A 116584-nucleotide genomic window follows, 5' to 3' on the forward strand; every position below is an offset into this window, starting at 1 on the left:
ATGTTAATAAGTCTGAAGTGGTGTTTAATGGGGTGACTGAAGCTCTGAAATAGAATATTAATTTTTATCTCAAGCTTTCAGGAAGGTACTTTACCTTTTAAATATCTTGGTGTGCCAATCCAAGCTGGTAGACTAACTAAGCATGACTGTAATATTCTAGTGGATACAATTGTGGCAAAAATCAGGGGAATAGGGGCAAGAAAATTGAGTTATGCTGGGAGGACTGTGTTAATCAATTCTGTTTTTAATACATATCACAACTACTGGTGCTCTATTTTCCTTTTACCCAAATGTGATATTAAAATAATTGAATTCCTATGTCGAAATTTCTTGTGGAACGGGGATGCTGATGTTGTAGTATGTATCTTCGACAATAATGCGATCACATGTTTAAATCTCATAATAAGAATGCTTGAGGGAAAGAAATATTTTATTGTCAACTGATCCATATTAATCGGTAATGATTGGCTGACTAGAGTTTGACATTACTGTCGTATGACGGTGGTGATCAGTTGATCCCTTAAGGTCATACCTCTAGGGTAACACTCTTAATTGTTTAATTAATTAATTGTATGTTGATTCAAGTTAATTAATTCCTTAAATTGAACAAATTTTATTTATAAGAGAGAGTTTTATATCTAATTGTAATTTGATTAAATAAGATTCAATTTAGAAATTAATTTGTTATATTACTAAAATTGATTAATGTTTGTGAAACATTTGAGATAAGAATAATTAGTTAATTATAATTACAAGATGTTGTAGATTATATTAACTAGACTTGATGTGACCCATTTTATTTACATGTAATTGTGAATTACTTGTTAATTTGTTAAATGTAATTTATTTAAATATATAATGATATTTAATTTGTTAAATATGCATTATTATGCCTAATGACATATTACTTGTCATATGTCACACAAATTACAAATGAAAAATTACAAAAGATAAAATGGAGTCCATTTTACATATGGGTGCCAGTTTTAAGTAGTTGGTTTATGGTTTTATGGTTTATTATTTTTAATTAAGAAACACCATCATTAGTACCCTAAACTAGACCTACATCTAGCCCTTCTTGTGAAGACAAAAACCAAATTGAGAAGAACAATTTTGGCTCCCAATAAGAGCCAAAACCGGCTCCCTCTTCTCTATATGAGAATATTTTTGGTTCTCATTTTTCCTAGTGTAGAAAACTTATGCTTATCTCTCTTATATTACATCATCCGCTCTTACATAAAATGGTTTTATGAATAATTTGTTCATTAACTCTAATATTATTCCTACATTACTAGAAGTAGTATACAATAATATTAATTATAATTTAAGGACACAAATACTAATTTATAGTAACAAAAATAGTACTTGTATTAAGAGGGATTACCTTGCTACAATCCTTGAGGAGTAGATTCTACTATTAAATCTAAGGGTTTTGTTGAAACATTTGGATTTTCTTTAAGAAGACTAATTTGGAAGGAGTCCAACTAGTATATCCATTTCGGCCCTCATTGTAAGTAGATCGGTTTTCTTCTTACTTTGTATTATAATGTTATGCATGCATAAGATCTATTTTGTTTATGACTAAACTAAGTTTATTAAGTTATTAGATGTGTCTAATAAAGAGGTTAATGAATCTTACAATTGGTATCAGAGCGAGAGTTGTTGCATGCGTAATCGGTTTTGTTTTTCCGAGTTAAAATGTGAACATATGAAACTTGTATTTTGTGTTTTATGAGGATAATCACCACGAAATGTTTTGCATGAATAATATTCTGGTCCTAAATTTATTTTAGGTCATTTTGATGATTTATGGTATTTTATTGCTCTTTAATATGATTTTAGTATTTTTATTACATTTTATTGAATAAAATGACACTTAAAATGCTAAAATTAGTTAGACTATGATTCTGACCTTAAAAATTTTACATGACCTCACATGCATATTTTACCTATTGTATGTAAAATTTCGTATAAAAGTGTTTTATATTGCATGTTTTATGATTTTTACATGATAAAAATGGATTAAAAAGAGGTATTATGTTAAAAATGGTTAGACTTCATTTCTGTCCACTAAATTTTAGTATGTTGTCACATTCAATATTTACACACTTTATGTAAATTTTGAGATAAAATGGTTATATCTTGCATGATTTATGATTTTTAGATGTAAAAATCACATAAATAGTGAGTATTTTGGGAAACAATAGCTAAAATAAATTTTATGGCATGAAATTTTTTTCCAATGTTTTATACATAATATGAACATCAGATCTAAAGTTGCATGTCAAATTTCGTTTGATTTGGATGATTATTGATTTTTATATTGTAAAAATTGATAAATAGCAACTTTAATAGTCATAAGTGTAAATTCGATTTTTGGACTTAAAAATTTGTCATTTACAGGTTCTAGAAACTTTTTTAGAATATTCCAAATTTTAATTTTTATTTATTGCATAATTTTACGTTTAATTCGCAATTAAAGGGTTAAAATTATGTTTTATACGATTTATTTGTGAAATAAATTAAAGTAATCTAAGCGCAATTTTTATTAAAATTTTGGAATGTTGGGAATTTTTCAGAATATACAAAATTACGATTTTGAAATTTCGAATTTTAAGGACTTTTTTGGGAATTATTTCTTTATTATTATGCAAAATGGTGTTTAAAGAGCAATAATAAAATATCAAGTTGAATTATTGTCAAATATTTAGTGAAGACTAAACTTTTGAGTCCTAAGAAGGTTGGGGTAATTTTATGTAATATTGTGTGATTTTAATAAGTTAATAGTCACAATAATCCATAAAACCGGACCGAATATACGATATTAGCTTAAATAGGGCGATTTGGCACATCACATGGCATGTTTCATACATATATTAATGCTGCATTTTTATTATGATTGTCATATTTTAATTTTATATAATTTTGAATTATGTAATTTGTAGTTCGTATGGCCTTAGTTTTTAATTGGTATTTCCCGAAATGAATGGGGATATCGATTCGGTTGGAATTAATGTGATCTAGTATCACTTTTATTTTTATTTTAGTTTTTTCTTTTTATAATGTATAAAGTAGAAAAGCTATGTAATTTATTTATCCCGGAGTTCCTTGAAGACGGTGTTATTCAAGAAGGCGTTCCGACAAAGACGATGTTGCCTTGGAGTGCGTGCCAAATGAAGTTCAAGGGACCAAAGAAGTTGGTTTCCGAATTTGTAAATAGTTTATTTGATTTACTATTTTAGGAAGGCCATACTAGGATTTTATCGTTTTTGCTTCGCATTTGTTTTATATGTTTGCATGCATAGCCAAATCGCCATAACTACACATGCATATTATTTTATCGAATCATCGACCATGTCAATTATAATTATCGTAGTTCACCGCTTTAGTTCAATTAAAACGAGATAGATAATAAATTGACATGATTTCTCACTAAATAATAATTGAGAATTAGCCTTACCAAATAGTAGAACCATGAATCTCAATTTCATAAGGAAGTAGGCTCGGCTCACCGGGGTGCTAAACTTGTTACGTTGGGTAAGTGGGTTGTAAATTGTTACTACATCGAAATTTGGATTGAGCTCAACAGAAGTATTCGTGACCGTAGTCGCATGTGTTCCGGGCTAAAGATAAATATTATTGTAATTTTATCAACCGAGAGTTCTAGAAGTAGAATCGATTAAAGAGTTAATCCACCGAGTTATATTGATTTGGGATGAATCGGCTCACCGTGCCCGAATTTATATGAATTTGGATCTCGGGATCATTTAAAATAGTTGGGTAGAGGTCACTATATAAATGCTAAAACATTCTTAAAAGTTTTAAATATAACGATGAATGTTTGATTTTCCCACTATTTCGTTGTTTTATGTTGTTCTTTATTATCGCTCCTACTCATATATGATATCAATTCGATTGTAACATGAGTCTCCGCTAAACCACTATTACTTACGACAAATAGAATCTCTTTCTAAAATGAACCGTATCATAGGTTGTGGACTAGATTCATAGGAATCGTTCTATTCCATAGAAGTCGATAGGAATCGTCCTATGCAAATATAAGATTAACATCTTAAATTCCTTACATACCTATGATTTCTTTTGAATAAATGTGAATAGAAGTAATGATTAGTCAAAATATGTTTTGATAATGTCTTCTATGCAGCCATGGTTCAAAAGTCTTATTGCTCAAACCAATCACTTGTGATCAAACACTTAAGTTATTAAGCACATGACGATATAAAATTGTTAAATGATCATCATACTTGATCATAAGCTCTTCATCTTGAGCTTGTTATAGACTTGATCGAGCCTTTTGCTTGAATGATCATCATACTTGAAACTTGTTACAGTTACTATGACGCTTTAAGAATCTTCAATGTTATAGCTCAAGCTATTATAACATTACTTAAACGATGCTTAACAAATCTTCAATGTTATAGCCAAAGTTGCTATAACATTACTTGCTAAACTTGTAAACTGAAGTCGATCTATTAAAGACTAAACAAACGATTACGAGCAAGAGTATATATAACATGAAGCACAAACTTGTCATTATCAAAACTCAATCATATATCTATATGGTCTAACAAATTCCCCCTTTTTGATGATGACAAGTCTTTTTTGATTTGTGACTAAGTGTAAGTTCCCCCTCAACATAATACCATAAAAGTCATAGTCAGTTGAATGCAAGAACAAACCACTTATATACAAAATATAGCATCTAAGGATCTTAAGAGATTAAAGGTTCTGACAAGGAGCAAGTTTAGGCAAATACTTAAGTCACGATCACTTTCTTTCAACTCTTGACATCATCAAAAAGACGAGAAAAGACATAAAACAACTAGAATAATTTAGATCGAGACACGTATTAATCATGCAAAGAGAGATTATAATACGAGAAAGTAATCTACGATATGCATGCAAAATATTAAATATGTCTACTACAAACCAAGTAGTCTAATGCCAAAGGGCCGAATGATTAGCATATTTAAAGCCTAATGGGCCGAATAGAGAAGTAAGCCAAAATGGGCCGAATTATACAAATATCCAAAATAAAAAGTCTAAAGATAAAAGGCAAAGCAGTAAGGAGGATTATGAGTGGGTTTAGGGATAGTCGCATTTCACGACATGTGGGTTCACATAACCGGGACGAGTCCTAAACTTAAGAGAGTAAAGACGATCAAAGCAAGACCGCACATGGTTAGCTTGTGCCGTGAGGCACATCTCAAAATTGAGCACTTTTAATGACAAAGCCTTAGTAGCTTCAAAAATAAGCCTCATATCCGCATGCATAGCTTTCCCTTCACGCCAAATAGCTCCTCATTGACTGGCCAAGTTAGCTAAAGATCCGGAATGACGAACACACTCCTTAGCCGCTCTAGCCGTATCACGAGTCATGGCCTCAACACGATCTTCTAACCCACGTAGTTAGGCTAAGATCTCGGCATTACCCGAACCATTAGAACCCGAAGCCCCATCCTTTTCCTTTCCCATTCCCGAGACTAATTCCGCAAACAACTTATTTTGAGCATCTAACTTTTCACAAATACTTGTCATAAACGAGTCAAATCTTTGTTCCACAACCATCACCACATCCGACGACTTTTCTACCACATTACCCTTAGCCAAGAAAATCAAGTCGGGTCCAACCGCACCAATTTTCCTGAATTTGAGATGAGTGTCACACATCTCATCCTTGACCATGACCCCATAGCTAGTAGGACTGACAACCCCTTTTTGTTCCAAAAGTCGAGAAATCCACATCTAAAAGGTAAATCCAAGGTAGTGTAGAATTTTTCTTCGGTGACGGAAATATTCTCGCATGATAGATATTAGTTCACTTCAAATGAATTAAAATAAAGTTGATGGGATCTTCCTCTAAAAAACTGAAATTGAGACTAGTCTTTATAAGGGCAAACAGCTATGAATCCCTTCTTCGTCGGTAGGCATATAGGATCTTACTCTCCATATGACCCCTTCTATGTTGGGTAAGTAGTTTGTGTTAACTTAGTTTACCTCAACATTATAGTCCGAAGAGTTTCTCGTTATTATGATGGACTAAAGATAGAATTTACAGAAATTTATCGTCCAAGAATTCTAAAAGTAGAATTAGCCAAGAGGTTGGCTTATCAATTTACAGATAATTGAGTCTTGGGATCATTTATATAATTCTTGAGGGAGGTCAATTGTATAAATGCTTGAGTCTTCGTGTTATAACAGTATTGCAGTAGACTTAAATCATAACGATGAGTATGCTTATTATATTTTTCTTCTTTTTGCAGTGTAGAATACGTTTTATTTCGATATACTGTTACAACAAATGGCTGGAAATAATGAAATCCCTATGCCAAGTGCCACACTTGGACGCGAGTCCTGGCTTAAAGCTTTCATGGACCACATGAATCAGTTCACACATCTGAAAAACGACGGGTCCAATTTTGCGGACTGGGAGGCATCATTGCGGAATGCTTCCATTGCTGACGGTAAGCTCAAGTACTTAACTGAGCCAATACCGCCAAACCCAGGCCCCAATGAAAGAGCTAACGAGACAGTTGCTTATAGTGACTTTGTTATGAAAGCGGGTGCGATAAAGAACGTACTCATTTTTGCAATGGAAACCAATTTGCAAAGACGCTTCATTGCCCAAGGTGCAAACAAGATTTTCACCATGCTCACTAACGAGTTCTCAAAAGCACCGAGAATCGTTACTTATGAGCATACCTGTCGCTTCTTTGATGCGAAACTCCAGAAGGGCCAACCGGTTAGCCCACACATTCTCAACATGATTGAGAATGTCGAGAAATTGGAGGCACTTGATTGCAAAATCAGTGAGAGCATAGTCATTGACCGTATGCTTCATTCACTTCATGATGGTTTTGCCCTTTTCAGGGCGAATTACTACACGAATGACATGAAGAAAAGTCCTCATGAGCTAAACTCACTTCTCGTACAGACCGAGAAGGATATGAAATTGAGTGGGAGCATGAAGCATGATGTTCTCATGATTTCCAACAAGAATAAGGGTAAGGGCAAAGCTCACGATGACCTAACTGTAGGAAAGCCAAAGTTTAAGAAGCCAGGAAACGGTAAGAGTGGGCCTGGTGAGACTAGTGGCTCACTAGGCAAGGAAAAGAGCAGGGGCAGTGACATTGAATGCCACCATTACCACGAGACTGGGCATTGGAGGAGGAACAGTCCCGTGTACCGTGAGGACATAAAAGCCGGCCGCGTCACTCTTGTTGGTATGTCATCTTATATTCATATGATTGAGATTAACCATGCAAGTTTCCGAACTTGGGTACTTGATACTGGTTGTGGTTCTCATCTGTGTAATCATTTGCAGGGCCTAAAGAACATCACACCTCTCGCAAAAGGTGATATGGACCTGCGAGTCGGGAATGGAGCACGAGTTGCTGCAGTCTCGAAGGGAACATACGTAATCCAACTCCCGAGTGGTTTTGAGTTATATTTATATAACCGTTACTATGTACCCAGTTTGTCTAAGAACATTATTTCTGTTTCCGTACTTGATAAAGACGGTTTTACATTTTCAATAAAGGATAATAGCTGTATTTTCTCTTTCAATGAAATGGTTTATGGCAAAGCAGTTTCCATGAATGGAATTTACATCTTAGATCAAACCACAGATATATTACATGTGAATAATAAGAAATTAAAGGTTGGTGACAAATATCAAACTTATCTATGGCATTGTCGAATGGGACACATAAATGAAAGACGTGTAAAGAAACTTATCGAAATTGGGACTATTCCCACATTTGATTTTTCTTCATTTGGCACGTGTGAATCATGTCTTATCGGCAAAATGACTCGAATTTCCTTCAAAGGTGTTGGAATGCGCGCTAGTGACCTATTAGGACTCATAAATACTGATGTATGTGGACCTATGTCAATTACCGCTAGAGATGGCTATAGATATTTTATCACTTTCACGGACGATTTGAGTAGATACGGATATGTCTACTTAATGAAGCATAAAAGTGAGTCCTTTGAAAAATTCAAGGAATACCAGAATAAGGTTGAGAACCAACTGGGAAGAAAGGTTAAATCACTCCGTTCAGATTGGGGTGGCGAATATCTTTCAAATGAGTTTGATCAACACCTTAAAGACTGTGGAATCGTTTTACAGTTAACTCCACCTGGAACACCTCAATTAAATGGTGTGTCCGAACGGAGAAATCGAACATTACTTGATATGGTTCGATCCATGATGTGTCACACGGTAGTACCTGATTCATTATGGGGTTTTGCTCTTTTGTCAGCTGCTCTTATACTTAACCGAAGTCCGTCTAAAGCTGTCCACAAGACTCCATATGAAATGTGGAAGGGAACGGTCCCTCACTTGTCCTTTTTTCGGGTTTGGGGCTGCGAGGCTTATGTCAAGTGGAGACACGAGGATAAGCTCGGCCCACGATTGGTCAAGACATACTTTATTGGTTATCCAAAAGGAATGTTTGGTCATTACTTCTATTCGCCTACCGAACATCTAGTTTTTGTTGCGGCTAGTGCAAAGTTCTTAGAGAAAGAATTACTAGAGAACAAGACAAGTAATAGAACCTTCGAGCTGTCGGAGATTCAAGAACCAACAACCGCGGAACAGATGGAGGAAGTTGTTCCTTCAACTGATGATACGGTTAATATTCCTCAGGAACCCAGGAGGTCGGGTAGAGTCTCTAATCCTCCAGAAAGATACATTGGTATGGTCGAGGAAAATGACGTTTTGCTCCTAGAGAGTAATGAACCCGCTACCTATAAAGGTGACATGGCCTGTTCCGACTCAAAGCTATGGCTTGAAGCCATGCAATCCGAGATGGACTCCATGTATGAGAATGACGTATGGGATCTTGTTGATTTACCTAACAAGGTAAAACCTCTACAGTGCAAATGGTTTTACAAAATAAAGCATTCTGTAGACGCGCAAACAGATACCTATAAGGCACGACTAGTGGCAAAAGGTTTCACTTAAGTGCACGGATTGCATTATGATGAAATTTTTGCACCCGTAGTTATGGTGCGTTCCATTCGGATAATCTTAGCGATTGCCGCTTTTCATGACTATGAAATTTGGCAAATGGATGTGAAAACCGCCTTCTTAAACGGTTATTTGGAGGAAGAGTTGTACATGGTGCAACCCGAAGGTTTCATAGATCCTGAAAATCCTAAGAAAGTGTGCAAGCTTAAGCGTTCCATTTATGGACTTAAGCAAGCTTCTCGGAGTTGGAATCATCGTTTCGACCAGGTGATAAAAGAGTATGGTTTCACTCGATCGGTCGAGGAACCATGCTTATATATCAAGTTGAGTGGGAGCAAGATTGTTTTCTTGATATTGTATGTCGATGACGTACTCTTGATTGGGAATGACATTCCTCTCTTATCTTCGGTTAAAGGATGGTTGAAGAACCATTTCCAGATGAAAGATCTGGGTGAGGCACAGCGCATATTGGGAACCCGTATCTATCGAGATAGATCACGACGGATGTTATCACTGAGTCAGGAGTCTTATTTGGATAAGATTCTTGATAGGTTCAGCATGACCAACTCCAAGAAAGGGAACCTTCCAATGACGTCTGGGATGCAGTTGAGCAAGTCTCAGTCACCCACGACGCCTGAATGGGTTGAACGTATGAGTCATGTTCCTTATGTATCAGCCATAGGATCGATCATGTATGCCATAATATGCACACGTCCAGACGTGGCATATGCATTTAGTATGACTAGTCGGTACCAACGCAATCCAGGCGAAACACACTGGATGGCTATTAAAAACATCCTTAAGTACCTACGGAGGACTAAGGATTGGGTATTGACTTATGGAGGAGATACTAAGTTATGCGCAATCGGTTACACAGATGCTAGCTTCCAAACGGATCGAGATGATTCAAAATCTTAGTCTGGGTTTGTCTTTACTCTTAATGGTGTTGCGGTCAGCTAGAAGAGTTCCAAACAGGATGTTGTAGCAGATTCTACTACTGAATCCGAGTACTATGCCGCTTCAGAAGCAGCAAAGGAAGCTATATGGATGCGTCAATTCTTACAAGGACTATCCGTAGTTCCTAGTTCGAATGACCCGATCACCATCTATTGTGACAATAGAGGTGCCATCTTCCAGGCCAAGGAGCCTAAGTCTAGCAACAAGTCTATACATGTACATCGGAAGGCTCACCTAATTCGTGATTACGTGGAGCACGAGGAGATAGTGATTGACAAGATAGCTTCGGATGACAACATCGCGGACCCTCTCACTAAACCGTTGGATTATGATAAGCATGTAGGGCACGTTATTTCCATGGAAATTAAACGTGTTCCTGAGTTGTAGTAGTTGATTATGAATTCGATACATTATCTTTTTCATATGCTATTTATAACTTCATCGTTTTATTTCATATTTTGTTTTTCATGTGGATTCTACGACAACATTGAACGCCACAAAGTGAACTGAATTACATTATATTTGTTTTGGTTCGTAATCGCCTACATGAGCTGATAACTCTGGCTATTATTTTGTGAAGTCGATTGATGGTGGGTTCAACGAGCCATAAGTCAAACGATTGACTGATCGATCACAGATGCGAGATTATAACGATACCTCGTAGGACAAATTGTGACAACGTAATGGAGTCCTAAATGTTTAAAAACATTCGGTGTCAGGTCGTGGATTGGACGTCCATTGTGTTCCTAGAGTCGATTCTTTTTACTATCGACTGTCTCTTGAGATTAAGGCAGTTTTTGGGTGACTTTAGTTTCTTTCTCATGGTTTGTCGTAACAGGAGGCTAAGCAGGTTTTTTTTTGGGTCATTTCATACTGTGCTTATATCTGCAGGATTCGGGTTGATGAAAATATCCAACCTTTATCAGATTTAGTTATTTCTCAGGGCCACTCGAGGAGTTGTAACTGAAATGCATGGCCATGCTCGAATGATGATTCGTTTATCAGTTAAGTTACTCTCTAGTCGGGGAAACCACCCTTGATATTGATCACTTGTAAAATACGACCTTTGTGAATACGGATTTTGCAAAAAAAATTACATTGAGTGGGAGAAATTTTAGGATATGAGAATCGATTATCGCACATACACTTGTGAGGACAAGTGGGAGATTGTTGGAGCTTGTGTCCTCCACAATTAGTGTGATAACATTTGTAAATCTCTTACAGGTTCACAAGGGTATACTTAGTATTTTATCAGTTGATTAACGATTACTTAATAACGGTTGGCTTCCTAGAAAGTTTGACGTTATTATCATACTGATGGCGGTGATCAACTGGTCCCTAAAAGTCACACCTAAAGGATGTGTATGAGAGATGTGATTATGGATATGTAATCACATTGATGCCTTATATGACTAAAAGGTTAGTCCATGTATTTGACTAAACAGTTAGTCAATGGGATGATGAGACGATTATTTAATACAATTAAATAATATTAGCTGAGACGAATTAACTGTCAATTCGTAAATTGAATATAATATGTTATATTTAATTAATGTATATAATGTTAGCTTAAATGAATTAAGCTGTTAATACGTAATTAAATGTAACCAGTTATATTTAATAAGCAAATTATAAATATGCGATATTTATAGTTAATGTATATATTATACAATATTGTCATAATACTAATAAGTCCTTAATGGATTCTGAGTATAATATCAGAACTAGCTACCAGATGTTGAACAAAGCCAAAGTTGCATTCCTGAGACAAAAAGCAAAGTGTATTTGGGCTCAGAATGGTGATGATAATACTGCAATTTTTCATAAAGCTATCAGACAGAGAAAGATACAGAATAAGGTGGTACAGATTCATGATATTCATGGACAGCTTGTCCAAGCACCTGAGGGCATTCTGCAAGCCTTTGAGAATTACTATAAGGACTTGCTGGGGACTCAGGGAAATACTGCAGCATTTTACCAGAATCTAATGAGAATGGGTAGATGTGTCCATGCTGATGATTGGAGTGCTATTAATAGAATTCCAACTAAAGAGGAGATTAAGAGTATCATCTTTGGCATTCCTGATGACAAGAGCCCGGGGCCTGATGGATACTCAAGTTGTTTTTTCAAAGCAGGATGGGATGTTATGGGTAATGACATCAATGAGGCTATCATTAATTTTTTCCATGAGGGCAAATTACTGAAGAAACTGAATAGTACTCATCTGGTACTGATTCCAAAGGTCCAGCACCCTTCTTCAGTCAAAGAATTTAGACCAATTGCGTGTTGTAATACCTTGTATAAGGTTATTTCAAAGATACTTTGTATGAGATTGGGACATGTCCTTCCTCTGCTCATCAATCCAGCCCAGGCTGCGTTTGTTAAAGGAAGAAGTATTATGGGCAACATTCTCATCAGTCAGGATTTGATTAGACTGTACAAGAGGGCTAGTGTATCTCCTAGGTGTATGCTTAAGGTTGACTTGAGGAAGGCATATGATTCCATTGAATGGAATTTTGTGCTTCAAATGTTGAGGGCTCTTAACTTTCCTCCACATTTTATCAACCTGGTGATGCAATGTATAACTACTACCACCTATACTATTGCTCTTAATGGTAATACTTATGGCTTCTTCAAAGGTGGACGAGGGCTAAGACAAGGTGATCCCCTGTCCCCATTGATTTTTACCTTATGCATGGAATACTTGAGTAGGATGCTTATGGTAGTTTGCAATGGGCCAAATTTCTCCTATCACCCTCTTTGCAAGGGGCTTAAACTTTCCCATTTAATGTTTGCTGATGACCTATTATTATTTTGTAAGGGGAACTTGAAGTCAGTGTGTACCTTGGTTGAGACTTTTGATTGCTTTACTCAAGCTAGTGGCTTACATATCAACACTGACAAGACTGATATTGTGTTCAATGGTGTTCCTCCTGATGTAGAGGAAGCAATTTGAGTAGGACTGGATTTACCAAGGGTAAGCTACCTTTTAAATATCTTGGGGTTCACATTTCTCATAGGAAGCTTTCTAAACTTGACTGCTCCTTACTGGTGGAAAAGATGGTCAATAGAATTAAGGGTTGTAATAAGAGGAAAATATCCTATACTGGTAGGCTAATTTTGGTCAAGTCTGTTCTGGCCACCTTGCATAACTATTGGGCACAAATCTTTGTGCTTCCTGCAGGAGTGATGGATAGGATACAAGCATTGTGTAGGAATTTTCTGTGGGAGGGGTCTGATAATTACTCAAAGGCACCTCTAATTTCCTGGAAGATTGTATGCCTTCCTACTACTGATGGTGGACTGGGTGTCATAGACAGTAGGGTCTGGAATGTTGCAGCTGTTGGGAAGCAAGTATGGTGGATAGCTTCTAAGAAGGACCTTTTATGGATTAAATGGATTGATAAGGTCTATCTTAAGGGTCGGGATTGGTTTGATTATCAGCCTAGTTCTAATAGTTCCTGGGCATGGAGACAAGTGTGTATGGTGAGGGATAAGCTTGCAGCAGGGTATAGTAATGGCCAGTGGCAGCAAAAAGATGGTTATTATACCATTGAGGATGGTTATGAATGGTTGAGACAGGATAGGTGCCCTAAAGTTCCTTGGTTCAATGTTGTTTGGAGTAGGCTAAACACTCCAAAGCATATTTTTAATGCCTGGCTCATCCGGCATGGGCGACTTCTTACTCTGGACAGGCTAAACAAAATGGGTATCACAAATCAGAAGACTTGTTATTTGTGTGGAATGCAAGATGAGGATCATGAACATTTATTCAGGTATTGCAGCTATACACGTATTTGCTATGATAGGATGCAGTCCTGGATTGGTGTGCAAGGCAATGGTTTTGTGTCTGCTGAACAGATGCTGAAAATCAGACAGTATTCTGGGTTTCTAAGGAAGGCTTTATGTTCATTGGTAGTAGCCACGCATTATCACATCTGGCACGCTCGAAATGTATGTCGTGTGGAGCAGCGGGTTCTCCATCCTAAACTTATTGTTCAAGTTGTACAAGAAGACGGTAGATTGGCTATTATGAAATATCAGTACTATCAAATTTCGCAACATGATAGAGAATGGTGTAACTTGAGAGGATTAATGTAATAGTCGTGTATGCTTAGTTAATCATGTATGTGTGGTGGTCTTAAACTGGTAGGTTTGTAATTGGTGCGTTTTTCCCTTTTGGGAAGTTCTTAATATTACTTACATTTCCACCAAAAAAAAAAATATTGTCATAATAAAGGTTGACAGACTGGTATTGATAAATCGACTGCAAACTGTTATAAGTGGACTTATTAATACATGTCGACATAAATGACAATTTATAAATAATACACTTTATATTCATTTTTGTAAACTACCAAAAATAAGAAGATTTAATCTCCTTATTTTTGGGTTGGAAAAACCGAATAAGAGGAAAAAGAGGAAGAAAAATCTTCCTCTAATTCACTCTTCATTTTCACGGTTAAAGGGGGGAATAAGAGAGATTTTTCTCTTAATTCTTTTTTACCTAATATTCTCTCATCAAGAACACAAAAACCCTAAATTAATTAGTGAATTTGGGGATCTCATTCTAGCAATTTGAGGGGCATTTCTCAGAGCATCTTGGGTGCAACAATTAGGAGAATATCATTTTGATATTGTTCTTAGGCCATTTTTGCTAGGACCAAAGGTTGATTATTAATCTCTTCTCTTTTGTTTATGCAAATTCATTTATGACTAGTTTTTTATTATTATAATTTCGTTATAATCCTTAATTTTAAGGGAAGTATAAGGATATTTCCCACATTGTTAGCAAGTCATTGAAAGACTGGGATTTCAAACTGCCACAAGCTTAGTTTGCTTTCAACATAGCTCCTTCATCTGTAACTGGTCACAGTCCATTTGAAGTGGTTTATGGGATGAATCCTATGATGCCCCTAGATCTTTCAAGTGTACCTAAGGAGGAAGTAAACTATGATGCTTAGAAGAGGGTGGAATAGATGTTGAAGCTCCATGAAACTGTCAAGAGACAAATGGAGAAAGCCAATGACAGATATAAGAAACAGGCCAAGAGTCCCAAACAAAAGAAATAATTCATGCCAGTTGACCTTGTATGGATCCACTTAAGGAAGGAAAGGTTCCCTGCTAAGAGAAAGAACAAGATGATGCCTAGGGCAGAGGGTCCTTTCGAAGTCATTGAGAAAATTGGTCTAAATTCTTACAAGATAGACTTTCCTGGTTAGTATAAGGTGCATGAAACATTCAATATAGGAGACCTGGGTCCTTACTATGGTGAGTCTGATGATGATGAGGGACCAGGCTTGAGGTCAAGCCCTTTTCAAGAAGGGGAGGTTGCAGCAGGAGCTGGATCAGGGGCTCCCAATCCTGATCAACCCACAGACCAGGTCCAGGCAACACCCACTGCACCACCAAAGATGCCTGTCAAGAGGTTCACAAGATCAAGCTTTCAGCTGCCACCATGGCCAGCTGAAAGGAGTCTCAATTAGAAGTCCAAGCAAGGGTCCCTAAGCATCCACACCAGTCATCCTAAAATGCAATGTAATTCAGCAGAAAATTCAGCAACAGGAAAGCAAAATAGTCACATGTTGGAGTTAAAGCATAAAACAACATTTCCTTATTTGGTGAGGCATTTGTGAGGCTCCTAGTAAAGGGTTGCTGCAACATTTCCACAAAGCCTGCCAAATGACAACAACAAGAAACCTTGACTTCAACTAGCCACCAAATGAACAGCAAAATGTGCACAAGAAGACAAGTGACAGTGACAGCCTGCAACAATGCTTTATTTAAGTCTGTTTTACCCATTTGCTTTTATTTTCACTTGTTCACCTTATTTACCAGTTTGTAAGATAATTTATGTTGTTTGTACTCATCTTAGATTAATTCTAGACCAGTCGATGCTAGGGTTTCGAATTGTAAAGCTAAGACAAGGCCTATATAAAGACCTATGTCTCATCTGTTTTAAGCAGATTATTTTGGAATGAAAAATTAGCCTTGAGAATTCTCTCATTTCTTTCAAACTTGTGTTTAACCTGTAGTTTGGCACCCTGGCCTGATAATTAACATGTGATCTCTGTGGTTAATTGAACAAAGTCAGTTTGGCATCATTAAGTTGAACCTGTGTCTATCTGTGGTTCAGTTTAATTGTGATGAGCAAAGTTCAAGCTTGATCATGTGTTCAACTATGGATTTGAGTCTGAATTTTGTTAAGTTAAAATCTTAAACTTCCTGTGAACCTTCTGTGGGAATTTAAGGTCTTAACTATATCCTTTCATTACACAAACAAGTCACAAAGCCAGTTGAGTCAATTGTCTGTAATCTCAGGATTTCATGCTGTTTCAGCTGATATTAAAAATACTTAGATTTCTTCTAAATTCATGAGACTTGGCGCAGTTTTAGTTTCATATTTAAACTTAATTGTCACAAAAATTCAGAAATTTTCAAGGTCATTTGATATTTTTTAAGTGTCCTGCAAAACCCTGTTGCATTGTTGCCTGTCCATAGGGTTTACATTGCAAGTAGTACTTTCAATCCTTCTAAGCACTAGTCTGATTTTAAGCCTATCAGTGGACCTCTTCCAAATAACGTCTTTGGTTCACTGGAATATTACACCCCCTTCCCCCCCTCCCACCACCACTTGAAGAACCCAAAATCCTCGTTGCGCCTGACTGCATCTGACCGCAGCCAAGCCTAGAATCCTCCCTCACTAGATGGGTGACCCGTGTACTCCTAACCATAGGCTTACCACAAGGTCACAGGTTTGCTCTGATACCACTTGTAACACCCCGGACCAAACCCTAGGTCGAGAGCGGTCACTAACGGTAGCTCGCCAAGCTTTGTACATGGCCCAGAGATCAACACAAGTCCTTTACAATGTATTTTGTTCCCTCTCATGCGCATCTCGAGAACCTTCCCAAAAGACTACCCATCCTAAGACTACTCTTAGCCAAGCACACTTAACTGTGGAGTTCTTTTGCTTGGAAAACCAGAAACGAAAGTGTACTTTGTTGATATGAGTAGTATTTTCAATCATTTTAAGCACTAGTCAGATTTTAAAAAGATAGGAAGTTTCCCTATGGCAAAAGCTACAAGAACTCTTCTTCTATTCTTGAAGGATTGATAAATTCAAGTGCTATTATCATTGTTTCATTTAAAGAAGATAGGAAGTTTACCGATGGCAATGTTTTCAAGCTTATTAAATCGAAGAACCGGAAGAGCTATAATAACAAGGCTAGAAAGAAGAAGGGGAAGAAGCCCCTTGGGAAAGATTTGTCGCGCTTCATCTTTAAGTGGCTAAAATCTTACTTATGCCTATTTGAAGCCTACTCACAAGCTTTTGACCGGTTATTGAGAGCGTTAAGTGGCGTGGAGAATGCCAAGGAAAGTTATTCTTCAATATAAGCTTGATGGAGTCTTACCTTAAACCATCATTTCAAATATATTCTTTTTCCTACACTTTATATATAGTTCAATAGCACCAAAACGGACACGGACACGGACACGTGATACGGCATCCTATGAAATTTAGGACACGGGACACACTATTTAAATTTAATAAAAAAACCATATTTTATGGTTATAAATAATGTATGATTTTATTTTTGTAATGTATTTGATTCTAAATTTAATGTATTTGATACTAAATTTAGGTAACTGAAGGTAAAATTCGACCTTAACTATAACTAGTTCTAACTTTGCACCCAAACCAATCTTCTAGCCATCTCTTTTGAGAATTTATTCCTCGCGTAAACTATAACATGATTAGGCGTGTGTCCGACGAGTGTCGGGTGTCCGACACGGTGTCGGACACGGGACGGCTAGTTAAGAGGAGTGTCCGTGCTACTTAGGTTCAATTACATTGTATTGCATTTTAAAATTGTAGTTTGCTTTTATCGCCTAGTTTCTACACGAGATATGTGAGGGAGGATATATAAAAATTTATTAATTTCAGGTTGATTCAGATTTCAGGATGAAGTTCAGTTATACCTTTTAGATATACGGTTAGGTGTTATGCTTCAATTAATTTTGATCGATTATTCGGGTCCAGTTTACTTTTGCCAAGTCTAAAGCCCACATGAGGAGAAGGAAAGAAGCCCAGCTGGACACACGACAAAAGCCCAGCGGAGGCTATGCGAGAAACCCTATCTTGATGGGCAAGACAATTGGAAACCCTAGTGCATGTTTTGAAGGGTCCTGCTATACGTCGTCGACAATTTACTAATTATCGTCGACAATTAATGTAAATTTCCAAGTTTGCCCTCCATAACTTAACTCCATTTCCGTCTCACTAAAATGCAATTTCCGTCTCACTAAAACACAAGTTAATTTCCGTCTCACTAACGTCTCACTAAAATCTTTCAAACAAAAAAAAAGACGGTTTTTCAACAAAAAAAAATAAAGCGGGATTTGTAATTAACAACATGAACGAGAACTTAGCGATTATCGATTACCGCACCAAAAATTAATCTAAGTCAGAAAATGATTTTTTTTTTTTTCAAAAAAAAAAAAAAAAAAAATTCCGGACGAAAAACATTTTCGTCCAGACCAAGGTCCGGACAAAGAAAATTTTCATCCAGACAAAAATATTTTTCGTCCAGACCCAGGTCCAGACGGAAAATATTTTCGTCCAGACCCAGTCCAGACGAAAAATATTTTCGTCCGGAATTTTTAAATTTTTTTTTTTTTCCGGACGAAAATATTTTTTGTCTGGACCTGGGTCTGGACGAAAATATTTTCCATCTGGACCTGGGTCTGGACGAAAAATATTTTTGTCTGGACCATGGTCTGGACGAAAAATTTCTGTAACACCCCCATACTCCAAGTGCCTTACCAGGACCACTCAAGTATAAGGATACTACCATCTCGGTTGCCCGAGGTACTGAATATCATAAGACAATAAAGAAACGTACTTTTAAAGTGATTATAGATTAAGTGATTACATGTTCAAACCAAACTAATAAAAGGAATTACAAGGTTCTCATACGGTCTACAGCTAAAACTATCAAAGCTACTAGACTTCGTCTGACACAGCGGAAGACTTCTAACTGCCACGTGATGACTCCTCCCAGCTATCCCATACGCGTCATATCACACCTGCTCAATAATCGCTCACCACCCCGAATGGATCACCACAGTTTTTAAAACATTTAAACGGGTCAGTACTAATCACACAATTCACTACATATATCAACAATAAGATAAATGACAACCGAATCACACACACACACACCACCAACCAACTCCCATCATCTCAATATCGATCGTCCCTTTGGACCAGCCCGCAGCGATGGGGGACCGCAGATCGTTCCCACCTAAGCCCCGCTCATCATACCGAGCGATAACCCTATCCCATTAATGTGCACATCCCCTTCCGTGGCGGGTTCCACGAAGGGCGAAACTAGGGCGTGAAGTCACTCCCGCAAGTGACCCCACTCAGCCGAGAACGCATCTCGAGAACCATCAACAAAGCAATCACAACCACAAACACAAAGACAATCATTATATCAAACAACCAAGTACAACACATCACCAATATCCCATTATGGGACTAATGCGAGTAGGAAATCCTACCCGGAAAGCACAACAATGATCGAAGATCAACAATTTGTATCAAAAGTCTCTTCTACGAACCCTCCTCCTATCATATAACACATAGAGGCTACACATCACAAACTACACACAAAACCCCCAATCTCTAAATTAGGGTTTAACCAAACTTAACAAAATAATATAAAAATTATATTAAAAGCTTACCCTCGACGCAGGGAACTCAACGATACGAATAACGACAAGAACCGACCGTCTCGAACTCCGGAATTGCTAAGGATGCGATTAGGAAGATGAACTGGTTGCTTTCTCTCTTAAACAGGGTTTTAGGTTTTGTAAAAGTGATTTAAAACAATGACGACTATGTTTAAATACCTTAATCGCATAATTAACAAAACCCGAGAAAACTCCCCGTAAAACCGGACACTCGATCGAGTACCCAAGGTACTCGATCGAGTACCCACTTACTCGATCGAGTACCCCAGCTACTCGATCGAGTACCCAACAGGTCAGAAACTATTTTATCTCGCAACTTACCCTTACTCGACAGAGTAAGGGCTACTCGATAGAGTACCCCAAGACTTATAAATACGGTGTATTACAGTCTTCCCTCCTAAAAAGGAACTTCGTCCCCGAAGTTCAACCCATACATAAAAACAACCATACAGACTCGACCAAGACACAACAACTTAGCTAAGGACTCAAGAACTGGACCGAACATAGAACATGAACTCTTAACACCCACTCCACCAACTATGTTTACTTCCACAACATGACTCACTATATCGTATCTACCACATATATATCTCTCACGACACCAACTCCATACGTAACCAACTACCATCCTCTAATGCTGCTAGCTCCATAATATCATCAACTATCAAATCCAATACCAAGACACTCATAGACATCAAACGGGATGTTACATTCTACCACCCTTAAAAGGAACTTCGTCCTCGAAGTTTACTCACACTCGTAACCTCATCATCCAACTGTCAATACTAGCGAAATATTCTCACACTCCTAAACATCACGCTACTACAAGCACGGTCATGACCTTTAATAAAATCACCCACAACACGAATCGATCTTTTATTCTACATCAAGACTCAACTTCCGAATATATTACCATATGTACAACCATCAAAATCTGTTTTATCGCATCCTACTCCTCTTAAGACAAATGTTACGTCCTCGTAACTCACTAATACCAAACCATATCTATATCTCATTACCCTCTGTACCACCACATGTCAAAGATAACCGTCTATAAACCAAACACTCACCATTCTTATATCCAAGGCTCCCATACATAAACATTTCCCATTCCTCAACTCATTCGGCAGCGCACCTAACCTATACCATAAACTCGTAGCAAATCACCATACCCACTCTTCATTATTACTGCCAAACAACATACCTCTCTACGTAAGGCACTTATCTCCCAGAAGCATAACTCACGGTCCGCACTCGTTACGTACACGCACACTAGATCCTCAAGTTCTTTCTTTCATTACCGCAAAATTCATACACAACTTAACATGACACTAATTTCCCCAACACCCTACACTCACTGTCTCAACAAAAGATTATGAACTACCTGCCGCTTTCAGCTCATTACAACATATGTTCCACGAATCATTTTCCATTACCATGTCTACCGATGTCTCATCTGAAAACAAGATCAAAATTACCGTAACAACCTCTCACAACCGTGTCCCATCAACAGATTATCACTATCCCATGACAACAACGAAACATATACAACTCTATTTCACATCATACTCTACCTCAGTCCCAACTTAACCTGGTAAAGAAAACATGAATAAGCAAGACAACCGTCTATCAAAGACAAACCGACCCGCAGAGAGCAACATCAAACAAAACAACAATCTATGTATAATTGGTATGTACTTTTGAAACCCGAATCATAATCATCCCGCCTACTCCACCACAACCGGTGACGGCATCACAACACCGCCACCAACAGCCACACGTAGTGCGAAAATACCCGCATCACAAAGACTATGTACCCGTGCCCGGATCACCACCCGAGGCACCACAACCACACCGATAGACATCACAACTGCATACAATTCCCATAAATACTGACTTAGCATAACTTCTCAGACAAGAAAAACTTACTCAAATCCACTTTATTAAATCACCACGCAACATATTATATGGATAAACAGATAAGCATCTCATGAACATCCTCTCTCGCCATTTCGGAATACACATGTGTTATCAATACACATAAAATTATAACTAGCCATGTCAAATCAATCAAATTATTACCTTTTTGGATATCATTAAATTAAATTACCGTGTCCAACATATATATTACCGAACATTCATAAAACAATTTTATAATTATCATACCATACCACTTCTTGTGAGGTCAGAACCTCACACAAACATTTACACAAATCACAGACCCGTAATCACAACCAACTAGTCAATCCTGACCACGTAAGTCACCACTCGAAAAAGGTTACTTGCCGCCTGAGTTTAACTCATATGCCCCTCATAACATATTCCCCCATTCGCACAACCATCACTTCCTGCCAAATATAACCATACCTTCACTATTCAACTAATAGCGTCCGCCTCATCTAACCACATCTTATACCCTCTCACAATCATGCACAATAATCAGGTCCCTACCAAATCAACCTCTTTAGAATTGCTACCTTTCTAATATTCCATCACTCTTAGCCATTAGTGATAACACCACAATGCCACCGCTGCTCGTATATCAAATCTCTTACACTCATATCAAAATAACATGGTTTTTCTACCATTTTTGGTTAACATTGCAAATAACGAACATCAAACCCATCCACAAAATTACCTCAACATTATTCCCAATGCTATCTTATTTGTATTGTCATCCAACTCTCCACCAAATATCTCGTATCGTGCCAATACTCCACCAACTTCTTACTCCCTTAATTCCTCGAAACTCATTGCCAATCATGTTGCCCTGAAACTCCTATATAACCTTTAGCTAACATCCTCGTGATACCATCACATATTTCGATGATTTCTTATCTTTATATCACATAGCTCCGGTGAACATTTTCCTCAGCTTACTTTTATCCTTCTTTTCTCTTTACACTCAATAATACCAATTAATAGTTCAACTCCTTATTCCTTCTAGCTAACTCTTTAGAAATGTGGTTACCCCTTCGTTGCTCCAAAACTTAATTCCATCATTTTCTACCGACATCATCTCACTCTTTCTTACCATGGATCTTCTCTTATTATGCTATCACTCATACTTGCCACTAATCTATCCATAGAACCAACGTTTAATGTCCAAACAATTGCATCCCCCTTTTTACATCTCTAGAAATCAGAATTCATTTAATACCGTTCATTACCCAAGGAAATCACACAGTAGTTTCATCTTTTAACAAACCAAACCTCCCAAACTCACTCACTGTCTACAAATACACCTCGCGACATGTCTCCACAAAGTTCACTATATATTACTCTTCTCAACCCTTTTAAACGAACTTTCACTACATAAATCCATAACCCACACGACTCCTAACCATTTCCCTCCTTAACTCTTTACACATCTCAAGCTGCCACTATCCACATTCTTACTTTCAATCTTTTCATTCTCACGTTCATTATACTCACATCATCCCTTGTCTATATTCACTTATTTTTACATTACTCAGCACGCAATCATATCACTCATTCCGTCTCGCAAAACGTGCGCCATGCCTCAATAAACTATACCAATCTTCCTTTTCTTTTTCCACCATCTATCATAATCACATATAACTCATGTCCTCCCCACCGAACTCATACTCATCATAGTGCCACTCTTTACATCATAAGATTGGGTAACTTACGCCTCAGGACCAACACATACGTAAAACAATGCATAAAGAAGTAATACAACACCTTTGAATTAAACATAATATGCAACGAATGTCAAAAGACAAACATATGACCCGAAATACGCATATGACCTGCACAGACCCCACTCGATCGAGTACCAGAACCTACTCGATCGAGTTGAGGCTACTCGATCGAGTGCCCAACATGCTCGATCGAGTGCCCCGACTCCAGAACCCAAACAGACCTTCTGATCTCTGACTTACTCGACCGAGTAGCCCGGCTACTCGATCGAGTGACCCCATACTCGATCGAGTGCCCGAGGTACCCGATCGAGTGCCCAAAAACACGATTCTGGTCAACATAACGACAAGTACCCACTCGATCGAATCAAACCCACTCGATCGAGTCATGCAGACTCGCGAATACTACCCGAATGTTATCTCACATATCCTAACGTACTATGCATTCATTATTATTTCAACATTATGATTACAACTACGCATTCAAATCTGCGCGACTCCTCATACAATTAACAAAATAATCTACTTCGTGTTATCAAGTGCCACGTTATAAACAACCATCATGCTTTTCATCCAATTCGTTATATAAAACACATATCATTGAACCTATATTCTTCATGTTACCACTTACCAAAAGTCAAACATTACCATCTATCATGCTCATATAACATTCAACTTTCAATCATGTATTACCCGCATGTTTTAAATTTTCATAACTTTTCATAACACAAACCACACCCATACACTACAAATCCTATTTCCATGTTGTTAATACAACAACATTACAAATCCACTTCATCACACATCATCATATACGAACTACTTTCTTTTTCTACCATATCATTCATCATTCTCATATACTTTTCCAACGATTCCAACCAACATGTCAACCAACTATCATGCAACTTGCTTTCAACAAACCATATACAGCACAATTAACGTACACTTCGCACATATACACACGGACTCCACGTTCCCATACCATGTGACTGGCTTAAGTATCATGGGGCCAAGATTTTGAAGTGAGGGCGCCTACTCACCCAAAACCTAGCATCGGTAAGGGGCTCCCATTACACATACACCAGGTTCATTTTATTAGACTCCCTATGTTCATTATGTTCATTTGTTACAGGTTCCAAAATCGTCGCTCTGATACCATTTGTAACACCCCCATACTCCAAGTGCCTTACCAGGACCACTCAGGTATAAGGATACTACCATCTCGGTTGCCCGAGGTACTGAATATCATAAGACAATAAAGAAACGTACTTTTAAAGTGATTATAGATTAAGTGATTACATGTTCAAACCAAACTAATAAAAGGAATTACAAGGTTCTCATACGGTCTACAGCTAAAACTATCAAAGCTACTAGACTTCGTCGACACAAACGGAAGACTTCTAACCGCCACGTGATGACTCCTCCCGGCTATCCCATACGCGTCATATCACACCGCTCAATAACCGCTCACCACCCCGAATGGATCACCACAGTTTTTAAAACATTTAAACGGGGTCGGTACTAATCACACAATTCAATATATCAACAATAAGATAAAAGACAACCGAACTGTCACACACACACACCACCAACCAACTCCCATCATCTCAATACCGATCGTCCACCTTTGGACCAGCCCGCCGCTGGGGGACCGCAGCCGTTCCACCTAAGCCCCGCTCATCATACCGAGCGATAACCCTGTCCCATTAATGTGCACATCCCCTTCCGTGGTGGGTTCCACGAAGGGCGAAACTAGGGCGTGAAGTCACTCCCGCAAGTGACCCCACTCAGCCGAGAACGCATCTCGAGAACCATCAACAGCAATCACAAACACAGCACAATCATTATATCAAACAACCAAGTACAACACATCACCAATATCCCATTATGGGACTAATACTGAGTAGGAAATCCTACCTGGAAAGCACAACAATGATCAAAGAGTATCAAATTTGTATCAAAAGTCTCTTCTACGAACCCTCCTCCTATCATATAACACATAGAGGCTACACATCACAAACTACACACAAAACCCCCAATCTCTAAATTAGGGTTTAACCAAACTTAACAAAATAAAATAAAAATTATATTAAAAGCTTACCCTCGACGCAGGGAACTCAACGATACGAATAACGACAAGAACTGACCGTCTGAACTCCGGGAATTGCTAAGGATGCGATTAGGAAGATGAACTGGTTGCTTTCTCTCTTAAACAGGGTTTTAGGTTTTGTAAAAGTGATTTAAAACAATGACGACTATGTTTAAATACCTTAATCGCATAATTAACAAAACCCGAGAAAACTCCCCGTAAAACCGGACACTCGATCGAGTACCCAAGGTACTCGATCGAGTACCCACTTACTCGATCGAGTACCCCAGCTACTCGATCGAGTACCCAACAGGTCAGAAACTATTTTATCTCGCAACTTACCCTTACTCGACAGAGTAAGGGCTACTCGATAGAGTACCCCAAGACTTATAAATACGGAGTATTACAATTTCTTTGTCCGGACCTTGGTCTGGACGAAAAATTTCTTCATCCAGGCCTTTTTTCAACAATTTTTTTTTTTAAAAAAAATTAGTTTTGGGTGCGTGGATCGATAATCGCTAATTAAAATAAGATTCAATAAATTAAAAAATTAAAATAAAACGAACTATCCCCGAACGGGGTTTATTAGTAATTATTAATTATTTTTTTACGAAAACAAAACAAGACGGAAAAAATATAAGGGGGAGTGTGAGGGAGGGGTAGTTTTAGAAGTTCATTAAAATTGTCGACGATAATTAGTAAATTGTCGACGACCTTTAACAGGCAGGGATTTGAAAGCTATAAAAGGATACGTAAATGAGCATGCATAGGGCATGACGTACACATTCATAAAACCTACTTTAAGCACTAAGTAGGACAACTGTAGCTCTTGCCGTCTTCCCCCTACATTTTACTCCACCTAATTCCTTGATTCTTATGGACAATTGGTAGGATTCCGACTCCTCCGCGATTGTTTCCCATATTCAATTTTTCCGCATGACCAATCGCATGTGTCAATCTTTATTATTTTTCATTTATTTCCGCTCATTCACCTGAAATCGACCTAATTATTGTTCATATCTTCCTTCGCATTCATTCATCAAACTTTTTTATATTTCTATACTATTTATGAAGGTATTGTAAGTAAATGTAAACGAATAATTGCGTCGGAGATAGTACATTTATTAAAATTATCTCAAAAAAACATTATGATAGAAATGTGTTAAAATTTTGGAATTAAAGGAGTGCTAACAATCACACAATATAAGGTGAGGAGAGTTGAAACACTCGATCAATCAATTTATATTCAGAGTACATTCGTCTAAACCACATAATTTGAACATATTTAACTCATGACGAAACTATTAAAGAAGCATCTTTGTCCTCCTTTGATTTTCTCTGTTGTTCCAACATAGAGTTTTCTTTTTTGGACCTCTGATCTAACCATCCAATTATGTCCATAAACACTATGTCGATGTTTTGAGGAAATTCCCCAAATGTTAAGGCATGCCACATTCCAGGGTACAACTTGAAGCTCTTATCCGTGCTCGTTGCACTTTCATATAGCATCCTGCTAATTGCTGGATCTGTCACTTTATCATCTCCTCCATGTATTATTATGAAGGGTATTGTCACCTACGCAATTCCAAATGACTAGTCAAAGTACAAATGTGAACTAAGTTAGTTATAACATCATAAGATGTACACCTAGTACTCATGACCAAGGTTCAAACTCCGTCAACATCAAAATTAATCTTTTGGATTCCTGTACACGAAGAAAAAATTTGCCGTATATAACAACTTCTTATGAGGAATTGCATTAAATAACTTGTGCATACCTCATTTAATCGCTTCTCAAGATTAGTGGAAGTAATAAGAAGTTCATGGGCGGTTTTTAAACGAGGACGACCGGTGTAACAGTAAGGATTAGACCGAACCTGTAAATAAAAATTGAAATTTATTCCGTATCTGAGGTCATTTTATCTTGCACATTAGACTACTGTAAGAAAACCATCTAAACAAAAATGTAAAAGTGATAGTTGAAACCTAATCAATGATCTACTATGTCCCTTCATGCGAATGTGCTTTGGGTTTCAAGTGTGGATGTAGTGCAGTCTCCCCTACCTACTGCTAATATTGCACTATAAAAAGGGAGGTAAACCTCTTAGTCACGCTTACTCTAATTCCATGTACCATGATAAAACAAAGAATAATCAAGCAATGAACTTCTTTATACGACATACTCCCTCCGTCCCGGTCAATTGTTGTCCTTTCGTTTTGGCCAAAGACCAAGGAAAGAGGAAAAGGTCAATAACTAAATGACAAGTGGAACAAATTGAATAAGAATGATCAAATTACTCATCAAGTTCATTCTTAAAATAGAAATGACAACAAATAACTGAGACACCCAAAAATGGATAAGGACAACAAATGACCGGGACAGAGGGGGTATATAACAACGAATTCGTGTCATCTGCATCATAATTGTAGTTCAAAATCTTCTCAATAATTACTCCCACCATTTATTGTAGTTCAAAATCTTCTCTACATAGTTGTGTCATATACCATTCCTTTAACTAATGATTGATTAAAAAAAGTACAGAGAGAATTATACTACCCTTTAACTAAGAGGGTATATAACACCAATAATGTAACTGGGATGAAATCCTAGTGTTTACCTAACTTGCTAGGTTTGATGATATCAGATGTTTACTAAATTACTAGTATTTTTATTTAGTAAATTAAGAAAATTGAGGGTGAACTTAAGAAAAATAAGAACACAATTGGAATGACATGAGTATTTTTATTAAATACCGTATTAATGTTAATTTTTGTATATGATGCTAATTACATGAGAGTGAATTTTACCTCTTTTTTCTTGGCAGGGTCTCTAAAAGCAGCATCAATTATGTCTTCACTAGGAACTATCTTCCATTTGGGAATGACATTTGCAAGTTTAGAGAGAATATTTACCACCAATGGGCTTGGCTTTACATTGTCGGCAATCTAGAAATATGTCGTTAAAATTATGGTCAATAAATAATAATCAAGGCATCATTGACTAAATTGTGGGTTTCAAATAGCTACTAATATTTAAACGTAGTTAATTTTCGCATTACATATTTTACTACTTTTTCCATTTTAATCAATAGTTATCTATTGATTTTAGCACAAAGATTAAGGAGAGAAGTATGGGTGAATTTAGACCACATAGAACACTCAACCTCATATGCACATGGAAAATGGCCCACAAAAGTTTATCAAAAATGGAAATAGATAACTATTCAATAATACAACCAAAATAGAAATAATAACTATTGATTGGGGCGAAAGGAGTATTTCAATACTATTTGTTTACTATTGTCCATTTGCTACCCCTGATTATAACCGTTCACGGGTCATACCGTCCGATAGACTCGGCCCATCCTACTTGCTAATAATTTAAAAAACGGATATTATGAACTGACTAGCCCAGCCTAAAATTGCAAATGGGCCGGACACGGACAAGTTATTTTCTGTTGGGCTAGTCCGCCCGGCCTTGTAAGAAATATCACGAATCAGTCTTTTCGCTGAAGTATTTCGACATAATACTCAAATAATAATAATAAAAGTCTTCTAATTGTGAGCTAGTCATGCACTGAAAATAGATAAATTAAATAAAGGGTTTTTTTTTGTCAAACACAACCTTTAAAAAAAATATTTCCAAACACCACCTTTGAAAAAAGTTTGTCAAACACAATCTTTCATAATTTTTTTTTTTGTCAAACAGGAATTTTTGGCCGGATTCCGACAACTTCTTGATCACTTGCAATAGGGTGGCTTTCAATCTATATTTGAGATAGCAAACGAGATCGGTGGAAAAGTGGAAGTACAGGCGGCTTTCCAGGAGTTATCAACACGGTGGCTAAAGGTGGCCTTATGTGGGGTCGACTGGTGCGTAAAGGTTGTTCAGAGAAAGGGCTGTAAATGTAGGTTTGCAGCGGGTGGTCAGGGGTTTTTCGTGGGTTTTTTAATGGGGTTATGATGTTTGTTTAGTCTGAAATTTGGTATGTAGGTTGAGGGGAGTGCAAGGTATGTCATAATTGTGTTGTTTGTGGTGGTCATTTATTTCAAGTGGTGGTTCGAGGGGAGTGAATTAACCAACAAAAAAAATACTACTTTGACTTACATCAACCCTTTATGACCAGCCTTACTTTACACACTAATATATCCCACATAAGGCCACCTTTGACCACCGTTTTGAAAACCGATGTAAAGCCGGTACTTTCATCTTTCCAACAAGTCCAAGAACACCTTAAACCGACCTCGTTTGTTATCTCAAACTTCGACTAAAAGTCACCCAGTTGCAAGTGGTCAAACTGATCTGGCCAAAATACCGAGTCCTGGCCTTCAGCCAAAATGTCGTGTTTGACAAAAAAAAATTATGAAAGGTTGTGTTTGACAAACTTTTTTTTTAAAGGTGGTGTTTAGAAATACTTTTTTTTAAAGGTTGTGTTTGACTAAAAAGCACAAATAGGATCTTACATCCTGTTGTACAGTAGCATTGTACAACAGGCCCATATATTATATATATCTATCTAAGCCCAATAAAAATAAAAATAAATTCTACGCATCTCCTTTTTCCCTAATTCTGATTTCTCTTCAGTCGACAAACCCTCTTCTTCCCCTTCTCTAAATTTCTCTTAAACGACACTCGACAAATCTCTCTTCTCCATAATTTTGATTCTAAAATGGTGAAAGAGAAGCAATTTACATCATACATCATTATCAAGGAGGAAAAAAGCATCTAACAATATTTCGTGAACGAGAAGCAATTTATATCATCATCAGGAAGGAAAAATGTATCTAACAATACTTTGAGATAAATTTCTACACCAATCATACGAACTATTATTAAAAGAATACGAAGTAAAAAATCCGAGCACCTAAAAATACGAGCTATTAAGATAAGAATATGAGCTAATGTAAAAAGAATACGAGCTTAAAGGATCACGAACTTAAAAAAACGAGCACATAAGCATACGAGCTATTAAGATACGAATACGAGCTAAACTAAAAAGAACACGAGCTTAAAAATACGAGCACATAAGAATACGAGCTATTAAGATAAGAATACGAGCTAATGTAAAAAGAATACGAGCTTAAAATGATCATGAGCTTTAAAATACGAGAATATAAGAATACGAGATATTCAGATAAGAATACGAGCTAATGTAAAACTAATACGAGCTTCAACTATTTTCATGCATTATAAATTATGGATAAAAAAATTCCTTCGAGATGATGCTCAATTCCAAATAGTCAATTAATTATAATAATTTAAGGGAATAGATGATTCATTAACTGGATGATGGAGGAAGATGAAAAGAAGTTAGAAAAATATGGAAACAGTCAGGGAGAGAATGAGGATTAGATTGAAAATTGAATTACGTTACCCTTCTTTTTTTTTGCAAAAATATTTAAAAAAAAGACTAAAATAACCTTAGATGTACAATGCTCATTGTACATCCAGTTGTATAGTCTTGGAACTGACTAAAAAGACCATAAATAAACTACAGAATTCATATAATTTACCACTTTATCGGATACCGCGCCAATCTACCATTTCACCTTCCATTATGCATGAGCATACGACATACCATTAATAAGCTACCTATGTTTTATTATTTTTGTTTCTCCCTAAACATGCACAATTACACATGAACACAAATTCTTTTCATTTAAAATCTACGAAAACAAGTCATAATACATCAGACGCTAATTAATTACAATGCCTATTCTTTTGGCATATTTTATCGAATATGTTAAATTAGGGTTAAAGCGGTCTTATATTTAATCATACGATTTTATGCGTATGGATGTGTGATGCGAGTAGTATAGAACGTAAATAAAGATTTGACATAAGATATTTGGTGACGCGAAAAACCCAATATGAGAAACAACCGCGAGAAGGAGATGGAATTCTTCCAAGATGTCTAGTGGCAATGTTCTTATTAGGTCACGAATACAATATAGAGAAGACGACTCTTCTTGCTAGTGCTAGGGTAGTTGATGTATATTGTGAATGAATCCTTCTTCCTTGCTTTCCTCTACCTTAAATAGGGCCAAACCCTAATAGGATTTAGCTTAATTGCTCTTTAAGGTAGCCGTTCTCCTTTTGGTGGGCCTCCTGTTCAGCTCCCTTTGATCTACTACCCGTGACCCGTGGACAATTTACCGAGCTCATTAAGCCTTTAACCCAACTTCCCTTTGCTGGCCCAATATGCGAAATAGGGCGCAAACAGTTTGCCCCTAATTTCTTGCGAGAGACGCTTCGAACTGGCTAGCAGGAAATTAACTGACTAAATTTGTGCAACCTCTAGCTCGGGTTCCCACGCACTCATCAGTATCCCAACCACTCCCTATTAACTCTCCAACTTTCCTAATTTAATTCCCCCACTTCCTCTCTCTCACCTACTTAAACTCCAACCGCACAATATTTCCTTCTCTCCTCCATCTATCTATAAATATTATTAAAAGGCTAGCCTAAAAAGGCCACGTAGACAATGTCACATGGGATGAAAAAAGCCACGTAACAATGTGACTTGACAAACTAATATGACATGGATTATCCAATTTATTATTATATTGCATTAATTTAAAATACTTATTTCCTTTAAAAATCCATCCATATTTCATTAGCTTTAAATTTAATTAACTAAAAAAAACTACAATAAAGACAACGTCACATGGGATGAAAAAAAGCCACGTAACAATGTGACTTGGCAAACTAATATGACATGGATTATCCAATTTATTATTATATTGCATTAATTTAAAATACTTATTTCCTTTAAAAATCCATTCATATTCCATTAGCTTTATATTTAATTAACTAAAAAAAACTACAATAAAAAACTACGCATTAATTATAAGTTAATAATTTCAAGATATTTCATATGGAGTAGTATTATATATGTATTCGAAATTAAAAAAAAAAAACTGAATACACAAGAAATCAAGAACGAAGATGAATAAATGAAGTTGAAAAAAAAAAGTTTGTATTATCACTAATTCATTACTTTTTTTTTTGAAAGGCATTAGTTCACTATTATTGTTACTATAACTAATTTGTATATAGAAGATGTTTTACGGAACTACTTAATCGAAAATTGAGTATTAAAAATCATATAAAATATTTTCTTAGGAAAATATAAAATATATGGAAAATAAAATATTTAATTAATTTAAGTAATTTATAAAAAAATTCTGTAAATACTTAAGTGAAATTAAACACTAATAATAGAATTTTAAAAGAGTAATAATACCGTGTATAAAATATTTCACGTAAAGGGTAAAGTTTTGGAAAATATAAAATATATGGATAAGAAAACATTTATATAATTTAAGTAATTTACAAACAAATTCTGTAAATACTTAAGTATATCTATACAATATAGTTAACAGGTTAGATTAAAGCATTTAATTTAATTTCACATGGCATTAACATTTAGTATTTTATACCCCATTAATTTCTATTAATTTTTATTGAATATTTAATTATTTATTAATTATTATTAGATTATTGGTTATTTGATATAATTCTTATAAAAAAATGAATGATTACTAAAAGTCTTTACAAAAATGTCTGTACATATTGTGTAACATAAAAATAAAGAAAATCAAAAGACATCATTAATATTCTTAAATTAAATGTATATATTTAAGATTTGATAAGCTAAAAAACCAAAAAAAGATGTAACTTACCAAAATTCACATAAAAGTTTCATAATACAATTATATTTAACATTTTAATTGAAATTTTTGGAAGAGAACATAGATGTTAGTGAATAGGTTAAATTTTTTCATATTAACACATCTCATAAAATTAAAGTATACATTTATTTATTTCTTTAAAATCTATATAATAAATAGTATAAAAAGACTAACATTGAGTACATTTTTAAATGACATGTGATATAACCACATGATTTCAAGAAGTCATATTACAAGTCTCATCATCATAATTATTTTCTTTTATGTCCCCTAATATTTATTCTTACAATTACAATATTAGAAAAAATTAAAGAAGATAATAACATTTTATCTTCTTCCACTTCAATACTCTATTCAATTCACCACAAGCATTTAACCATACTTTTCATCTTCTTTCTCCATAACTCATTTCTCAAGTTTCTTTATAATGATTCATATTTTTTTTTTTGAAGAAATAAGGATTCATATTTTTAGTTTACCTTAACACTTTTGATGATATTATGACTTCTTAATTACTACTTTTTTTTTCTTGAGATGATAATGTTTATTCCATGAGCAAAACAATAGACATGCATTTTTATTATAATTTTTTATCAACCTACAACTAATTCGTTTTTCTCATGTTCTCTTTTCCATGATAAGATTTTACTATATTGGTCAAACTCATTTGATAATATTTTAAATATACTCGGTATATCTTATGCAATTTTGTATTTCGTGAACAATTGATTTTGCATAATACTAATTTGTACAATTGATTGAATTTTCAGCAGCATGACATACTTGGAGATCAATGCAAATGCAATCAACAAGTATGTGGATTTTTTAAAGAGGATGATGTTTCTCATTTTTTTTCCTTGGAATTTTTTTTGGGAGATTTTCCTATTCTAATTATTAATACAAAACTCATTTGATAATATTTTATATATACTCGGTATATCTTATGCAATTTTGTATTTCGTGTACAATTGATTTTGGCATAATACTAATTTGTACAATTGATAGAAATTTTCAGGAGCATGACATACTTGGAGATCAATACGTGCAAATGACAGTCGACAAATATGTGGATTTTTTAAGAGGTAGCATGATGTTTCTCTTTTTTTTTTCTTGGAATTTCTTTTTGTGGGAGATTTTCCTATTTTAATTATTAATACATGACAATCGGTGAGTACAGAACACAATTTAAGAATTATCATTTTTTTTTTATTTCAGATATTAGTTCAATATCAACTAACACGATAGTTGATGTTGGAGGATGTGTTCATATGGATGATTAAATATGAAGCTCTTGAATGGAGTAATCACCATATTGAGGATGTATTTTTATGTCGTTCGTTTTAACTGATATTAGCCTATCTATTTTTGTTTCAATAATTATGCTAAGGTTTTAGCCTATTAGTTATTCTTGGCTTTTTAGTTGTAGTGATAGTATCGACACAACATTGACGGATAATTCTTACAGGAGAAAAAAAAAACCATCAAATGATAATTAAATTTGAAATGGAGACACACGTATTCAATGTATTCAATTACTATATTAGTTTTACTTCATTCACTTTGTTAGACTATTTTTCTTTTAGCTATTGAAGGAGAAAAACTTGACCGTCGTTGGTAAATTGACGGTTAAGAAACTCATCAATCTCCGGAGCACCAATATTTTGAAGTTACATAATACATACCCATGTATAAGTATTAATCATTGATTTCTATATAAACAACTTATGTCTATATACATGTAATTAGACTGTTTAATTTGAGTATGATGAATTGAGAATGCAAATCATTACTAAATTTACGAGTTAGCATAAATCATGAATCATCAGAGCAATGAGCAGCGTCATCCGTTCAACATATACATTAAAAAAAACTCTCTATTAAATGCCTAAATCTCATTAATTTACTAGGTTGTTAATAGAAGAGAAGAAGAGTTACTCATGATTAGATTTTTTTTTTGTATCTTTTACAAAGACCCACATTTTAACGACAAATACAATGCCTCTATTCCCCACTAATCTCATATTATTATTATTATTATTATTATTTTTTTTTTTTTTTTTTTTTTTTATATTACCGTGTTATTATGTTCAATCTCATTATTTACATCCTATTTTATCATCTGCAATGTTTTCAAATCAAAATATATTTTATACAAGTAGTATTAATAAAAAAAAGAAAATTTGTATAGGACCCGTGAAAAAGGTTTCAAAACTAGTTATTCTCTAAATCCTCAAAATTTCCCAAAATCCTTCACTTTTTCCTCTTTCTTCCTCCTTTCTCCTTCTGGAAAACGCCATCCTGTCGGATCATCAATCTCAGGTAACCCCCCTTCTTAATTTAACTTGACACTTATAATATGGGTAAAACTCGACAAGCTTCTTCTTCCTCCAACCCGATTAATCTTAAGCCCGATGAGTATTTTCCGTCTCAAAATCTTTTAGAACACCCCCACACTGTGATTCCACCCTTACTGTTGATGATATCCCGAGGATCAATGAATGATCGGGTCTTGGCGATGGGGTGGCGACGATCACATCGTCGCGCCTGGCCATAAAGCAGACAGTTATTGGAGAGGTTGGGTATGGATGTACCAGTACCCGTTTAAGTACGGTATTTGTTTCCCTTTCCCTGAATTGGTTCAAGAAAATTCCTTTATTTGAATCACTTTCCCATAGCTCAAGTATCCCCATATGTTGTTATTAAATTCAATCTAATGCCTAAAATTCATGTATGCAGACTTTAGAATCAATATATTTAAATGTGTGTGTATTAGGATTAGGGTTTATAATTGAATTATGGAGAGAAAGAGCATTATTGAGAGGCAAAACAACGACAAAATAAGTGTGGGAAAGGATGATTAGGCTACTTTAGAGGAATTGGTAATTCTAGTTCAAACTGATTTGGGATTATTGTTATCGATATCGATGTTTATTTCTATACGTTTGTTCATGTAATTTGATATGTTTGCTATCGGTTATATCTTAATCTGGGTTTCCTTTGATATAATTTGATGTATGTTAATTATGCTTGTAAATGGTATTCTTTGTAGATTTTTTTAATGAATTTTGCGATTTCTATGGGGTTGTTCTAGACTTCCATGGTTTTATCAATGTTTACTTTATTGAATGATATTTATGTGATTATTTTCACATTTCCTTAAAGTTATGCCTGATTGTTTTTATGTTGGGCATGAACGACTTAATGTTGGCTATGTATGTTGTTGTTTGTTCATGGAATGCGTATGTTGGGATGTACCTGTTGATGCATAATGTTTGTTGTTTTATTGTTAGTAATTGAGATGTACATGTTGTTTGTTTTATTGGTAGTTATACTTGTGGTTTCACTGGTGATGCTTATTTATTTATGCTGCTCCTTAGTTTCTGATGCCGTTTTCGTGCTTTTCTCGTATTTATAGTGTTGTTGGGATATTGAAGTTGTTAATTTTAGCTTTTGTTGACGGTGTGAAGGTTTTATAAATTGTCCTCAATGATAACACTCTGTAAACGGTTTGTGAGAGTAAAGTTGTATATATGTTACAAATGATGATGGTTGTGAGAATTGGTCTTACACTTGAACGTGATAAGGAAATCATAAAGCGTGGGGCACAAAATTGACGCCATGGTATATGAATGAGGCACTTCTAATGCCACCGTATTTGAATGAGGCACGATTTTAATGCCATCCAATAAGATTTGCTCAACGTTAGAACTCATGTCCTGCTTAAACGGATGGGGTCTTTGACACATTTCTGTGTTCTTATACATTTGTTCCCTTGAAAGCAGCTTGCACAACGGATGGTGTCTAGATGACAACCCATCTGCCAAAGAAAGGCACTGGAATGACCATATATGCCGTAAGGTAACTATCTCCATCAGAACTTCCTTATTTGAAATTTTGAACTTTATTTTTTTTTTCCTACTCGTACCATCAAATTTTCCATTTTGATTTAACGAAATAATTGTTATTGTTTCCTTTTTGTATTGTTTAGAGAAAAGCCAAGTACACATGATAGATGATGTATAGAGGAGCCATGCTTGGTACACAATGACATCAACCTCAGGTGAAGACATTTGGTGGTTGCTAGACTTTAGTTACCATTGGCTTTTTAACAGACCATATTTCTCAACAGCTAATGATATACAATTACAAAGGAGGTGGATACTATCGATGCCATGTCTAGTTGTGTATCCAAAGTAGCATTAAAGACAATCTCAAACGATACCATGATGTTGAGATATTTCGTTTGGTTGATTTGAACTGTTTTTCGAAGTTTCACATTTCTTATGTGTTGTATTTGCTGATTTTGATGTATTCTTGCTTCATAGACGTTCTTCCCATAATGTTTTTTTTTCAAAGATAGACAAGGTAAATCTTGATAAAGTTTGGAGTTCTTATTTAGGCCTTTTAACTTTACTACTTGTATGGTATACGAACTTGTACTTGACTTCGAAATTTAAACCTTTTAGTCAAATATTCGCTTTAGTACACGACTTCTAAATTCAAAAGCCAACCACACCCTTCTGGTTGTGCTTGGGTAATAATCACTCACCTACTTTATGTAGTTATTAAGATGTTAGATGTATCCCTGACACTAATGTTCATTGCGTATATTTGTCATATCATTCAGGCGTGGGCTGGAATAACAGAGGTCCATTTCTTTCCACTCAACCCATTTGATAAGAGAACTGCTTTGACATGCTATGATACCAACGGAAATTGGCATCGAGCCAGCAAAGGTGCCCCTGATGAGCGGGTAACGTACCTGATTTATGCTGCAACGAGGATGTCAAGCGAAAGGCTCATGCAGTAATTGACAACTTTGCAAAACGCAGAGTTAGATCTCTAGGTATTGCAAGACAGGTTTTTCACACCCTCACCTTAAATAGGCTTTCAGTGTGAAATGTACTCCAAGCCATTTTAAATTGCAATTGCAAACACTCAACATTTTTTTTATCGTAGGAGGTTGTGTTTTGAACTACTTGTATGGTGTACAAACTTGTAATATGATATTTTTTGGTATAATAAAAGGTTGTGTTTGAATTTTTGGTAGTCGTGAGTTGATGAGTTCTTTGTATTGTTATGGACTGATTTTGAAGGTTTTTACTAGTGTGTGATTGTAAATTTTACAGAGTAGGTGCTGCCATATTTAGTGCAGGCCAGGATTTATTTGCGGGTATATTATTGAATCTGTATTGCCCAAATGAATTAATGGAAGTATTTACATCGTTTTAGAAAAGAAGTGACATTAATATAAATGCATGTTAAAATAATTTACATTGGTTACTAAGAAAAACCAATGTTAATAGCATTTAATAGACATCGGTTTTAGTTATAACCAATGTAAATAAAATGGTATTTCCATGATGTTTTGGTTCAAAATCAATGTCACTTAGATGCTATTAACATCAGTTTTATCTAGTAAATGATGTAAATATATGCCATTAACATCGGTTTTGCAACCAAAGTTAATGTTATAAATGCTATAAACAACGCCCCGAGAAACATCGTCCACAACAGATGTAAATCGACCTAAAAAATCGATGCCAATGGCAATTTTTCTACTAGTGCATGGAGAATACTTCTTTCTGCTCTTGCTATAAATCAGTCAATGGGTATCAACATTGGTCTTGAGGACCTGGCCCACAAGTTTGAGATCCGCTCTCATGGCAAAGTTCATTACTCCTATAGGGCTCCGCCCGGTTCTGAGGAGTTCTTCTATGTCAAGGTGGACTCGATCATCATTCCTGCCTAATATATCTTTGAAATCTGGATGTGGAAAAGAGTAAGTCACCCTCTTAATGTTCCTGGCCATCTAACTTTACTCACCTTCTTACCTTCCATTTGTGTGCAAGTCCCGGGAACCCAGAGGCATTTGAAGATGAGGCTGCTTCTCTTGACAAGTTACACAACATCCCTGCCAAGCAAAAAAAAATTCATGACCAAATCCCCGGTTTCTCCCCTGCCGCCTCTTCAAATCCCCAACAATCTTCACGCTTAATTTCTTATGGTAATCTCATAGTTTCTGCAACTTTCTTCTGTTGTTGACTAACTATTTGATAATTTGGACGCGTGATAATGCCCTTGTGTTTGCTGAAATATTTCACAAACTCTGAAACGTGCAACCTGGTTTTCAGAAAGTGCTAGAGCTAATTCCTTCGAGCCTATCCTCTAGAGTGCCAAGCAGGGGGCTGTTGGTAGTCCTCCTACCCCTACTGCTGCTAAAAGAAGGGCCCTTGAACCTGACTCCCAAACTGCTCCTACCGCTTCTAGTTCTCGGCCTACTTGTTCTGCTACCCAGTCTATTGCTGCCACTCCCTTGTCACGTCATCCACCTACTCCTCGACGCAGACCCATCGGTGGTGTTGGGAGCTTAACTTTCTACTTACCCTAAGGTTTTGATAACCCTGAGCGGGTTCCCTTATGGCCTGCCATTGACCAACTTTTGTCCCCTGAGTATGTTCAGTAGTATGGCGCGTTCACTCCTGAGCATATTGTCACGGTTCGCTCATTTCGAGCTCCCGTGATGCCTTAAGGATGCTTATGGTAGCTCACACAAAGCATACTCCCATATACGAAGCCTATACTAACTCCGGGCAGCTCAACAATTGTTTACTCCAGCTCACTACTAGCTCACTCAAGTTCACTCAGCTCGCTCTCAGTAGAGGCAGCTCATTTCAAGTTGAGGTTAGCTGGACAAGCAATTACGGAGTCCAGAAGTCCAACAATGCCGAGTAGATGCGAATACGCCAAGGGATGTGTCCTAGGGCCTTGAACCAAGTCCCTTGTCCACATACATCCCCCATACCTTATCCTTATCCTAATCCATCCTTATCCATTCCCTCTCTCACACCCAAATACACCCCCCCCTGTCATCCTTATCCATTATGTCTCTCACACACCAAATACACCCCCTTACTCATCCATTTTGGCGCCAACATGAAGAGGAACAAAGTCACACCCCTTCACCCTCTCCCTTGCCGCCAACCATGAAGAGGAGTGATGGTTCACTCCCTCCTTTTGCCGCCAACTCTCAAGAGGAGTGAAGGTCGCACCCCTTCACTCCATTCCTTTCACTTGGGCGCCTATTTGAAGAGGAACAAGGGGATCCTTATCCTTTTATTCACACCATTTACCAAGAGGAGCGAGCATCGCACCCCTTCACTCCAACCACCCCTTTTGGGCATCTATAAATAGGGCATTAGGCCTCGTTTTTCATTCATTCAATTTGCATTCAATCTACAACATTGTAATCATTTAGCAAACACATTGTAATCTTTATTTCCGCATTTCAAGCATTGTACAAACTCACATTATTATAAATAATATTCAATCTTTCCGCTGCAACTCTTGTACATTTGCTATTCTCTCTCAAAATATTCTCAAGTGATATCATTTCAAAGGCCTGACTCGCACCAAGTCGAGTGTCTTGGCACGAGTGGTGCACGTATTCCTCTTCCAGAAGAATAAGTACGTGACACGTGGTATCAGAGCCAATTTGTGACCAATTCACGCTTCATCTACATCCAATAAACGAGGTTTTCCAAACCAAAGGTTTGCATCAAAGTAACGTGGTTACAAGACAAAGGTTCACATCCAAATCACATTTCGTTTTATTTTCTTCAAGTTATTTTTGATATCACCATCGAAGAATGTCGGGGGCGGAAATAAACACAAACCCAACGGCCGAGAATGCCAAGACCACAAAGGCAGCAACCGAGGAACGCTTTGGCAAGATAGAAAGCGATATTGGTGCGTGACGAGAAGCCATGCAACAAGTCAATGAAAGGCTTGCATCTTTGGAAACCGACAAACCAAATCCCCAATTAACACAAGCAATTGGTATGATCAATGAACTCGCATAAGTTGTTGACGATTTAAGGGCCGAGGTTGTTTCTCTCCAAGACGGAGAAATTGGGGGAGCGGACAGGAAAAACACACCGCGGGTGAAAATTCCTGAGCCGCCCAAATATAGTGGCGATCGGGACTCCAAGACAATTGACAACTTTCTATGGAGTATGGAACGCTACTTCCAGAATGTCTCGTGGAGGACGACAAAATGAAAATAAGCACCGCAACTTTGTACCTAACCGAAGATACAATCCTATGGTGGAGAAGAAGAGAAACCGACATCCAAAGGGATGCGTGTACCATAGATACATGGGACGAGTTCAAGGCAGATTTCAAGAAACAATTCTATCCCGAGAACGCCGGAGAACTCGCCTCAATAAAGTTAAGAAATTTGAAGCAATCGGGATCTATTCGAGAGTATATCAAGCAATTCACTACTCTCTTACTTTAGATCGACGGTATGCTTGAATCACTTTCTCTTCTCTATTTCAAGGATGGTCTTCAACGATGGGTCGAAGAAGAAATTAAGCGTAGGAGCGTGAAGACTATTAGTGACGCTATTGCGGTTGCTGAATCACTATAAGAAAGTTCGAGTGAACCAAGCAAGGGTTTCTCGAAGAATTCCTAGGGAACGGTGGAGGAAGATATGCCTCGGACCGTTCAAAGCCAACGGGTGGCAGGACTTCATATGACTCCAAGGACGACAATAAGGACAAGTCCAAGGAGAAGTCCAACGAAAACAAGAAACAACCTGACTGTTTCTTTTGCGGAGGGCCGCATCTCATCCGTAATTGTCCAAACAAGCTGAGATTGAACGCTTTGGCCAAAGCGTACGCGGATCAGGATGAATCCGATGAAGAGGAGGCCACCATGAATACACTTCGTTTACTCAACGTCATGTCCAAAGAATCGAAGAAGAGATCCGGAGCACACTGGGATGCTGGTGATCGTAAAGAAACTTCGTCTAAGAAAGGTCGTATGCCTACCAGGGACAATGACTTAATGTTTGTTGAAGCAAGGGTAAGTGACACACCCATTATCTCTCTGCTTGACACGGGAGCATCTCATAACTTTAAGACCAAGGGGGTCGCCGCAAGATTGGGTATCAAGTACGGGAGGGAACCGGCAGCATGAAAGCCGTGAATTCCGCGTCTATACCCATCCGTGGAACTGCTCGTGATGTACCAATCCAAGTGGGGGATTGGGAGAGAACGGTGGACTTCACCATCGTAACAATAGATGAACACGCCTGTGTTTTGGGGCTGGAATTCATCCGGGCCGTAGCGCCAGTCACATTTGTAGGGAATAAGGCCGTCATAGTGAAAGGCCGAACATGGGTACCGCTAGTACCCAATCCGAGAAGAAGAAGCCGAGATCGTAGTTTGTCTACAATATACGCAACTGGCGATCCTAAAGGCATGGGGTCCGCGGGAAACCCCAAGAAAAAAGACAAAGATATATGTGAGAAATGTTGTTTCCTATGTAACGGACCTCACTATATGCGGAAGTGCCCCGTGAAGGAAACCCTTCTCAAAATGATAGAGAGGACAACCATCACCAAGGAATCCAAATTTGGAGACTCGGGTACAAAGGGAGTTGGAAAAGGCAAGGTCCGAATCAACGAGATTCAAGACAAGGAATGCCATATTCAACCGGCAAACATCCCAGATTCGACACAAGAACAAATCACCGATGAAACACCAATGCCAGAGAAGCCCATAGACGTAGGTGACGTATTACCCTTCAATTCTCTATGGACGACTCAAGGAAAAATTCAAAATATAGAGGCCAAAATATCAATAGGCCCGAGGTCGTTGCACAACGTCCTTACCATTAAAAGGGCCGCCCAAGATTGTCTTCGCTATTCCTATGTCAAGACTACCGTGAAACCAGAAGGCGATTCCGAGCATCTAGAATGCCGCATGGCGTACAATGTACCTATTCAACTCGGAGATTGGCAAGGAGTGGCTGATTTCATGATCGCTAATGTTGAAAGCAACGAAGTGTTACTTGGTGTCGACTTATTACGAACAATGGGATCTTGGAGGTAGACCCCCGATCTACTCATTCTCAATGCTGAACAACAAGCATTCGACATCAACGTGAAAGTAGAGGAGGTCCAACAAGGCTCTCTTGCCGACTTATCCCGACAAGAGACCCGACCAATGGAAGTTATTTTGGGCACACCTCAAGGGGAGATGACCGAGGAATTCCAAGACAAGATTACGAAAATTCCCGAAGAAAAGAAATCCAAAGGAACGAAAGATCTCCAAAAGGGAGGGAAGCCGAAGGAGACAAAGGAACCCGAAGGAACGAAAGATCTCCAAAAGAGAGGGAAGCCCAAGGAGACAAAGAAACCCAACAAAGAAAAAGGAAAACCCAAGATAAAGAAGCGACCGAAGAATGGCAACTGTTTCGGATGTGGAGGCAATCACTTTTTAAATGCCTGTCCGAATGCCAACAAGAACAACGAACGGATCACGATACCGAGCACAAGTCAAGTGAAAGTACAAGTGCGTATCAACGGTCCAAGTTCAAGCACCAACATAAGAATCGAGACGAAATAAGAAGAACTCCCTTGGAAACCCGACAAGAAGATCGTGAACAAAAACCAAGGGATAACCTCAAACAAACCTTAACATTAAAGTAATGGCATGACCACAAGAAGTCCAAAGGGATACTATTTACGGACATGGTCGTGCCATTATAAGGGTTGACGAGGACGTCAACCATTCCAAGTGGGGGAGAATGTCATGGTTCGCTCATTTCGAGCTCCGTGATGCATTAAGGATGCTTATGGTAGCTCACACAAAGCATACTCGCATATACGAAGCATATACTAACTCCGGGCAGCTCAACAATTGTTTACTCCAGCTCACTACTAGCTCACTCAAGTTCACTCAGCTCACTCTCAGTAGAGGCAGCTCATTTCAAGTTCAGGTTAGCTGGACAAGCAATTATGGAGTCCAGAAGTCCAACCATGACGAGTAGATGCGAATACGCCAAGGGATGTGTCCTAGGGCCTTGAACCAAGTCCCTTGTTCACATACATCCCCCCTACCTTATCCTTATCCTAATCCATCCTTATCCATTCCCTCTCTCACACCCAAATACACCCCCCCCCGTCATCCTTATCCATTATGTCTCTCACACACCAAATACACCCCCCTTACTTAACCATTTTGGCGCCAACATGAAGAGGAACGAAGTCACACCCCTTCACCCTCTCCCTTGCCGCCAACCATGAAGAGGAGTGATGGTTCACTCCCTCCTTTTGCCGCCAACTCTCAAGAGGAGTGAAGGTCGCACCCCTTTACTCCATTCCTTTCACTTGGGCGCCTATTTGAAGAGAAACAAGGGGATCCTTATCCCCTTATTCACACCATTTACAAGAGGAGCGAGCATCGCACCCCTTCAATCCAACCACCCCTTTTGGGCATCTATAAATAGGGCATTAGGCCTCGTTTTTCATTCATTCAATTTGCATTCAATCTACAACTTTGTAATCATTTAGCAAACACATTGTAATCTTTATTTCCTCATTTCAAGCATTGTACAAACTCATATTATTATCAATAAGATTCAATCTTTCTACTGCAACTCTTGTACATTTGCTATTCTCTCTCAAAATATTCTCAAGTGATATCATTTCAAAGGCCTGACTCGAACCAAGCCGAGTGTCTTGGCACGAGTGGCACACGTATTACTCTTCCAGAAGAATAATTATGAGACAATATGGCTGAAGTCGACGTGGCAAACGCCTTCATAGTAAGTTCTCTACCTAATAGTTTTGTTAACTATTTTCTTTCTTGTACTTTGTTTTCCTTTATATGATCCCTTATCTTTCTGCTCCCCAGAAGCTGCAATCTACTTTTTATGCCAGGAAGGTGATGAAGTGGATTACAACTAAGAACTTTGCTATCCACTCTACGAATAAGGAGCTCGCTGCCACTTGTGCTAATTTGGAGGGGCAGCGAGCTGAATTGAGGATGCTAGTGATTGGCCTGAAGGTGGACCTGGCTTATGATAAGTAATAGGGGTAGGTAGATGTTGACTAGCTGGCTCACACCCATGAGGTATGTCGGCAGTTGACTGGCCATTTCTCCCGGGCTGAACTGAAAATCAGGAAGCTGGTTGAACTAGCTATCTACATTGCCGCTCACGCCACCTAGCAGGGGAACTATATTAAACGTAAAACATCCTTATACGAGACTAACCTAACTACTAATAGCACCTGGTAACCCATTTTGTAATTAACTCTTTAATTGTTAACAATGAAAAAATTAACTCTTTAAATGTTATACGAAGACAATCAAGGTGAGTCACGAATAAAATCATGTCGCTAAATTTCTATTAAATAATGAAACTATGTACAATCACAAATGAGGTATATATTTTTAATTTGTTATCTTAATGATATCTTTTATTTTGTTCCAGATGAGTCCTCAAGATGTTAGATGTAATACCTCGCATTTATAAAGACCGTAATTGACCGAGTAGACCATCCACTCTGCCGAGTGGAGTCCACTCGACCGAGTGGAGGACCGAGTGGGATTTGGTGTGGGGATGGAAGATTCTGAAACTCGGTCACTCGACCGAGTGAGTTTTCACTCGATCGAGTGGAGCACTACTCGATCGAGTGGACCAGACACTCGACCGACTGCCCGGCCGAGTCCGGTTTTACGCGAGAAATTGGTTGGTGGAGTGTCGCTTCGAACCTTATCTTTTCAGATTTCCTCCACGTAAAATCACTCTCCAACCTAATCTCACCACTCTCTAAACTCCCTAAACTCTCTCTAAACACTAACCAACAACCACCTAAACTTATCCTCTAAAAACCTAGTCTCCACAAGTGAAGAATTCTTGCCATCCTTCCTCCTTAGTTCATCCACATCATTTGTAAGTTGATTTACAATTTATTTCATTAATCTTATCTTAGTAAACCTTAATTATCCTAGTGGTTTATCCTATATTTAATTAGGGTTATAAGTAATTAAGGGGATTAATTAGTATGTTTATTATAGTGTATTTTGGTAATGAATGTAGTAATTAATTTGTGTAGAAGCTTCATTGAAGAGCATTTCTAGGCCCTAACTTCAGGCTTTGTGAAGATAAGATTGAGGTAGGGTTTTCTCTACTTAGCTTTAATAATATGACTGTTTAATTATGTATTTATTGTCATTAATTACACTTGTCTCATGGTAGTTGCATTATTACATGCTGTTGGTAATTAAGGTTTATGACATAATATGGTTTCATGTTAATTATGCATATGGTGAAAGATTAAGTATGGTTAATCGTCTTATAAATGGTTAGAATGCATTATAATATGTTAGGAAGCAATTTCATGAAAAGAGGTAAATTCTTGTTGGAAATTGATTGTGTTGGTTGAGTTTTGGAGGGACTCGTGTGGTTGAGGCAAGATGTCTGGCAGGAGACTCGAGTCGGTCTCGGTCCCGGTACCACGGATGTGTTCCGAGTACCTAGTGTTGCTATGTGGCATCATGGGCGTGTCCTGGCCACCGGTTATGTGGAGGTGAGAAACTTGGAGAATGGTTGTAATGCATCTTATACACTTGTTGGATTTATGGTTGGTTGCCTTAACATTTATCACATGAGCATTTAGTCTTTCTCATTAGCATTTATTAAGCATTTGTATTATTAAGTTAACACTTGGGTTTTTAAATAGCTGTGGTGAACCATATGGGGAGCAGTGATTTGACAGGTTAGCTTGCTTAAATACGGAGGCTTGGGAGCGGTCTTCACTAGTTGTCATCACTTATGCTTGTCTAGTTTTTGTCTCTTTAAACTTCACTTTCATCTTCGATTTGGTTGTACTTAATGGGATGGTATTTCCGTCCCTTAACATGTAACTAAATATTTAACTAAAGCTTATCAATATTATGTTAATCGTCTTACATTCTTCTTTACTCCTTTTGTTCGCACTACAAGCTTGGGAAACCAAGTCTTGTGACGCCTCCATGTGTTGGGATTGCCTTGAGGAAGAGTCCCGACTTACGAGGGTGTTACAAAGTGGTATCAGAGCGACGGTTTTGAGCCTAAACTAATGAACTTAGGTGTGTCAATCTAAAATGAACCCGGTTTGAGTCATAGAGAACTTGTGACAAACTTGGGAGACGTCCCAAGGTTGGACTCTTGTCCTCTTAGCTTGAGTCGGTCACTACGCGTGGAGTAATGGGACGTTGTTGGTGCATGTTTATTGTTACATATTCTTGTTTGATGTTTGTGAACTAACTTCATGTAATACTACGATCTTCTATGTCTATGGGTACTCTATCGAGTGGGGATTACTTTGTCGTGTAAGTATCATTTTACGCAAAACAGTAGCTGATCTGATGGGTACTCGATCGAGTACGTGTGACACTCGATCGAGTAAGGGTCACTCGATCGAGTAAGTGCGTATTACGGGTTGTTTAGCCGGGTTTTGTTAATAATGCGAGATTAATATAAAAGGTTTCCGTCACTTTGCTTAATCACTTTTTAATCTTCTAAAACCTTTCAAAGAAAAGAAAAGAGTTACGTGCTTCGCATTCATCGCATTATTAGAAAATCCCAAGGCTTGGTTTATAGGATCATCTCGTTCTTTACGCCGTTGTGATCGCTATGTCGAAGGTAAGCTTCTTGTATAATTTTTATAATGTTTTGATAAGTTTGTTTAAACCCTAATTGGGTATATTTGGGGGTTTTGGGTGTATTATGATGATTAGGTGGTAATTATGTGATTACGTGTTATAGGAGGAGGATTTGTAGAAGAAAGGTTTTGATTAGCTGCTGTGACAGTCTCGTGTGATTGCTATACCAGGCAGGGTTTTCCTACTCGGTATTGTTTACATGGCATTGTTGGTAATCGATTGTTGTTGTTGTTGTTGTTGTTGTTGTTGTTGTATATCATATTGGTATTGGATTTGGAATTGGTGATTGTTGATAGTAGATTGTGATTGTCATATAACTGTCTGTGGTTTGCGAGGTGCGTCCTCGGCTGAGTGGAGTCACTTGAGGGAGTGGCTTCATGCCTTTGATTTGCCTTCTGTGGAACCCGCCACAGAAGGGATGTGCACATTTAGGGACTTGGGTTTATCGCTCAGATGAGATGAGCGGGGCTTAGGTGGGAACGGCTGCGGTCCACCAGTAACGGTGTGAATACTTGTTGCGATGAGTATTCTGGAAGGACTACACACTTTAGTGTGTAGTCAGGTGTGTGGCAATGTGGTGGAGTTTGGTTGGTTGGATTAGATTGTAGTCTTTTTTTCATTGCAGCTGTGTTGTTTTGTGTAATCAGTACTGACCCCGTTTAATTGTTTTAAAAACTATAGTAATCCATTCGGGGATGGTGAGCAGTTATTGAGTAGGTATGAGATGGCTTACCTGAGGGATAGCTGGGATGGAGTCATCACATGAGTCACTAGAGTCTTCCGCTGTGTCATGAACTAGTTTATTTCATTTGGATTTGCAGTTTGAGAAATAGTTGTATTTATACTTTATCAGTTTTGGGATTTGAACTTGTATCGCTTTAAACTTATTTATTAAAGTTGTGTTTCTTTATGGTCTATTTGATATTCATTGCCTCGGGTAACCGAGATGGTAGCATTCTCATGCCTTAAGTGGTCTTGGTAAGGCACTTGGAGTATGGGGGTGTTACAAAGTGGTATCAGAGCGACGATTTTGGAACCGATAACTAATGAACCTAATGAACTTAGGGAGTCAAAATAAAATGAACCTGGGTAGGAATTGTTAGGAGCTAATGCAAAGACTTGGGAGACATCCTAAAGTCGCGATCTCGCCCTACAACTTTGAACCAGTCACTATGGGGTGTGTCGTGGGATCGTTATATGTTTATCTCGTATGTTACATGGTTATGTACAAATGTGTTGTGTGAATCGGTGGATGAATGCATGTGGAGGATATGAGGTGTTGTGGTGAAAAGTGATGATAAAATGAGTATGTATGTTGATTGAATAACGTAATTGCATGATAGATGATTTATAACGTGGCTTGTTAGAAACATGTGAAGAAAGTTATCGTTTGTTGTGTATATAGATATCGTATATATGGTTGTCGTTTTGCATATAAGTAGAGATGGTTGAAAGTGTTGAGTTGAGCATGCGGGTAGTATATGAGTCAGCATGACTCGATCGAGTGGGGGGCACTCGATCGAGTAGGTGAGTGACTCGATCGCGTGGGTGTGACTCGATCGAGTGGGGTGTTTTTCGTTTCTGGGCAATAGACTGTTTTTGGGCACTCGATCGAGTAGGTTGGGGCACTCGATCGAGTAGGGTCAGCTCGATTGAGTAAGATTGTTGCTCGATCGAGTACATTTTTGGATGCTTTTTGGTCAGATTCTGGAGTCGAGGCACTCGACTGAGTAGGTGGGCAGCTCGATCGAGTGGCCTCAACTCGATCGAGTAGGTGGTGAGGCTCGATCGAGTAGGTTCAGTACAGATCGTATGCGTGTTTGAGATATGGGATGTGTGTTTATGTTTACCTTTCTCTTATATAGTTTCAAGATGCCACCAAAGAGGAACGGGTTGTATGCTAGAGCTGAAAACATAAGTATCGATGAGATAGTTAAGATGTTGGAGCACCAAGATGCTCTCACTGAGGCTCTAAAGATGTTCGGGAAAGACAAAGAGGCGGGTGTGGATTTCGCCAAGATGGGTATAAACATAGCGAGGTTTAACCCAAATGAGTACATGGGCACGGGTGCGCCAATTCTGCTTGATAATTGGCATAGATAGATGGAAAACATTCTGAATGTGGTTCATTGCCCAGAGGACTTTAGAGTGGAACATGTTGCGTTCTACTTGAGAGAGGCGGCCGGAGAGTGGTGGGACAAGGTTAGGGAGAGTGCTCTAGACTTATATGTGAAACAGGGGCTATCTGCTATACCTTGGAGTGAGTTTAAAAGGGCTATGCGTCGAGAGTTTGTGCCGGAACATGTGCGTAGTAAGTTGAGAGAGAAGTTTGATGACTTCAACATGACTTCTGATATGACAGTGGCTGAGTATTATCACAAGTTCAACGAGAAGTCTAGGTATGCAGAGGATATGAGGCTGAACCAGGAGAACTTTGCTTTGAGGTTTGAGAAAGGTTTGACACCTAAGATTATGGAGAAGCTGCCGGTAGGAGTCCTTACTGATGTTAAGGAGGTATATGAGCGTGCTGGGAGAGCTGAGAGGTTGGTAGAGATGGCTAAGGAAAATAGGGAGAGAGGTTCTGAGAAGAGGAAGGCTAAGAGTGAGGGTGGTGGTCAGTCTAGTTACAAGAGAGGCGGCCATAACCAGGAGAAGAGAAAGAAGAAACGAAAAAATCAAATAATCAAAAAACTGAGATTTAAAGGGAGAAGAAGAGAAAGAAGAAAAAGAATAGGGTGGTGGCCAGATCTGGTAGGGTGGCGGGCGTTGGTGGAGGGAGATGAGGCGTGAAGATGGTGGTAGTGGTGAGGCAATGGGAGGAGAAGAAGTGGTGGTTGGTGGTGAGTCAGGGGAGAAAAGGAGATGGTGGTCGGGTGTGCGGTGGTGGCTGCTGGTGAGGGAGGGGAGGTGGCGGTCGTGGCTGTGCAGAGGTGTGGTGTACGGCATGCGGCGGTGTGGCGAGCGTGGGCTGTGGTGGTGTGGCGTGAGCCGGTGTGGCTGTGGGGTGTGGTGGTGTTGCGTGGGGTGTACGGCGGTGTGGTCGTGGGGTGGTGGTGGGTGGTGAGGAAGAAAAAAGGGAGTGAATTATTTGGGATCTTGGAGGATTTAATTTGTTTGGATTTTGGAGATAATTGGGTTTTAGAGATATGAGACAGTATTGAAGTTGTGTGAGATGAGAAAGAAAGTTAGTGAGTGAAAAGGTATATATATTAAATTAGTGGTCAATTAGGATTAATTAAGGATTATTAGTATATGTAGAGAGAGAGTGGTAAATTAGCTAATTAATCACCATATATATATTTTGAGAAACGGCTACGGTTATTCACATATAACCGTAGCTTTTTCTTAACATTCTCTGTCTATAAAAGCTAAAATATTTCTCTTATTCCTTTTGGTCCCTTATTTTCATGGAGTGAAAAAACTTTTATTTCAATAGGCCCCTCTCTGATCTCTTTACTGAATTAATTATTCTCTCTCCTCATTTCCCATTTAATTACTCTCTCCTGCGTGAATGAATAAATAGATCAATTAATCTTCGTGCAATAATGTTCTTTAAAATAAATAAAAAAATTACTGTTTAAAAAGAAAATTAACTTTAGAAAATGTTTCCGACTGAATAAACTTTTCCTAAACTTAATTTTTCATGGTAAATTACATGCAACATCTCAATCAGTTAACCAATATATTAAATATATTAATTAAGAAAAACTGAAAAATAATGAAAATTGTGGAAAAGTTGTAAACTCGTTATATGAATTTTGGGTTCTTTGACCAATTTTAATCAAATCTATATATATATATATATATATATATATATATATATATATATATATATATATATATATATATATATATATATATATATATATATATATATATATATATATAAGAGAGAGAGTTTGTTCGAGCGATCTGAGAGCGTTCACATCATCAAAATTTAATTTAGAAAAGTATCATAAATAATAATTTTTGATGTAAAAAATAAAGCGGAGAATATTTTAATTATTATAATATATATATTTCCTAAATTATATTCAAGTGATATTTCCAATTTTTATATCAAACTTTTACATTGCACTTGGCAAAAAAGTATCGTTAAAAAAATTATTAAAATAATATAATTAGCTTCGTGGTAAAAAATGTTATCATTAGAGTATAGATTTTATATTATTTGCACATATTAAAACTTCTTAGTATGTAAAATTGTGTAATTTTTAGTATGTTTTGTCCCACATTGGAAAATAACGTAGGTATAATGAATATACTACATATAAATAGTAGAATTGTCCCACATCGAAAGATTAGTATAAGGTGATGTGATCCTATGATTATAAATAGGAGGCATATTTGGAACTTATGTATCCACCCAAAAAATTTTGAGTCGCCTAAATATTGTTTTAAGGAGCTCTTAAGATTTTCTATCATTACCTACGATATGATATAAAAAATAAAGTAGAAATCGTTGGGAACTACCCGGGAAAGAGTTAAGAACATGAACAAGAAAATCAAAAAATACAAAACTAAAGGTTTTACTAATGGTAGTCTCCTGACACGGTACAAAACTAAAGATTTTACTAATGGTTGTCTTCTGAATGCAGTAATATAGCGTTAATGAGTCGTTATATGTATGATGTAGAGATCCCTATCTAATGATCGAGACTAAGTGGTTTTACCTTCAAAGAAAAATAATATGTATACAATAGTGGTTCTTTTAAGAAGAGACATGTACTTCTTGGTATGTTATATCTTTCACATTGAAAAATAATGTAGGCATGATGAACATACTACGTCTAAATAATTAAATTATGTATCTCACATCGAAAGAATAGTATATGGTAAAGTGATTCTATAAATATAAATAGGAGGCATCCTTGAAATTTAGGTATTAACCCAAAATTTTTTGATGTAAAAGATATGTACTTTTTAGTATGTTATATGTCCCACATTGAAAAATAATGTAGGTGTGGTGAATATATTATATATAAATAATAGAACTGTCCTATATATATATATTTTCTATATTATATTACAGTGATGTTTATAATTTTGATATAAAAACTTTATATTTCATTTGACAAAAAAGTATCGTATGAAAATTATAAAATTAGATTGTGACAAAAAAAATGCTATCATTAGAGTGTAGATTGTATTGTATTTTCTCATTTTTAAATCGGGTTAATGTCAAAGTAGATGCGAAAAAAAATGGTGTACTTAGTATGTTATTTGTCCTACATTGAAAAGTAATGTAAGTGTGGTGAATAAACTATGTATAAATATTAGAATTGTCCCACCTCGGATGATTACCATAAGGCATGGTATTCTTATGATTATAAATAGAAGTCATAACCCGAAATCTTTTGATTTTCTTAAGTATTGTCAGAGAGAGCTCTTAAAAGAGTTTGTATTACTGTCTCTACAATAATGATTTCTAACATAAGTTAATCTTTGGAAAATCTTTTAGTTATTATAATATATACTCTGTATTTCTTATTTTATATTCAAGTGATGTTTCTAATTTTTATATAAAAACTTTTACATTTCATTTGGCAAAATAATGTCGGTAAAAAAATTATGAAAATAATATTATTAGATTCATGGTAAGAAATGCTATCATTAGAGTATATATAGATTTCATATAATTTGCACATATTAAATATGGTGTATTTCATAGTATGTTATATGTCCCACATTGAAAAATAATATAGGTATGACAAATATACTACATATAAAAAATAAAATTTTCCACATCGAAAAATAGCATAAGGTGGGTGATTCTACGATTATAAATAGGAGGCATCCTTGGAACTTAGGCATCAACCCAAAATCTTTTGAGTCTCTTAAGTATTGTCTTGGAGAGCTGTTAAAAGTTTATATCATTATATTTTCTACCTATAGATTTTATATGTCCCACATTAAAAAATAATGTAGGTGTGGTAAATATACTACGTTTAAATAATATAATTAGAATTGTGTTAAAAAAAAATTCTATCATTAGAGCATAGGTTCATATTATTTGCACATATTTTAATTATGATAAAAAAAATAGAAACCAAACGTATGAATATTAATAGATAATATAGTATTTGCTTATTATTAAATCGGGTTGGATGTCGAATTAAGTTCAAAAAATATGGTGTACTTTTAAATATTTGTTATTCGTCTCCCATTGAAAAATAATGTAGGTGTGATAAATATAATATGTATAAATAGTGAATTGTCTCACATCAGAAGATTATCATAAGGTGGGGTGATCTCATGATTATAAATAGGATTTATCCCTGGAACTTAGATATCACCCCAAATATATTAAATCTCTCAAAGTATACTTATTATATAAGAGACTTTAAACATAATCTTGAATTAAATGTTAAAATTTTAAAGTTGTAATAATTTTTTAGGTGTGAGAAAGAGCGATAAAATGGTCATTATTATAACAGAAATTTTTCATGGTACCCTCGAATTTTGGTAGATTACACATAATACCCCTAATTTTAAATTTCTACATATAATACTCTTGTGTTTACTTTTTTCATAACGTCGTTACTCCTATGAGTAACTAGATGAGTAATTGAGCATGTCATGCTATTTGTGTTTTGTTATTTAGGTATTAAATGTAAGTTTATTAAATAAAATATGGATTTAGTAATTAGATGATAAAGTGTTTGTGTAATAGATAACAAAAGAAAAAGGCGTCACAAGTCATAGAAGTAATGGCGTTATGACGGAAGTTGTCAAATGGTATTCTGGGAAAGAAAAAGGTGAACACATGGGTACCATTTGTAGAAACTTAAAATTAGGGGTATCATGTGTAATCTATCAAAGTTCAAGGTTACTATGAGAAATTTCCAATATTATAATGATATAGTTAATTAAATTTTCATTTAAAAGAGAGAGATATCCGTACCAATAAAACAATAAAGGGGTATTATTTTTTAATTGTTATTTTATTGCCACGCCATCAAACTTAACGTCCACTTAACAGCCTTTATATTAGGGGGTACCATGGGCAAAAAAAATGGAACTTCAAGGGTACCATAGGTAGATTCTTAAAAGTAGGGGTAACATGGAAAATCTGACAAAATTAAGAGGTATCACGGGAAATTTCCGTATCTCAATTATGATAAAAAGTTTTTGAAGAAAAACAACGTACAAATATTAATGGAGAGTACTTGATCATATTATTAATTTAAATATAACTATTAGATATAATGAGTAGCAATTGTCCGTATTCGGTATTCGGGATCTGGTTGGATGTCGAACTAAGTGCAAAAAAAATGGTGTAATTTTGAGTATGTTATTTGTCCCACGTTGAAAACCAATGCAAGTTTGATAAATATATACTACGTATAAATAGTAGAATTGTCCAACATCAGAAAAATAATCCAAGTTTGGTGAATATATTACTTATAAATAGTAGAATTGTCCCACATCGAAAGATTAGTATAAGGTGGAGTGATTATATGATTATAAACTAGTCTTAAACCCGTGCAAATTGCACGGGTATGCTATTGAAAATATTGTTATTATAAAAATATTGAAATAAATATGATTAAATTTAGTGCCAAATCAAATTTAAGATTTTAAACTTCATTTGTAACTTTCAAAAAACTTGATTAATCATATTACTTTAAATGACAAACATTATTAAAAAATGAATTATATATAACTTTTATACTATTTAATAAGAAAAAAATTATTAAAATAAATTAAAATTTGTAGAACTGTTATTATATTAGTACCAAAAAGTAATGAATATAGTTAAAATAACTAATATCAAATATTTATAAAATTATACTCCATTATTTTGATTAAAAAAATGATTAAAAAAAGACCTTACAAATTAATTCTAATTTGTATTCCAACTCTAACCCGTGTAACCGAATTGCATTTGTCTAGCCTATCTGATCGGCTACCTGACTCGTTCTTGGCCCAATGATAATAGCCCATATATATTCCGCCCAAATATACCTTACCTCATCCTTATTCAATTAGAAATCATATACTCTGTAATAAAAAAAGCCTATACACCATAGTTCGTAGTAAATGTGAGTATCGGTCTAGTTTAGACCTGTTAAATTTTGACCCTACTCATAAACCCAACTTAACTGACCCATTTTATTTAGGGTCAAGACCCGTAAATCGTTACTCAGGTTTTGATTGACCCTAATTTAATATGTCCCTTTAAAAAATATACTATCTTGCCTTGAATATAAAAGATAACCCATATTATGACACTAACTTGATCCGTTTTACATTTAGATAAATAAATATGAGCTTGTTAACCCGTGCAATTTGGGTTAGGTAAAGAAACACAAATTCTCATTTAAGTCAGGCATATCAATACTAACATTAAGACGATCAAGTTTCACACATGAGACAAAAACGGCATACATTGATATTAGCAAAAAGTTTTTCCATCTATACTAATAAGGTGTCATTTAATCCGTTTTATTTTTAAGATATCCGTTTAAATATAAGCTCGTAAAATATAGTCAATTGTTTCTCAATTCATTATTTTCAGTCCAACAAACTTAATTTGTAGAGTTGTGCAGCCTTGCACATTGTCTCCCTCCTTTATTTCTTTCTTTTTTTTATTCTCCCTCTCCCTTATAATTCCACTTAAGTACAACCTGTCCTTAATTATTTACCCATCTTTGTCTCTACTCTCATAATTAGATCAATAATTCTTCACATTTAATTTGGAGTATTTCTCTTCATATACTCATTTTCAATTCATCTTTACCAAAACAATTTTAGTGTCTTATATGATACTCCGGGAAATTGAAAAGGTTAGATATTATAATATTTTTCCGTTTATATTTACTTATGTTTAAGGAGAGATATTAATCTAAATTTAAATTTTAAAACGTATTTCTTTTTACTTTTGTTAGTAGTCTAAATTTTATTCATTTTTTATGAGCTATAATATTTAAATTTGTTACATGCATTTTATTCAAAAATATTTAATCCCATTTTTAAGATTCAATATTGTTTCAGGTGATAATAGATCTGGCAAACAGATCGGGTCGTGTCGGGTTCGTGTTCGTGTCACATGTAAACAGGTCAGAAACCCTTCAACCCAAACCCGACCCGTTTAAATCTCGTGTCGTGTTTGTGTCGACCCACTTACATAAATGGGTCATCAAGCCGCAACCCTAACCCGCTAATATCGTGTCGGGTTCGGGTCGTGTTTTCGTGTCATGTCAATATTTGGAAAGTTTAAGTATATTTATGTGATGAAAGATAAAAAAAAATTAGGATTAATTTATTAAACATGTCATTCGTGTCAGGTTCGTGTTTAGAGAGCTCAACCCAAACCCGACCCAATTAAATATCCTGTCGTGTTCGTGTCGACCCACTTACATAAATGGGTCATTGAGCCTCAACCCAAACCCGTTAATTTCGTGTCGGGTTCGTGTCGTGTTTTTGTGTTGTGTCATTATTTGTCAGCTCTAGGCGATATACACAGTTTTAGCATGTTATATTTGTTACCAACATGGTCGTTTTTTTTTTATTAAAAATGATTCTATTGTTTGGCAGCAAATTTAATTTCATCATTAAACTGCATCACTAAATTAGCGTTTGAGATTTTTGTTTTTTAAACATCCATAAGGTGATTTTGATTTTCCATTTTTTAAGCAATAAATATGTGAAAAAAAAAAATTTAAAACGCTCTTTTACAACAACAAAAAAAACCTTTTTTCCTAATTTATTTAATTACTGCTGATAAAATCAATTGAGATTTGCATATAAACCAAATAAAATTAAAATCTTAACTGCATTGGAAATAATAACTAAACTGCGAATGAAATGCCAAATTTGTAGATTGGATTTTTTTAATAATTGATTTTTTTTATAACATAATGAAATTAACAATAAATATTAAATATAATTATAATAGTATGAATCAGGTTAATTATGAGCGATATACATCAAGCATATATCATATAAGATCAAGCAAATAAATGTTATACCTGAACGTGGGTGGGCCTGCATTTTTTAAATAAAAAAAATATGTACTTTCAACCACAGGCTGAGCTCTGTGGTTGTTCTTTTAATAAGTAAGATAAGAGTTAACCCACATATATTAATCATTTTTTTTAAAGAGATATTTTAATAATATGTAAACAAATAATTAGACATTAAATGTAAACATTAACCCCTTATAACGTTTTTTTTTTTTTTGCATTATAACTAAATTAACTACCCCGTTACAATGTACGGACATTCAAACTAGTACTCATAATATAATATACAATATGTGAAAAATAAGGAAAATTGAAAATTAATAAATAGGGACTTAGGGAGTATTGTGGAAAAGTTGTAAACTGAGTATATGAATTTTGGGTTTTTTGATCAATTTTTTTAATCAAACACCCATAATATAATTTACTATGAAAAAATCACCTTTTGTAGATTTCATTTTGTTTGAAGTAAATTCATAAATAGAGGTTTAATTTGGGAAAAAAAAAAGTGGACCAAATTTTTTAACCAGTAATCTCATGCAATTATAAAAACATTTGCATGACAAATTTGAAGTAGGGTTTAGGGGGTAGCATTGACTGGGTTTAACACTTAACAGATGCTAAGGGTTGAATAAGATGATTGACATGGATAAATGTGGAGGTTTCAGGATAAAATTTAACTAACTTAAAAAAAACAACTCTTAAATTTAAGAAGGCATTATAATGGGTTGCATGGGGAACGAGATCCGAGCATTAGGTATTTAAGTGCGGGTGGATTGGGTTTCTTTACTCATTTGTAGAGCTCACAAAAGCTGACCCGACCCGCCCAAAACCCGATTTGACAGAACCCGAAATTGGGTGCACCGAAACCAAACCGACCCGAACCCGACCCAAACCGATAACTGATAACATCGCTATTTTTCCCAACCCGAACCCGGCCAGAACCGACCCGACCCGTGAGCCGATATTGACTCAACCCGATGTATGACCCGATAATGAACTAGGTTAATAATGATGTAAATAGGACTAAATTAACATCCATCTTGATTGTTTTCACTCAAAATTACAATTAATACAATTACACATTGTTTAAAGATAAAATTACTCATCAAAAACGAAATATATAAGATAAATTATAAGTTGATAACATGACCCGATACTGACTCGCTAATGACCCGACCCGACTTGCCACATATTGATGACACGACCCGAAGATGACCCGAACTGTCATTGATCCGACACAACCTGAACCCGTTTTGACCCGAACCGCTTTAACCTGACCCGTAACCGACCTGAGTGACCCGGATGTCACCTCTACTCATTTGTAGTTTAGGGCTTATATTATGATGGTAAGGGCTGAACAAGTTGAGGTACGGACCGAAAAAAATGGATCGGAGTTATTTTGGTCTTGACCGAACCCAGACCAGATTCATTTAGGTCCGATCCTCGGTCCACACTTTTTGAAGTTTCGGTTTTCGGTTTGGTCCTGTCTAAGACCAGTTAATTTCGATTTGGTGCGATATTGGACCAATGCTCACCCCTAAAATTGATGGTACGTATTTTTACGACAATGAGTGTTTCGGCCTAATAGTAATTTGGACCGACTAGGATAGTTTAGGCTCAATGTTGTTTAATTTTCAGACGTTTATATATTGGTTAAACTCTAATGTGTTTTTTTTTTTTTTTTTTTTTTTTTTTTTTTTTTTTTTTTTTTTGGTAACGAGGGAACCCGCAGCCGCTACCTTCGGTGTGCACTGGGTAAACCCGCGGTGTACGTGATAGCCTGCAAACCACCCGAGGGTGACAGGCTCGAAGTCTATTAGGCATGGACCCAGGCCAAGAATGCTCCACAAGATTTTGCTCTTGGGGACTTGAACTAAGCCTCCTGGAAATTTCACCCAAGTTTTAACCACTAGACTCCACCCTTGCGGGCTAAACTCTAATGTTAAAATCATGTTATATTATTAAAAATATATTCACCATTTAGTTCATTATTTAACTGATATTTCAATTTTGTTAAATTCAGTTTATAAAAATCTGCGTATATAACATATTTTGTAACTAATTTTACTTGTATTTTTTAAAAGCAACGTGTGCATTTTTTTGCATGGGCATAAAACTAGTACGGCTACGGTTCATAACCGTAGCCTTAGGTCCCTAACTTAAGGCTACCCCTTGATTTACTGCGGGTGTACAACAGTAGCCCGTATGCCATTTTGGCCGTAGCCCTATGTGTTTTTTTGTACTAGTGTTTTGGAATTTTAATTCCTACAAATTAACATTTTCAAAAAAATAAAAAATCAAATGAACGATTGAACAATTCAGATAAAAAAATCATTTAAAATGGAAGCATATAAAGGAGTTTTTGACAATTAAAAAATCACAATACCATCCTATTATCTGCTTTAAACAAAAGTTTCAAGTAAAATGATGAGTTTATCCTTTTTAATGATAAATAACATGGTAAAATTATAGGTTCAGTTTCATAGGTTCTGTATTCTCACCAATATTAGACAAATTTTATATACGTATGGATTTTTTTACTCAAAATCGTGTTAGAAGGAAATTATATATTGAGCAAATTGGGTCGAAATCAAAACTATTGCCCACGTAGGATTGTTTGGTGGTAGGGAACTGAGGTCGAACCGCTATTAGGAATAACAATTCTTCTATAGCAAAACTGTCATTCCTTAATTAAAGACGCCGATATAATGGATCCTCTTTATTAAAAGAACAACCATTAAGTTGATGTGTTGCTCTGTGGTTGAAAGTCAACAATTTAAAGACATTTTTTTCCTTTCCTAAACTTAAGGACCCACGTTTTTGCTAGGAATTAATTGCAAACAATTTGATTTTGTGACTTCTTTGATTTGATAATCATTTAATTAGAAAAATTTTCAATCACAAAATAATTACACCAGCTTGAATAATATGACATACATATTGAAAATAAAAATGTTAAATATACAAATTTACATCATTACAATTACAATAATTATATAAAATGAATAAATTGGCCACTTTAAACAATTGTCAATAGTCCATCGTCCTTAAATCATACAATCCTTAAAATTTTAAAACAAAATTCTAAACATGAAAAAATCGAATGGCCTAGATTTGAGTATAAAAATATACTAAGAAAAAGTATCAAGAATGGTTTAACAGCAAAAATTCTAAAATAGATACGAACAATTGAAAGAATTAAATATTTTTAAGATCATGTAATATACTTTCGATATAAAGAAATTACCTAATGGTTAAATTGGTGAAGAAAGGCAATACAAATTACCATCCCACTCGATTTTTGTAAAACAAATAATTTTAACATTTTAACAGATAAAGTTAATAAGGGTGTGAGAGTTAGAGGGTTAGAGAGGTGAGGCGGTGAGGGAAAGAGAAAATGAGAAATGGTAGTGGTGTATTTTTGGGTTGTTATATAAAGGTCAAATAGGGTTTTAGAATTTTTGGGTTGTTATATAAAGGTCAAATAGGGTTTTAGAATGTGCAATTGGGATCTTGCAAGCCCAGACGTTGAAGTTTGCAATGGGCTGGTACGAGTAAGTAATATATTTCGGATTTTCACCTGTTTGGACTAGAGGTGGTAAATGGGTCAATTGGGTCGGGTATAATTTGGGTCGGCGTCGGGTCAGTTCGAGTCTGTCATATATTAGGATCAGTTAATTTCGGGTTTCGGGTGACCTGTTTTTAGGTCACTTTGGATCGGGTCACTTTTAGGTGTTAATCATTATGGGTCGAGTCGATTTCAGGTTAATGATTAACACTTTAGTTTGTACTATTTTGATTAAGAAATAATATTTTGCAAATTTAACTTTTTATTTGGGATAATTGTACCCAAGAGAGCACTATTTTGATGTATATAACACTAATACTCCCTCCATTCAACAAGTATCCCCCCATTTCTCTATTATATGTGAGGGGTATTTTATTGAAATGAGGTGATAAAAGTTGAATGGAGGGAGTATGACTTAGTATCTATTATTCCGAGTCATTTTGGGTTGCTTTGAAGCATTCAGGGATCGGAGTTTGGACCTAATTAATTTTTTTTAATAATATTATCAACCTAATTAATTATGGTGTATTTCGGGCCAATTTTTTTTACCATGGTATTTTACGCTTTTATAGAAACTCATCAACTAAAAGAGTTCAACTTTCTTATTTATTTATATATGGTAATATGGAGGCTCATAAAGTAAGTGCGACAAAATATTAAAGCGTCGTAATTTGACGATCTGCATGAATATGCAATATAGTAAGTAAATGTAATATTACGATTACAAGGGGTTAAGTTAAAGCATAAAATTAGTTATTCATACATACTTACATAGCTATATTTTACCAAATTACATGATCTAATTATACTGTCCCGTGTAATTTATATATTACTCAATGTTTATTATGATATAAAACTTATTATTCCGTCCATCATTTGGTGTATGTTGTTACGCAATTTGCGTCAAAGTTTTAGTAAATTTTAAATATACTACTTTTTTAGTATCATCTCATCTTAATTATATGCGCCATGTAAACTTTTTTTATGTCCACATTAAATTTATTAACCAAATCTAAAATCATAAATATAATTTGATATAAACTTAATCATGTATATTTATATTTGCTAATAAAAACATTTGAAATAACATGCCCGTGTTTTTTGGTATTTATAAAGAGGGTTAAATAAGGTTTGTTATGGGGTAATGGGCCGGCAAATTTGGCCTAAACACTGATTCTTTGACGTAATGTATTACTCACGATCTCTCTTACGACGGAAAAGTCCGTATTAATATTAAAATAGACCAAGTATTATTAACTTAGGGGGCGTTTGGTTGGGGGGAATAAGGAAAGGGAAAGAGAATAAAAATGGTTGATTCCTTTTGTTGTTGTTTGTTTAACACAAAGAAAGGGTAACCCATACTCCCCCTTACCCCCAAAACCATTCTCATCCACACCCCTCCCCCCCTTGGGTAAGCCTGTAACCCCATAATCCCTTCTTCCTCCTACTCCCTATTTCCACCACTCCCACCAACACCCACCACACCCTCTCACACCGTTAACCACTGCCACCTACACCCTACACCCACCACACCGACACAACCACCACCAGCGAAGCCGAGACAACCACCATCAGTGACGCCGCCTGTCCATGCTACCCCATATCCTCAAACACTAAACACCACACCAACACCTTCAATAACTCTCCCACCCCACCAACCACCGCCAACACCTTCCTCGGTCACACCACTGCAACCGCCCGACGCCGGCCACACCAGATCTGGTGTTTTAAGGGGCGGGGGAGGGGTTTTCAAAGGGTTGTGGTGGATTTTTTAGAATGAATAAGGTGTTTGGGGTCGGGATTGTGGTGTTTGTTGAGGGCGTGAGGCGCGGTGATTAGGTACATCGTGAGGAAGATCGTCGATGCTGCTACTTGTGGTGGTGTCGGTGTAGATAATGGTGGCAGGTGGTGGGTAATGGTGGTGGAGGTGGTGAATGTTGGCTTTTAATTCCCTTTCCCTCTAATTGTCAACCAAACACCCAAGTATAATATGGGTGATCCCATTCATTTCCCTCTCTTACCCTTTCTTGATTTCATTCTCTTACCCTTTCCCGTACCAAACGCCCCCTTAGTATATAAGACAAAAGAGTTTGTTTTTCTCCATCCATTTCACGTATGTCTTATCCTTATTATTTTACCTGTCTTAAAGTTAAGACGGATACATTCGGCTTAAATAAAATTTTGTGTTTCAGTTGAGTGGCTTATTGCTTACTCCGTAATTTATTATTCCGTAGAAGGTATATGTTTTACCTATGAGTAGCGGTGGTCAAATGTGGCCTTGGGACGGGCCAGACTAAAATAAATTTTTTCGCCCATGGACATGCTGGTTCGTGGGATTTGGGCGAGTTCGTGAGTCGGACCTTAGTAAATTTTTGATAATATAACGGGCCGGATGGGACGGGCCTAATGGATCGTCCCCTCCATGAACAGCTTTATCTATTAGCATATATTTATTGTAAGACGAATATAATAAGAAGAATCAATCAGACGAATAAGACGGATGGGACTAACATAATAAGACGAATCAATCATCATTAACATGTTTAACAATTGGCAATGGTCTCCAACCAGGAGCGGACGCAGGAATTTAGTGTAAGGGGGCACAAAATAAAATTCAACACGTTATTGTCTATCTTAAAAATATAAAAATTATATTTTGGTTTTTTTCCCCAAAGCTAAAATAGTATGGAGTAAAAATGGAAAAATAATCGATTTAACTAATTTTTTTAATCTAATAGTATTTTATTTTGGATTGAAAATAAATGTACATTTGAATTAATGATGATTGATTCATCTTATTAAAAGATAGTATATTACATACCAATACTAATATGAAGACTAAATACAAATGGCTTAATGGTTTAAATGTAAGTATATTATACAAGAGGTCAAAGGTTCGACTCCTTAGCCAATCATTTTTAACTTATTGTCACCTTAGCCAATCATTTTTAACTTATTGTCAATATAACTGGCAAGTTAAATAACCAACAAATTATTTACAAAACACCAAACTACCAGGAATCAAACCCAAAGTCACACCCTCACACACTAGAAGCTTTACCAACTGAGCCACAATAGGTTTATGCATATAACTGATCTTCATAAATATTTATTCCCGAAATTTCATGGTGGGCACCTGTCCACCCGGACACACCCCTAGATCTGCCCATGTCTCTAACTATTCAAACCTAGGCAGTTTTTCTTATTTCTTGATATTTTTTCATCTGAACAATGTTGTTTCATATATAAGCCGGGTTTTAATAATACCCCCGGATGGGATAACTAGACAAAATAGAAACTCAAATTTAGTTAGCATGATCACATATCGTACTATAGTTACTTGAATAATTGACCCTAATATATCGTTTATGCTAATTGCAAATAAAATTTATAATTTAAATCTAAAAACTTAAATATGATTTGTAATTCAACTATTACATTTATAATTTAAAATTGTTTAGCAAAAATTAGAGACATTTTCTTACTTTATTTTATAACTTTAGTTTTAAAGATAATTAATTAATATAAAAATTTGTCTTATTTATTATAAAACGGTATTAAAAACAGCAACCCGTGCAATTTGTTCGGGTTTAAAACTAGTGGTCATGGAAGTAAAATACCAAAACAGTGGATAGTTTGACTGAGGCTACAGACGTGGAATACGTGTTAGCAACGTGAAGAACACTAAAAGCGTGTTAAAGAAACAAGATTAAAGTGGTAATGATGTAGTAGAAAGCAAGGAAAGAAAATACACCTACCTTACACATGGGTGCGACTAATACGGCGCCATCCCAATATTCGGGCTTCTTTCTGTGTAAAAGCAGTACCACTGTCCCTCCCATTGATTCGCCCATCAAATATCTCTGCTTCCCTTTATTCTCCTCCCTTTCTGCCCATCAAATTTATTACGGATTACGACTTTTTTTTTTTTTTTTAGGTAAGAAAATGAGGTTGATTCTCTAGGGTATGACCAATCTATCTCATCCTTTAGAATGAGGGAGGTAAGTTGAAACCACCGACTATCAAACTACCTCGAAAGAGTTGGATATTAAACCCTAAACCCTAAAACCTATCTCATCATTACGGATTACGACATTATTATTGCAGTCAAACATTTATTTAGCATATTTTTTCTTAATATTCACAACGAAATAGAGTACTTACTATTTTAGACTAGCACAAATTTAGATTTATAACGGCACTATTTCGTCATAAACTTGTAACTTCCTCATAGGAAGTGGGAGAACAAGTGAAAAAGGGGCTATGAGAGGTCACAGGTAGACCTGGTAAAACGGGTCAACGGGATGGGTTCAGGTCATGCCAATTCGGACCGGATCAGTTTGGGCTTGTTACATTAACAGGTTAGTTCGGGTTGGGTAGGGTCCTTTTCGGGTTTCCGGGTCCTTTTGGGTATGTTTCTCGAGTCATTTTCGGGTCAAGCGGGCCGGGTTGCTCCTGGTCGGATCATTCTCGGGTCAATGATTAAGAGAAAAAAAACATTTCAAGTCTTTTGAGGTCAATTAAATTTATGTTTTTCGGGTCCGGTAGGGTCAATTCCGGTTTCGAGTGTCATTTGGGTGCGACATTTCTGATCAATTTTGGGTCTCGGGTCAGCCTTTTCAAATCGGGTCAATCGAATCAGGTTTATTTTGCCAGATTTAGTCACAATCTTGTGATCATCACAAACAAGAAGGCATGTTAGACTATAATGAGAGAACAAAAGTTCATGTTTCCTTTTCCATTTTGCTTAAGCATAATCGGTCATGTGGTTTCCAATGCCATTATATTTACAGAGTATAACATAATTATTTCTTATAATTTAGCGTTAAATAATATATTTAATATAAGATAATTGTTAGACTATAAAATCAATCTTAGAACTTCAACCATCAATTTAAGCATAACTTAGTATCAGAGCCAGTATGATCAAAAGGTCACCACGGGTTCATATTGTTAAAGATATAATTCCGACTCAATCTCACAGTTAACACATCCCTACAATCATGCATATAATATTGTACACAATATTTATTTTTCCATATTTATCTATAATCTTTGTATCAGTCAATATAGTTATTTGTTACCTTCCTTAGTTCCACAATTAGTGGGATTCCTTTAGATGTTCATATTGTAATTACCAGTATAAGTAGGCTTGTATATTTCTCATATTATTTATTCAATACAAAAACAATCTTCTTCTTTACATGGTATAAATTCCTATATCGATCCTAACCCTCGTCTTCCTTGTTGTACTCGACACTCACACCACACCCATGGCCAACCAATCAAATGCCCTCATTCCCAATGCCGATGAACCAACCAAACCCTTTCACTCCGTTGCCTTTCCCAACCGCACTCGCCTAACCAAGAACAATTATCGTTCATGGCGATTCCAGATTATACGGTTCCTTCAAGGCCTTGGGCTCTTCGCCTTTCTTGATGGATCCACGCCACCACCGCCGCAAACCATCACGCCAGAAGCCACCAACACGAAACCTAACCCCGAACCCATTCCCAATCCCGCCTACAACAAATGGTTCCGACAAGATAATCTCATTCTCGGAGCCATTGCCGGCACCCTTCACGATGACATTGCTCCCATAATTCTCGATGCAATTACTTCTCGAGAAGCATGGACCCTCCTTGAAACCACATATGCAAACCCCTCCCGGGGTCACATCCTTCAACTGAAGGATCATTTTCACAGCATTACTCATGGAGACAAGTCCGTTTCCGATTACCTTTTGTCTATCAAATCTTGCACAACCCAACTTGCCCAACTCGGTAAACCTGTCGATTCCGAAGACCTAACTCACCAAATATTAAATGGCCTAGACCAAACCCTTTACAAATCTGTCATTGACTCCGTTCGAGCCCGTGATACACTAATCACATTTGAAGCCCTTCACAAGAAGTTAATCCAACGCGAACTCCTCGTCAAAAAACAAACCACCACCACACCCTTCACTCCCTCGGCACACGCTGCCACCACCCACTCTTACTACCAGCAACCTCGTCACCACCAAACTCCATATCAAACCCGAGCCCCATCCAACCAACCACAACAACCTCGCTTTCCTGCTCAAAACCAAACTCCTACCCAAGACAACAAACCATTTCTTGGCCGCTGTCAGCTCTGTCGAAGCAAAGGGCATGTCATAAGTGATTGCTCTGATTTTCGACGTGCTTACCCTATGGTCATCTTCCCTCCACAACCAACCAACCAACCTCGACTCCATGCTCATACGGCTACCGTTGTTGGAGTAGTGTCCTCCACAATGAGTGCGTTTACATAATAAATCTCGTAAAAGGAATATCAGCGATTTATTTATTTATTTGTCAGCTGGTCATCGTTAATCGGTAATGATTGGCTGACTAGAATTTGACATTACTGTTGTGTGACGGCGGTGATCAGCTGATCCCTTTAGGTCACACCTATAGGATAACGTCCAAATAGAATAAATTAATTGTTTGTATGAGATACAAAATAATTAATTCCTTGTATTATTTGACTTTTATTTAGTCACGTAAATGTATTATTTGATGACGGGTTACGAACTCGGGACAAGGAGATTTATTATTTAATTATGTGATATTTAAATAATAAATGATTAGAATTTATTAATTAATTGTTAATTAACTAATTTTATACGATATGTGTATATGTTTTGAGGTAGAATCAATTAGCTATTAAATTTTACAAGAGGTTGTAAAATTAGCTAAATGGGTTAATATTGACACATTGTATGTTGATAAAATGGTCTTATGATTACTTAATAGTTAAGTAATTATTGATAGTTAATTTATATTATTTAAGTGTTAAATAATTAAATTAATATTTAATTATATAAGATAATTAAATATAAGATTTATAAGCATTTGTGGGGCAAATGTCGAAACCGAAATGGACCAAAAGTAGTCCATATGGACCGGTTTTTTGAAGACATACAAGTGTCCTTTGTAGTGAATTTTCCACTAGGGATTGTTCCCAATATTTTGCTATAAATACCCCACTATTCACCTCATTTCTTAAGTTGGAAAAATTTGAAGTAAAATTGGTCCATTTCTAGCTCTAAAAATCGGTTGCTTCATCCCTTTTAAAAGACCAATTTTCCTTCTTATTTTCTTCATCTTGTTCATCTTAAAAATACATATATAAATTAAATAGTAATATTATCAAAGTAATAATATTATTTAGTACATCAAATATACAATAAACAAGGTTTAGTACTACATATGCCTAGTTAGTATTTTAGTAGTATTTTGGGTTGATTCTTGGGTGCTTCCTTAGGAGACCATCTATTTTGGTGGTTAGTTGTCTTGGAAGATCATCCATTTTCATAGCTCAAGAACAACATCAAGGAAGGAGTCCTTGAGTTGTGCCCAAAACTTACCTTATACAATGTAAGGATTTTCTTGTCTTAAGATGGTTTAATACCATCTTTTATACTTTTATTTGCATGCATGTAGATTTCGACCATTTTAAATTAATTTGTTATTTTATTATCATAAGATGAGTTTTAATATGGTCTAAATAACGAACAAGTGGTATCAGAGCATTGTTAAATACATGCATGTTGTCTTAAGACGATTTTAGTAATTTATGAGATAAATTAATAAAATTGATATTATGTTACTAAAATTAGTTTTATCACATAATATGGTCTTGCATGTAAATAATCTGGTCTTAGGATGATATGAGACGAAAATTTGATTTTTGTTAAATTTTTCCACTTTTTATAACTTAAAATGGCATAAAATTGAGTAAAAATGCATTAAAATTAATTAAAAATTATTGCATGTTAATTTTATGCATATTTATTTATAAATACCCATACGCATGTTCTATTTAAGAGAAAAATAGAAACTTTAAATTAATGTGATTAATGTAGGTAGTTTATTGATTTTTATTTGATAAAAATTGGTAAATAATGGTTATTTTGTAAATAAATATTGATTTAATTTTTGGGCTCGAAATTTTTGAATTTTTTGCTCCTGGAAATTGTTCCAAAATATACAAAATTTTATTTTAAGTCATTTCAATTATTATGGTTTGATTTAGAATTAAATCGTAAAAATTGTCGCTTTACTGATTAAATTGTGAAATCGTTTTAAATAAATTTTAAAAACAAAAATTTTCACTTGCATGGCATTTTTGGTTTAAGACCAGAATTTTCATGGCTTTGAAATTTATTTTTCCATAAATTTTTAAATTAAATAGAATTTTTGTATGATAATTGTGAATTATTATATCAATTTTCTCATATTTGTGTTTCAATTCCCATATAAATTCAAGATAATTGTTGAGAATAATTATTTTGATATTAGACCAGATTAGTATAATGAGTAAGTCTTAAAATTGTTTTAAGAATTGATTATGAATTTTTATTGGTAAAAATTCCGTCAAAGCAAGCTCAAATGATCGTTGTTGGTAAGTTAGACGATTTGACATGTCATTTTCCATAATGCATTTGATTATTCATTTGGATGAATGTTTTTTTAGCATTATAATTATGTAATTTTTTTCCTAATATGGCCATAGGTAGAAGTTGGTATTTCCCGTAATGTAAGGGAATATCGACTTGTTTTGTAATTAATTGCGATTTCGTATCGCCTAATTTGTAATTAATTAATAGTTTTTATTTTAATTTTATTAAAAATTGTATAATAGGTTATTGTTATGTAATTTAATTATTAGTAATTAGATGAAGCATCTAAAGACGGAGTTTTCATGAAGATGGTGTTTTCGGAAAGGCGTTCCGAAATCCTAAAGAAGGGGGGCAATTTATGAAGACTCAAGGGACCAAAGAGTTGGTTTTCGATATGTAATAATTTTAGTTAATTAGATTAACTAGGTGGCCATATTAGGACTTACTTGTTTACATTTATGCATTCATGCCAAATCGTTACTACATGTTTTATTTTTGTTATTATCGATTTAATTGTCTAGCATTCACCAATTTAGTTCACTTAAAAGTGATAGACAATTAAATTGATAAGATCTCTCACATTTGTTTAAAATTGAGATTAAGCCTTACCAAATAATAGCACCTATGAATCTCTTCTTCATTAGAGGTAGGTTCGGATCACCGAGGTACACTCTTTTTACGTTGGGTAAGTAGGGTAATAAAAGTTATTACGCGTGAAAATTGGTTGGACTCAACGGGATAAATATGGGTTGAATCGGTCCACCGTGCCCATATTTATTCTGGGGCTAAAAGATAGATTTTAAGAAAATCCGTCAACCAAGAGTTCTAGTAGTAGAATCAGTCAAAATGTTGACTCACCAAATTTATATAAATATGAGTTGAATCGGTCCACTGTGCCCATATTTATATAAAATTGGATCTTGGAATCATTTATATAATTCAGTGGGAGATCATTATATAAATGGGAACTTGTTAAATAGTTTAACATGTTAAATATTTCTAGACGATAAATGTTAATCTTTTCTTTATTTCCTTTGTAGTAATCACGATGACTTCTACTAGTGAAACCTTCACCATAGCTAGAGATTCATGGCTACGTTCTTTTATGGACAAATATGTATTAAAAGCCGACGGTAGTAATTTTAAAGATTGGGAGGAACAACTTCGATTAGCTGCCGCAGGTGATGGCAAATTACGCTACCTTGTCGATCCCTCTCCCCCTTCGCCTAGTACTAAGGCCACTGCCGATGTAAGTGAGGCCTTTTCAAATTATCAAAAGGAATCCGCTGCAATTAAAAATGTTTTGATTTTTTCAATGGATCCTGCTTTATGAAGGTAATGTGTCAAGTTTTGCGATGCACATGAAGTATTCTCGAGGCTTTCTACTATGTTTTCTAAAGCCCCAAGGATAATTCAGTATGACACCGCAGTTCGTTTCTTTGAGGCTAACCTCAAAGATGGTCAACCTATAAGTTCACACGTACTTAAAATGATTGAGTACGTTGAAACTTTAGAGGGGTTGGGATGTAAACTCCCCGACGAACTTGTGGTGGACCGAGTGCTCCACTCTCTCTCGCACGTCAAAGGATTTACCCAATTTAGGGTAAATTATAATATGACAAACATGAGAAAGAGTTTACATGAGCTCTATTCTCTGCTTGTGCAAGCAGAGAAGGACATGGGATTGAGTGGGAGTACAAGGAAATATGTGCTTGCGATTAACGTGAAGGGGAAGAAGCAGTTTAAGAGGAACACAGGTAAGAAGCCCGTTCAGGTGGAGGGCAATGGTAAAGCAATTGCGAATTGCTCTACCAAGCCTAAACCTATAAAGGGTAATCCTCTTAAAGATACTTGTAATTATTGTTAATAACAAGGGACATTGGAGACGTAATTGTACAAAGTACTTGGATGACATAAAAGCTGGCATTGTGAAGCCGACATGTAATTTATCAACCGAATCTTTTATGATAGACATAAATTATGCTTCAAATACAACTTGGGTATTAGATACTGGTTATGTTTCTCACTTGTGTAATCATTTGCAGGGCCTAAAACGCATAAGAAAGCTAAACAAGGGTGATGTCGATCTCCGAATGGGAAACGGGTCTAAAGTAGCTGCCGTCTCAGTAGGAACTTATGTACTTAGTTTAGCTTCGGGGTTGGAGTTGCATCTTAATAATTGTTATTTTGTACCAACACTATCTAGAAATATAATATTTGTATCTGTGTTAGACACAGAAGGGTTTTCCTTTGTAATTAAAGACAAGTGTTGTACTTTTTCCCCTAATGGGATTGTATATAGTCAAGCTATTTCAATCAATGGTATTTATATTCTAGACACTTGCAACGATGTTTATCATTTAGATAATAAAAGGCTTAAAACAGGTGATCCCGATCAATCTTATTTATGGCATTGTCGATTAGGACACATTAACGAGAAACGCATTAAAAGACTAGTGTCGACTGGTATAATTAAACCTTTTGATTTCGAATCATTTGGTACATGCGAATCTTGTCTTCTTGGCAAGATGACTCATTCACCTTTTCTAGGAAAAGGATCTCGAGCTAGTGAGTTATTGAGTTTAATACATACCGATGTTTGTGGTCCAATGACAGTCACTGCTAGAGGTAATTATGACTATTTCATTACTTTTACCGATGACATGAGTAGATATGGGTATATATACTTAATGAGGTATAAAAGTGAAACTTTTGATAATTTCAAAGAGTTTCAGAATGAAGTAGAAAACCAATTAAATAAGAAGATTAAAGCATTACGATCAGATCATGGTGGGGAGTATTTAAGCAATGACTTTAGAGATCACCTTAAAGACTGTGGTATTGTATCTCAGTTAACTCCTCCTGGCACACCACAATTAAATGACGTGGCTGAAAGGAGGAATCGAACTTTATCATATATGGTTCGATCGATGATGAGTTAAACAGAGTTACCTAAGTCATTCTGAGGTTTTGCCATTTTATTTTCTGTACAATCACTTAATAAAAGTCCCACTAAAGCAACTGACAAAACTCCATATGAGATATGGAAAGGGAAAGTCCCGAATCTACGATACATGAAAGTATGGGGTTGTGATGCTTATGTCAAGAGCAAGTCTGACGATAAGCTTGCACCTCGTTCTAAAAACTGTATTTTTGTAGGCTACCCTAAGGAAACTTGTGGTTATTACTTCTACAGTAGTAACGAGAATAAAGTGTTTGTTGCTCGTGAAGCTGTCTTTCTAGAAAAAGAGTTTATTTCTAGAAGACAGAGTGGGAGAAAATTTGAACTTGATGAAGTTCAAGAGCCACAAACTGATGTGACAGTGCAGAAAGATGTTCCTTCTACGTTAGAATCGGTTATTGTTCCTGTTGAACCTAGGAGGTCAGAAAGGGTTAGTCGCCAGCCTGATAGATACCTTGGTATTATCGAGGAAGATAGTGACTATGAGGTTTTACTTTTAGAAAGTGATGAACCCAGACCTATAAAGCAGCTATTACGAGTTCTGTCTCTAAGCTATGGCTCGAGGCCATGCAATCCGAAATGGATTCCATGTACGATAATCGGGTATGAGACATGGTTGACTTACCTAAAGATGTTCAACCTCTTCAGTGTAAGTGGATATTCAAGATTAAAATCGGCATGGATGGACATAAAGATGTCTACAAAGCTCTATTGGTGGCAAAAGGTTTCACTCAGGTTCATGGTTTACACTATGATGAAACTTTTGCACCAGTTGCTATGCTTAGATCTGTTCGGATAATGTTAGCGATTGCTGCATTTCATTATTATGAGGTATGGCAAATGGATGTCAAAACCGCTTTCCTGAACGGGTTTCTGGAAGAGGAAGTGTTCATGACACAACCTGAGAATTTTGTGGATCCTAAAAATCCTAACAAAGTATGCAAACTTAAGAGATCCATTTATGGTCTTAAGCAAGCGTCAAGGAGTTGGAATCATCGTTTTGATCATGTTATTAAAAAAAATGGTTTTGCTCGAAGTGTTGAGGAACCATGTTTATACATGAAGTTTAGTGGGAGTAAAGTTGTTTTCTTACTTCTTTATGTGGACGACATATTACTCATTAGGAATGACGTAGATATGCTTGCTTCTGTTAAGAAGTGGTTAGGAAATCACTTTCAAATGAAAGATTTGGGAGAAGCTCAGCGCATCTTGGGTATCCGGATCTATAGGGATAGATCCAAAAGGATATTAGCATTGAGTCAAGAAGCCTATATCGATAAGATTCTTAACCGATTCAATATGAAAAACTCCAAGAGAGGTTTTCTACCTATGGGTAGTGGGATCACTTTGAGTAAGTCACAGTGTCCTACTGAGTCTAAGGATACTGAACGCATGAAATAGATTCCCTATGCTTCCGCTGTTGGGTCGATCATGTATGCTATGATGTGTTCTCGTCCTGACGTCTCGTATGCTTTAAGTATGACGAGTCGTTTTCAGAAAACTCCAGGTGAGAGTCACTGGATAGCCGTCAAGAATATTCTAAAGTATTTGAGAAGGACTAAAGATTCATTCTTAGTGTTTGGAGGAGAATCTGAATTACGTATAAGAGGTTATACGGATGCCAGTTTCCAAACCGATAGGGATGATTTGAAATCCTAGGCTGGTTTGTCTTTTTGTTGAACGGAGGGGCGGTTTGCTGGAGAAGTTTCAAAGAGTCTGTGACTGCTGATTTTACAACGAAAACTGAGTACATTGCAGCCTCTGAAGCTGCAAAGGAAGCTGTTTCGATTAGGCAATTTTTAGAGGGACTGAAGGTAGTTCCAACCGCCGGGGATCCTATCACTTTGTATTGTGATAACAGTGGGGCTATTTTTCAAGCAAAAGAGCCCAAGTCTAGTAACAAGTCTTGACATGTACTTAGGAAATTTCATGTAATTAGAGATTTAATCGAAAGGAAAGAAATTACAGTTTGTAAGATTGGGACAGCTGACAACATCGCTGATCCTTTAACCAAGCCTTTGTCTCAAGCTAAACATGATAGTCATGTAGTTTCGATGGGGTTGAGACGAATGCCAGAACTGTTGTAAATTATATGATATGTAACAATCAAAATATTGTATTTATGATTTCATATATGGTAAGTTGCATTTATCGTTATATTCAGTTTTATGTCTGAATTTATATACTTTGTTTTCTCAAAATAGGTTGTAAAGACAATGTCGAACCCTATTAAGTGAACTGGATTAACATTGTATTTTGTCCCTAGTTACTTAATGAGGTGACGTCTCGGAGTGACTAGATTGTAAGGCGATAGATGACAGGTTCGACTGTCATATAGTCATAGTGATGACTGGTCGATTACATAGGCATATTGTGAGACAATTTGTCGGACAGTGACCGTTTATAAAGTCCTTTTGTTGCTAGGTCGTGGTAAGGATTTCTATTTATTCCTTTGAGTCAATTCTTTAGACTGGTGACTATTTGTCTGAGTTGGTACGGTTTTCCGGTGGCTTTGGTTTTTGTTCTAGGTCGCGTAAAAGGAGGCCGATGAGCATTTACCGGGTCATTGTGATCTGTATCGAATGAAGAAAATAGGTCAACGGGATTGTCCTTTTAAGTCATATTTTATCTCAAGGCCACTCGAGGAGAGATGACTGTGAATGCGTGGCCACTCTCGGATGAGATCTATAGTAGATTATCCGGTCAGACAGTCATTCTCCTGATCGAGGAAACCACTTTATGATATGATCACATGCAAGAACGACCTGAGAGACACCTTGCATTGAGTGGGAGATATTATTGGACAAGAGAATTGGTAACGCACACTTGTGTCAGACAAGTGGGAGATTGTTGGAGTAGTGTCCTCCACAATGAGTGCGTTTACATAATAAATCTCGTAAAAGGAATATCAGGGATTTATTTATTTATTTGTTAAATTTGGTCATCGTTAATCGGTAATGATTGGCTGACTAGAGTTTGACATTACTGTCGTGTGACGACGGTGATCAACTGATCCCTTTAGGTCACACCTATAGGATGACGCCCAAATAAAATAAATTAATTGTTTGTATGAGATACGAAATAATTAATTCCTTGTATTATTTGGCTTTTAATTAGTCACGTAAATGTATTATTTGATGACGGGTTACGAACTCGGGACAAGGAGATTTATTATTTAATTATGTGATATTTAAATAATAAATGATTAGAATTTATTAATTAATTGTTAATGTTAATTAACTAATTTTATACGATATGTATATATGTTTTGAGGTAGAATCAATTAGCTATTAAATTTTAAAAGAGGTTGTAAAATTAGCTAAATGGGTTAATATTGACACATTGTATGTTGATAAAATGGTCTTATAATTACTTAATAGTTAAGTAGTTATTGATAGTTAATTTATATTATTTAAGTGTTAAATAATTAAATTAATATTTAATTATGTAAGATAATTAAATATAAGACTTATAAGCATTTGTGGGGCAAATGTCGAAAATCGAAATGGACCAAAAGTAGTCCATATGGACCGGTTTTTTGAGGACATACAAGTATCCTTTGTAGTGGATTTTCCACTAAGGATTGTTCCCAATATTTTGCTATAAATACCCCACTATTCACCTCATTTCTTAAGTTGGAAAAATTTGAAGTAAAATCGGTCCATTTCTAGCTCTAAAAACCGGTTGCTTCATCCCTTTTAGAAGACCAATTTTCCTTCTTATTTTCTTCATCTTGTTCTTCTTAAATACACATATATAAATTAACTAGTAATATTATCAAAGTAATAATATTATTTAGTACATCAAATCTACAATAAACAAGGTTTACTACTACATATACCTAGTTAGTATTTTAATAGTATTTTTGGTTGATTCTTGGGTGCTTCCTTAGGAGACCATCTATTTTGGTGGTTAGTTGTCTTGGAGGATCATCTATTTTCATAGCTCAAGAACAACATCAAGGAAGGAGTCCTTAAGTTGTGCCCAAAACTTACCTTATACAATGTAAGGATTTTTTTGTCTTAAGATGGTTTAATACCATCTTTTATACTTTTATTTGCATGCATGTAGATTTAGACCATTTTAAATTAATTTGTAATTTTATTATCATAAGATGAGTTTTAATATGGTCTAAATAACTAACAACCGTACCACCACCCTCTTCCTCTTCTTTTCTAATCGACAGTGGTGCCTCTCACCATGTTGTTGACGATCTCAACAACCTCTCGCTCCATGCACCATATGACGGAACCGATGACCTTATTATAGGATACGGTTCCTATCTTCCCATTACTCACTATGGTTCTTTCACTTATAATACTCTTTTATTTACAAATGTTTTAGTCGTACCTACCATTTCCCGTAAATTACTTTTCGTCTCTCAAATTTGCTAACATAATAATGTGATTGCCTTATTCTCACCCGATTCTTTTTGTTTTAAGGCACTAGCGACGGGAACCATTCTACTCCAGAGTCAGTTTCATAATGGCACTTATGAATGGCAACCACCACCTCCACATCGAGCCTATGCAACCACCTCCTCCGCTTGGCACCATCGACTTGGGCACCCATCAAATGCCACGCTCAAGTTTTTAAATTCCAATTTCGATTTTCGCATTTCTGAATTCACTCATTGTACGACATGCCTAATGAATAAAAGTCAGAAATTACCTTTTTCCGTCTCGACAATTCAATCTCACGCCCCTCTTGATGTCGTGTTTTATGATGTTTGGATGGCACCCCTCTTATCTCATGACAATTTTAAATACTCCATAATATTTGTTGATCACTTCAGTCACTATTTTTGGATTTATCCACTTAAAAACAAATCCGATACTGACATCACCTTCCATCGTTTTAAAGCCATTGTTGAATTTTTTTTAATAAACCGATCCGCCAATTTTATTCGGACAATGGCGGGAATATAAGAAATTAACTCCCTACCTCCTCAACGATGGAATCACCCATTTAACTTCACCACCTAACACCCCCGAGCATAACGGGTTTGCGGAGCACCGTCACAGACACATTGTCGAAACCGGACTAGCCCTCCTCACTCAAGCTCGACTACCCACCACCTTTTGGCCCTATGCCTTCTCCACTGCCTCTTACCTTATAAATAGGCTTCCAACCCCCACCCTCAAAAATAAATCTCCCTATGAAATCCTTCACAAGCAGCCGCCCAATGACATGAAACTTCGCCCCTTTGGCTGTCTCTGCTTTCCGTGGCTCCGTCCATATACCAACCATAAACTTAATAATCGGTCCACACCTTGTATCTTCGTAGGTTACTCTACAACACAGAGTGCATATCACTGTTATGACCCATCTCTAAAAAAGCTTTACACTTCTCGACATGTCCGTTTTATCGAGACCGAATTCCCATACCCATCGCTATCAAACATTGCCATCACTACTACCCCTACCCCTGATCGATGGTGCACACTTTCCCTACCCCTTCTCGATGCCTCTCTGCCTCACTTCGAACCCTCCCCACCTCCTGCCTCTGACCCTATCACTGCTCCCACCTCTCCTCGTCCTCCTACCTCGCCTACCTCCATCTCCACCACCCTTGTCGACGCACCTGTATCGACCCCTGCCCATACACCTCCTACTGCCGTAGCTCCTTCCTCCACACCTCCACCGCCCCCTCCACCACTCTCTCCACCACCCCACACCGTCAGGGAACATGTCTCTCCCACAACATAATTAAACCTAACCCCAAATATGCAAAGACAGCCGTCTCTACCGTCACACGCACCGCCCCTATTACCACCAAACAAGCCCTCATCGACCCTCATTGGCGTGCTGCCATGATCGATGAATATCAGGCCCTGCTCAAATACCAAACCTGGGTCCTCGTTCCTCGATCTCAAGCATTTCTCAAGCACAAAATTTGATTGGTTGTAAGTGGGTATATCGTGTCAAGTACAAGACTGATGGAAGTCTTAAACAATATAAGGCCCGTCTCGTAGCTAAAGGTTTTCACTAAAGGCCGGGTATAGACTACTCGGAAACCTTTAGTCTGGTTATGAAATCAACTACCATACGACTTATCCTCACGATTGTTGTTACACGAGGATGGCATCTCCACCAAATCGACATTAACAACGCGTTTCTTCAAGGTACGCTTACTGACACTGTGTTTATGTCCCAACCTGCAGGATTCATTGACAGGACAAACCGGACCACATATGCAAATTATAAAAAGCCACTTATGGCCTCAAACAAGCACCGAGAGCATGGTATACCGAACTCAAAACCTATCTCATTAATTTCGGATTTACCACCTCTGTCTCGGACCCTTCATTATTTATTCTCAACTCACCACAACTTCACTTACTCGTTTTAGTTTAAGTAGATGACATAATTGTCACCGGACCAAATGCAAACCATATTACTCAATTTATCACTCAAATATCGACCAAATTTTCGTTAAAAGACCTCGGCCCTCTATCGTATTTTCTAGGTATTGAAGTGACCCCCACAAAATCCGGACTTCACCTCAATCAAACCAAGTATTTGTCTGACCTCCTTCACAAATATAATCTTCAAGAATGCAACCCAGCTACAACTCCAATGCTTCCGCACCCACCATTAATAGCCGACTCAAAGGAACCCGCTGTCAATGAAGGTGACTATCGTGCTATCATTGGTAGTCGCCAATACCTCTCCCTAAGTCGCCTGGACATCGCCTTTCCCGTTAACAAACTCGCACAATTTCTCACTCACCCTACTGCCCTACACTGGACTGCCCTTAAACGGCTACTACGATACCTTCATGGTACGCTTCACATGGGGATTCATCTCTCCAACTCATCTCCACTCTCATTACATGCTTTTTTCGATGCCGACTTGGGTGGTGATAATTCCGACTATGTATCTACATTTGGCTATCTAGTTTATCTTGGTTCCAACCCCATTTGTTGGTCATCCCGAAAACAACGAGCTGTGTCTCATTCCTCCACCGAAGCCGAATTTAGAGCTGTGGCCGATGTAACCGCTGAACTACTTTGGCTCATGTCTCTCTTACTTGAGGTTGGAATTAAAGTCACTCAAGCTCCCTCCATCTACTGTGACAACCTCAGTGCCACTAACTACTCCGCGAACCCGGTCTTTCACTCCAAAATGAAGCATCTCGCGCTATTCTTTCACTTCGTCAAAGAGCAAGTTCGTCTTGGTAAAATCCGTGTCCAACACATCAATGGTGACGATCAACTCGCTGACACACTCACCAAGTCTCTCCATAAATCTCGTTTTCTCAGTTTAGCTAACAAGATTGGTCTTTGCTCTCGCCCGTCCATCTTGAAGGGGAATGTTGAAGATATGATTCCGACCCAATCTGATAGTTAACACATCCCTACAATTATGCATATAATATTGTACACAATATTTACTTTTCCATATTTCTCTATTATCTTTGTATCAGTCAATATAGTTGTTCCGGGTGTAAATCCAGAGCAGTTATTTGTTACCACCCGTGCTTGTAGAATGACGTCTTTAGCTGAATCCTCCTTGCGGTCTCCTGAAACGATGAACAAACTGAGGGCTCGGCTTTGGACCGAGCGAACTCACTCCGACGCTCAAGTCAGTAAACTTAGAGAGATAAGTTGTTACTTGGCGAAATGTATATTGTAGTGAGATAAGGAAGATATTACCAGATGAATAGTGATTATTAGGTTAAATTCTGGATCCTTTCCTCAATGAGGGTTGAGGAGTATTTATAGACTTTCACCTTTTGTCACGTAGTGGCCAAGTGGCTAGCAGGTGGAAAGACCGTTCTACCCTCGGCCGAGGGACCCATGGTAGGCCGCCGGGCCATGTTGACTCCATGCCGAGGGGTCTTGGATATGAGTTCGCGGATGTGTGCTCCGGCTGGCTAGTTGCCCCGGCCGGGACCCAAGAGACAGGCCGACAGAGTGTGCCGTTAAGGCTGTCTAAGTCGTTGACTTGCTGTGGATGTCTTTGACCTTGCTCAATATGTTGACTTGGTCAGCGGTGCAGAATATGCCCCATCAATTTGCCCCCAGCGTAGTCTATGCCGTGGTATGGGCTCCGATGTATGTTGAGCGTATATTCTGCGTAAGTAATTTGCAAAAATTTTCTGCATCGACTTCTTCTACCTCGGTCTGGTTCTGATTAGGCCGTACCATATCCCCCCTCCACATGGATGTGTAAAGGACATCCGATGTGGAAAAGAAAGTGACGTCGGCCGAGACTTGGGTTGAGAGTGCCGGTTGTTTTTTATTGCCCCCGGCCGGTGCTACCTAGCTTGGTTGATCATGTGGCCGGCGGAGAACAGATGCTTAGGAATTTGTTGAGGAAGGTGAATAGGCGAAGAGATACGAATGGGCGTGTTGAAGACGCTTGGTCACTGTTGCATTGATTGACGTTCAACTGTTGCAACGATTGACATTCCGTGGTTGCATGCCCGACACGTGTCTGTTTGCTGATTGGCTGACGCTTCATGGGCTGTGCCCTGATTGGTCTTTCTTCGTGGGCTTTCCCCTATAAATAGGGCAGTTAGTCCCTGAAATTGGCCACCAATTTCATTCTCCAAAATTTTCTTCTCTCTAAACTTTCAAGGGCTTCTTTTTCTTCCGATTCTCAGAGTTGTCACCTCGGCTAGTGCTTTTCTTCAAGGTAAACAAACGAATCTCTTATTTTGTTAATTATTGCTATCATGTCTTCTGCTGACGCCGGACCCAGTAGCCCTGCGCCGGGGGGTTCCCCGTTGCGTCTTGATGAAGAGGGGGTACTATACGCCATCCCGTTAAGGTCTGGGGGTCCAAAGTCTCCTTCTCCCGAAGTTAATCCAAAAATTTTGGAGGAGTGGGAGGATGAGGATGTTGATGATGACGATGGTGGTGATGGGAGGACCCCTTCTGATGGTGGAAGGCCGCATATCACGGATCACGGCGAGGCCTGTACGACTGGCCTCGACCGTGCCTGGACCAATAAATTCGCCAGTTGCTCCGGTGGAACTCTCTTCGGAGGTCACTTCTCCTTCGGTGAGGGGTAAAAAATCGTTATCCCCGAGGAGGGTCAGGCGGTCTGTTGCCCTCCCCCGGGTCATATCGGAGTATATATCAGGCACCTTGAGTATGGGCTCCGGTTCCCGTTGAATGAACACGTCATGGCCATCATCAAAGCTATGAACGTCGCTGTGGCCCAACTGCATCCGCTGGCCATTAGGACGATAGTCGTCTTTGTGTGGCTCTGTCTCTTTAGGGGGGAGACCCCAACAGTTAACTTATTCCGCCGACTTCATCATCTTCGGCCGTCAATCTCCGGTAAAGTGGGGTGGTACAGCGTGCAGACGGAGCCAGGCTACGTCTCCGTGTCCAAACTTACTTCTTGCAAGGACTGGCAACGGCGATGGGTGTATGTCCAAGTGCCGGAGGACTACCCATTGCCTCGGTCTTTCCAGAGCCCTGTTTACTTGCGGTGTGAGAACCGGGGAGAGTATGAGGAATGTATCTCCCGGGGTAAGGTTAAGATGGACGCTTCGATGGTCCCTCTTACTGCGGATGAGGAGCGGGCGATGCAGCTGTTCGATGCTGAGAAAGGATGGCTCCCCCCGACTCAGATTATTCTTCAAGATGAGCTGCTTTGCCGCGTCGGCCTCATACCGGCCCTCAACCAGGGTGAGTGGGGTCGGTGTGAGGCCCATCATTGCCTGTTATGTTCCTGTTTTAGAGCTTTGTTTTACTTCTTTTATGTAACTTTGATTTGATTTCTTGCAGACCGGTTTAGCCAGGATCTGTCTGAGAGGACCTTGAAGAGGTTAGGGCTTGATAAGGACGGGAAGGTCGTTCAACGGCATCCTACGGCTGACGCGCGTGATCGTAGACTGGCTCCCAACGAACTCATGGAGAAGCAGCTGAAGGCACTGGATCCGACGGCGGCCCAAGCACGGGTTCTCGGAGGCGTGCCGAAGAGAACAAAGAAGGCAGCGTCCAGGTTGGCGACGACGTCTGTGCCAACTCCCTCTTCGACCCCAGCGGTTCAGAAGGAGCACGTGGTGGTCGTCGATATCTATGGGGAGGTAGTGACCGTTGCGAGGGGCCCTCCTCCTCCAAAGAAGAGAAAAGAGCCACCGTCTGCTTCCAACGTTGCCGAGGAGAAGAATGACTCAGCCGACCCTCCATTCAAGAGGGTCCAGACTGGTACGGATCTAACTTGCGGTTCAGATTTAGCCGGTTCGTTGGACATTCCTGATGACAGACTTTCTGACGTGTCAATGCATGTTGACATGGATGCTCTGTGTAAATTTTTTGTAGATCCACCGTCGGCAGTCGCCGTTCTCACTGAACGGCAATTAGGGAAGCAGCCTGAGAAGGCTATTGAGAAGGCGGGTGATAGAAATGTCACCGTTGACTCCTCCATTTAGAAGATTCCCTCCACCGAACTTGTGGCAGAGGGTGCGAGAATATATAAGAGGCTGGCGAAGTGGACTCAACTAGCCGGCTCCCACATCATGGAGCAAGAAAAGGCCATGGCCCAAACTAGGCCAGTGATCGAACGGCTTAAACTTGATCTCTCCGCTGCAAAGGGGGAAGCCGGGAAGGCTAAGCTGGACCTCTTTGCTTCCCGAAGTCGTGAGGAGGAAGCTGAGAAGCGGCTATTGGCCGAGAGGGCCAAAGTTGAGGCTGCTGATGCCGCCACCGCCAAGCTGATGGAGGAGCGGGATAGGTATAAGGGTGCTTATGACGCCGTGGTTGCCAAGAGGGAAGAGTGGAAGGATCAGTTCCACGTCCAGGCGGAGGCGCTCAGGGACACAAAGGCTATCCTTGCTCAAAAGGAGAAGGATATTGAAATGCTTCAAAATGATCTCCTCCCTAAAATGTGCGCCCAATTCCGGGACCAGGCCGAGGAGGCGACCAGGGAGGCAATCAAGAGGTTCTTCCCCGAAGGCTCCTTCCCGTGGGATAAATTCGACCAGCTTCTGGATGAGATGGCTGATGCTGCGGAAACAGCGGCTGCGGAGAAGGCGGAGGCGGCGAAGGCGGCTCAGATAGCTGAGGCCAAGGCGGCCTATGATGCAAAGGTGAAGGAGGCCCATGAGGAGGCTGAGAGGCTAAAGGCACTTGAGAATGTCGAGCCTTCTCCTGAGCCGGCCACCGAAGATGCTGCTGCTACCGATGGAGGGCAGCAACAGGCATAGGGAGACGGGCGGTCGTCACCAGACTCACTCGGCATCTCGGATAGCTTTAGCTGTTCGGGGGCTAACTATTGAGCCTTTCCTCCCTGCCATATTTTGGCGCTTCAAATGATATGCTTGTAATCCTGTGCTTTTCTTTTCCTTGTTTTTGTTGTAAAACTCTTGGTAGGTTGGGTTTAGGCTTATCCCTATGGGGAAGGATGTCGTCTGTATTCTCCTTTCAATTATCTTCAATGAAGTTTGTCTTATTCGCCCTCGGCTTGGCCGGGGCTTTTTTGATTACCGTACTTCACTTGTCTGGCGTTATTAACCGAGCGCTTTTTCGTTTTTACCTTTGGCCTGGCCGAGGCAGTTAGAATGCGTATCTCAACTGTGTTTAACGTATTTTAAAACGTGTTGGCATGTTGGTTGCCTTCTCTTTCACTCTCGGTCTTGGCCGAGGCGTCAGATTTGCATTTCCCGATTGACCGCTCTTTCTGCCAGGCCCTCGTTTGGCCGAGGCGGCTAGAATTGCGTCTCAACTGTACTGAGTATACGTTTTTTTCTGGCGTATCGGTCATTGTGTCCCCGTCGCTCTCGGCTTTGGCCGAGGTAATCGGGGTTACGGCTCGATAGCGTTTTCTTCTAGCGTATCGGTCGTTGTGTCCCCGTCGCTCTCGGCTTTAGCCGAGGTAATCGGGGTTACGGCTCGATAGCGTATCTTCTAGCGTATCGGTCGTTGTGTCCCCGTCGCTCTCGGCTTTAGCCGAGGTAATCGGGGTTACGGCTCGATAGCGTTTCTTCTAGCGTATCGGTCGTTGTGTCCCCGTCGCTCTCGGCTTTAGCCGAGGTAATCGGGGTTACGGCTCGATAGCGTTTCTTCTAGCGTATCGGTCGTTGTGTCCCCGTCGCTCTCGGCTTTAGCCGAGGTAATCGGGGTTACGGCTCGATAGCGTTTCTTCTAGCGTATCGGTCGTTGTGTCCCCGTCGCTCTCGGCTTTAGCCGAGGTAATCGGGGTTACGGCTCGATAGCGTTTCTTCTAGCGTATCGGTCGTTGTGTCCCCGTCGCTCTCGGCTTTAGCCGAGGTAATCGGGGTTACGGCTCGATAGCGTTTCTTCTAGCGTATCGGTCGTTGTGTCCCCGTCGCTCTCGGCTTTAGCCGAGGTAATCGGGGTTACGGCTCGATAGCGTTTCTTCTAGCGTATCGGTCGTTGTGTCCCCGTCGCTCTCGGCTTTAGCCGAGGTAATCGGGGTTACGGCTCGATAGCGTTTCTTCTAGCGTATCGGTCGTTGTGTCCCCGTCGCTCTCGGCTTTAGCCGAGGTAATCGGGGTTACGGCTCGATAGCGTTTCTTCTCTTTGGGCGACGGCCCGGTGGCAACTATGGAGGGTCAAGCACTTTGGTGGAAAACTCGGGTGATTCTTCATTTGTTATGATCATGCGTTGGGGTGTCCAAAATGGGTTTGGACACCTCCGCCGCTATACAAAGTACTTTCTTAGGTTGTCGGTGTTCCAATGACTCATCAAAGGCACACCCTCCATGTCTGTCAGCCGGTATGTACCCGGCCTCATCTCTTCAACCACTTTGTAGGGACCTTCCCAGTTAGCCGTCAACTTACTGTGAATATTTCCTTTGTTGGTGGCGGCCGACTTTCTTAGGACCAGATCTCCTACTTTTAAGTCCCTTTTGTGGACTCTTCGGTTATAGGCTCTTCTCATTCGGTTTTGGTATACTGCTAAGTTGAGGCGTGCTGTATCTCGGCTTTCTTCGACCAGGTCTAGGGAGGCTTTCAGGCCTTCCTCATTTTCAACTGGGTTAAAGGTAGCCGTCCTGAACGTTGGCACCGTTGCTTCAATTGGCAGTACCGCTTCGGACCCGTAGACTAAGTGGAATGGACTGTATCCCGTTGCTTCTTTCTCCGTGGTTCGCAGGGACCACAGGACGCCGGGTAGTTCGTCGGCCCATCTTCCCTTAAGGTCTTCAACTGTCTTCTTCAAACCGTTGAGGATTGTTTTATTGGTCGCCTCGCCGCCCGTTGCTCTGTGGGTGGCAGACGGAGGAGTATGCAAACTTGATGCCCAGCTCTTCTAACCAGTTCATTATCAGGTCACTCCAGAACTCTCGGCCGTGGTCGAATACCATGACTTGGGGCAACCCAAAACGAGTTATAACATTTTCCCAGATTACCTTTCTGACGGCTGCTGTGGTCTTCGCCGGTACTGCTACAGCTTCAACCCATTTGGTGAAGTAGTCAACGGCGACGATCAGGTACTTCCTTCCTCCGGAGGCCGTCGGAAATGGCCCTAATAAATCCATCCCCCACTGTGCGAAAGGAAGGGGACTAAGCACCGGTTGTAGGTCCCGGGAAGGAGCATGTATCACCGGAGCATGTATCTAACAGTTTTTGCACTTCTTGGTCTTTGTTCTGGAATCCTTAAGCATGGTTGGCCAGAAGTAGCCGGCTCGGAGAGCTTTGTGGGCTAGTGTTCTTGCCCCCATGTGATGGCCGCAGATGCCTTCGTGAATCTCTGTTAGAATTAGCTCCGCGTCGGCTGGGCCGACACATTTCAAAAGTGGTCTTATTACGGATCTTCTGTATAATTCTCCTTCAAACACCAAGTACCTTGCTGCGATCCTTTTTATCTTGGCCGAGAGATTGCGGTCCTCCGACAACTCATTTGTAAGTTTGTATTTCATTATCGGAGTCATCCACGTCGTCTCGGTTTCCGCGTCGCCCACCATGCCGACGGTCTCAGTGATGCTTTTCGCGTTCCTGATATCTACCAGCACAGTTCGGCTGACATTCTTGATGGTTGAACTGGCAAGCTTTGAGAGAGCGTCGGCTCGGTTGTTCTCGGACCTGGGAACGCATTGTATCTGAAAAGATTTTAACTTAGAAGTGTCAGCTTTTACCCTTTCCAGGTATCTTACCATCTCGTCGTCTCGAGTCTCGTACTCTCCTCTGATTTGGTTAGCCACCAACAGTGAATCCGTCTTTAACCCAATGTGTTTCGCTCCGCAGACTCTAGCGACTCGACTCTGTTATTACCGCCTCGTATTCGGACTCGTTGTTTTAGGTCGGGAAGGTAAATTTCAAGGCATACTCAAACTCGTCTCCGTTTGGACTGATGATTAAGACGCCGGCTCCCGAGCTGTTCGTCGTGGAGGATCCGTCGGTGAATACTTCCCATACTCCGGGGTTTTGCTCCTCTTGATACGTGCACTCGGCCAGGAAGTCTGCAAGTGCCTGCCCCTTTATCGAGGGCCTCGGCTTGTATTGGATGCCGAAGCCGGATAGTTCTACTGCCCATTTGATGAGTCTGCCGGATTGTTCAAATTTTTCCAATGCTTTCTCCAGCGGTTGGTCGGTTAAGACCGTCACGGGATGTCCCACAGACGGCGCCAATTGTTCCGGGTGTAAATCCAGAGCAGTTATTTGTTACCACCCGTGCTTGTAGAATGACGTCTTTAGCTGAATCCTCCTTGCGGTCTCCTGAAACGATGAACAAACTGAGGGCTCGGCTTTGGACCGAGCGAACTCACTCCGACGCTCAAGTCAGTAAACTTAGAGAGATAAGTTGTTACTTGGCGAAATGTATATTGTAGTGAGATAAGGAAGATATTACCAGATGAATAGTGATTATTAGGTTAAATTCTGGATCCTTTCCTCAATGAGGGTTGAGGAGTATTTATAGACTTTCACCTTTTGTCACGTAGTGGCCAAGTGGCTAGCAGGTGGAAAGACCGTTCTACCCTCGGCCGAGGGACCCATGGTAGGCCGGCGGGCCATGTTGACTCCATGCCGAGGGGTCTTGGATATGAGTTCGCGGATGTGTGCTCCGGCTGGCTAGTTGCCCCGGCCGGGACCCAAGAGACAGGCCGACAGAGTGCGCCGTTAAGGCTGTCTAAGTCGTTGACTTGCTGTGGATGTCTTTGACCTTGCTCAATATGTTGACTTGGTCAGCGGTGCAGAATATGCCCCATCAATAGTTATTTGTTACCTTCCTTAGTTCCACAATTAGTGGGATTCCTTTAGATGTTCACATTGTAACTACCAGTATAAGTAGGCTGGTATATTTCTCATATTATTTATTCAATACAAAAACAATCTTCTTCTTTACACATATCCCACCTCCTCAATTTAAAGTGGAATATTAGGCACTAGCTTAGGGAAGCTCTTCAGTTTCATTCACACTTCAAACCCAGCGGGCATTCGTGTGAGACGGCGTGATAGACTGTACAATCGATATTGGAACTCCAACCATTAGCTTAAAATTTTGGTTGAGATAGTTTCTTAACAATAATATCGTTATATCCATAAGAGGGCGTCCGTGTGCGGGGAGTGAGAGATTATAAAACCGATCTTGTAACTCCAACTATCAGCTTATTTTTGATTGAAATAATTTCTTAACAATAATGTCGTTATATCCATAAGAATTTTTGTGTTTTAAGTAATATTTAGCTTCTTTTTAGTGAATTATTTTGTCTATAAAAAGACAAACTAACGTTTTGAGTTTTAATATGTAAACTTGTACATTGACACAATACGAAACAAAAAACATTCAAATGAATACTAAGGGTGTGTTTGGATAGCAAAAGCGGAGGGAAAGGAAGGGGAGGAAGAAGGAGGGAAGAGAAAGGGATGGAAGGGAAGGGGAGGGAGAATGGAGGAGATCATTTTCTCTCCAAATCTTGCCTTTGTTGGAGAGGAAATAATTTGGCTTAGAGGAGGGAAATGGAGGGATCCATTTTCCCTCCCCTCAAAATCCCTTCACCTCTATTTTACTAACCAAACAAAGGATTTATCATCCTTTCCTTAGTTCCTTTCCCTTCCCTCCATTTCCCTCCAAATCCTTCTATCCAAACACACCCTAAGAAAATGTGTGTACGAAGATATTTGGCAATGACTAGTTTCTTATTTGAATGTTTTGTTTATGATTAGGATTTAGGAGAATATAAGTTAATATCTATGTTTCAATTATTTATTCATCTTTCAATAAAATATTCATAAAAAGAGTATAAAAGATAAACAATAACAACTAAAAAAATGGTTGTCATCTTCTTTTTCTCTTATTCTGATAACCAAATATGGTCTAGATTTTGACTTTTTTTTCCCTAACGAACTTCCAAGATTTGTGACATATTAGTTATGACTATAACGTCTATGTGTCAACGTGTAAATTGTAATAATGTACTTACCACAAACATTGGTAAAATGATGAGCGCAATCTTGAACAAGGAGATCAAAGCTTGGGATATAACATTGAAGTCCATCTGATTTTCCATGTCCGATATAATCAATCCCATATACTCCATATCCAGCCTTTGCAAGCCGATTTGCAGTACCTAAATAATTTAATACTCTTCCCTCAAAAAATAATTTAATACTCCGTACATTAAAATTCATTGAATCTAACGGTAAGAAAATCATAATAAGAAAAATACGACTAGTGTTTAATTGCAATGAACAAACATGGCAAGTAATTATACTTACCTTGCATGGAGATACTAGTCTCCATGCCATAACCATGACATAGGAAAACCAAGGCTTTTATTTCTTCATCTTGAGGCAACCATCGGCATGTAAAAAGCTTCAATCCTCTCTCACTCAATATATATTCCTACGCATTTTTTTTTATATATATATATCAGGGGAATTATGAAATTAACATCGTAAGCCAAAAATTGAAAGATATTCTATTGAATTGTTTGCGCTTACCTCTTCATACTTGATATCGGAACCCATGTCAAGAACAAGAAGGGTAGGTGGAAGAGAAAGAGATTGAGGTGACAAGTAGAGGAGTTGGTGATTATATATATTTATATATTTATATATTATTGTAAGAAAAAGAGGGAGAGTAAATTAAATAAATGTTATAAGATGGAAAACAAATATTGAGATTATGAGCAAGTGAGCAACAAATAATTAGTAAGATTAGACATTAGGGTTTTATTTTTTATATTGAAAAGGCAAAGAATTCCTCAAAGAAAAGATACAGCAAGGTAAGAAGGTGATCGAGTAGAAATAGGATGATATAATAACTTTATTACGTCTTTCTTTGGATTTCTTTTGGATACTTATCTTTTACTCCCTCCATTTTTTAATATATGACGTTTTACTTTTTCGAGGCGAACCTTTTGGACTTTAATATTTATAAAGATATATTTGGCAAAAAATTATAAAAATTATACCCTTAAATTCTCATGAAAAATTCTTTCATATGAGTATACATATCACTATATTTAATCATATAATTTGAGAAATATTGAAAAGAGAAGTGTGTGTCTCAAAATGTGAGAAAGTCATATAGAAAAATAGAGGGAGTATAATCGTATCTATCAGTTAATCAGTATAATTGCAGTTGTGCATAACTGTCATTCGTTTGGATTACGTCTTCATAATAATAAAATAATAAAATAATATTGAAACCAAAAATAATAATAAAATAATATATGGGTTAATTGTATTTTTATTGATTTGACCAAATCAGAGATGCCAGCCCGCCATGCAATCTAAATACGTCTTCATAATAATAAAATAATAAATGACTATTCAACTTTAACGAAAAGTGAATTACTCCGTATTTGCTTGGAATCTATAAAAACTCTTTTTTTTTTCTTAAGAACAAAGTGAAAGTGAAGAGGATCAATATTTGGTCAAAGTGGCATAGCGGTGTAATTGTTAGCGCTTAATTTAGTTAACCTACTAAAATTATTGTTTTAAGGGGTGTGCCTATTAATTGAAGAATGAGTAATTGGCCCTAAGTTTGCTGATTCATAGAGAAGAAAAACGAAGTCAAGAGAGAAAAACGTTGGGCTAGGGGATGTTATATCAAGCGTTTAGATGAAGTTTCAGGAAGACTCGGTGATTATTCAACCGCCTCCCCACTAAGGAGTAATTACAAAGGAGCCGGATATCGCCTATATATATGAGAGGTATTCATCTATAGCAAAGAACAACTCAAACAACAATAATAAGTACAACTTAGTCTAGCATTAGATAGTAGTCTTAGATTAGTTTAGCATTATGTTAGGACCCAAGACGAAATGAGCACCTGTTTGGGCTCAAACTGAGGTGTCTTACTTTGACATGTTCCCTTGAAAAAGCTTAGGTCACATTAGGACGTGATCGGGTCACGTTGCTTTGTCGTGGCCGTTTTTTTGAAGTTTTGACCTCTTTCGCGCTTAATTCGGCGTAATATTGCCTTGTTTGAGCTTTGTGAAATGTCCGGCTAGAAGGGTGTATATTTTTGTTTTCGTAGGCTTTGTGTTAGCTCGAAGGGGTTTGATTGCTTCGTTAAATGTTGTCTTGACTCGTCATTTGCTTGAAAAAAAGGGCGAGTCGGTTTTTTTTGTGGATTTTGTGTGAATTTTTTGCTAGATGGGATTGGCGGGTTTACTCTTGCTGGTTTTGCTATTGTTTTGTATTTGCAGGTGATTTTTGTTTTATATTTTTGGCTTTTGCTTATTTTGTGCTGTCGTAATGCCGAAATTTCGACTGACGTTGTTTTTTCTTTGGTTTCAGGTGAGTGTTCGAGAGTGACTGAGTTGAGGACTCAAAAGAAGGAGGATCCAGGAGGTTCAGTTGACATGGCTACGCTTAGGGCTCGAGTGTAGGTCACTCAGCTCTGATCAGTGGCCTACGTCTGTAGATTGAGGGGCGTCGGATGATTGGGGTTCAACATTGGGGTGATGCACTATGTTGTGGCCTTTAATCATCACTTCGTCTGATGATTGGTGTTCAACATTGGGGGAGCGATGCATTGTGTTGTGGCCTTTAATCATCACTTTGTCTGATGATTGGGGTTCAACATTGGGGCGATGTGCTGTGTGGTGGCCTCTGATCATCATGTCGTCTGAAGTCTGCCAGACACTTTTTCTTTCTTGTCCTTTCCTCTGGTCTTTCCCTCGTTCCTTCTCATAGGGATAGAAAGAGTTTTTGCTCGGTAGGTGGCGGGTAGCCCCCGATTTATTGTTTTAGGCCAGTGTGCGTGTATGATAAGTATTTGTATTGGACCCTGTTTCTATGGTCAGTTGTGTAAAATGAGTGTCTGTATCAGACTCTGTTTGTATGGTCAGTCGTTTGTACCAAATGTAAGTTGGTCTATTTTGCTTGAGGCAAGTTTTGTATGTGTATTTTTAGCTTGTAGTTTTTTTTTGTGCTTGGCTTTTTTGTGTTGTGTTTTGGAGAAGTGCGGTCGACGAACGGCTTCCCACTTGCTATGGTATTTGTACCTGTAATGTTAGCATATAAAAGAAGCAACAGGTAGCACATACGCATTCATACATGCATATAAACAAGTAAAAACAGGCAAAATACTGTCGAAATAACCGCGATGACTCGAAATTAAAAATTTGAAATTGGATTTTGAAAATCCCGCGACAAGACGTCACACTTGGATTTTCAAAAGGGAATTGTTTTGAAATTTTTGAGAAATTAATTCGTATTTGAATTAGATTAACTCGAAAAACTGCATCGATTTTGTTGAAATTGATTTGCAACTTGAATTGAAATTAAAAACGTCTTTTGAATTTAATCGGAGGAAGATTTTTGAATTTTGCGAAATCCAGTGATAGGCTATGTTACACCTAACAAAGATACCCTAAACTTGGCTAACAAATTAATGTAGTAAAGTAAGGGTCGAACACAAGGAAACGGGAATTGCTTAATGAATTGCTATAAGTAGAATTCTATCTAGGTTAGTTCGATTGTTTGGTTGGTTTGATTGTTAAACTTGTGAATAAAATGATGTAAAATAAATATGATAATAGAGTATAGGGGAGTCGGGTCACACATGTAGATGCTCATGCTAGAAATAGATAATATTGTCAATTTGTTTAGGTCTTATGACAACCACTTCTCGTCCTTATTGTCAACGATAGAACGGGTCCTAATGAGCTCTTGCTATAACTAGGTCGGTCTACTAACCATTGTTGTCAGAATCGCGATTCGATCCAACGATTCTACGATTTTACGATCCAAAAATGCTTGATCGATCCTGGATCCTACGATTCTATCATAGTTGTAGAATCTTACGATCCTATTAATTTGAAAATTTCTAGAGATGGGATCATAATACGATCCTACGATTTTACGATCCTACGATCCGATTCCATAATAAAAAAAATTAATATATATTGTTATATAATGACACCGTAAAACCCAAATTTCGCGTATGTTGTTCATACAATGATACTAAAATCATTAATTACCAATATTTTATGAATACATATTAATAAATAAGTGTTTTGATTTTCAATTATATTTTTTTACCAAATAAAAAAGTATATTTAGTAAGTTTGTAGAATCTTGCGATTCTACGATCCGATTCTACCGATTCGATCCTACCCTCCCCATCGATCCAAAGTAGAATCCCGATCCTGACAACATTGCTACTAACACATGCTTAGTCTAATTCATTTTTGTGTCTCTCGACTTATAAAAGTGAACTAACAAAATAATCAAAAATAGTGATCAATTACCAAACATTAGCAAATAAAACTAGCATGTGATAGAAACTCATCAAACAATATTATGTCATTCTAATTTAACATTTACAAATATTATTCATGCATGGCTTCCCTATTACCTAGACAAAAAGGACTATTCACTCATGTTGGAAATTAAACTAACGACATATGAATTAATAAACATGATGATAATAGAAATATAACTAAATAAAATTATAAGAATTATAAATATGCTAGATAATGATAACATATGAATTAGTGAAATTGCTAATGATAAGAAATGTAAATGAAATTGCTAGATTAAACTATAACGTTAATAACTTGATAATGAAATGTATAACAAAGTAATATGAGATTGCTAATAACTAAAATGTAAACTACGAAATAACAATAATGAAGAATAAATCAACGAAATATACAAGAAATGAAATTACCGTAACAAGAGAATTTGGAACTTGAACAAGAAGAACTCAAATAGCAAACTAAAATAACTTGAATGGAAAGATTGTATTACTAAGAACAAATGCTTAATGTAAATTGTTTATAACAAAAGAAAGCTTAAAGAAATGTAAACTAATCTGAAAACTAGAGTGTTGTGTGCTTAAGAGTGTATGAAAGATGATAAAAGATATCCCCTAATGACGGATTAAGCACTCTTTATATAGTGATAAAGGGTGAAATGTAAAAATAAATGAGGAAGGAAACCCCGATCGGGGACAGGCCACCCCGATCGGGGACGAGTGTTCCTCGGTTTAATGCTATTAATCCATGATTAATTAGCATATGGTATCCAAAGTTGCATATTAATGCTCCTAAATTCCTCGATTTAGAGCATCATTTGACATCCTATGCTTGCAAGTTGACTTGGTCTTTTGGACTTTGTTTTGGGCTTCATTTCATTTCTTTTCTTGCATCAACCCATGTTCATATCTTCCATGCTCGGGATTTCTTTGCTCGTAATTCTCCAAAACGCCCTTCCATGGTCAAGTCTTGTTAAATTTAGCCTCGTGAACTTTAGTGCTTGCACATTTGACGGAAAAAAGCTACAAATGTTTCTTTTCCTACAAAATACAATGAAAACAAGCAAAGACACCTAGAACATGGAATTAGCTCACAAATACACTAATAAAAGTTGTATAATATTCAAATAAAACCTATAGATACCTCTTTTCTGCACCTCCTGCCAACCACCCAATGATGATTCGGCTGCATGTTTAATCACGCGGAGCGTTTTATGACATTTCGTAAGTTCGTTGACACGTGATAGCTCAAAGAGTCGAGTCAACCTTATGGTCGTCATTTACGCGCTGATACGGTCGTTTTGACAGTAATTAGAGTACATTTGGAATCCGGGTCAAAAACCGTTTCCATTTTCTAAAGCTCTCTTAAAACCGAGTCGGAATATTCTGGAATTTTCCAGAGTATAATTTCTAAATTTTATCTTCTATCACAAAAATATCTACCTTGCGGAATAAGGAAGCATACATCTTCCCTAATTCTTAAATAGAACCACCGAAATCTTACTTGTTGAGGAGGAAACTGCCCAAGGGAGAACGCAGCAGAAGCTGCGCCGCTTGGAAGGATCGCTGAGGAGTCTATTGATCGAATACGAAGGAGGGGGGGGGGGTGAATTGAGTATTAAAAACGATGCCCACTTTTTCAAAATATATGATGTAAGATTAATTATTTGATTTTATTGGTTAAAATCAACTAATCAATTTACTAATAATAAAAGCAAAATCGAAATAACAAAAATAAAGAAAGAGAGAAAGACAGACACACATGGTTTTTGAAGTGGTTCAGTTTCACACGTTGAAACCTACGTCCACTATTCTCGATTAATAATTTTTAGTACCTTTCTACGGATTACAAAAATTATCAATCCACTCGTATAATCAACACTATGATTATAACTCAGATTGAGTATCACTAAATACTCTAGATTGCTCTTACGTTAATAAGAAAAGCACAACGATGAATACCAATCTCACGTTATGCGAGTGAGTATAATATCTTTGTGTACTTAGTACCCTATAACGATTTCCTTTGAGTGATTGACAAATATGATGCGCAACTTTTGTATAAGCAATTTGTAAAATAAGAATTAAAGCTCAAAGAATGTTTGCTTAAATATTTTTCTCTTGAAAGTTGTAGATGTGTGTCCCCAATAATTGTTGAATGAAGAGAGGTATTTATAGTTTTTTAGATTAGGGTTTAGAATATTCTGGAAGGTGTGAAACCCTAAATAACTTGACGAAAAAGTAGGAGGCTAGGGTTTGGTGGTTCGGCCTCTAGGGTTTCGCCCGGCTCATCATTGGGCTCTCATGAGTCCAATTTGGCCTCCACTTGTTCACAACAAATCGAGATAGAATTTAGTTGAAACCCTAGGTTGCATGAAGACATAAATATCGTGCTACAAACCGATAGTACATCCAACTTAAATTCTAATTAAATAATTCCAATTATATAAATACTCTCTTATTCTTATAAAACATTAAAAATATATTTTTCAAAAATTAACGCATCATTTTTGTCTAGCAGTAAAGTTATGGCTATGAGGTTATAACTTTACTAACCTTTAAATCAAACAAAGTAAAATCATTACCGGATGACGACCTATACTATCTAATCTTCAGAAGATCTTCAGTAAACGAATCGTCTCTTCACAAGTCTCTCATCTTGAGTCTTGCGGTTGTTATTTGATCTTGATCTTAAATATTACGATCAAATGTCTTTGAAGTTGTACCTCCTTGGTCCAAACTTCAAGCTTGCTTCTTTTTGAAGTTATACCTCCTTGGGCCAAACTTCAAGCTTGCGTCATTGTAATTGTTCCTTTCTATATTAAGACATGAGCACACAATTACACGCATATGTTTATAATATTAAGTCCACATACAAATCATTACTGTCATTATCAAAACAACTAATTAGGACTAAAGGTCCAACAAATTCCCCCTTTTTGATGATGACAAGTCTCCTATGATTTGTGTCTAAGTCTAGTTCCCCCTCAACATAATACTTCCCAAATTATAGAACAGTTGAGCGCAGAAACTAATAATCTTTTCAAAGTTATAACTATAGAACGCCTTGAGAGAATTAAGTTGAGACGGTCGCAAATCATAAAAACAATTCCCCCTCTTGGCATCATTGAAAAGATGAGAGCAAACATATAACAACTAGAATAATATATTATGAGCAAGAATTAATCATGAAAAACATATTATATTAAACGCAATCTAGTTCTTAATTAGCATAATAATATTATAAACCTGCAATCACACAAGGAATAAAATGCGGAATTGAAAAAGCTAATATCCATAAGAATGGACTTTTATTGTGAGCAAAGGAATTGAAAAGATAAGGATAGGTTGGAAATATGGATGGGTAGGGCGAGGTGGTCACGGGTTGTATGGGATCGGTGGACGTGACCTTGGACGGGTCCGATACTCCAAATCCTCGAGTCGTGCGTGACAATGGTCTAGGAGCGCAGCTTGAGTAGCTAATCGAGCGTCGAAATTAACAATCCTCAAAGTCATAGCTTTAACTGCTTTATAAATCGTATGCATCTCATACCTCATTTCCTTTCCTGATTGTAATAGCTCATCACCAAACTTAACCAAACTATCCATACCTTCTCTCATATGAGTAGATTCGGAGTGTGTTCGCACGGCTGCCTTTACAGCGTGGTCGGCTTGCGTGTCCAACCGTGACAACATGGTGTATAATCGCGTCGGGCTAACACTACTCGGTCCACTAGTATCAACTCTCCTTTCCTTTGTAATGAGATCAAACAACTCACATAATTTCTTGTCTTGCTCATTAATCCTTCCAAGAATAGAAGTAAAATTTGATTCCATCTTAGAATCCAACATCTCTAAATTCACATTGCTTTTTCCTCCTTTTTCTCCTTTTGTTTCAAAACACAATTCCGGGCCATTAATAGCAAGCTTCATATAAGATAAATAAAGATCATTCATCTCATCACTTGCAATAACTCCATAGCTATGTTTCCCAATAACTCATTTCTTTTCTAAAATACGAGAAATCCACTTTCCATAAGGCAAACTCAAAGTAGAAGCTAGATCGTCCAACTTAGCCGTTACACTAGCTTGTATAATTTTATGAAACACAAGCTTAGGTAGACTAACCTTTTCTCCTTCAAGCCAAGCCTTCATAATAATCATCTCGTGAACCCCCTTTTTTTTGGCAACTTTGTTTTTCGTGCTTTTTTTTTCGCACCTTTTTTTGTTTTTTTTTCCGCACTTTCCTTTTTATTTTTGGTATTTTTCTCCTTTTTGTTATATGATAAGAATAAGAAAAGAATCCTATATGTTGTGAGATAAGGAAAGAATCTTTTGTATTGGTGTTTAGGTAGGATTATGAAGAGGTGGTTACAAGAATATGGCAAGGATAGAGATTTGTGTAGGGATATAATAAGATATAAATATCTTTATTATACTTAGGAATTTTATTGTAGATTTTGTCGAATTTTTGTAAGAATATGTGATTATACAGAATATTAAATATTACCATACACATAAGCAAGATATAACACGTAAAATAAACATTATTTAACATAATTAAACTTGCAACAAAATATACGGACACAATCGTACAATCTCATCTTCCTAACCAATTATTCAGGTTCCCAGACATAATTATGACGGATTTAATTACTGCTAATTAAACCAATCTTTAGTCTCAATAACTCAAAGCGTTTTCTAGCTAACGGCTTAGTCAAGATATCAGCCTATTGCCTTTCGGTACTACAAAATTCAAGTGAAAGATTGCCCTTCTCTACGTGATCTTGTAGAAAATGGTGTCTAATATCTATATGTTTGGTCCTCGAGTGCTGAGCAGGGTTCTTAGAAACTACTATAGCACTCGCATTGTCACACATAATAGGCATACGACCTACATTTATGTTAGAAATCTATATCTCATTACTTTACATATTCATATATGTGATGAATTAATTTAGTCATAAAATTAAATATTGATCTTATGCATGCAAATATAAATAAATATATAGAAGAAATCATCATTCTTACATTGGAAATTTCGGATTATTGGGCACAAATGAGTTCTCCTACTCACTTGTTCTTGAGCTCTCCTAATATGGATGAACAAAGGATTCAAGTATAGAATCCCTCCCAAGGAATAATACCCAAGATAACCTCTTAATAAAATTAATATTATTGATACTCGAACAATATTAATTTGACTAAAAATTGACCCAAAATTATTGTTTTGTCCTCTTGAATTTTTGGCCAAGAGAAGATGAATTTTGGAGTGTTTATTTCTCTAGTTTTCTCAGAGAGTTTTGTATTTCTTACACTAGAAATATTATGTAAAAGTATGAATGAATAATGATAGAGAAAAATTCTCTATATGGCTCTTGAAAAACCGGTGGGGAGAGAGGGAGAGGAGAGGAGGAGTGAGCCAATGCATGGGCAAGTCTTCTTCTCAAGAAAAACTAGGCTTGCATGGCTATAAGCTAGTTATAATCATTATGCTCTCCACTTAATAATTTAACACAAATTAAACATTATACTCCCTCCCATATTTCGGTCTACATTAGATAAAATGGGTTCAATTTTATCTTTGTCTATTTATCAATTTGTCACATGTCACAAGTCATGTAAAATTGTTATGCATTTTTAACATATTAAAAATCAACGTATTAATAAAAATACGTCACGTACAAAATCGACTTAGCAATTCATAATTACTTGTACCAAAATAATTCACCAGTTATAAATCACAACTTCTTGTATTTATAATAAATTATTCATTCAAATACAATTGTTTCCTTAAACAATAATTTCATCTAAGTAATAAAACAATTCGATCACTTAGACCGTATCTCATTTAATCAAATTATAATGAGATACGTAAATATTACTTCCAAAATCGTCAGTCAATTTTAAGTAATTTAATTAACCCGTATCATCATACGATCAATTAAATAATCAATTAAGAGTGTTACCCTTTAGGTATGACCTAAGGGGATCAACTGATCACCACCGTCGCACGACAGTAATGTCAAACTCTAGTCAGCCAATCATTACCGATATGTGTGGACCAGTTGACAGTAAAATATTACTTCCCACATGTATTCTTTAAAATGAGATTTAAACATGTGATCATCATGATCGACAGTTGTGATCGCATTATTGTCGGAGGACACATATTCCAACAATCTCCCACTTGTCCTTGACAAGTGTGCGTCACCAATTCTATTGTCCTATTACTATCTCCCACTCAATGCAAGGTGTCTCTCAGGTCGTACTTGCAAGTGATCATATCGAGAGTGGTTTCCTCGATCTGGAGAATAACTGATTGACGGATTTATCTACCATAGATATCTTCCAAGCGTGGCCACGCATTTCCAGTTCATTACTCCTCGAGTGGCCTTGAGATATTGTTATAACCCTGACTAGGGGTGGACAATTCCTATCGCACTTATTCCCTTTGACTAGCCACAACCATCATAACCCAAAATATGCCCATTTGACCCCATTTACGAAGGTCGTAGTAACACAAATCAAAGTTAATCTGAAACTGTGCCATCTTAGGCGAACAGTCTTTAGTCAAAAGAATTGACTTATTAGAATACTATAGTAGCTATCGTCACGACCAGGCTATATAAATTTGCCAGAACTCTATAAGCGATCATAAGGCCCGACAAGGTGTTCCCAACAATCTGCCTATGTGATCGACTAGTCATCTCACATGACTTAATGGCACTTGAACTTGCCATCAATTGCATCACACTCTAGTCACTTCGAGACGTCACCTCATGCAAGTAACTATGGGCAAATACAATGCTAATCCGTGTTCACTTTGACGGGGTTCAATTGTCTCTACAACCTATTTGGATGTAACAAAGTATAAGTCGAGTTAATAATAACTCAAACGACAAACGTCGACATCACATTCGGGTAGTCAATACCATATTACAATCTTGTGATGTATATCGAAAGTGTGTAAACACTAGTTGATTGCAATAGAAGTTTAACATACCAAGTGTCCATGTGTTCAAACTTCTTATATTGCATTTTCCTTTATATTCATGTTATCTTTCATAGCATGAACCTTACCAAGTACACATATAGGTTCCCAACCTTGGTTTGGGTTCTTTATCTTGAAAGAACTTTCTAGTTGTTTATCACATAACCAACGAATTTGTGGTGGATAATATAACTTGCACTGATCAAGTGTTCTACCATTTCGCAATGCACTAGGTATATGTTTTGCAGGGTCTTGCAACAATTGTCAAGATGATTAGCCTAGCACTTCTCATAAGTCCTAGCATATTAGAAAATATCAGTTTTGATTAACTTCTTACTTCAACTAAGTATTTTTCAAAGCTTCTTATTTCTCCTTTTAGCTTGAATAGCTTAGGATTTTCATAAATCCTTCCGTGTGATCGAACTTCAATATGTGCAACCTCTTGGCACATAACAGAGTGTTCCGTCTATCACTGGAATCGCTCATTAGCTCTCCTCGAGAATTCATGACGATTCTTCTATGGCTTGCCAATGATTCATCATGCTCTTATGCATATGATTCATAATTGGACATGTGCATGATTATTCTAATGGCGGAAACATTAGTAATTAACAATCATGTGATCAAACATACTTAGGTTCAATGAACGACCATGACTGCTAATGGCAATTCCATTTTCATTGACATGAATAACCTACGTTTCTCGTTGATACGATGTGTATATCTCAATACCTATCCAACATCTCATGATGTGATTGGATTCATCATAGTCCATTTTCATCAAAAATTGAAAACTCAAATACTTCTTTGCAAAAGATAGTATTAGCTCGTCATTCTCAATGAGTAATGAGTTATAAATGTTTTTTTACAAGATGATTGCTCCCACTAAATTCCATGTCTTCACATGATAATTTTCAACTCCCACTTAATTCCACATGTTTCGTAATTGACTACTTAATCGAAATATTTCAGGAATTGAAATATATATTGCTTTGCCAAGTTATTAAGATAAAACCATATATGTTCCCAGCATATCCTTTCAAAATACCTATTTTGAAATGGTTTCAGTCTTAAACCTATGGAAAGAGATTTTAATCTCTAACTCATTCATTTTATAATGATGCGTAGCAATGTCATTATTTAAATGTGAACTTCATTTAATATACGTCCTTCTCAAAATACCCTTTTCGGAAGGTGGTTTAACCATTTCATTTTCATAATGAGGTTAAGTAATGACACTAGCGTGGTTAACAATTAATTTAGCTTTTGTAGATATCGGCATATTATTCTTTGCAACTTATAGTCATAAATCTCATTTATTTTCGAGGATGCAACTTTGTTTCATTTAGGCTCTTAAGTAAACATCAATATTGAAACTATTGGTCAAAAGTCGTTCATATACTAGCCAAATCTCTTGATAAGACTTTACATTAGCCATTCTTCTTCCAAAACTTTCCTTTGGTCTCCTCGTGTAGTTATCTTGAGAACATATTCTTTTGATTACTTTACTTGGTCTCTTTTGTCATGTATATTTCATCTATTCGAGACCATAGATCTCATCTATTCATGTACACTATCTATATAGGTATAGAAATCATTCTTTCTTGCGTAGATCTCATTTACACAAGTATACAAATTTGCTTTGTGTTCTTTGTGTCTTCATTTTTCTCCCACTCTATCTTTAGAATAAATACACTAGAGATTCAAAGATAGCTTATGAGACACAAATAATTATTTTGAAGTATAAGGAGGACTATCTCATAGGTTGACTAATAGTTTTAGATTTGATAAGTGTACTTGGTGATTGACATTCCTTTAAGAGAGTTCATCAACTCATCATTACTTCATAATTGATCATACACAAGCCTTGAGCTTGTGGACATATAATGAATCCCATCATTATAGTTGTCAATTAGATCACTTTAAGTGAATGATCATATGTTTCTATGAGCAAACATATAAAGACGAATTTTTAGAACAAAGAAAAATACGATAAAACGGGTGACTTGGGTTGCAAACCAAGCCACCATAATCCAAAGTACAACAATTGTTTAGAAAGGATCAAACATTTCCATGTCGAACAAGGAAATCAAAATAGTTCTAAAAATCCGAAACATAAATTAAAATAAGACAATAAAAAGCCAAGCTTCATGGAAGCTACTCCTAGCTTCTTGATGATTTCTCAAGCTTGCTTTTCCTTTCCCTTGTCCTTGCTTGGTGGAGGCCCTATTTACAATAAAAGGGGGATACATTATCACAACTTTGTATCACAATACCATAGTTGAATTAGAAACATAAAAGAAAGGATAGTCATTTACCTACTGGAGTGATCTTTCCAGCTTTGATGTTACCAAGATACTTGGAACAATTTCTTTTCCAATGTCCAACACCATTACAATAATGGCATTTATCAAGAGGACCCTTCTTGATCTTAGAAGTGCTATCTTCAAAAGTCTTAGACTTGGTGAAAATGGGAGCTTGCTTCTTACCCTTCTTCCCATTATTTTTGAATTTCCCCTTGCTCTTGGTGCTTATGTTAAGCACATCCTTAGGTGGGTTAACATTTAACCTCATGTCTCTTTCGGCTTGCACAAGTAACTTGTGCAACTCTTCAAGAGACACGTCCTTGTCTTGCATGTTAAAATTCACCCGGAATTGAACATATGCCTTGACTTTGGATAAGGAGTGTAGAATCCTATCTACAATTAGCTCTTTGGGGATTTCAACCTTTTGAATTTCAAAGTCTCGACTAGCTCCATTAATTTGAGTACGTGAGGGCTAACCTTTTGGCCCTCTTTAAAGTCGAGATCAAAGAATGCCGCGGCCGCCTCATATTGGACGATACTCGGAGTTTGTGAAAACATTGTCACAAGGTTGGAATAGATTTCATTAGCGGTGCCCATTTTAAAGGCTCTTCTTTGGAGATCCGCCTCCATCGCAAAGATCAACACATTTTTCATTACGGCGAACTCCTTGTGGCAAGCCTCATATGCTTCCCTAGTGGCGGTACTAGACCTAGCATTAGGTTTGGGTGGAGAGGCCTCGGTGAGGTAATGAAGCTTGTCGTCACCTTGGGCGGCTAACTTGAGTTGGGCATCCCAATCGGAGAAATTTGACCCATTCTTTTCAAGTTTACAACGATCCATGAAGGATCAGAGCCATGAAGTATTAGTGAGAGGTATGGTGTTGGTGTTTGGAGCAGCTATTGGTTATGAGAAATAAGAGTGGTCTACAAAACAAAATAGAAGGAATAAAACATATGTCGTTTTCAAAATAATAACACTCGTAAAAATTTAACAAGTTTTATTGCATTTATCTAGTGACCTCTACCCAACTTGATAAATGATTCCAAGACCCAAATTCATATCAACTTAGGCACCGGGTAGCCGATGAAACCCTTATCAATATAACTCGGTGGATTAACATTTTAATCGATTCTACTTTTAGAACTCTCAGTCGATAAAATTACTCTAATGTTTATCTATAGCCTGGAACACATGCGACTACGGTCATGAATACTTCCGTTGAGGTCAATCCAAATTTCAAATAAATGTGTCCATGATCCAAATTTACATTAACTTGGGCATGGGGTAGCCGATGAAACGCTCATCAACATGAATTCGGTGGATAGACATTTATCACCCATTTCCCCTACGTAACAAGGTTTATACACCGAGGTGGCCGAGTGCACTCCCTCGCGAAATAGGTTTTCATGGTTTCTACTTTTTGGTAAGGCTATATCTCAATTGTTTATTTTTAGCGAGAGGTCATGTCAATTTATTATCTATCACCTTTTAAGTGCACTAAAGCGGTGTAACACCCCCATACTCCAAGTCCCTTACCAGGACCACTCAGGTATAAGGATGCTACCATCTCGGTTACCCGATGCAATGATAATCATAAGACAATAAAGAAACGTACTTTAAAAGTAAATATAGTTAAGGTGATTACATGATCAAAACCAAAACTGATAAACTGAAATACAACATCCACAGACGATCTATTGCTAAAGCTATCAAAGCTATAAAACATCGTCTGACACAGCGGAAGAATTCTAACTGCCACGTGATGACTCATCACAGCTATCCCATACGCGTCATATCATACCTGCTCAATAACTGCTCACCACCCCCGAATGGATCACCACAGTTTTTAAAACATTAAATGGGGTCAGTACTAATCACAAAATTTATATAAACCAAAGAACACAAGAAAAAAAAACAGCTCAAACGGTCACACACACAATCACAACCACTCCAATCAATCTCCGTCACCGATCGTCCCTTTGGACGACCACCGCGAGTGGGGGACCGCAGCCGTACCCACCAAATCCCCGCTCATCATAACGAGCGATAACCCTGTCCCAGTAATGTGCACATCCCCTCCCGTGGCGGGTTCCACGGAGGGCGAAACTAGGGCGTAAAGCCACTCCCGCAAGTGACTCCACTCAGCCGAGAACGCATCTCGAGAACCAGAGACAAACAATCACAACCATTAAACAGCAATCAAAACCAACGACCGTCACAATCCGAATACGATAATATTCAACAGTCACAAAACACCAACAATGCATCATGGGACTAATACCGAGTAGGGAAACCCTACCTGGAAAGCAACACAATCAGACGGTCTCAACAGCTGATATCAAAAGGCTTCTTCTACGAATCCTCCTCCTAACATACAAACATATAATCACTACAAATCACGAAATACAACAAAACACCCAAATCCCAATATTAGGGTTTAACCAACTTTAACGAAACACTATAAAAACGGTACGTAGGACTTACCCTTGACGCAAGGATTACAATGATACAAAAAACGATGAAATCCGACCTCTCAAGCTCCGGGATTTGTCAGTAACACGGATGAATGCGAAGAACGTAACTTAAATCTCTTTTCAATGTGATTAGATTTGTAAAAGTGTATTGTAAAGATGACGGAAAGATTTATATATATTAATCCGTGTTATTAACAAAAACCGATAAAACATCACCCGTAAACCGGGCTACTCGATCGAGTAGCTGACGAACTCGATCGAGTGCCGCCTACTCGATCGAGTACCAAGGCTACTCGATCGAGTACCAAGGCTACTCGATCGAGTACCCTACAGTTCAGAAACTATTTTAAAATGCAAAACACCCTTACTCGACAGAGTAAGGCCCACTCGATATAGTACCCAGAGGCTCATAAAACCGTAGTATTACAGTCTTCTTCCCTCCTTAAAAAGAACTTCGTCCCCGAAGTTCAACCCATACTAAAAAACAAACATACTAACTCGATCAAGACACAACAACGTAACAAAGAACTCAAAACAAAACTCCAACCAAACATGAACTCGTAACACCAACTCCACTAACTATTCCTACCTCCATAACATGGCTCACGATATCGTATCAACTCCATTATATCTCTCTCAACACTAACTCCGTACACTACCAACTACCGTCCACAAAACGCTGCTAGCTGCATAATATATCATCCACTACCAAATCTAATATCAAGACACTCATAGACATCAAACGGAATGTTACATTCTACCACCCTTAAAAGGAATTTCATCCTCGAAGTTTACTCACACTCATAACCTCATCATCCAACTGTCAACACTAGTGAAATATTCTCACACTCCTAAACATCACACTACTACAAGCACGATCTTGACCTTTAACAAAATCCACAACACGAATCAATCTTTTATTCTATATCAAGACTCAAACTTCCAACTATATTACCATATGCACAACCATCAAAATCCAAAATATCTTTTATCGCATCCTACTCTCTTAAGATAAATGTTACGTCCTCGTAACTCACTAATACTAAATCCTAGCTATATCTTCTCATTATCCCCATCACCACCGTATGTCAAAGATAACCACCTATAATCTGAACACTCGCCATGCATAAATCTAAGGCTCTCTTACTTAAACAATTCTCATACTTCAATTCATTCGTCACACCACCTAACCTATACCTCAAAATCTTTAGCTTAACCCAAAACTTCAACTCCTCCACATTACCGCAACATGACTCACCTCACTATATAAACTATATAAAACTCATATCGCCAAAAGCATAACTCACGATCCACACTTGTTACGTACACTCACACTAGATCCTCAAGTTCTTTTCTTTCATTACCGCAAACTCATACATAATTTAACATGACTCCAATTCCCAATACCCTGCACTCACTATCTTAATAAAAGATTATGAACCACTTGCCGCTTTCAGATCATTACAACACATGTTCCACAAATCACTTGCCATGACTATGACTACCGATGCCTCATCTTAAAACAAGATTAAAATTACTGTAACAACTTCTCACCAATGTGTCCCATCAACAGAATATCACTATACCATGACAACAACGAAAACATATACAACTCTCTTTCATATCATACTCTACCCTCATTCCCAAACTGAAACTGGTAAGAAACATCAACAAACCAAACAACAGTCTACATGTTCAACCAAAACTCACAAGGAACAACAACAAACAAAACAACAATCTATGTTTAACTGGTATGTACTTTCGAAAACTTGTATCATAACCATCTCGCCTACTCCACCACAACCGGTGACGGCATCGCAACACCGCCACCAACAGCCACACCGCAGTGCGAAAATACCCGCATCACAATACTAAGTACCGTGCCCGGATCACCATCCGAGGCACCACAACCACACCGATAGACATCACAACATACACAATCCCATAAACACTGACTCAGTATAACATCTCGGACAAGAAAACTTACTCAAGACTGCTTTACTAGATCACAACACCATATATCATACTGAATAACAGACAAGAATCTCATGCATACCATCCGTACCTTTTTACGGAATAAACATATATCATGAATACACAAGCAAGTATAACCAGTCATGTCAGACCACCCAAACTATAACTTTTGATCATCTTTCCATTTAGTTACCGTATCCAACATATATTACAGAACATTCAGATAACAACATTATAACTATCACACCATACCGCTTCTCGTGAGGTCACAACCCCACATAAACATTTATATACATCTTAGACCCATAATCACATCCAACTAGTCAATCCTGATCACGTAAGTTACCACTCAACAAAGGTTACCTGTCGCCCGAGTTTAACACATATGCCCCTCATCACATATTTCCCCATTTGCATAACCATCACCTCCTGCCAAGAATAACCATTCAACTAGGACTCAACTACTAGCAACCGCCTCCTAAGACCACACCTCATACTTCCTCACAACCGTACTCATCAATCGGGTCTCATTAAAATCAACATCTTTAGAGTTGCTACCCTTCTTATCTATCATCACCTTTAACCATTATTGACCGTACCACAACAAACCTCTTACACTCATCTCCAAACATCACGGTTTATTTCCTATCTTTGGTTAACATCCCCAAATCACGAACATCAAACCCATCAACCAAATTCACCCCAACACTATTTCCAATTTCATCCTTAATTGTATCGTCATCTAATTCTCCATCTCATATCATGTAGATACTCTACCAACTTCTTACTCCCTTAATTCCTTGAAACTCATGACTAATCACGCTGTTCTGAAACTCCTATATAACCATTAACTAACATCCTCATGATAGTATCATAAATCTCGAAGATTCCTTACTTCTATATTATATAACTCCGGTGAACATTTTCCTAGTTTCACTCCCTTCTTTCTTTTCTTTTTTTTACCCTCGGCAAACGCAATTAACCATTCAACTCCTTATCACTTCTACCTAACTCTTTAGTGCTCCCATTACCTTTTTATTGCTCCAAAACTCACATATCACTATTTCATATCGATATCACCTCACTCTTTCTTACCATGGGTCCCTTCTCATCACTCCACTCACTCACCCTTGCCACTAATTTGCCCATAGAATCAACGTTTAAAGTTCAAACAATTACATCTCCCTTTTTTTTTACATCTCTAGAAATCAAAATTCTTTTTTTTATACCGTTAATTGCCCAAGGAAATCACACATTATTTTCGTCTCTCGATAACACAAATTCCCAAACTCAGTCACTATCTGCAAATCCACGTCGCGACATGTCTCCATTAAGTTCACTATATACCACTCTTCTCAATTCCTCTAAAATGACCTTTCATTACATATATTCTTAATCAACACCATTCCTAACCATCTCCCTCCATAATTCGTTATACATCTTAGGTTGCTACTATCCACATCCTTTCTTTCAATCTTTTCATTCTCACATTCCTTAAACTCACATCATCCATTGCCCACATTCACTTACATTTTCATTACTCAACACACAATCATGTCACTCATCTCGTCTCACACAACATGCTCTATGCCTCAATTAAGCCTTACCAAACTTCCTTTTCTTTTTCCTCTACCTATCACAATTACATATAACTCATGTCCTCCCCACCGAACTCATACTCATCATAGGTGCCACTCTTTACATCATAAGATTGGGTAACTTACGCTTCAGGACCAACACATACGTAAAACATTGCATAAAGAAGTAATATAACAGCTTTGAATTAAACATAATATGCAAGGAATGTCAAAAGATAAGCATATGACCCAAAACAGGGGTCACTAGATCGAGTACAGGCCACTCGATCGAGTAAGTGACTTACTCGATCGAGTAGGTGAAGGTCAGAAACACGTAAAACAAATTACCAGGGCCACTCGATCGAGTAACTGACATACTCGATCGAGTGCCCGCTACTCGATCGAGTACCAAGGCAACTCGATCGAGTACCAAGGCAACTCGATCGAGTACCTACGCATTTCTCAGCACTGTCCAGTTTTCGTAAAACAGCCATAACTCACTCATGTCTGGTCGTTTTGGGCGTGTGACCTATTGTTAGAATCGTAAAAGAACAAGCTATCACCTCCAATTGGAATCACATCAAAATCATATATAAATCTCAAGTTACAACAGTTTAAAGACAACCTCTCTATAATCGAAAAACATAACTACTTGATTTTACTTCCAAACAACTTAAACGACAACAAGGTAAACAAAAACAACCCAATACTCATGAAACCAGTAGCCCCAATCACATGTTACTATTTTCGAAAGCAAAGCAACAACATTGATCATGCACTACCCACATGCTTTTATTCTATAGCCTTTCGTAAGACAAAACATACTCATACATTACAAATCCTATTTCCATGTTACTAATACAACAATATTATAAATACACTTCGTCACCTAAACATATTCATAATCATAAAATTCGTATTCTCATGCTATTGCTACTCCATCTTTTCCAATCAATTCATCCATTTCAACCACATTCTTCATACAACATGTACATATGAGAAATAGTAGACATGTATATGAAATCATTATATAAAATTACACAAACAAAATTATGTATAATCATATCACATATGAACTACTCCCTTTTTCCACCACATTACTCATCATTCTCATACACTTTTCTAACAATTCTAACCAACATTGTAAACCAACTATCATGCAACATGCTTTCAATCAACAACATACGAAATCACATCATCACCATCTTTTCTACACATTCCCCATTCTCCACATACATATATCCACTGATTCATGCCACACATAACAATATAGATACACAATTCACAAGATAAACACATAGCGATCCCGACTCATATCCCATAGTGACCGGTTCAAAATTGTAGGGCGAGTTCGCGACTTTAGGACGTCTCCCAAGTCTTTGCATTAGCTCCTACAACTTCTACCCCGGGTTCATTTTAATTTGACTCCATATGTTCATTGAATTCATTGGTTACAGGTTTCAGGATCGTCGCTCTGATACCATTTGTAACACCCCCATACTCCAAGTGCCTTACCAGGACCACTCAGGTATGAGGACGCTACCATCTCGGTTACCCGAGGCAATGACAATCATAAGACAATAAAGAAACGTACTTAAAGTAAATATAGTTAAGGTGATTACATGATCAATACCAAAACTGATAAACTGAAATACAACATCCTCAGACGATCTATTGCTAAAACTATCAAAGCTATAAAACATTGTCTGACACAGCGGAAGACTTATAACTGCCACGTGATGACTCATCCCAGCTATCCCATACGCGTCATATCATACCTGCTCAATAACTGCTCACCACCCCCGAATGGATCACCACAGTTTTTAAAACATTAAACGGGGTCAGTACTAATCACACAATTTATATAAACCAAAGAACACAAGTAAACAAACAGCTCAAACGGTCACACACACAATCACACCCACTCCAATCAATCTCCGTCACCGATCGTCCACTTTGGACCAGCGCCGTGGGGGACCACAGCCGTACCCACCAAATTCCCGCTCATCATACCGAGCGATAACCCTGTCCCATTAATGTGCACATCCCCTCCCGTGGCGGGTTCCACGGAGGGCGAATCTAGGGCGTGAAGCCACTCCCGCAAGTGCCTCCACTCAGCCGAGAACGCGTCTCGAGAACCAGAGACAAACAATCACAACCATTAAACAACAATCAAAACCAACGACCGTCACAATCCGAATATGATAATATTCAACAATCACAAAACACCAACAATGCATCATGGGACTAATACTGAGTAGGAAAACCCTACCTGGAAAGCAACACAATCAGACGGTCTCAACAGCTGATATCAAAAGGCTTCTTCTACGAATCCTCCTCCTAACATACAAACATATAATCACTACCAATCACGAAATACAACAAAACCCCCAAATCCCAATATTAGGGTTTAACCAAGTTTAACAAAACACTATAAAAATGGTACGTAGGACTTACCCTTGACGCAAAGATTACAATGATACAAAGAACGATGAAATCCGACCTCTAAAGCTCAGGGATTTGTCAGTAACACGGATGAATGCGAAGAACGTAACTTAAATCTCTTTTCAATGTGATTAGATTTGTAAAAGTGTATTGTAAAGATGACGGAAAGATTTATATATATTAATCCGTGTTATTAACAAAACCAGACAAAACATCACCCGTAAACCGGGCTACTCGATCGAGTAACTGACGTACTCGATCGAGTGCCGCCTACTCGATCGAGTACCAAGGCTACTCGATCGAGTACCCTACAGGTCAGAAACTATTTTAAAATGCAAAACACCCTTACTCGACAGAGTAAGGCCCACTCGATAGAGTACCCAGAGGCTCATAAAACCGTAGTATTACAAGCGGTGAACTACGATAATTGTAATTGACTCGGTCGATAAACTCGATTAAAATGATAATGCATGTTTTAGTTATGGCGATTTAGCGATGCATGCAACATATAAATAAAATGCAAAGCATAAATAAAATCCTAGTATGGCCTTCCTAAAATAGAAAATCTAATTAATTATTACATATTCGGAAACCAACTCCATTGGTCCCTTGAACTTCGATTTTGGCACGCATCTCGAGGTAACACCGTCTTTAAAGGATCGCCTTCTTGAGTGGCACCGTCTTCAAGAATCTCTGGAATAAATAAATTATATAACAAATTACATAATTTCTTATTATACATTTGTAATTAAAATAAAAATAAATCTATCAAATTACAAAACGGTGATACGAGATCACAATAAATTACAACCGAATCGATATTCCCATACATTTCGGGTAATACCAATTAAAAACTAAGGCAATACTAAGTAAAAATTACATAATTCAAAAATTACATAAAATAAAATTATGACAATCATAAATAAAATGCAGCATTATAATATGTATGAACATGCCCAATTTTATACTAAATCGCCTACAAATATGGAGGAAAAGGAAATATAACATTTGTCTTTTAATATCATACTTGTAAATAAATTAACAAGATATGAGCATTTATATAGTGACCTCTACCCAACTATTATAAATGATTCCGAGATCCAAATTCATATTAACTTGGGCACGGGGTAGCCGATGAAACCCTTATCAATATAACTCGGTGGACTAACTCTTTAATCGATTCTACTTTTAGAACTCTCGGTCGATAAAATTACTCTAATATTTATCTATAGCCCGGAACACATGCGACTACGGTCACGAATACTTCCGTTGAGGTCAATCCAAATTTCAAATAAATGTGTCCATGATCCAAATTCACATTAACTTGGGCACGGGGTAGCCGATGAAACCCTCATCAACATGAATTCGGTGGATTGACATTTATCACCCACTTCCCCTACGTAACAAGGTTTGTACCCCGGGGTGGCCGAGTGCACTCCCTCGTGAAATAGGTTTTCATGGTTTCTACTTTTTGATAATCACGTTTTAAGTGAACTTAAGCGGTGAACTACGATAATTCTAATTGACACGGTCGATAAACTCGATTAAAATGACAATGCATGTTTTAGTTATGGCGATTTAGCGATACATGCAACATATAAATAAAATGCAAAGCATAAATTTAATCCTAGTATGGCCTTCCTAAAATAGAAAATCTAATTAACTATTACATATTCGGAAACTAACTCCATTGGTCCCTTGAAATTTGGTTTTGGCACGCATCTCGAGGTAACACCGTCTTTAATGGATCGCCTTCTTGATTGGCACCGTCTCTCGAGGAACTCCGGAATAAATAAATTACATAACAAATTACATAATTCCTATTATACATTTGTAATTAAAATAAAATAAATCTATTAAATTACAAAACGGTGATACGAGATCACAATAAATTACGACCGAATCGATATTCCCATACATTTCGGGTAATACCAATTAAAAACTAAGACCATACTAAGTAAGAAATTACATAATTCAAAATTACATAAAATAAAATTATGACAATCACAAATAAAATGCAGCATTATAATATGTATGAACATGCCCAATATAATGCTAAATCGCCTTTAAAGAGCCAATATCGTATATTAAACGGTTTTTACGGATTTGCGTGATTCAACCTTTTAAAATCACAATAAATTACATAAAATCATATTTATGCACAAGTTAATTACCCTAACGAACTAAGGACTCAAAATTAGTCTCCACTAACATATTGACAATAATTAACTTATATTTATTAAAATTGTTCATTAATGGACTCAAAATTACAATAAAATGCCATAAACTCCAAATAAATCACAAAAATTTCAAATAAATTCAAAATTCAAAATTTAAAACTCATGAACATTCTGGAAAAATACAATGATACTCATAATTTTCAAAAAATAGGTTAAAATTTTTGAAATTTATCGAGGAAAAACAATGTTGCGGTTTATTGGATTTATCAAATACAACAACAACAACATCAGAGCCTTAATCCCAAAATGATTTGGGGTCGGCTGACATGAATCATCCTTTCGAACCGTCCATGGGTGAATGCACGCCTCAAAATGCGAATAAAAAAAGGGAAGATGAAAAACAAAAAGGAAGAACGAAAATGTAATGTAAAGTCAAGGTGAACTTAGGGGTTTTAAAATCGAATTCCGTCTTTCTTTTATAAAAACTTAAAATTTAAATCGAGAGAAAAGATTAAAACGATTTTTAAAAACCGAAATAGAGTTAAGGATCCAGAATGAACCGGGTAAAATCTATAAGAAAGTGGTTGGTGAAAAAGTGTAATAAAGGAGAGAAAAAATAATAAATTAATTTCTTTAAATTAAATAAAAAAAACACTAAATCTGTCAAAAAACATTAAATACTAAAAATCCACATGTATCCTTTCCCTCCATTGTGCCCTCTCCGTCACCATACTCTCCTCAAGCCCCAGAACTCTCATATCGTGCTCTATCACTCTCAACCATGTCTGTCTCGGTCTTCCTCTGCCTCTAGGGACCTTTTCTATTCTCCAAGTCTCCAGCCTCCTAACTGGTGCGTCCATAGGTCTCCTTCTCACATGGCCAAACCATCTTAGTCGGTTTTCCATCATCTTGTCCTCTATTGGCGCCACTTTTACCTTTTCCCTAATCACCCCATTCCTTAACCGATCTTTCCTTGTATGTCCGCACATCCACCTCAACATGCGCATCTCCGCCATACTCATCTTTTGAATGTGACAATGCTTCACGGCCCAACACTCGGAGCCGTAAAGTAGGGCAAGCCTAATTGCCGTGCGATAAAATTTTCCCTTTAATCTTTGGGGCATATCTTTATCACATAGAAACCCTGAAGCACTCTTCCATTTCAACCATCCTGCTTTAATTCTGTGAGCCACATCTCCGTCTAACTCCCCATCTTTTTGAATAATAGATCCTAGATATCTGAAGAAATCCGAACCCTCAACAACATTCCCATCGAAACTAATACTCCCCGCCTCTGTCGATCTCAACCCCGCCACCTTAGTGAACTGACACCTCAAATACTCGGTCTTACTCTGCTCGGCTGAACCCACGAGTCTCTAAAGTCTGCCTCCACAATTCCAACTTTCTCTCCACCCCCTCTTTTGTCTCATCAATCAACACAATATCATCATCAAACATCATACACCACGGGATGTCGTCCTGAATATCCCTTGTCAACTCATCCATAACTATAGCAAAGAGAAAAGGACTAAGTGCGGAGCCTTGATGCACCCCGATGGTAATAGGAAATTCTTCCGTTCTCCCAACATTAGTGCGAACACTTGCACTAGCCCCCTCATACATGTCCTTTATGAGGTCAATATATTTTCGCGACACACCCTTTCTCGCCAAAGCCCACCAAAGTACTTCTCTTGGTACCCTATCATATGCCTTCTCCAAGTCAATAAAAACCATATGTAAGTCCTTCTTCTTGTCCCGATGGTATTCCATCAACTGTCTCATGATAAAAATCGCATCCATAGTCGATCTCCCGGGCATAAATCCAAATTGGTTTTCCGAGATGTCTACACATCTCCTAAGCCTTTGCTTGATTACCCGCTCCCATAACTTCATTGTATGACTCATAAGTTTAATTCCCCGATAATTGGAACACTCTTGAACATCACCTTTGTTCTTGTACAAAGGGACAAGAGTGCTTCTCCTCCAAGCCGATGGCATCTTGTTGCTCCTCCAAATCTTGTTGAAGAGCATGGTTACCCATTCGATCCCTTTCTCCCCGAAGCACCTCCAAACTTCTATGGGTATACCATCCGGTCCCTCTGCTTTCTTTGACCCCATCTTCCTTAACGCCTTTCTAACTTCACTCTTTTGTATTCTACGCACAAATTCCCGATTAACCATGCTTCGTGTTACCTCTACATCCCCAAAACCTTGTTCCTGATGTCCATTGAATAAATTATCAAAGTAAGAACTCCATCTAGCCTTTATTTCGTTATCATGAACCAGAACCTTGTCGTCCATATCTTTCACACACCTAACTCTCCCAATATCTCTCGTCTTTCGGTCTCTTATGCGAGCCAGTTTATAGATATCCTTCTCTCCTTCTCTCGTGTCCAACCTGGCATACACTTCTTGGTTAACTTTTGCCCTCGCATCCCGCACGGCCTTTTTAGCGGCTCGTCTAGCCTCCTTGTATAAAATATGAGAAAAATTATATTTATAAACTTTTCAATTTTAGATATGAAATAGGAAATAAAATGCAACATGTGACGTTTTTCCTTAGTCATGAAGTATGTTTTAGCAATTATTCACTAATTAAAGTCACTATTTATGCTATTTTTCATCAAAAATTCATAAATCATGCATAAGGACTTCATTATAGCCTATTATTTTACACACATCTTGTAAAATTTCATTTGACAACGTAATAAATTTCTATGACCAGATTCGAAATATTTCTCATATTAACCTATTTTTCATTTAAATTCAATTTTTATCATGAAAAATCCATATTTCGAGCATAAAAACTCCAACAATTATGACAATTTACAGGTCATCTAAAAATGATATATGTGAAAACATATCCAAACACCACTGGAAAAATCAAAGTGTAGCTAATTTTAGTCCAAAAATGACATTTTTATGATAAAATCACATTTTAATGCCATTATTTTATAAAATGAACAATAAAAATCCATAAATTAACCAAAATATCCTAAATACATTTTAGGATCAGAAACTTTAACATGCATAATTGATTTCGTGATATATCATAATAAACACAAATTTATAAGTTTTATATGTTAATCGTATAACTCGGAAAAACTATAACCGATTTGCATGCAAACAACCTAAGGCTCGTGATACTGCTTGTTAGAAATCTATATCTCATTACTTTAGATATTCATATATGTGATGAATTAATTTAGTCATAAAATTAAATATTGATCTTATGCATGCAAACATAAGTAAATATATAGAAGAAATCATCATTCCTACATTGGAAATTTCGGATTATTGGGCACAAATGAGTTCTCCTACTCACTTGTTCTTGAGCTCTCCTAATATGGATGAAAAAAGGATTCAAGTATAGAATCCCTCCCAAGGAATAATACCCAAGATAACCTCTTAA

At 37.3% G+C, this 116584-nt stretch overlaps 1 protein-coding gene and 1 long non-coding RNA gene across 2 annotated transcripts; one reads left to right on the top strand and one right to left on the bottom strand.

Annotated features, from left to right (window-relative positions):
• Positions 1 to 26566: 26566 nt before the first annotated feature.
• LOC141642598 (caffeoylshikimate esterase-like) lies at positions 26567 to 89589 on the bottom strand. Its single transcript, XM_074451435.1, has 7 exons — positions 89451 to 89589; positions 89226 to 89352; positions 88931 to 89077; positions 64953 to 65083; positions 28271 to 28408; positions 27241 to 27339; positions 26567 to 27037 (listed from the first exon to the last, which is right to left on the bottom strand). The coding sequence occupies exons 1-7, from the start codon at positions 89475 to 89477 to the stop codon at positions 26753 to 26755; spliced, it is 954 nt and encodes a 317-aa protein (XP_074307536.1). The 5' UTR covers positions 89478 to 89589; the 3' UTR covers positions 26567 to 26752.
• Positions 35389 to 37520, top strand: LOC141629227 (uncharacterized). The gene is made up of 3 exons (XR_012537251.1): positions 35389 to 35476; positions 36940 to 37015; positions 37146 to 37520. It is a non-coding gene; the product is annotated as an uncharacterized LOC141629227 (long non-coding RNA).
• Positions 89590 to 116584: the final 26995 nt, after the last annotated feature.

Source organism: Silene latifolia, chromosome 2, assembly GCF_048544455.1.
Source record: "Silene latifolia isolate original U9 population chromosome 2, ASM4854445v1, whole genome shotgun sequence".
Classification (NCBI taxonomy): Eukaryota; Viridiplantae; Streptophyta; class Magnoliopsida; order Caryophyllales; family Caryophyllaceae; genus Silene; species Silene latifolia.

What these genes read in the sequence shown, in the direction of transcription:
- LOC141642598 (XM_074451435.1), bottom strand. Translation starts at nt 89,477, where the DNA reads ATGGGTTCCGATATCAAGTATGAAGAG. An exon ending in CCGATATCAAGTATGAAGAG is followed by an intron (nt 89,353 to 89,450) that starts GTAAGCGCAAAC and finishes AAAAATGCGTAG; the next exon opens with GAATATATATTGAGTGAGAG. An exon ending in TAGTCGCACCCATGTGTAAG is followed by an intron (nt 28,409 to 64,952) that starts GTAGGTGTATTT and finishes ACATATTTCTAG; the next exon opens with ATTGCCGACAATGTAAAGCC.